A 144,179-nucleotide genomic window follows, 5' to 3' on the forward strand; every position below is an offset into this window, starting at 1 on the left:
TTATATTTGTATTTCACTTTAATATCCCCCCCCCAGTCTGCCTGTCCCTTTAATGTCTCCGCTCTGTGGTGTGGGCGGGGTCTCGTTACTTCTCCTGCCTCCCACTTCCTGTTCCAACTCAAGGGACGTTCTGGCACATTCCGAGAGCGAGGACAGGCTGCCTTAAAGGGGTGGGCTTCTTCTCACTAACCTGGGGCAGATTCACTACTTCTCAAAGTTTACTGCTTGGACATCACGCCCCTGGTGAAAGCGCAGCACAGTGTAGTAAAACACAGAGCAGATAATGAACCACACTCAATCACTAACTCGGGAGAATGTCCAAACCAAGTGTCGTCACAATTGAAGAAACGTCTCTCTCTAGATACGTGCAAGACTAAAAACATCCCCTTGTCTGACATGTCCCTTAGAGATGCTGAATTACATCCAGTCTCTGTTTTTTTTACAGTGTGCTTTTCCCAGGGGTATATAATATAAAAGCAGTAAACTTTGAGAAGGGGCTGGTTCATTATCTGCTCTGTGCTTTTACCATCCCCAGTAAAGTTTTTAAGGCTAGTCACTAAATGTTTGTGTTACTGCAACTACAACTTAACTTTAATCAGTGCAAACTATACCCAGCAACAGAAATGGACTACAATTTAATTTCGGGGAGGCTACATGCCCCTTTAACTGATTGCTAGCGGGAAACGTATGCGGTTCGCTCAGCTTCAATAATTATACCCTTTAAAACCAGCCCGGATTTTTGTCGGCGATCACCACGTCCACACGCCTGATTTACAAATCAGAACGTGTCCTTTAATGGTCAAATTCCCCTTTAATGTACATTAGCATTTTCTGTCGGCGGGCGGTAAATGATCCAGCCTTGTTGAGCCAGGAGGTTGTGTCTGCATTTCTGTCAGTTAATCAAGAGACTTTTTTTTTTTCCTTCTCTATTTTTTCTCGTTTGATTTGTGTGCCGCTGCTGGCATTACCCCAGTCACCGATAGCGATGTCCCGGCTGCTTCTCTGCCTGCTCTCTCTGCTGCTAAAGCCCGGGCCAGCCCGCGGATACTTCCCGGAGGAGCGCTGGAGTCCCGAGTCGCCGCTGCTCGCTCCCCGGACTATGCTCGCTCTCCTCTGCCGCAACTCGGCTCACTCGCTCCCTTACTTCCTAAGTAGCATCGAGAACCTCAATTTCCCGAAGGACCGCATCGCGCTCTGGTAAGATTCGTTTTACTACGTGAAGTAAAAAAACGAACCAAAAAAAGCAAAATAATTCTGCTGGATTAAAAAAAGTAAATCAAAATAATTGCAATAATACTTTAAAAACTAGACACAAACTTTACCATTTAATAATTTAAAAAACACACACAGACTTTGCATTTAATAATTTAAAAACAGACACATACTTTACCATTTAATAATTTAAAAACAGCACACAAACTTTACCATTTAATAATTTAAAAACTGCACACAAACTTTGCATTTGTTTTTCTATGGTATTAGTCGCCAAAACTGCAATTGCCTCTAGCAACCGACAACATACAGATTTTTTCACAGGTTCCCCCCGTAATGCAGTTTGATTTACTGTTTGGGACGCGTTTGCTTTGTATTCAGAAAACGCTGTAGTTCTCACTGCAAAGTATCCGTGCCAGTATCATTTTCTGCGGTAGCCTGTTCCAGTAAGCGCTGGACTGAAGTGCATGACTGATACATGCTGCTGTGCAGCTGGCTATAAGGCCGGTGAATAATAACGGGGCGAACCTGCTTTACGGTGAATGTATTATTTACATTATAAAGAAGTGCAGTAACCAACTGTTTGTAAATAAAAGTAGAAAATAACAAAATAGCTGGAGCAAAAATTAAAAGAATATTCGAACGGGTAACAAAGTAACAACAAAAAAACTAAAAAATACGAATTGGCGCAGTCTACTGTAAGATTGTAGCCACATGCAGAATACACAGTTGCTTTTTAGCAGAAGGAAACTCAGTAATATGATATGCAGCGCGGTATCTCGTGGATATTAAGACTGGGGTTCTGTGCAGCTCTAAACAGAGTCGCGTTTCATACCCGTCTAGCGGTAGTTGCAATATAAATACGATTCCGCGCTCCGAAGTGAATTTGGTGTATTTTTAAGGATGCACTGACTTGATGGATTGGGATGGGTCCCACTGTCACGCCTCGGGTGCCGCGTTTCCATTAGCTGCAGGAAGTCACAATACCGGAGTCCTAATTAAAAGAGAGAAACCCGCCCGCGGGTCGCTGATTTTAACAGAGCTCGGTGTTCAAACACATGCGCTCCTGGAGCGACGGTGACGTATTCATACAAGTAATTCAGAGGGGCTGTGCGTTTTCCATCGAAGAATCCTACACGTTAATAAACACGGGGAGCTGTTTTTATTATGTTTTTACTTGGTCTTAACACGTTGTTGTTTTGTACAGTAAAGCATATTATCATGCAGACTCTCTTTGCTGTGTTTTTTTGAGTATAGTGTACACACACACACACACGCTTAATTCGCTTTTGCGTTCATATTTCATGAATGACGCCGTGTGGCGAGTTCTGCTGTGTGTGTGTTTAAAGCAGGCCTGTGATAATGTCAGGTCGGACTGTATTATTTTCGCAGTCTCTGTTATTGGAAATGCTGGCCAGTTTTTGAATTGGTTTAACTGGAATCACTTACAGGAACAGTTCGCTATTTCACACAGCTGCGGCCGCACTGCAGACACATTCATTATACAGTGGAAAAAATGACGTGTCTATTACACAGTTAATATAAAACGTGGAAAGCAGTTTTTCGTACGTAAGCCGTGGCACGCTGACCAGTCGGTATTCATTTCTGCAGAATCGTTCAAGACTGATTTCTTTTCACTCGCAGTGCAGTGAGTCTCACAGCAGAGTTTGGTTTCAAGCCCGGTCGTGAATGGACCGTGTGTGTACCGGGAGGCAGCGCGAAAGAGCGCTTTCCTCTCGGCACGGGCAGCTTATACAAAGGCGCTAGTTATTTTCACACCAAGGAGCTTTTTAACTGCTTCAGACATTTGGCTGAAACGTTGGATATTATTTGATTAGTTTTCCACGTGGTTTACACTGATGAAGGAAGGTATTCGATGAAGCGTTTGTCTGCTTGACTTTTGCAGTACATGAGAGTCCCCCCGTACCCCCCTGGATTGCATCAACCACACATTTTTTCGGGGTACCCCTGGGATACCCACATTTAAGTGGGTGATGCAACAGCCCTTTAGTTTCTTATTTTAAGCTTTGCTGCAGTGCGGGTCCGTTCTGCTGTTGCTGACAAGGACATTGTACAGTAATTGACTAAAAACAAACCCTGTTTAACCCTTAAAGGTACGGGAACGTTCTTATTTTTGCAAAGAGGTGCACGAAACAGCTTTGATCTGGTCCTCCAGATGGTCCGATTCCTCCTCGTGATACTCGAGTCGCTTCTCCAATCTCTTTGAAGTGGAACCCGTTTGAACCGCAAGCGCTCGATTCCTTGTGTAGCTGAATGGGGTTAACGCGAAGCAGGAACCCAGCGTTTTCAACATGACCTGATGAGGTAACAGTGATTTATATTCAGTAATAGCTGTTTGGAATTCATCTTTAAGAAGATAAGCTCTTATCTCTCTGCGGTATACTGTCTAGCCGGCTGGCGGACGTCACCCACATGTTGCCGCGGTGCGCTTGCGCGTTGGTGTATAAAACTGCTGTATTTTCAGCAGTTTTGATCTGTTATCGCTTAAGCTGGGCAAGTGTCAATACTGCAGCAATGATCTTTAACTGGACATAGAAACGTCTAACATTAGATATCCCGTGTGGTGTGATAGCAACGCGAACCTTTCCTCTCACATAAAAAAACAAAAACAAAACAAAAACGGCAGGTTAAATTGTTTCACCGGCAGCCGGCAAGTCCACAGAAAACCTGGCCATCGCTGAAATGGATGCTTTCTTTGCACGATGTCACAGAAGTGTGCATCATTTGTCCAGAATCACATCGTAGCTCACCAGATAGTTCTTGAATGAAGAATACATGTGTTTTGTAGTTGCTATGGATACATGTCTAATTACGTTTTTGTGCGACATTTAAGGGCCATTTGATCTTGTTCTGCATCATGTAGAAGTAACCAATCAGAGACACTGGCATGTATCGTGAGGACCTATTGCGCCGTGACCTGCGTATCGCGATAGGTATCCCAGCATGAGGTTAGCGTGTCATGGCAGCCTGCAAGCTATACAGCTTCTATGCAGAGGCACTTTGCACCTGTGTGGGACGCTGTGTGGTGCACTGACTCCAGCAGGGAGCAGGGCTCACTAGACACCTGCTTCTCTAAAGCAGTGCGGCTCAGTGGCTCTCAATGGGAGCAGACAGTGAGCTGTGAGATGGTTGCAATGAGGAGCGCACTACACAGCACTACCATTTGTTTGGCTGATAGTTTGTTTTCACAGTGCTCTGTTATGCTCTGGTGCAAAACAATGAAAGGAATGCCCCAAGGCTTCATCTTTTGGCAGTTTGCAGTTTGCACGCTTGATTAGGTTGGAGGTCTTCCGACATCACAGCTGTGGACAAAGGTTTTGCATCGCCTAGAATTTTAGGATTGAGACTAATAAAATGTATGAACATAATTTAGATCATTTTATTTAACAGCATGTAATCTCAGGAAACTGCAAAATGATTTTGGAGAAGTCTACCGGAAGCCAGAATAGAAGTACAGTATTCCGTTCTGTAGGGGGACGCAAAACAGACGCTGGACACAGTGGAAGACAAACGCTCTCTGGATCCGCCCTGGACAGGTGCTGAAATAAAAGATTACAGGCAGCTCTTCTGGTCAGAGCCAGTCTGCATGCTGAACTGATGAACAGCGCTCTCTGTGTTTAGCTACAGATCTGTATCTCAGTTCAAAGGAATGCTATTGGAGCTTTATGAATGTGTTGCTCCCGACACAGACAGCGCTTCACTTCCTGTTCTATCTGGACCATTCTAGTGAGTTTTAACTGCAACAGAACATGCGATTTCATCAAACTGCACACAGTCTGTCTTAACCCTGTGCTGCCCAGTATCCAGTGTAGCTGACATTGACATTGTGTCCCACAAATAAAAATCATGCCAGCTTTCTTATTTTTGCAACAAGGAGCACGAAACAGGGTTTCAAATGTACTGGCGGGTTGGATCTGGTCATCCAAGTGGTCAGTCTCCTCCTGGTGATGCTCGAGTCGATCGCAAATGGATTTGAAGAAGAAACCGTTTTGAACGACAAGGGGCAAAAGAATTCAAAATATTGTGCAAATGACAGTTCAGCCCCATTGCATTCTTTGTGCTTCAGCGGCAGGCCGTGTCTCGTCTGCAGCAGCTTTCGCATCTCAGTGGGATGTTGTGCCGTTTCCTCAGGTTGCAGAGTGATCCATTTAGACTGCAAGCTTGCACACGTGGAGAGGCCTGAGGGGGGAGTCCAGGTAACTGGATTGCAAAGAGACAATCCCATTCCAGATATGAACAGAGCATCACTGTGCTTTCTGTGGCTTCTCTTTACATGCAGTCAGTCATTCACACACATATATATAATGTATGCATATTCTGAAGGCTCCTGGAATGTACGGCTTGTGATCTATACAGTTTTTTTTAACCTTTGCACCCTGAAGGAAGTCAGCTTTGTGCTTTCCTCTAGATTTGCTCAGATGATGGTGGTAACGTTGCTCTGACACAGTTTCTCCTAGTTTCACACAGATAAAGGCCTTGTCTGTTTGCCTTGGCTCTTCCTGGGAATGCTGTGAGTTTCTGTGTGAGACGGTCTGTGTGCCCTGGAGGCTGGCGTGGGGGTCGGTCGCGTGGCTCTCTGAGCTCCGCTCTGGCGCCTGGGTGCCAATGCGATGTGCTGTGGGCTGCAGTGTGTCGACAGCAGGGTGAGAGATCTGCAGAGAGAGAGGGAGGGAGGAGGGCTGACAGACAGCATCCCTGTGTGTATCCAGGGGATCTGCTTATCTTGTCAGTCTTCAGTTATTGAGAGTCTCAGTACTGGGTCTGTCAGCTGCTTTCATTTCGTGTCTGTTTTAAGAAGGGGAAGCTCAGAGCTGCTGTGTTGAGATGTGGAGATGTTTACTCTGCTCTGCACACTTCCTGTCAGCTAGAACAGTTCCTGTTTCTTTCACTCACACTGCCTTATTTTATTTATAGACAGAACATCTGGATACAAAGACGAGCTCCCCGTTGCAATCGCCCCCTCTTTAAAGCAATCCTGTGGCCTCCTCTCCAAGTTCAGCCAGTGTAACCACTAACCTGTCCCCCTGCAACACTCTGCCCCCTACTGGATGTAAGAAATACCACATGTGTTCAGTGAGGTGTTTCTTGTTGTAGTGGAGGGGGACAGCTTTATGGTTACACTCTGGTGTGCCAGCTGAACTCTGAGAGTAGACACCTCTCCCTGTTTTCCCTGGATCATCCCGGTTTTCAACATGCCTCCCCAGGAGAAAAGATCCTGCTTTTGAATCTTATGCTTCCACCACCATGTAGATAACTGCAGCAACGCCAGCACCATACGTTGAGCACAGGCTAGATAAAGATACCAAACCACTGAACAGACGCACCGCATGAATGGCTTGTCAGTACTGTAGTTGTAATGTGATCCATGTTTCTGTTGGCTGGGTGTAGGATTTGGACTGTCTCGGTGCGTTCGTGGTTTCAGTGTGCCGCTGCACTGCCAGGCAGTTCTGCTCCTGTTTTGATGACTTTGTCCACGTTGCTGGTTTAACTTGCAGAGTCGTGGGAACAGGAGCTGCGTGGCTTCACAAGATCCTGCTCTGTGAAACACAAGCTGCTGTGGCAGTAATGCAGGATGTGTGTGTGTGCGTCTCTCTCAGTGTGTGCGTCTCTCTCAGTGTGTGCGTCTCTCTGTGTGTGCGTCTCTCTGTGTGTGTCTCAGTGAGTGTGTGACGCTGCTGAAATTGGATATTCATGTAAATGATCAGCGGTTTTAATATTAAAAGCTTGTACTTTTTGGAGACAACGTTCCCTTCATGTTTTTAAACATCAAGCTGTAAACGTTTCAATGAGATGCTGAAGGGAGCCGGCACAATAAAGCAAGTGAATTCACGTTCGCTTCGACTGATCGTGACACTTTGTACGCCTTCTCTCCCTGTATTCTGACATTCCATCTCTCCAAGTTCAACCCATGTGTGCTCGGTAGACTGAGAGCTGGGGATTGTGGCGGCCTGTGGAAGACATCTCTGCCATGCATTATTCAATGCTGGCACAGCACGGGTGCATTCGCGCCTTCAAAGTAGCCGTGAAACAGAAGGCACGTTTTTATTTACGAGGAACAAGGCACTTTTTCCTTGATTTCTTTGTTGCACAAACCCGACTCTTGGCTGTTGTGCTGTGATTCGTCTCTCCAGTGCTTGGAGGGGGGAGGGGGGTGGTGGTGCTGCACAGCATGTCCAATCCTGGAGGGGTTCAGGATCCACGCTCAAGGGCTCAGTATGGGTGTAGTTCAGGAGGGGGGAGAGGGGTGCTGTCCAGTCCAGGAGGGGTTCAGGATCCGCTCTCAAGGGCTCAGTATGGGTGTAGTTCAGGAGGGGGGAGGGGTGCTGTCCAGTCCAGGAGGGGTTCAGGATCCGCTCTCAAGGGCTCAGTATGGGTGTAGTTCAGGAGGGGGGAGGGGTTCTGTCCAGTCCAGGAGGGGTTCAGGATCCGCTCTCAAGGGCTCAGTATGGGTGTAGTTCAGGATCCGCTCTCAAGGGCTCAGTATGGGTGTAGTTCAGGAGGGGGGAGGGGTTCTGTCCAGTCCAGGAGGGGTTCAGGATCCGCTCTCAAGGGCTCAGTATGGGTGTAGTTCAGGAGGGGGGAGGGGTTCTGTCCAGTCCAGGAGGGGTTCAGGATCCGCGCTCAAGGGCTCAGTATGGGTGTAGTTCAGGTTTCCTATTCTTGTATATGAAGTGCCGTATCACCGGATTGCATGTACAGCAGGCAGCTGGGAATGAGACTCTGACCTACATCTCAGACACAAGGGAACCCTCTGAAAGGCAGAGCCAGCGTGACCGTCGATTGTGTACGGAGTGGATCGGTTACAAGCCCGTTGCCAGTTCTCAAGGCGGTCCTGAATATTGAGAGTGGCCTCTTTACCAGCTCTGCTTCTGTGTGACTGGGTTCAAAGTGAAAGCTGGAGAAGGAGTTCCCCTGGGGAATGGGACTGTACGCTTTAGAGTGGCGGGCATCTGCAGAACCGCTTGCCTCGTTGGGATGGAACTTGGTGAGGACATTCTTTTATTGGGTGTATCACAGTCTCGGGGGGGGGGGGGGGGTCTGCCCGTCCCGCTGTCTTTCTGGGTGCGAGTGTTGCTTGCCCAGTTGTGATGAAACTCAATTAGATCTGTTAGATTCAGTTACGATGAAAGCTGATCTGGATGTACTTTAGCTCAAGCTACTGAGAATCAGAATCTGGGGGTATATGAAGGCATCGGTCTGCAAGGCAAGCCTCATAAGGGTTTTGACAGCAGTTGTGTATCCGTTTTGGATTGATTTACGACTCCCATCATTTTAAACACAAACCGCAAGCCCTTCTTGAGACCTTCTCAAGATGGCTGCCACAAGCAGCGCTCCAATAACACGGTTCACGAATCACAAGACCTTCTCAACATGGATTCCTGCAAACCATGCCAACGCCAGTACCCCGGACGTCAATGGAAAGGAATCCCTGAATTGAAGATGCTTTTCCCCATATAGATGTGATTAAATGTCTTTATTACTTTTAGGAGTGCTGTGGTAGGGATCTCAGTGTAATAACCAGTGCTGTGTGTTTCCCCCTCCCACCACAGGGTGGCGACGGATCACAATGCTGACAACACGACGGCGGTGCTGCGAGAGTGGCTGATCGGTGTGCAGAGCCTCTATCACTACGTGGAGTGGAGACCGCAGGAGGAGCCCAGGTGACAGAGGGGCCCGGCCCAGAAGGGAGCTCTGATACAGGGGAGGGCTGCTGTGTGTGTGTGTGTGGGCAGAGTGTAACTCTGTGTGATTCCTCTGTGTGTGTGTGTGGGCAGAGTGTAACTCTGTGTGATTCCTCTGTGTGTGTGTGTGGGCAGAGTGTAACTCTGTGTGATTCCTCTGTGTGTGTGTGTGGGCAGAGTGTAACTCTGTGTGATTCCTCTGTGTGTGTGTGTGGGCAGAGTGTAACTCTGTGTGTGTGTGGGCAGAGTGTAACTCTGTGTGATTCCTCTGTGTGTGTGTGTGTGTGCAGTGTGCAGCTCTGTGTGTGTGTGTGTGTGTGGGCAGAGTGTAACTCTGTGTGTGTGTGTGGGCAGAGTGTAACTCTGTGTGTGTGTGTGTGTGTGTGTGGGCAGAGTGTAACTCTGTGTGTGTGTGGGCAGTGTGCAGCTCTGTGTGTGTGTGTGTGTGTGTGGGCAGTGTGCAGCTCTGTGTGTGTGTGTGTGTGTGTGTGGGCAGTGTGCAGCTCTGTGTGTGTGTGTGGGCAGTGTGCAGCGCTGTGTGTGTGTGTGTGTGTGTGTGTGTGTGTGTGGGCAGTGTGCAGCTCTGTGTGTGTGTGTATGCAGTGTGCAGCTCTGTGTCTGTGTGTGTGTGTGTGTGTGTGTGTGGGCAGTGTGCAGCTCTGTGTGTGTGTGCAGTGTGCAGCTCTGTGTGTGTGTGTGTGCAGTGTGCAGCTGTGTGTGTGTGTGTGTGTGTGCAGTGTGCAGCTCTGTGTGTGTGCAGCTCTGTGTGTGTGTGTGTGTGTGTGTGTGCAGTGTGCAGCTCTGTGTGTGTGTGTGTGTGCAGTGTGCAGCTCTGTGTGTGTGTGTGTGGGCAGTGTGCAGCTCTCTGTGTGTGTGTGTGCAGTGTACAGCTCTGTGTGTGTGTGTGTGTGTGTGTGTGTGTGTGTGTGTGTGCAGTGTGCAGCTCTGTGTGTGTGTGTGTGTGTGTGTGTGTGTGTGGGCAGTGTGCAGCTCTCTGTGTGTGTGTGTGTGTGTGTGTGTGTGTGTGTGTGTGTGTGTGTGTGTGTGCAGTGTACAGCTCTGTGTGATTCCTGTTTCAGAGGGTTTGAGGATGAGATGGGTCCCAAGCACTGGACGAACCTTCGCTACGCACACGTGATGAAACTGCGCCAGGCCGCGCTCACAGCCGCCCGGGAGATGTGGGCCGACTACATCCTGGTGAGTCACCGCACGGTGTGTGTGTGTGTGTGTGTGTGTGTGTGTGTGTGTGTGTGTGTGTGTGTGTGTGTGTGTGTGTGTTTCAGTGTGTTGGCTATGCTGACCCCTCTCCCTGTGTGTGTGTGTGTGTGTGTGTGTGTTTCAGTGTGTTGGCTATGCTGACCCCTCTCCCTGTGTGTGTGTGTGTGTGTGTGTGTGTGTGTGTGTGTGTTTCAGTGTGTTGGCTATGCTGACCCCTCTCTCTGTGTGTGTGTGTGTGTGTTTCAGTTTCTGGACTGTGACAATCTGCTCACTAACCGGGACACTCTGTGGAAGCTCATCGCTGAGAACAGGACGGTGGTGGCTCCCATGCTGGAGTCCCGCGCAGCGTACTCCAACTTCTGGTGCGGCATGACAGCGCAGGTATGCTGGGGAGAGGGGGGGCTTGAACAGGGCCTCGTTCAGGATGTGATGCCGTGGCGTGAAGGGCGCTATATAAAGATCCCTTTCTGTTGTATTGTACAATATTCAAACTCCTCTCAGGGCTCTATTGTATTGTATTGTGTTGTGTTGTATTTCCACCCCTCTCAGGGGTACTACAGGCGCACTCCAGCCTACATGCCCATTCGAAAGAGGGAGCGGAGGGGCTGCTTCGCTGTTCCCATGGTGCACTCCACCTTCCTCATCGACCTGCGCAAGGAGGCGTCCCAGGAGCTGGCATTCCACCCCCCCCACCCCGACTACACCTGGGCCTTCGATGACATCATCGTCTTCGCATTCTCTGCACGCATGGCCGGTGAGCAGCATGGCGGAGTCCTGGGTATCGGAACCAGCTTGCTGTGAAGCGTGACCCCAGTCCTGGGTATCAGAACCAGCTTGCTGTGAAGTGTGACCCCAGTCCTGGGTATCAGAACCAGCTTGCTGTGAAGTGTGATCCCAGTCCTGGGTATCAGAACCAGCTTGCTGTGAAGTGTGACCCCAGTCCTGGGTATCAGAACCAGCTTGCTGTGAAGTGTGACCCCAGTCCTGGGTATCAGAACCAGCTTGCTGTGAAGTGTGACCCCAGTCCTGGGTATCAGAACCAGCTTGCTGTGAAGCGTGACCCCAGTCCTGGCTATCAGAACCAGCTTGCTGTGAAGTGTGATCCCAGTCCTTGGTATCCGAACCAGCTTGCTGTGAAGTGTGATCCCTGTCCTGGGTATCAGAACCAGCTTGCTGTGAAGTGTGATCCCTGTCCTGGGTATCAGAACCAGCTTGCTGTGAAGCGTGACCCCAGTCCTGGGTATCAGAACCAGCTTGCTGTGAAGTGTGACCCCAGTCCTGGGTATCAGAACCAGCTTGCTGTGAAGTGTGACCCCAGTCCTGGGTATCAGAAGTGTGACTCACATGATCAGATGCCAGCAGTTACCTTGCTAAGTCTGTTCTTAACTAGCAGTGCAGTCCTTGTAATGTTACCACCCTGGAGTAAGTCCCCGAGCAGGGAGTACTCAGGCTGTTCTGTGTCTTCCAGATGTCCAGATGTTCATCTGCAACAGGGAGCCCTACGGCTTCTTTCCAGTGCCCCTGCGCGTTCACAGCAGCCTGCTGGACGAGAGTGACAGCTTCATGCACACGCTGCTGGAGGTGACCGGTGAGACTGGACTGCCTCTGTTTTTTAACCTGGCCTTAACATCGGATCTGTGGGAGGGAGACGGCACCACTGAGCTGAGATCTGTGTCTGGCAGTGCGTGTGTAGGAGCAGTGTGACGTGTGTGCAATCCATGAACAACTCCAAATCTCAAGCACAGAATGGATGTTAAAGCCAGGTTGCCTCGCCAGGTTTCACAGGACAGGGCTGTAGAAAAGCAATATTTGAAGGACATGTTGTTCACTATCAATTGACTTTTTGAAATTGAAATGTCTTTTTTCATGGCAGAGGAGGGGGGATAAGAATGTGGAAATTTGACAAGTTCATTTCTACAAATATCTCCCCGTCCCATTAGAGAGAGGATCCTGCCCTTTGCAGCTCACTCAACTGTTGAAATAAGCGCGAGGACGCATCTCTGCTGTTGATTTTAACTGAAGTAGCGGCCGTTGTTTCTCTTTGAGCCCATAAACCCTAATCCAAACAGAGACTGTTTAACCCTGAATTTATATTGCAGAAAAAGGATTGTACAACCCCAAGAAGCCTGTTCATGGTACGTGTTGAACTCTCCAATGTCAGCCATTGCTAGAACAGCACAGTATTGTGGTATATCAGAAAGAGATTACAACAGAAGAGGACAAAACACCAGCAACCTCCACATATCATACCCCCATGAGGAGTGTGTCCTTATCAGTACCTTCCCACCAGCATGCCTTGACATTGAATTGGAGGGAATACACACACGAAGAAAATTAGAGGAATATTAAATAAGAGAGACTTTTTATTTTTTTTCTAACGCCCGGCTGGTTTCTCCCTCTCTCCGCAGTGCGCCACACGCCTGTGGAGCCGTCCCGCTTCCTCTCCGTGCCCCCCAAACACCCCGACAAGATGGGCTTCGATGAGGTAAGAGGGGCCTGAGAGAGGCACTAGAACGCCCGTCTGCCTGACTTCTCAAAATGAGACGCCGATTCCATAGTAATGGAATGTTAAAGACAAAAATCTGTCCGTTTTATACAGAAAAAGTTTTCCAGCAGTACAACTATCTGCAAATCATTTGTAAACGTGCGGTGGTCGTTTATATTGTCCTTATTCCTCAACGCGGACACGGACAGGGTTGTCCCCTCGTTGTGCGTGGGAGCTCAGTGCTGCTGAAGGTTTTCTGAGGGAGGGAGCGTGTGTGGTTCTTTCCCCAGGTCTTCCTGATTAATCTGAAGAGGCGTAAAGACCGCAGAGAGAGGATGCTGCACACTCTGCATGAGCAGGAGATCTCCTGCAAGATCATCGCTGCCGTGGACGGGAAGTGAGTCTGTGTTCATTTCATCCGTGAAACGCTGTGCTGTGCCGGGTCGTCAGTCTTCACTGCGGACTCCACAGGGAGCGTTAGCTCTGGTGCTTCCACAGGCTAGGCTGGCAGAACCAGGCTGCTTCTCCTCACTGCGCTGCACCCAAATCAACTTTGAGGATGTAGCCCACTGTATCCTTGTTTAGGTTTTTTTTGTTTGCATTTCAAGTTATAAATCTTGTATTTTCTGCAGTAATTGTATAGTGATTTTGTGTCTCCTCGCTCGCTCTCTCTCTTCCAGAGCTCTCAATGTCAGTGAGATTGAAGCCATGGGTATTGCCATGCTGCCAGGTTACCAAGACCCTTACCACGGGCGCCCACTCACAAAGGGGGAGCTCGGCTGCTTCCTGTCCCACTACAACATCTGGAAGGAGGTGAGGTGCTCAGGCGAGGCCCAGGAGTAGGAGGGCCTTTTAAAAGCCTTTGTTTACTAAGCTTAGTGAAACGATGTGTAAACACCCCAAAATACAACATTCACCTCCTGCACCAACCCTCAGCTCTGTGCTTGTAGATTGTGGAGCGCGGTCTGTCCCGTGCTAACCCTGAGCTCTGTGCTTGTAGATTGTGGAGCGCGGTCTGTCCCGTGCTAACCCTGAGCTCTGTGCTTGTAGATTGTGGAGCGCGGTCTGTCCCGCGCTAACCCTGAGCTCTGTGCTTGTAGATTGTGGAGCGCGGTCTGGAGACATCGTTGGTGTTTGAAGATGATCTCCGGTTCGAGGTGTTCTTCAAGAGGAGGCTGCAGAACCTCATGCATGAGATCCAGACCCAGGGGCTGGACTGGGACCTCATGTGAGTGACACCATCGCCACGGAAACATGGGAACTCTCGCTTCAGTTTAACTCACACACGGGCACTTAGGAAAAGATTTTACTAAACTGGAAAATGTATATTAGAACATCCTGATGGAGCTGAAATTAGTGGTACAGAGAAGCCTGCTTCAGGTCTTGCGTGAGATGTCATTGGGTGTATTGAGGATGTTTGGAAGCCCCATACACTTGTGTCACATTGGCTGTGCTTTTTTGTACACTCAGTCGACGCAGGTCCACGTCTTATGTTCCCGACAGCTCTGGTGTTGTATTTACAGCTCCAGCATTGAGTGCAAGTCACTTACCATACAGGTGGTAACAGCTTTGAGTTCACACTGTTAATCATTAGACTTCACACATACACTGACTTCCATTATAGACATCAGTGCAGACTCTGTATTGAAAGAACTACTTATCCAGGACTGATGAAACATGGCAAGAACCATTCAGAGCCATCATTTGCGCCTCTAATTGGACAAATGGCTGTATTTGTTGATGCAGCTGTGGAGGGGATGTGCACATTTCTAACATGACCTGTTCTTACAGTTTGAAATAGTTTGGACAACACAAAGAACCCCACCCCAGGTCCCAGTGTATTGACGGCCCCTCTCTCCCCCCCTCCAGTTACATCGGTCGCAAGCGGATGCAGGTGGAACACCCGGAGAGGGCGGTGCCCAATGTGCACAATCTGGTGGAGGCGGACTACTCCTATTGGACGCTGGGCTACGCCATCTCTCTGCAGGGGGCGCGCAAGCTGCTCGACGCTCAGCCACTCTCCAAGATGCTGCCCGTCGATGAGTTCCTGCCAGTCATGTACAACAAGCACCCAGTGTAGGTACCAGGGAGCCAGGGAAACTGGACTGATACTAACCCCAGTGTAGGTACCAGGGAGCCAGGGAGACTGGACTGATACTAACCCCAGTGTAGGTACCAGGGAGCCAGGGGGACTGGACTGATACTAACCCCAGCGTAGGTACCAGGGAGCCAGGGAGACTGGACTGATTCTAACTCCAGTGTAGGTACCAGGGAGACTGGACTGGACTGATCCGGCAGGGTGCCTGAACACAGCCAGTCACTGATCTCTCACCCCTTCCTCTCCTCTGTGCTGCAGGGAGGACTACATGAAGCACTTTGAGCCGAGGGATCTGCTGGCGTTCTCCGCGGAGCCCCTGCTGGTGTTCCCCACTCACTACACGGGCGACGCCGGCTACATCAGCGACACAGAGACCTCCACCATCTGGGACAACGAGGGGCAGCGGACCGACTGGGACCGCCGGAGATCTCAGAAGACACACGAGCAGGCGGAGCTAAGCAGCGAGGCCCAGAACTCGGACGTGCTTCAGTCTCCGCTGGACAGCACGGCCCGGGACGAGCTCTGACCAGCGCCCAGGCCAGGCTGACCGGACAGCTCCACACAGACCAGGCTGCCATCACTCTCACCAGAGCTGGATGTTTTAATAATCGGGAACATCAACATTGTTTTAGTTTTTTTTTAATTTTTTTTTTTACATTTTCAGTCCTGTAAATTTTAAATCATCTGTATTTTCCTGCTATTTAATTTCTTACCCCTTTCATGCCTCATTGGTTACCATTCTTTCTTGTTTCTGGTTAGATCAGAATTGACCAGGCACACTAATTTATTTGTAAGGGGCTGCTTCTGAAAAGACTCCTAAAAGAGTGCGGTGGCTTAAAAACACTAGTGGTGTGCAGCTATCACCTTTGTCCCCTCTCTGTGTGATTTTTTTGTATAGTTCATTTATTAACTCCACAGTTACACATTCCCTAGTCATTTTTAAAACCTCCTCACTCTCAGCTTTAAGAAGCAGGGCTTGTGGTTTCTAAGCCTGGCTGTTCACAATCTAAACAGCTATAGAGGAAGATACAGAACATACAACAGTATATTAAACAGGGGAGGAATTCAATATTGGGAGACCTTTGTCTCGGATGTCCTCAACTTCTTTCTAGTAGACTCTCTCACCCGTATTCCGCGAGTCTGAATTCACCGTGACAGAACAATGCTGAGGGTGTGGACTGGGTCACTGAACCGCGCTGTCGTTGCAGGATAATCACAATCCTTTATATTGTGACTCTGCAGAGTTACGAGACCATCAGCTGCAGGACGAGCCCCTTCTTCAACACAGGAGCCGACTTCACCCGTCTGCAGACCTACGAGAGGATGTGTGGAACGAAGATGTGATTAAAACAATCATTTCAATATCAAAAGATGTTGTTTAACAACCTTAAAATCGATCTGAGGGCTTTTTAAAGTGGAAGTGCCTGTGGCCACATTCTTTTAATTGCTACTTTTTTTATTTTTCTATTTTGTTTTGTGAATTCAGTGTTAACGACCGCTTACATGCTACAGTGTGGTACCCCCCTCACTGTTCTGCAAGCGACAGAGAGAGAGAGAAAGAGTGCCTCCATCCTGACCTGAACACCCCCCGCCTCCCTGCCTGCCTGCCTGCCTGCCTGCCATTGTCCGGGGCCTCTCTCAAGCACAGACTGACAGTCGTGCTGAATTGTGTGGAGCACGTCTGTTCTGTGGTGTGGATTATGATCATGTCCACGCTCTGCTGTGCTGTTTATGTATAAATGAGCTGTTGTAATGACAAACGGGGGCCAGGACCACACTGCACTGCGATCCTGCGTTATAAAGGGATGCCTTATAAAGGGGGGGCACTTTTAACAGTTAGAAACTTCTGTTTGTGGAGAGCTACAGCTGTGCCCAAAAGTTTTGCATTACCATTTTTTTGTAGTTTCTTTTTTAAACCAGCAAAAAGTGAAAAATATTTTGTCACCCTGTTTTTTCTGTTTGTTTGCGGTTGCGGTTTTGGTGCCCTCTAATGGTAAACTATGGTACTGTAGGCCGATGTGATTGGGGGATTATTAGTTTTGTGCTGCAGAATAACTGTAGAAGCCTGTAGAAAAACAATATCTTCCAACCACTGTCATAGTGTGATATCTCTTCATGTGCGTGAATCGACTTGATCAGCTCCCAGGAGGCTGTGCTGGTCTGACTCGCCTGTGTGTCTGTCTGGATTGAGGACAGTGTGCTGGAGCTGATCCTGCTGGTTCCTCTGTCCCTCAAGGAGTTAGCCTCTTAAAAAAAACAAACCTGTCCTGTTTAATACAACTAGAAGAAGTATAACTAACCCGATGAGGTCTGTGTAGGTTGTTAAGTCTGTTTTGAACTTCTTAACTGACACTAGAGAGATTACAGATCGAACCTGGAATTAGTCTTTGGTCTCGAGCTCTTCAATGTATTTACATGATCGACGCAGGAAGATTTGTTAAAGGGGAGGTGACTTTGGCCACCCAGTCGTCATTTTTTTTGCCCAGTCCTGAGCTGCTGATTTAACAGCTTGTTGTAAATACATTACACAAGTAGGAAGCCTGTTAATACTGAGATGCTTGGTGTATAGCGCCACCTTGTGTACAAAATGCAAGATGCATGACATTTTTAATTTAATGTGCCTTTATACCGAAGAATAAAATGTTTGAGAAATGAGCTGGTTGTAATTTGTGTTTATTTTTGATACCGGTATTCAAAGACCACTCAAGTTATCCATCAGTTAAAACAATTGCACAAATAGCCTAGTGCATAGATGGGAGGGTGCATTACAACTCTGGCCAAACGTTTTTGCATCGCCCTGTAGAACGAACAAATTCTGCTTCAAGAAGTTAAATGAAACCTGCTGAATAATGTTACATTAACATATAGAATTACACACCGCTTTGTAGTTTTCCATGTACTTAACGGGAAAACTGACAAAAATGGAAAAATACTGTACTACTGTTACTACTACATGATGTTAACTAAAAGATCTAAATTATTATCCATATGCTGCACCCTCTCGGGGTGGATGGTGAGGCTGTCGGGGTGCTGCACCCTCTCGGGGTGGATGGTGAGGCTGTCGGGGTGCTGCACCCTCTCTGGGTGGACGGTGAGGCTGTCGCGGTGCTGCACCCTCTCGGGGTGGACGGTGAGGCTGTCGGGGTGCTGCACCCTCTCGGGGTGGACGGTGAGGCTGTCGGGGTGCTGTACCCTCTCGGGGTGGACGGTGAGGCTGTCGGGGTGCTGTACCCTCTCGGGGTGGACGGTGAGGCTGTCGGGGTGCTGCACCCTCTCGGGGTGGATGGTGAGGCTGTCGGGGTGCTGTACCCTCTCGGGATGGATGGTGAGGCTGTCGGGGTGCTGCACCCTCTCTGGGTGGACGGTGAGGCTGTCGCGGTGCTGTACCCTCTCGGGGTGGACGGTGAGGCTGTCGCGGTGCTGTACCCTCTCGGGGTGGACGGTGAGGCTGTCGGGGTGCTGCACCCTCTCGGGGTGGATGGTGAGGCTGTCGGGGTGCTGCACCCTCTCGGGGTGGACGGTGAGGCTGTCGGGGTGCTATACCCACTCGGGGTGGATGGTGAAGCTGTCGGGGTGCTGTACCCTCTCGGGGTGGATGGTGAAGCTGTCGGGGTGCTATACCCACTCTGGGTGGATGGTGAAGCTGGCAGCCTGGCTCCGGTGCAGCACAGTGAACATGGAGCCCTGGTTCCCTGGGTCCCCGCAGTGCCGCTCAGGCAGGCTGTGCCAGGTCTGGTAAAGGTGGCGCTGGGCTCGGGTGTTGGGGGTCAGCAGACGCAGGCGGGAGAACCGGGGGGCCGCACTCTTCAGGGGGTCCGGGGGCAGCCGCTGGACAGAGCCGGGGGATCTGAGAGGGGATGGAGAGAAACAAACACTTCACTTCCGAACCTGCATGGCAGTGGAGCTCCGTCTTCAAACAGAATATTTTACCAATGCAAGCTGTCAAGATCTTTGCATTCTGAATTGACTGTTGGTTAAAACACAGTCCTGAGGAAGGACGCAGAAAACAGACAACATATATAATAATAGTTATGAAAGCACAAAGTCTAAATAACATCAAAATATCAACGAGGGGAACAATATTCCGGTAAGGTGAACCCAGATCATGAGACCCAGTCCAACTCACTGTGGCCCCATCAGATTGTGCTGTGAGCCGCCGGCCCTGCTTGTGTTCTCTTTATCAGCCACAGAGGGCGCTGTTTCTACAGCTGTTCCCGGTTTGACCAGACTTCCTCCATTCTTAGAAGCGGGGCGACTGTCTTTATGAAGTTCAGTCAACCCCCCTCTCTGTTCTGCCGATGGTACAGTCTTTGGCCCTCGTTGGCTCTCATGGATGGCTGGGAATAGTCCATTCTGTGGAGAAAGGTAATCTTAATCTTGTGTATCTTTGTCTGTTTAACTTCCCATACTTTTGTGTGTTGTTTGGAAGAGTTCGGGATTCTGTTATTTGAAAATGAGTCTCATTCACATTCAGTCCAGACAGTGTTCACTAAAACACTTACTGTGCTCTGCACTGGAGGAAGGGGCGGTGCCTGGGACCTGCAGCGTGGTGTGGGAGGGGCCTGCACTGATAGAGGAGGAGTTAGAATTCTATCAAGGCCAGTGGGAGGATCTTGTGCTGCTGTAGGCGGGGCTGTAGAACCACAGGTGAAGGGGGCGGTACCTGTGAAGCTGCAATCTAATTGAGAAGTTGATAACAAACATATTGAAGGCAACAGTCCCTATAACTTCACAACAATCCTGTGAAACCGCTCTCCTCTCTCACACACGTTTCATTATTGAGGAGAGTCGCCTTGCAAAGGAAATGCAGTGTTCAAAAGTGGACAGTCTGGATTCTAATAGTCAATGGCATTTGCTTGGCCATACACTCTATATTACAGTCCTGCTTGTAAATGTGCCACAGAATTCTCTCACTAGAATGCGTTTCTTACCGGCGGTGAGTTCTGGAAGCTTCAGGTACCGTTCCGGAATCTGCCATCTCATAAACGCCTGGGGGGAGAAACACACACCTCAACCCTGAGAACTTCAACTACACGCTGATCAGGGGAGCAGTGAAACGGTATTAAAACTAAGGGGCAGGGGGTTACTGTATGGAAGAAAGGCAGATGTGTGTTTTTTTTTTTTTTAGTTCAGATTATCGTGGCTAGTTTGGGGGTGAGGAGGCCAGTAGTTTCAGGACAGTCCAATTCCACAATTCCACAGACAGCACACGCACGCACACACACACGCACACACACATGCACACACACGATAAGCTCTATATTAATCTATTGGTTAAATGCTTTCAAAGAAGTGCATGATAAAATGAACCCTAAGAATGTGTACTACTGTAGCAACGTTATGCAAATTAGATTATTTTATCATACTTTTTTTATTAGTTTATAAATATCATACATTGACTATTAATACAAAATGAACAACATGTGGTATTGTTAGTAAACTAGTTATAGTTAAATAAATACAGTATCTCTTAAAGTGCATATATTCTGGTGTATATATTCTTCAGAAGTTATGTATTATTTCTAACTATTATCGAATGTCATATTTGAAGAAGTACATTTCTATAAATTGTTCTAGATGAACGATATATTAAAACATCGATCTCTTTTACAGGAGAGAGGAGAGGGAAGTACTCACTGTAGAAGGCATTGTTCTGTTTCTTCAGTCTCGCAATGCTGGCTTAGTTAAGAAAGGCTGGTGGTTTTGGTTGCTTAGCAACAGCTGAAGTCAGTGTTGTCAACACAGGCCAGAGTTTACACAAGCACAGTTCAGCCAGGTCGACACTTCCTGCTTCACTCCTAGAGGCCTTTCTGAAGAGAACAGTACGGTCGCACAGTAAGCACACCTCGGCACACAATACTGATCCATGAGACTGACCCACAACACAGGAAGGGGTTAGGAGGCAGGGAGCAGCTCAACGATACAGTAACTGTGTGACCTGAAGCGTTTACAGCAGTTCACTCCGGACACGCTGTGTTTCACGAATACGGGAGCACAGGGCATTGCTAATGTAACGGATCTCCTCCTAGCTGCTGATGAGTCAGTAATACTGACACTGGGAGCTGCGTCTCAGCCCATTGAGTTGAATGGAGAGGCGAGGGCTGGGTGTGATCCGCAGGCTATGCGACTCAAAGACAAGCTTCTTACCATTCAGCTGAAGAGCAGCTCTGCCGTGGAGAGGCAGGGATGGCAGCTCAGGTTAGGAGTAAAGAGCTTCGGTAGAGATTAGTGTTGAAGCTTCATCTCAATTGCAGTTAGGATCGTTTTTATTTTATTAAAAAATACTAATACAGCTCTCAGTCTTGGTTTGCACTCTTTTAAACAAGCGACAATGCTGCTTGAGCTAATAAGCAAATGGAGCCAAATGTGTACAATTTACCTTCACGCAGCTGACTTGAATGCGACTTTGAGTCGTTTGGGAGTTTAACAAAACATCAGTCAGTTATTGAATTGTTTTGTGTGTTGAATTTCTCTCTCCTTGACTGGTGCTTGTTTGTGTTTCAAAAGCAGGGCAGGGGCGGCTCATCCTTCTCCTAATCCACTCCAGCCTTTGCAATAGCTTGTGATTAAGAGGGTGTATTTATGGAAAGTGACGTGCAGTGAATTTGTGACAAACTCAATTACACCGAGAAGGCAAAGCTAGCTCTGGCACACAGTGACCGTGATAAGGAAGACTCTACAGGGAGATTTCATCAAGAATCTGCAGTCCTGAGACTCAAGGAAAGTCTGTCTTCAGTGCAGCCAGCACTGATCTTCAGCAAATCCCTGTCCCTCCAGTGATCCCGGTTGACGTGTGGATTTATCTGACCGTCTGTCTGCATTACGTGCTGAAGCGCACTTTCTGTGTCTTGTCTTTCAGAGTGAGAAGCAGATCGCCTCCCACCTGCCTTTCCACTGAACCGGCAAATCAACAGAAACCTCAAAACAGACATCGACGACAAGACCATCTCAGTGTGTCCGTTCCTCGGGTCTGATTCGAGCACCAAGTCTTACACCATCGGCTCCAAGTTCAACCTGTTACCTCCAGCCCTGTCCGCGGCAGGACTTTGAAAACCAGAAGATCATCTTCGCTCGTTATCAGTGGATTTGAATTCCAGTGTCTTTGAGGGAACCTCGACATTTCAAAGTGTTGGGACTGTTTTCTGTTCAGAACCGAGGTGGAAGAACCTGTGTTCAGCTTTGTTCATGGGATCAGCGTGTTTAGCTTCTTGGTTTTCAACTGCTCTAGTTAAACTGGAACTGGACCCAGTTTACTTGACCCTATGAATCGGATTTCAGCTGTTTGGAGGAATGGATCCATTTTGATGCCACGTTGGAGCTCATTGGAAGCGGGTTAATTATTATGGTCACAGTTTTTAACATACAGACAATTGCTTAGAGGAATTATCAGTACTTTTCTGCTACGCAGTGATTACTGTTAATACTATGTTATGTTATGTTAATGAAGCAAACTTAGTTGAAGCAAACTAAATATTGCCACTAAAATACAAATATATATAAATATACTTGAATAACTAATTCATTTTTCATGATTGTTTGTCCTTCTGTGCTAAAAATCCCTCAATTTTGATTTTAGGAATTTCTGACAGTATAAAACACTGCATCAGAATTCAATACCTTCATAAAATATATTTATAAAAAAATCAGCAGAAATGACTGACAGTGTCGTCAGAATATAATACCTGAAAAAGAATAACAGAAAGATTGAGTTTTATTACAGCAGTATTTGCTGTTGAAACATGTGAAGACGTTGACCTTGTGTAATTGCATTAACAGCATTACTATCCTTGTGGAGCAGTACGTTCTGCTAGGATCCTAGATTCGGGGCACCAGCAGCTCTGCACGCACCGTTCAGCCTCCATCATGGCGGAGCTGTTTCATGGCAAGGTCCTCATCAAGAACAATAAGGACCGTGATGATGTGGACACGGACAGGGAGCTGTGTCTGCAGCTGGAGAACAAGGTGCTGCTGCTGTTCTTCGGGTCGGGGGAGTGCCCGCGCTGCCAGGACTTCACCCCGACACTCAAGGAGTTCTTCGTCCAGCTCACAGACGAGTTCTATGTGGACCGAGCCATGCAGCTGGCCCTGGTCTACATCTCCCAGGACGAGAGTGAGGACAAGGAGAGCAAGTTCCTCAAAGACATGCCCAAGCGCTGGCTCACCCTGCCCTTCGAGGATCAGTACAAGAGGTAAGAACCGCCAGGAAACGGGCTGGGCAGCCATGCCAGCAGAAATATCCATCAGGAAACGGGCTGGGCAGCCATGCCAGCAGAAACATCCATCAGGAAACGGGCTGGGCAACCATGCCAGCAGAAATATCCATCAGGAAACGGGCTGGGCAGCCATGCCAGCAGAAATATCCATCAGGAAACGGGCTGGGCAAACATGCCAGCAGAAATATCCATCAGGAAACGGGCTGGGCAAACATGCCAGCAGAAATATCCATCAGGAAACGGGCTGGGCAGCCATGCCAGCAGAAATATCCATCAGGAAACGGGCTGGGCAACCATGCCAGCAGAAATATCCATCAGGAAACGGGCTGGGCAACCATGCCAGCAGAAACATCCATCAGGAAACGGGCTGGGCAACCATGCCAGCAGAAATATCCATCAGGAAACGGGCTGGGCAAACATGCCAGCAGAAATATCCATTAGGAAACGGGCTGGGCAGCCATGCCAGCAGAAATATCCATCAGGAAACGGGCTGGGCAACCATGCCAGCAGAAATATCCATCAGGAAACGGGCTGGGCAAACATGCCAGCAGAAATATCCATTAGGAAACGGGCTGGGCAAACATGCCAGCAGAAATATCCATCAGGAAACGGGCTGGGCCAGCCATGCCAGCAGAAATATCCATCAGGAAACGGGCTGGGCAGCCATGCCAGCAGAAGGGGCTGTTTTTAACCACAGGGGCCTTAATTCCGGGGGTTATAATTACAGGCACACACCTCAATAGCAGCTCTCATGCTTGAAAAAGGACAGTCGAGAAGGATGCTAAATTAATAATTTCACTTTTCCTTGCCTTCGTGCCCTGCTGTAATCAGCTCCACTCACGCCTCTGCGAGGTTAATGTCCAATACAAAACCAGCGCAGTCCTCTTAATGGGACCAGCACCAGATCCTTCACACTTTATCAGTGGGGGGTGGAGACCCCATCACCCAGTTAGATAAGTATGTGAATCAAAGATCATTTGTACACTGAAGACATTGAGAAAGTCTTCTGGGCTAAACTATTGTCATTGAATTCATGCGTTTATTATTTCTAAGTTTAGCACTATTGAGTGTTTCATGTAGTATTTTCATTGTAAAACATTAATATTCCCGTGCCTTACTCTCAGGAAGTCTGTTACTGCTTCAGAATGACAGGTTAGACATTCATCCCCTGAGAAACACTCTGCAAGTCTCTGTGTCCATCAAAGAGAGTGAAATACAATCTCAATGTGATTCGAGGGAGCCACCGAATGGAGACGCACTTTGTCATTAAATCTCTCTCTCCTCTCTGTCTCGTCTGTCACTCTCTCCTATCCTCCCTGTCTCTCTCCTCTGTCTATCTCTCTTCTCTCTGTCTCACTCTCTTTCTCTCACTCTCATTTTTGGATGTATAATAGTTGTTTGGAATTATTTTATTGTTGTACTGTTATTATATTGTATTGAGTATAGACTATTTAGGTCTCTCTTTGTATGGAGATGTACTTGTGTGTACAGCTGTGGCCAAAAGTGTCGCATCACCCTATAGAATGAACTCATTTTACTTGATAAAGTCGAATGAAACCTGCTGAATAATGTTAAGTTAACATATTGAATTACGTACCTTTTTGTAGTTTTCCATACACATAACGAGAAAAAAAAACTGCATGAAATGTAAAGATATTACGTTATGAAATCTAATATGAAACACTGCACTTCTGTTATGGCTTCCAGTAGACTCACGTTGCCCACGCTGACTCTGGCTGTGTGTCTGCAGGGAGCTGGAGTTCATGTTTGGGGTTGAAGACACCCCTGTGGTGGTGGTCCTGAGGCCGGACGGGACGGTGCTCTCCCTGAATGCTGTGGAGGAGATCTCTCGGCTGGGGGGCGCCTGCTTCAAGAACTGGCAGGAGGCGGCCATGCTGATCGACCGCAGCTTCATGATGGCCGAGGACTTCGACGACAAACCCACGCGCAGCGTCACGGAGCCCCTGCGCAGACTCAAATACAAACTGGACAAGAAGAAGAAGAAGAAGGGGCAGGGGGAGGAGGATGAGGAGGAGGGAGCGGAGCGCTGGTCCTGAGGGAGGGGCTGGAGAGGAGGAGGAGGAGGAGGAGGAGGGAGGGGAGCGCTGGTCCTGAGGGGGGAGGGGGGAGGGGCTGGAGAGGAGGGAGGGGCTGGAGAGGAGGGAGGAGGAGGAGGAGGAGGAGGAGGAGGAGGAGGGAGGGGAGCACTGGTCCTGAGGGAGGGGCGGGAGAGGAGGAGGAGGAGGAGGAGAGGGGAGGGGAGTGCTGGTCCTGAGGGAGGGGCTGGAGAGGAGGAGGAGGAGGAGGAGGAGGAGGAGGAGGAGGGAGGGGCTGGAGAGGAGGAGGAGGAGGAGGATGAGAGGGGAGGGGAGTGCTGGTCCTGAGGAAGGGGCTGGAGAGGAGGAGAGGCGGTCCAGGGGGGGTTGAAGTAGCAGCTAGGGAGCCATCAAAGTTGGGTAGAGAGGGAGGAGTGGGAGGAGTTATGGTCTTACAGTAGGGACTCCAGGATTTGTTTTGCAGGGTATATTTTACTGGCCTGGATTAATGATTATTTAAGATAGACATGATATTTGAATACACCTCATCACTGTAGATTTGTACTTGTTTAGGATCACCTATAAAGCTAGGATGGGAAACGACAAAGAGTGAAAAAATCAGTGTTTTTGAAAATGGAGACAGACTGCTTAATGCGAGATGAGGAGGAGGCTTCGGGGTTTACTTTTCATTTACTTCTCTGTGCATCCCTGAGATTTTAAAGAACACATTTATCAATCAACAAAACACAAACGCCAGCTGTGTGATGTGCATTTATAGCATTACAGTGTATGGGGGGGGGGGGGGGGGGGGGGGTGTTATGTAAAGTAAATTCAAATACATACAGTGACATTTAATAATACAAGCCCCTGATAAAATACAATGCGTTTTCAAAGCAGGGCATGTGTCTTTGACTGCTGTGCTTGAGGAGCGTTACAAATAAACTCAGTGATTAACATGCAGGTTCTGCACCTTTACAGTGTTCCGCCTCCAAAAGGCTCGGTCTAGCCGTCAGGATGTATTACCAGCACTCCAAATCTCTGAGAAGGGGCACAGATTAAAAGTAAGGCATTGTAACTATTCTCTCACAGTGTGTAACGTGTCTAAACCCGGTTTACTGAAAGCCCATTTAAAAAGTGAAGCCGCTGCACATGCCATTGAGATATTACCATGCATCTGCGTAGACAGGGATAGCAGGTGGGGCTGGCAGAGGAGAGCGGTCCTGCTGGCAAACGGTTTGAATGGGATCAGAAGCCTGTTCAGTCCCAGCAATTAGCATTCTCCATGCAAGTGGAACAAGCCGTGCTGTGTCTGTGTGATGCACTGCCGTTACACATTCTGCCCCCTGTCGGTGAGATAAGATGAGGCTGAATGCTTTAGGACCGATGTGGGTGACTTGACCTTTGCCTGAAAAAAAAATTAATTGCACTAAAATGACTGAAGTTTGCAAATGTCTTTCTAGTTGCAGTTATGTTACTGGATGTGCATTTTGTAAACACGATTGAATTGCAATAAATTACATTTGATCAGGCTTTCCATTGTGTATTTACATAGTTATATGCCGGTACAGGAATGAACTCTCCAGCAGGGGGAGACATGTACATGGGACTGGGATCCCCCAGTCCTGTATTTCAATAAAATACGTGACGACACTGTGGATTAAACTGTTCCCTCTAAGGAGCGCCCCACAGTCACGCTGAATATGTACTAGGATCTTGTTATCCAGAAATGGTTTCAACCCCTTTCCCCGGACCAAGCCACGCTATATCTGATAACAGCCTTGTTGAAATAAATGTGTCACTAAAATAGTTCACTATTCCCCCTCAGTTGGTTCCTGCGGGCTCTGAATTACAAAGGGTGCTTTCAGGGTCAGGTGAAAACAAACACTGTGCTTGGATAACACGAGTGATAAGCTGGGCAGCGCGGAGCGCATTTACAGCTTGATTTGATTGCCGACTACTGACACCTGTTTGTTTTAAATTATTATTATATAAACAACTTACAAAGTTAGTAACAAAACGGTGTCATGTCAACTATATGACATTACATGTATTTAAATGTAGTATTTTGTTTCACAATGTCATTTCAAAAAATATGTGTGAATAAAGTGGACCATGGGGTTCAATTTCCCCTGTGAACCGGCCGCCTCATTTCACACACCCTGTATCACACACGGCCTGTTTAATATTCATGATGGGATGAAACCCGGCTCTTTGGAAAAACGCCCGGAATGCAGCTGAGGAATGCGGTCACTCTGCATTCCACTGCAGCTCCCAGTTTCATTTGTGTCTGTCGGACATGTCATACACGTAATGTGGAAGTGTGGATATTTTATTGTACACGCATGGAGTTTGGGACACGAGCAAGAAAACGTAGTGTTACCAATTAGCTTACTAAAACATTATTATTTGTAATTTACCTCAAGTTATATCCGCGCAGTTTCTGAAGCGCGCAAGCAGGTGTTTTACGCTGGTTTCTACCGCAGCAAAACAAGTCGAATTTAACTTGTGTTTTAAGAAGCGGACATTTTAGTTTGTTTTTCTATATAATGCTTTAAGTTGTTTTTTTTTGTGTTTTTTTACGATGTATTGTGTTAGACGTATCGTTTCAATCTTTTTGTTTCGAGGTCGGTGATTATTATTGAACATTATATTTGATTGAAATGTAATTAAAATGTAATGCAAATTGAGAAGTTGCAATTTAACATCTCGGTTTGACTCGACTCAATCCTTTATTTTATTTATTGATTTATTTATACCAGACTTGGTCCTGCGATTGACTAATAATAATAATAATAATAATAATAATAATAATAATAAATCAATTAAATAAACAGAACCCACATAGCAATTCATCGTTAGTCACAGGGGGTGGGAAACTTTTTTTGTTGGAGTACAGAGAATCCTTGTTTCATTAAACAGCCACGAACATCTCTAACAAGACTCGCTACTGTATTCTGCTGTGCACCCCGGGGTGCCATGTCATTCGGACTTGCCCCCCGTGTTGGTAGCGGTTTCCCCCCGGGGGCGCAGGACCCCGTCCCGTTCGAGATTGGCACTTCACCCGGACAGGGCGCCACCGTGCCCGAAGGCAGTGAAGAGGAGGCTCCGGGACGGTTGTTTGCGGTTCCCGGAGAGGATGTCTTTTTGTATCCCATGTCTGACGATTTGGTCTGGATTACCAGGGAACTGAGGACCGTTCAGCAGAGACTGCAGCAATTCCGACAGATCTTCACAGACGGTGATGACGGTTAGTATGCATTTATTTATTTAACTCCGAGGTATTGCTTATGGTATTAAATTGAGGATAAGGACACAGAGAGTGGTGAGGGGATGGAATGGGTTACCTAGTCATGTTGCTGAAGGAGACTCTTCTTCACACAGAGAGTGGGGAGGGGATGGAATGGGTTACCTAGTCATGTTGCTGAAGGAGACTCTTCTTCACACAGAGAGTGGGGAGGGGATGGAATGGGTTACCTAGTCATGTTGTTGAAGGAGACTCTTCTTCACACAGAGAGTGGGGGAGGGGGGATGGAATGGGTTACCTAGTCATGTTGCTGAAGGAGACTCTTCTTCACACAGAGAGGGGTGAGGGGATGGAATGGGTTACCTAGTCATGTTGCTGAAGGAGACTCTTCTTCACACAGAGAGTGGGGAGGGGATGGAATGGGTTACCTAGTCATGTTGTTGAAGGAGACTCTTCTTCACACAGAGAGTGGGGGAGGGGGGATGGAATGGGTTACCTAGTCATGTTGCTGAAGGAGACTCTTCTTCACACAGAGAGTGGTGAGGGGATGGAATGGGTTACCTAGTCATGTTGCTAAAGGAGACTCTTCTTCACACAGAGAGTGGTGAGGGGATGGAATGGGTTACCTTGTCATGTTGCTGAAGGAGACTCTTCACACAGAGAGTGGGGAGGGGATGGAATGGGTTACATTGTCATGTTGCTGAAGCTGAATCATTTTTAACCTCTTCTATGAGGTAGATAGACAAGGAACACTCAATAAATACAAGATGTTGTTTATTTCATAGTGAGGATTTCTTCACAGTCGACTCCATACACATGCAGCTCTACACACATTCATACTGCAGTCCTTTATTTGAAACTGCCTGGAGATTTCTTCTACTTCTGAGTGGTGACCAGCATTCTCAATAGGTTAATGTTTAGAAGTGTTTCAAATTAAAATGTAAGCATTTAGAGTTGAATCTAGCACCAATAATTGTTCACTGTTTAGATGAACATTTCAGTGTAAAAGTACAAGACATGCACATTATCGAGGGATAGTGTTGGTTTCGGATACTTGTGGAGTTACGCATGTACTGATCTGTTCATGTGTGTTTTCAGTGCATCTTGTCTGACGGTGGTCTTTGTGTTTCAGGGGAGCGCTGTCCGTCTCAGGCCCAGGTGGAGCTCTCTCTGCAGGGATTGTTAAGCTCTCTTGAGCCCCTCCTCCAGAGGTACCCGGCTGTCCACTCCCAGTCCGTCCGCAGAGCCATCGCCGCTGTCCGCCACTCCGCCAACGGTGAGTGTCATCGATACGGGACGACCCGCACTGAGAAAACACAAGAGCACGCAAGAGCAGAGACTCAAAGCAGGGACTGCAAGCCAGGTCAAGCACAAGGAAGCATCTCACGCGTATGTTACACTAAACAAATCCGTGCGTCCCTTCATACACCCACAACCCTGCTTGCATTTTGTGTCCTATTTATTTATTTATTTATTATTATTATTTATTTCTTAGCAGACGCCCTTATCCAGGGCGACTTACAATTGTTACAAGTTATCACGTTATTTTTATACATTTATACAGTTGGGTTTTTACTGGAGCAATCTAGGTAAAGTACCTTGCTCAATGGTACAGCAGCAGTGTCCCCCACCTGGGATTGAACCCACGACCCTCTGGTCAAGAGTCCAGAGCCCTAACCACTACTCCACACTGCTGGCCAGTGTTATTTGGCAGACGCCTTTATCCAAGGTGACATACAAGTGTTACAGGGCAATGCAAGGTTACAATGCAAAGCAGTATTTAAATACAGTGTCGTTTACAGTAAGTGCAAATTATACTACTAACATATAGCATAAGATAAGATGCAGCAAGTTAGGATTAAAACATTTTATATCTACAATGACACAGTAGTGCAAGGAGCGTCATCTGAGGATCCAGTAACATGGTGCTGAGGTCAGGCGAGCCCAGTGCATAGTAGGGGTAGTAGAACCAGAGATCTACTTATGCTTGAGTCCTCTTGCTTGAAACTTGAAGTCATGGTCTGGCATATCTTGATTGCCCCTAGCATGATCTTTGTGTTTTTATTGGAAAGGGTTAGGGGTTAGGGGTTAGGGGTTAGGGGTTAGGGGCATGTTCTGTGTTTTTGGACACAGTATAACTCTGTGTTTCAGTTTTACCCGGTTCAGAAGAAACCTGCTCACCATCGGTTCCGATGTCATAGCTGTAGGACAGTTAGCTGTGCCGTGCTGGGCAGATATCTGAATACAATAGAAACTGTCTAATGTGTGCCCTGGTAATTCCAGATCACCTGTAATCCAAACTACACTATCAAGCTGCAGAAACCACGTTTCAGTTAATCTCTAAGTGTTTGACAAGTTTTTAATTACAAAAAAAACCATAAATCAAAGACTAGACCAGACATTTTTAACTTGTTTCAGATTGTGATCAGTGCTAATCTGAACAGTCTACTGTGAACAATCAGAAACATATTAGAAGAGATTTGATAGGAGGAGAAAGCTAATTCTGTAAAGTGTTTCATTGTTTAAAGGCTCCAGTCAAAGGCAAAGCAAAGCAAAGAGAATTGCATTGCCTCAAAGTAAAACAACATGTTCTACATAGTCTGTGACTCGGACACGCCTTGTTTATTCTGAGCAGTGTGTCATGAGCAATGCCACCTCCATAGACTCAGTGGCACGATGGTGATGATGAGTCAATCAGGGTGGAATTCACCTTGCATGACACTGCAGGTAGAGACAAGTGATTTCGACACACCTGTCTGGACAGGTGAGGACTCGTACAACTACAATGAATGAAACTGCCAACGTTGCATCATCTTACAATTACAGGACAGGAACACCTCTGTGTTTCAACTAGAGTGCCAACTATTGATACCAGCACGTGCGTATTCCTCCGCTGGCGACGGGGGTGTAGGTGAAGCTGTCTCTGCGTGTGTTTCTGACCGTTACAAGAACTCCCAGAAGAGCTCTGATTCTCCTGCCCAGTCCCTAACCCTAACCTTTCCTATGACTGACGTGTTTCAATGCATTCCTTCCTGTGACACACTAGAATACAAGTAAATCCGATCTTGTAAGTTCTGCACGTGTTCCAGTAGATCCGAACTTGTAAGTTCTGCACGTGTTCCAGTAGATCCGATCTTGTAAGTTCTGCACGTGTTCCAGTAGATCCGATCTCGTAAGTTCTGCACGTGTTCCAGTAGATCCGATCTTGTAAGTTCTGCACATGTTCCAGTAGATCTGATCTCGTAAGTTCTGCACGTGTTCCAGTAGATCCGATCTTGTAAGTTCTGCACGTGTTCCAGTAGATCCGATCTTGTAAGTTCTGTTAAAGACAGCCACATGTTGTATTTTAAATGTGTGAACGGTGTGAAAACAAAAGCCTTCGCCTGAGAACAAAAACATGTTCCGGATTCTTTCACTTTAAACATTCCTGCTGGTAAAAGGTGCATCACAGCACAAGACGAAACTGCCTCTTTCACAATTTCAAACCAGTTTCCTAACTCTGACTGCTCGGAACTCGATTTCATGTGGACTGTGTGCGTTCCCCAATAGCAGGTATTAACTCCTACCCAAGACGGATGCACATGGCCTCTATGGACACACAGCGGTGAATGCGTTTCACAGTTTGAGCCACACTTACTAACGTGGTGCCACTGCTCAACTGTTTATTTTTATCTGTTTAAAACGTGGCTGCCTGTGTCCTTCCTTATCTTCAGCACACATCTATAGACCACCAGCAGTTTTATAGATGTGGTTTACATACTCACACTGTGACATTTAACCACAGGGACTGTGCTGCTCGCTTTCACTGGGGCGCAGACATTAAGCTGCAGATGCTTCTGAATAGATGCACAACTTGTCTGAAATCCCTGACTGTTTAAATTATTAATAAACATATTCATTGATATGTTTATTTCATATTTATTCCTGCTCCAAAAATCAGAGCGCTTACATAAAAATGAGAAACTCCCTAGTCTGCAGTACATACACATTTATCCACTGGAACTACAGTATTTAAAATGTGTGAGAGGGGTGTGCAACTATTCAGCAACAATCACCAGAAAGCAGTTGTGGCTCTGTGACTTCAGCAGGGGTGTGACTTGGGCTCCCGTGCGACTGGGTCACCCCTCAGTGGCTGCATTGGTCAACATGGTCTCCTGTTTTTGAAGTGGCCGTGTTTGCAGGCCATGTGCCTACCACACAGGAAGGGATATTCTTTGCAGTGCTGTCCTTGAAAAACCCTGGATTGACGTGTAAGATAACCGAGAACCAAAAGTTCTTCAGAAAATGGGCACCAGTGTTAATGCTGTGAGTGCAGGGGTGTTCGAACCCTGGTCTGGAGAGCCACAGGGTCTTCTGGTTTTCTCAATTATTTCACTGAACCAATTATTTTCTTAATTGGTCAACGCTAACATTTTAGCCATAAGTGATTTCAAGATACCCAGAAAAGCTGCTGGACTGCGCTGTTGGCCAGCCCTGTGCTTCTAGGAGGACAGCCAGGGATGATTTTGCCTGTGGTAATAAGATGGAGGAAAATTGAATTTAAAATCTTGGTGAGCACTGAAGAGTCCCGCTGTGAAATTTCTGAATGGCTCTGTGTTATCCTGGTAGAAATCTACCATGCAGGAGATTGATCACAGTCTGACCTGGTAACTGAAGACACGAAACCCTGAAAATCAGGGCTGCAGCGCTGCTGAAGAAGAGAGCGAGAGATAGGCAGGGACTTCCTGTTTCACTTGAGGAAGTGCTGTGGTCGACCTGGTAGCTGCAGCGTCTGTGGTCAGGTGCACAGTACAGCCCCCAGTTAGAAGCACAGAAACGGCGATCTCTCTCTCGCGCGCTCTCGCTCGTCTCTTTCATTTGGAAGACAAACCTTTCTGATCCATCTAGTTCTGTTGCTGCGTATCTCACAAGGAGCCGAGCTGGGGTTCGGACGGACTGAGATCGAGGGCGGTGGAGAAATACAGAAGTGCTGGATGGCGTAGCCAGAGACGTTGAATTGAGAGCAAAGATTACAAGGGCCTGCTGACCTGCTCTGGGCCGAGAGAGAGAGAGAGAGAGAGAGAGAGAGAGATGGGGGATTCTGAAGGTAAGAACATTTTGAAGTGTGTGTTTGTTACTGCAGTATCTGTGTGGGTTGGTCATGTGCTGAACGCAGGCCCGGGGTTAATTCTTATTAAAATCACAATTATGCTGCAGTAATTACAATTGCACTAAAAAGTAACATAAACAGCTCCACACCTTAACACGTTTTATCCTACCCAGCAGTAATCACTGGTACAAATACCAACACGTAGTACAGAACGGTTCTTTTCAATCACTAAAAACGAGTGACAATCCGAGAGGAATGTTTCACTCGGTGTAAAACACAACATTACTGTGAAGGCTTGGGAAGGTGTGTAATTGAACTTGATGCATCAGTGATCTGGTCATTACAATTACAATTACAATTACAATTACAATTACGCTCCAACTACGATTACCTTGTCATTGCAATTCATTGTACTCGACCCCGGGTCTGCTGAACAGGGTTCTGTCGCGATTCAGTCGCAGATACTCTTACACAGAGCTAATCCTCAACCTTGTTTTTATCTTGGAGTTCTTCCACTACTTCAACCAATCAATCATGAAGTGTAAACTTAATGGAAACACAGAGACAAACGTTTCTGTTTGCACATTCACTGATAAAACTCGGCAAATTCGTGTTCTGCAGAACTCTGATTGTTTGTTAGTAATGGTGTAGTGGTTTGTAAATGTGTGTACCAAAGACATGCTATGCAGAGGAAAGCAATACATTGATGGAAAAGTCAATGTCAACTCTGGTCACTGTTTTAAATCAACACAATTTGAGTAAAGACAGATTCAGGACAGTTGAGAGAGACGGAGAGAGAGACAGAGACAGAGAGAGAGAGAGAGAGAGAGAGAGAGAGAGAGGTATAGAATGGGTCACCATCTTTCTGATAATTCATTGTGGGCCTGCAAGAGCCGTCTCGTTGTACAGCATTGATGAGCCCAATAGCGTTTGAACACTTCCTCTCCTTTTATTAAGAAGTTAATGGTGAGTTACTCAGAGGTTTATTTACTATAATTTGGTGCCATGTTCTACATTGTTTCACGTTATTCGACATGAAGCACACACACACACTTACAGAGGGTGACACAGTCACAGTAAAAATAAGCCTCGAGTTCTGAAAACAGTGTGATTGACGTAACAGGATGTGGTCGACCTAAATTGAGATCTGCTCTCAGTAGAGAGAGAGAGAGAGACAGAAAAAAAGAGAGAGAAGAGAAACGCTTTGCACAACAATTGGGGATCGTTCTTTTTTTTTTTTTGTTCCTTTGTTTTGATATTTAGTGTTCTGAAAACAGTCAGTCTTGTGTCACGATCTTGCCACAAGTATATCACTTCCACATGTGAATCTATCTAGAGAACGGCTTCTCCCCTGGTGATGGAACCTGCTGAGAACCTTCTTCAGTTGAAGTTATTGAGTATCTCATTCTCTGGTGCTGCCTGGACCCCGGCTGTCTGCCTCTGCCGTCTTCACTCTGTAGTTCCACTTCTGTTTTTACGTGTATCTAGGGATCAGCAGTTGTGATGAAACTTGGTTTGGTCCTTATTTAGAAAAAGTTACTTCTATCATGCAACCGTGGGTTAAAAAAGGCCTTGCAGTGGAGTTCAAGATTGTACTGCAGGGCACATGAAACCACAGCCTCGCCCACTGCAAAAACAGAACAGAAAGGCTGCGTGTACAGCATGAAAAACCGTCCGTGTCTCTGAATGGACACAGTGTCTGTGTGACTGCATGCTGTTTGAGGAACCCTGTCCCTGAATGGACACAGTGTCTGTGTGTCTGCATGCTGTTTGAGGAACCCTGTCCCTGAATGGACACAGTGTCTGTGTGACTGCATGCTGTTTGAGGAGCCCTGTCCCTGAATGGACACAGTGTCTGTGTGACTCCATGCTGTTTGAGGAGCCCTGTCCCTGAATGGACACAGTGTCTGTGTGACTCCATGCTGTTTGAGGAGCCCTGTCCCTGAATGGACACAGTGTCTGTGTGACTGCATGCTATTTGAGGAGCCCTGTCCCTGAATGGACACAGTGTCTGTGTGACTGCATGCTGTTTGAGGAGCCCTGTCCCTGAATGGACACAGTGTCTGTGTGACTGCATGCTGTTTGAGGAGCCCTGTCCCTGAATGGACACAGTGTCTGTGTGACTGCATGCTGTTTGAGGAGCCCTGTCCCTGAATGGACACAGTGTCTGTGTGACTGCATGCTATTTGAGGAGCCCTGTCCCTGAATGGACACAGTGTCTGTGTGACTGCATGCTGTTTGAGGAGCCCTGTCCCTGAATGGACACAGTGTCTGTGTGACTGCATGCTGTTTGAGGAGCCCTGTTACTGTGAAACTGCATTTCGGAGACTCTTCTGAGAAATACAATGTGTGTTAACAGCTAGCAGCAGAAAACATCCTCTTTCTAATGAAGATAGTTCGTACAGTCACCCCGCTCCCCAGGAGTAGGTCCGTTCAGATCGTACAGCAGATACTGAATCTGCAGATCTGGCCAAAAGTTTTGCAACACCTAGAATTTTAGGGTTGAGACATAATAAAAAAAATAATAAAAAAACTATATGAACATAATTTAGATATTTTATTTAACCTCATGTAATCAAAGAAACTATTAAATTATATCGTAAAAGTCTACCGGAAGCCATAACAGTAGTACAGTATTTCACATTGGATTTCAAAATGTCACATTTTTCAATTTGTCAGTTTCATGAAGTATATGGGGAAGCACAAAGCGGTGTGTAATTCAATATGTTAACTTAACATTATTCAGCAGGTTTATTGAGCATATTTATGAAGCAGAATTAGTTCATTTTATATTTTGGGATGCGAAACCTGTGTCCGTAGCTGTACAGTATCACACGTGACGTAATTGAATGTGAAGGGGCAGGAAGCAATGTGTGTACCTGTTCCTGTCTTTATTAGCATCGCTGCACCCCGCACAGAGCCTGCTGTGGTCTCATGGTCCACGTGAAGGGATCAGGCCCCAGGAAGCAGCTTTTATGTGAAGTGCTTTCTTTGAAATATCTGCTGTTGATAATGTTGCTAGTGCAATAACAGGTAGGGAAGCGTTTCTTTAAAACCGCGCTTGGCACTCCTGGAAGAACTCTTGTAGTGTCAGAATCACACAGTGCTTGGAAGAGGAAGTGTGCCAGCACCACAGCCACTGATAGTTATTGTTTTCTTGATAAGTTTTGTACAGGCGGACCAGAGAGAGAGGAGACCCCGCCTACCAGGTAACTCAAAGTGGTTTCCTTGGTAACAATGCATGTGGTTGTAATCTGGTGCAGTCTTGTGCTTGCTTCCTAATTGTGCGATCCCTTGATGTGCGTCCTGTTTGCACTGAAGCTGTACTGCAGTTCACAGAACATGCAGCCCACATCCGGAGTCTAGCTGGAAAAGCAGCAGCTCACAATGCAGTGTTTAGCAACCTGTTCAGAAACCATCTCCCTCACTTTTACACACTCTGCAGGGATAACACTCCACCTGCATAGCACTTTCACCCATTCCAGGTATTACGAGGGGCTTGATTAGCCCCAGTGTGTAGGTAACAAGCTCGGGTGTGTCTTATTAAACTCCTAGTAGAACCAGGAATGGATCCCACTGCTGTGCAACGGGAGTCTTATTCCCATAACTTCGCTGTCCAGCGTCTGCTCTCAGCTGTGCCAGGCACGTCCGCTCTTCATTTATGTAGAGCAGAGAGGAGACGGGGCGAGCAGAGTTGAAAGGTCACGTTGCCACACTAATGGAACGAGGAAGGCTGTTCAGTCGTTTAGGATTCTCCAACCAAGCTCCAAGCCAGGAAATCACAATCTAAGCAGAAGCAACACTAGAGAACGACAGCGAAGGCAGGTAGTAAGATATGAAACAGGTTGAAATATTACAGAATTATATATGATATTCTAGATCCCTTTTTAAATGTCGCAATGTTTTTGAACCTTTGTATATATTTATTTATTTCCCTGCTTTGTAGAGCTGAACTGTGAAGCTGGCGGCAAGGAGAAGTCCAAGAGATACAGTGAGATCTTCAGAGATTTCGACGCCCTGGAGATCTGCATTGGGAACTCGTATGTCATCCATTCCCTCCTCCTCCACAGCCCCTTTTCACACTGCAGTCTCCTATTGACTTCTGAAAGAGCTAGAGGTCTAATTCCCCAGCCTTGGCTTCCAGTCTGCCTGCTCAGACCGTGCACATGAGTGAAATCCACATCCCAAAGCAAACACAACCTGCCCCGTCCTAGACCGTGCACATGAGTGAAATCCACATCCCAAAGCAAACACAACCTGCCCCGTCCTAGACCGTGCACATGAGTGAAATCCACATCCCAAAGCAAACACAACCTGCCCCGTCCTAGACCGTGCACATGAGTGAAATCCACATCCCAAAGCAAACACAACCTGCCCCGTCCTAGACCGTGCACATGAGTGAAATCCACATCCCAAAGCAAACACAACCTGCCCCGTCCTAGACCGTGCACATGAGTGAAATCCACATCCCAAAGCAAACACAACCTGCCCCGTCCTAGACCGTGCACATGAGTGAAATCCACATCACAAACACAACCTGCCCCGTCCTAGACCGTGCACATGAGTGAAATCCACATCACAAACACAACCTGCCCCGTCCTAGACCGTGCACATGAGCGAAATCCACATCCCAAAGCAAACACAACCTGCCCGGTCCTAGACCGTGCACATGAGTGAAATCCACATCACAAAGCAAACACAACCTGCCCCGTCCTAGACCGTGCACATGAGTGAAATCCACATCCCAAAGCAAACACAGCCACCAATATGAATGTAACATTTAGTACTAAATCGAGTCTACTTCTCTTTTGGAAATGTGTGTCTACCTAGCTATTTCTGCCATGCTGCCTGACGAAGGTGGAAACGTTATAGCTAATTATTAAAATAGTGAGTTTACAGTGTGTGTGTGTATGTATGTGTGTGTGTGTATATATATAGATATATAGATATATAGATATATAGATATAGATATAGAGATATAGATATATTATGGGACTGGTTTATTAATTGCTTTACTACAATGACTAACATAATCACTGTGTCTCTCTGTCTGTCCTTGCCGCAGGGTGGTGGACATTCTTCTGGGGGACGCTGACACCCAGTCAATATCCACGACGGCCTCCTTGGAGACGCAGGACACAGACGAGCTGCCAGTAAGACTCCACTCTCACTCCCAGTAGCTCTGTCTGCCAGATAGGAGTTCAATTCAAAGAGCCCAGTCCTGATACGAGCTCACTTCAAAGATCGAGATTCGAGATCTGTGAGCTTGCAGGATTGCGAGCGCATGCAGGCAAGTGTGAGGCAAACCTCTCGGTGGAATTAGGTTTTAGAAATGACCACCAGGGGGTGTGCAACTCTACTTCCTGCCTCCTCTGCAAGTATGTGACCAATAGTCAATGCAAAATCTTTACAGAAAACCCACTCCTTGGTATATCTCATATATCCTTCCAGCCTGTGCTGTGTGTCTTATTGCTCAGCCCCCCTGTGCTGTCTTTCCTGCCTGTGCCTCCCCATCTTCCCCTAGTTTAACTGCCCCACTGTTGTGTTGATCCCTGCAGTCCGATGAAGGTTTCTGTGTGGAGTACAGGACAGACTGTGAAGACAAGGAACTCTCTGTCATTACAGGTGAGTCCTTACCTGCACCTTCATAACAATGAGCTCTAGTAAAACACTCTCAGCTCTCCAGTACAAAGTAAGCAGGGCTTGGTTTCTTGGTTTTAAACAACAATCCTCAATAACTGCTGTTAAATATTTGGAATTAGCTACAGTAATGAATGACTTGTTAGTAAGATGACTGAATTCCAGTTAATCTTCAATACAATCCGTTCTGTGCTGATAAAAGCCCGGTCCATATCGACGAGTGCTGTACAACGATGCTGCAGAGTTGAAAGTGAAAGTATTCACTGGGGCACACAGTGGCACGGGCGACCGTTGCCTTTCTGTGTTCACTGTGATCATAAGAGCTGTGTCTGGATTTCTATGTAGCTGTCTTGCTGTTTTAATGACGAAGGAAGCTGAGGAGTTAATTTTTCAATCCAGAATCCTTTGCTTCTGTCTTGGTATGTTATGAGAGGATAACCCCACTGTTCAGCTTCATTGACATGAATGGAAGAGAGAATGCACTTGCATTAGTATTATAAGGTTATAGGATGGCAAATCCCTGTTTGTGTGTCTGCGTGTGTGTGTGTGTGTGTGTCTGTTTGTGTTTGTGTGTGTGTCTGTGCATGTGTTTGTGTGTGTCTGTGCGTGTGTGTGTGTGTCTGTGCATGTTTGTGTATCTGTGTGTCTGTGCATGTGTTTGTGTGTGTCGTTTGTGTATCTGTGTGTCTGTGCATGTGTTTGTGTTTGTGTGTGTGTCTGTGCATGTTTGTGTGTCTGTGTCTGCATGTTTGTGTGTGTGTGTCAGTTGTGTGTGTGTGTGTGTGTGTGTGTGTGTGTGTGTGTGTGTGTGCATGTTTGTGTGTCTGTGTCTGCATGTTTGTGTGTGTGTGTCAGTTGTGTATGTGTGTCGGTTGTGTGTGTGTGTGTGTGTGTGTGTGTGTGTGTGTGTGTGTGTCTCTGCTGATTCCTCCAGCCCCGCAGCTCAATCTCACACAAAATGGTAAATCTGTCCCTTCTTAGCGCCTGTCATGAGCAAGTCTGCTCTTAACAGGACTAATCCTGCCAGCTACGTCAGAGAGAGAAGGACTGGATCACTGACTAAGACACCAGTGGAGTCCAGAGAGAGAGAGAGAATATAGACGAGAGGGAGGGAACAGGGAGAAAATTGTTTATTTTTTACATATCAAGATTTCAGAACGGACTTGTAAACTTTATTGATTTGAATTTATTCTGCGATCCTTTTATTTTCTACAGACCCACACTTTGGGATGCATGGCAGTCCTTGCTTCTTGGTCGTATCAGTGAAGCAGGATTCTGTAGGAAAGGCACATCGTTTTGGTGTGTGCTTGATGTGCTAACCGTGGCTGTACTAGTTTTCCTTCTTTAGCACTTGGTAACAGAAAGTATCCTGAGGTCAGTGTAAGGAAGCGTCTGTACTGTGAAATACGTGGATCTGAGCACAGGTGTGTAACACTGGAGTGGTGCAGTTTAGTGTGGAGTTTCTCATCTGTATTGGAGTCTGTGTTGGAGAAGGGCCGGGGGAGGAAGCTTCATGATGGTGTATGAGGGGGGAGCGTGTGGCGCCCCCTGGTGGTCACGCCTGTCTCTGCTCTCTCAGCTCAGAATGCCGACGCTGCTTTGCTGCGCAGTGAGGGGGGCGTGGAGACCGCGCTGCTCTACGCCAAGCTGTGGTGCAAATACGCGAAGGAGCTGCTCACCTGGATGGAGAGGAGACTCAGTCTGGGTGAGTAGCACTGGGCTCTCCTGTGGGGAGCATACCCTCGTAAAAGCAGGGCAGTTTACTAAAGCATGGGAAAGCATCGGCAAGTATTGCAAAGTATAACAAGGAATGGTAAAGTATATCAGTAAACGTGGCAAGCCAGGGTAAACTGTGGTAAATGCAGAGTGTAACCAGGGGAAAAGCATGGGAAAACTGCAAAAAAATACTATGCAAAAATACCATCGTACCCTTTCATAAGGGTAGCTTACTGGTTTCAATGGGGTTTCTCACTTCAGACCAAAACCAGAGAATATGATATGTACCTGTTTGGAAATTGAATCTATGTGGAGGTGTGTGCATCCAGTTTGAATGTGATTTCAGGAGTTGTGGTTGCTGTTTGGAAATTGAAGACTCCTTCACAAGATGCCTTCACTCCTCGTTCTCTGTGGATTATGCTGAATTGGATTATGCTGGAGAGTGACATTGTAGGAGATTGTAAATCACATGAAACAGTTGCAGAACCCCCTGCAGTGTTTGCAAGAAACTCATTACTTTACCTTTGCTGTGTCCCTTGTTGTCAGTGTCACAGCAGTATAGAGACTGTAAGATTATGAATCAGATACGTTTCTCAGTAATTTCTCTATAAACCTTTCAGTCAGAGCAGCATTATTTCAGGAGTGATGCTGATCTGGATACACTGCAACGCTCCTGAGAAATGTTTACTTCTATGACCTGTCATGTGTGAATAAACAAAACTGGACTTTTTTTTTCTAGAATTGGATTTTGCCAAAAATATCATTAAAACTGCTGAGACTGCCAAGTCATCCGTCGCTCCACAGGTAAGACCTTCCTCATCCTGAACACCACACAGATTCCAACAGCCCTCCACACTGTCACACTCTACCAGCAGCACAGAGACCATCCTCATGCTGAACACCACACAGATTCCTGCAGCCCTCCACACTGTCACACTCTACCAGCAGCACAGAGACCATCCTCATCCTGAACACCACACAGATTCCTGCAGCCCTCCACACTGTCACACTCTACCAGCAGCACAGAGACCTTCCTCATGCTGAACACCACACAGATTCCTGCAGCCCTCCACACTGTCACACTCTACCAGCAGCACAGAGACCATCCTCATCCTGAACACCACACAGATTCCAACAGCCCTCCACACTGTCACACTCTACCAGCAGCACAGAGACCTTCCTCATCCTGAACACCACACAGATTCCTGCAGCCCTCCACACTGTCACACTCTACCAGCAGCAGCTTCAGCCCATTGCCTCTGACCTAGCGTTACAGAGCTGCTGTATTGCTGGTGGCCCGTGTGTTTCAGTGCAGCTTTGTGTTTGCTCCTGTAGGAGTTCATGCCTCTGCAGTACATCTATACGATGGCTCTAGAACACGATGTCAAGAGCGGGAATTCGGCCAAGGAGACTGGAGACCTCCTGCAGCATCGCTGCATCCAGGTAACTGATCCATCAGGCTGGTGTAATGCCCTCGGGGCACCACAGGTGGGATATTGGGATTGACTGCAAATACAATATCAGAGCGATCAGCAACATGGACATGCAGATCACCAAGCACAGCGTCCAGAGAGTGTGCATGTAGAAATGAAATGGGATTCTGATACTATCAGTGCATTGTGTCAGGGCAGACCCCAGACATGGAGACTAAACTGCTCCCTCCCTAAGAGAAAGGATGCTCCAGGGCAGGCTTGAGGTTTGAAGACTCTCCTTCTTTCTAACCCAGTCGCTTGCTGTCCCATTGCAGGCCCTGCATGCCAAGAGGAATGAGATTGAGAAATGGCGCAAGGAGTTCAAGGAGCAGTGGAGCCGCGAGCAGAGGAGAATGGTACTGTGTGTTTACATGGCACTGCCCGTTCGCTGTGTGTTTACACGGCACTGCCCGTTCGCTGTGTGTTTACATGGCACTGCCCGTTCGCTGTGTGTTTACACGGCACTGCCCGTTCGCTGTGTGTTTACACGGCACTGCCTGGTCTCTCTTCAGAGCGAGGCGGGGTCCTGTCTGAAGAAGCCTCGTCAGCAGTATGTGCAGTGCTCCGGTTGTGTCTCTGTGTAGAATGTGAGTGTGTCTCTGATGCTGGTCTCTCTTCAGAGCGAGGCGGGGTCCTGTCTGAAGAAGCCTCGTCAGCAGTATGTGCAGTGTTCCGGTTGTGTCTCTGTGTAGAATGTGAGTGTGTCTCCTGATGCTGGTCTCTCTTCAGAGCGAGACGGTGTCCTGTTTGAAGAAGGCTCGTCAGCAGTATGTGCAGTGTTCCGGTTGTGTCTCTGTGTAGAATGTGAGTTTGTCTCTGATGCTGGTCTCTCTTCAGAGCGAGACGGTGTCCTGTTTGAAGAAGGCTCGTCAGCAGTATGTGCAGTGTTCCGGTTGTGTCTCTGTGTAGAATGTGAGTGTGTCTCTGATGCTGGTCTCTCTTCAGAGCGAGACGGTGTCCTGTCTGAAGAAGCCTCGTCAGCAGTATGTGCAGTGTTCCGGTTGTGTCTCTGTGTAGAATGTGAGTGTGTCTCTGATGCTGGTCTCTCTTCAGAGCGAGGTGGGGTCCTGTCTGAAGAAGCCTCGTCAGCAGTATGTGCAGTGCTCCGGTTGTGTCTCTGTGTAGAATGTGAGTGTGTCTCTGATGCTGGTCTCTCTTCAGAGCGAGGCGGGGTCCTGTCTGAAGAAGCCTCGTCAGCAGTATGTGCAGTGTTCCGGTTGTGTCTCTGTGTAGAATGTGAGTGTGTCTCTGATGCTGGTCTCTCTTCAGAGCGAGGCGGGGTCCTGTCTGAAGAAGCCTCGTCAGCAGTATGTGCAGTGCTCCGGTTGTGTCTCTGTGTAGAATGTGAGTGTGTCTCTGATGCTGGTCTCTCTTCAGAGCGAGACGGTGTCCTGTCTGAAGAAGCCTCGTCAGCAGTATGTGCAGTGCTCCGGTTGTGTCTCTGTGTAGAATGTGAGTGTGTCTCTGATGCTGGTCTCTCTTCAGAGCGAGACGGTGTCCTGTTTGAAGAAGGCTCGTCAGCAGTATGTGCAGTGCTCCGGTTGTGTCTCTGTGTAGAATGTGAGTGTGTCTCTGATGCTGGTCTCTCTTCAGAGCGAGGCGGGGTCCTGTCTGAAGAAGGCTCGTCAGCAGTATGTGCAGTGTTCCGGTTGTGTCTCTGTGTAGAATGTGAGTGTGTCTCTGATGCTGGTCTCTCTTCAGAGCGAGGCGGTGTCCTGTTTGAAGAAGGCTCGTCAGCAGTATGTGCAGTGTTCCGGTTGTGTCTCTGTGTAGAATGTGAGTGTGTCTCTGATGCTGGTCTCTCTTCAGAGCGAGGCGGGGTCCTGTTTGAAGAAGGCTCGTCAGCAGTATGTGCAGTGTTCCGGTTGTGTCTCTGTGTAGAATGTGAGTGTGTCTCTGATGCTGGTCTCTCTTCAGAGCGAGGCGGGGTCCTGTTTGAAGAAGGCTCGTCAGCAGTATGTGCAGTGTTCCGGTTGTGTCTCTGTGTAGAATGTGAGTGTGTCTCTGATGCTGGTCTCTCTTCAGAGCGAGACGGTGTCCTGTTTGAAGAAGGCTCGTCAGCAGTATGTGCAGTGCTCCGGTTGTGTCTCTGTGTAGAATGTGAGTGTGTCTCTGATGCTGGTCTCTCTTCAGAGCGAGACGGTGTCCTGTTTGAAGAAGGCTCGTCAGCAGTATGTGCAGTGCTCCGGTTGTGTCTCTGTGTAGAATGTGAGTGTGTCTCTGATGCTGGTCTCTCTTCAGAGCGAGACGGTGTCCTGTTTGAAGAAGGCTCGTCAGCAGTATGTGCAGTGTTCCGGTTGTGTCTCTGTGTAGAATGTGAGTGTGTCTCTGATGCTGGTCTCTCTTCAGAGCGAGACGGGGTCCTGTTTGAAGAAGGCTCGTCAGCAGTATGTGCAGTGCTCCGGTTGTGTCTCTGTGTAGAATGTGAGTGTGTCTCTGATGCTGGTCTCTCTTCAGAGCGAGACGGTGTCCTGTTTGAAGAAGCCTCGTCAGCAGTATGTGCAGTGCTCCGGTTGTGTCTCTGTGTAGAATGTGAGTGTGTCTCTGATGCTGGTCTCTCTTCAGAGCGAGACGGTGTCCTGTTTGAAGAAGGCTCGTCAGCAGTATGTGCAGTGTTCCGGTTGTGTCTCTGTGTAGAATGTGAGTGTGTCTCTGATGCTGGTCTCTCTTCAGAGCGAGACGGTGTCCTGTTTGAAGAAGGCTCGTCAGCAGTATGTGCAGTGCTCCGGTTGTGTCTCTGTGTAGAATGTGAGTGTGTCTCTGATGCTGGTCTCTCTTCAGAGCGAGGCGGGGTCCTGTTTGAAGAAGGCTCGTCAGCAGTATGTGCAGTGCTCCGGTTGTGTCTCTGTGTAGAATGTGAGTGTGTCTCTGATGCTGGTCTCTCTTCAGAGCGAGGCGGTGTCCTGTTTGAAGAAGCCTCGTCAGCAGTATGTGCAGTGCTCCGGTTGTGTCTCTGTGTAGAATGTGAGTGTGTCTCTGATGCTGGTCTCTCTTCAGAGCGAGACGGTGTCCTGTTTGAAGAAGCCTCGTCAGCAGTATGTGCAGTGCTCCGGTTGTGTCTCTGTGTAGAATGTGAGTGTGTCTCTGATGCTGGTCTCTCTTCAGAGCGAGACGGTGTCCTGTTTGAAGAAGGCTCGTCAGCAGTATGTGCAGTGTTCCGGTTGTGTCTCTGTGTAGAATGTGAGTGTGTCTCTGATGCTGGTCTCTCTTCAGAGCGAGACGGTGTCCTGTCTGAAGAAGCCTCGTCAGCAGTATGTGCAGTGTTCCGGTTGTGTCTCTGTGTAGAATGTGAGTGTGTCTCTGATGCTGGTCTCTCTTCAGAGCGAGGCGGGGTCCTGTTTGAAGAAGGCTCGTCAGCAGTATGTGCAGTGTTCCGGTTGTGTCTCTGTGTAGAATGTGAGTGTGTCTCTGATGCTGGTCTCTCTTCAGAGCGAGACGGTGTCCTGTTTGAAGAAGGCTCGTCAGCAGTATGTGCAGTGTTCCGGTTGTGTCTCTGTGTAGAATGTGAGTGTGTCTCTGATGCTGGTCTCTCTTCAGAGCGAGACGGTGTCCTGTTTGAAGAAGGCTCGTCAGCAGTATGTGCAGTGTTCCGGTTGTGTCTCTGTGTAGAATGTGAGTGTGTCTCTGATGCTGGTCTCTCTTCAGAGCGAGGCGGGGTCCTGTTTGAAGAAGGCTCGTCAGCAGTATGTGCAGTGTTCCGGTTGTGTCTCTGTGTAGAATGTGAGTGTGTCTCTGATGCTGGTCTCTCTTCAGAGCGAGACGGTGTCCTGTTTGAAGAAGGCTCGTCAGCAGTATGTGCAGTGTTCCGGTTGTGCCTCTGTGTAGAATGTGAGTGTGTCTCTGATGCTGGTCTCTCTTCAGAGCGAGGCGGTGTCCTGTTTGAAGAAGGCTCGTCAGCAGTATGTGCAGTGCTCCGGTTGTGTCTCTGTGTAGAATGTGAGTGTGTCTCTGATGCTGGTCTCTCTTCAGAGCGAGGCGGGGTCCTGTTTGAAGAAGGCTCGTCAGCAGTATGTGCAGTGTTCCGGTTGTGTCTCTGTGTAGAATGTGAGTGTGTCTCTGATGCTGGTCTCTCTTCAGAGCGAGACGGTGTCCTGTTTGAAGAAGGCTCGTCAGCAGTATGTGCAGTGTTCCGGTTGTGTCTCTGTGTAGAATGTGAGTGTGTCTCTGATGCTGGTCTCTCTTCAGAGCGAGACGGTGTCCTGTTTGAAGAAGGCTCGTCAGCAGTATGTGCAGCGCTGTGAGGAGCTGGAAAAGGCTCGTGTGAGCAGCGCCCGGGCGGAGGAGGAGACGGGGGCAGCGGGCAGCGGCAGCAAGACTCTGGATAAGAGACGGCGCACACAAGACGAGGCTCACTGCAAGGTGCTAGTGAAATTTGAATCGGTGTCATTAAAAAAGAGAAGGAAAAGAGATGTGAAAGGCTTGGTCGGCTCTCCTTGAATAGGACGTGCAGTGTGTGCTGATCTGCTGATTGTGCACCCCAGTGTAAAGTCTGTGTTGTGTCTCCCAGGTTCAGGAGGCGACGGCTCACTACAAAGCATGTGTGACCGAGGCCAACACCCGACAGCAAGAGCTGAGCAAAGTGAAGGAGAGGATCGTCAGCCACGTCCGCAAGCTCATCCTCCAGGGGGACCATGTGCTGAAGGAGGTGAGGGGTCGGGCTGGGGTCACACAAACACATGCAAGCTCATCCTCCAGGGGGACCATGTGCTGAAGGAGGTGAGGGGTCGGGCTGGGGTCACACAAACACATGCAAGCTCATCCTCCAGGGGGACCATGTGCTGAAGGAGGTGAGGGGTCGGGCTGGGGTCACACAAACACATGCAAGCTCATCCTCCAGGGGGACCATGTGCTGAAGGAGGTGAGGGGTCGGGCTGGGGTCACACAAACACATGCAAGCTCATCCTCCAGGGGGACCATGTGCTGAAGGAGGTGAGGGGTCGGGCTGGGGCCACACAAACACATGCAAGCTCATCCTCCAGGGGGACCATGTGCTGAAGGAGGTGAGGGGTCGGGCTGGGGCCACACAAACACATGCAAGCTCATCCTCCAGGGGGACCATGTGCTGAAGGAGGTGAGGGGTCGGGCTGGGGTCACACAAACACATGCAAGCTCATCCTCCAGGGGGACCATGTGCTGAAGGAGGTGAGGGGTCGGGCTGGGGTCACACAAACACATGCAAGCTCATCCTCCAGGGGGACCATGTGCTGAAGGAGGTGAGGGGTCGGGCTGGGGTCACACAAACACATGCAAGCTCATCCTCCAGGGGGACCATGTGCTGAAGGAGGTGAGGGGTCGGGCTGGGGTCACACAAACACATGCAAGCTCATCCTCCAGGGGGACCATGTGCTGAAGGAGGTGAGGGGTCGGGCTGGGGTCACACAAACACATGCAAGCTCATCCTCCAGGGGGACCATGTGCTGAAGGAGGTGAGGGGTCGGGCTGGGGTCACACAAACACATGCAAGCTCATCCTCCAGGGGGACCATGTGCTGAAGGAGGTGAGGGGTCGGGCTGGGGTCACACAAACACATGCAAGCTCATCCTCCAGGGGGACCATGTGCTGAAGGAGGTGAGGGGTCGGGCTGGGGTCACACAAACACATGCAAGCTCATCCTCCAGGGGGACCATGTGCTGAAGGAGGTGAGGGGTCGGGCTGGGGCCACACAAACACATGCAAGCTCATCCTCCAGGGGGACCATGTGCTGAAGGAGGTGAGGGGTCGGGCTGGGGCCACACAAACACATGCAAGCTCATCCTCCAGGGGGACCATGTGCTGAAGGAGGTGAGGGGTCGGGCTGGGGTCACACAAACACATGCAAGCTCATCCTCCAGGGGGACCATGTGCTGAAGGAGGTGAGGGGTCGGGCTGGGGTCACACAAACACATGCAAGCTCATCCTCCAGGGGGACCATGTGCTGAAGGAGGTGAGGGGTCGGGCTGGGGTCACACAAACACATGCAAGCTCATCCTCCAGGGGGACCATGTGCTGAAGGAGGTGAGGGGTCGGGCTGGGGCCACACAAACACATGCAAGCTCATCCTCCAGGGGGACCATGTGCTGAAGGAGGTGAGGGGTCGGGCTGGGGTCACACAAACACATGCAAGCTCATCCTCCAGGGGGACCATGTGCTGAAGGAGGTGAGGGGTCGGGCTGGGGTCACACAAACACATGCAAGCTCATCCTCCAGGGGGACCATGTGCTGAAGGAGGTGAGGGGTCGGGCTGGGGCCACACAAACACATGCAAGCTCATCCTCCAGGGGGACCATGTGCTGAAGGAGGTGAGGGGTCGGGCTGGGGTCACACAAACACATGCAAGCTCATCCTCCAGGGGGACCATGTGCTGAAGGAGGTGAGGGGTCGGGCTGGGGTCACACAAACACATGCAAGCTCATCCTCCAGGGGGACCATGTGCTGAAGGAGGTGAGGGGTCGGGCTGGGGCCACACAAACACATGCAAGCTCATCCTCCAGGGGGACCATGTGCTGAAGGAGGTGAGGGGTCGGGCTGGGGCCACACAAACACATGCAAGCTCATCCTCCAGGGGGACCATGTGCTGAAGGAGGTGAGGGGTCGGGCTGGGGTCACACAAACACATGCAAGCTCATCCTCCAGGGGGACCATGTGCTGAAGGAGGTGAGGGGTCGGGCTGGGGTCACACAAACACATGCAAGCTCATCCTCCAGGGGGACCATGTGCTGAAGGAGGTGAGGGGTCGGGCTGGGGTCACACAAACACATGCAAGCTCATCCTCCAGGGGGACCATGTGCTGAAGGAGGTGAGGGGTCGGGCTGGGGTCACACAAACACATGCAAGCTCATCCTCCAGGGGGACCATGTGCTGAAGGAGGTGAGGGGTCGGGCTGGGGTCACACAAACACATGCAAGCTCATCCTCCAGGGGGACCATGTGCTGAAGGAGGTGAGGGGTCGGGCTGGGGTCACACAAACACATGCAAGCTCATCCTCCAGGGGGACCATGTGCTGAAGGAGGTGAGGGGTCGGGCTGGGGTCACACAAACACATGCAAGCTCATCCTCCAGGGGGACCATGTGCTGAAGGAGGTGAGGGGTCGGGCTGGGGCCACACAAACACATGCAAGCTCATCCTCCAGGGGGACCATGTGCTGAAGGAGGTGAGGGGTCGGGCTGGGGTCACACAAACACATGCAAGCTCATCCTCCAGGGGGACCATGTGCTGAAGGAGGTGAGGGGTCGGGCTGGGGCCACACAAACACATGCAAGCTCATCCTCCAGGGGGACCATGTGCTGAAGGAGGTGAGGGGTCGGGCTGGGGCCACACAAACACATGCAAGCTCATCCTCCAGGGGGACCATGTGCTGAAGGAGGTGAGGGGTCGGGCTGGGGCCACACAAACACATGCAAGCTCATCCTCCAGGGGGACCATGTGCTGAAGGAGGTGAGGGGTCGGGCTGGGGCCACACAAACACATGCAAGCTCATCCTCCAGGGGGACCATGTGCTGAAGGAGGTGAGGGGTCGGGCTGGGGTCACACAAACACATGCAAGCTCATCCTCCAGGGGGACCATGTGCTGAAGGAGGTGAGGGGTCGGGCTGGGGCCACACAAACACATGCAAGCTCATCCTCCAGGGGGACCATGTGCTGAAGGAGGTGAGGGGTCGGGCTGGGGCCACACAAACACATGCAAGCTCATCCTCCAGGGGGACCATGTGCTGAAGGAGGTGAGGGGTCGGGCTGGGGTCACACAAACACATGCAAGCTCATCCTCCAGGGGGACCATGTGCTGAAGGAGGTGAGGGGTCGGGCTGGGGCCACACAAACACATGCAAGCTCATCCTCCAGGGGGACCATGTGCTGAAGGAGGTGAGGGGCCTGGAATCTCCCGAATTGCAAGGTGGTCTTTATAACTGAGGAGCCTTCAAGAAGCGTCCGGCTGTCAGTCGTGTCACCACAGAGACAGAACACTGCGGCTCTCGTCTCTCCCAGGTGACCGTGAACATGTTCCACTATCAGAGGCTGCAGATGGAGCCGGCTCCCCAGGGCTTCCTGAACCTGGAGCTGACCTGCAGACCCTGTGAGCCGGGGGAGACCTACCTGTCCTTCATCCAGAAGAGGAGACTCCGGGACCTGCCTGTAGAGAGATTCTCCTTCCAAGAGGCCCTCCCACAGGGAAAGAGGTCAGCCACTTCCTCTCCTTTCAACACTTGTAGGGATTGTGGAAGCAGCTATAATCCTTTATCTATTGATCTTAATCTGTGTTATTAATTATCCTGGACAACAGTGAACTTTTCACTGCCACATTGTTAACCTCTGGACATATTGCATGCCCTTTCATCCATCCTCTTCATTTCTTACAAGACATTCAAATGTAGCTACATTCCCCTTACATTGTGACCCCTGGGACTAGAAATATCGAGTCATGAGGCTGCAATTCACTGACTGATGGTAGCCTTGCAGACTGTGGTGGCCCAACACCATAACATTATGAGATTGCAGGGCTTTGCAATGCTCTAATCAGTGTCCCAGCAGGCATTGACTAAGCCAGCACCGCAGTGACTGTGAAGCGACTCACTCCAGCATACTCTGTCTCCAGGTCGTCCTCCAGTGGCCATCAGAAGGTCTGCAGCAACCAGCCCAGCCCTGTGATGGACATGTCCCCCCTGCCTGATGAGACTTGTGGAAGGAGCTCAGTGGGGACCAGGCCAGGCAGCGGTGATGCCGAGAGCTTAGGGGGCAGCTTCGAGTCTCCACTCTCCAGCCCAGGTAAGAGGGAGGCACGCCTTCCCCCTACACACATTTTAAATGGGATCAGCCACACGGTGAGGATCCCACATTTTACTGTATAGATATATTTCACTGAGGGTGGAACTAATATTTTCACTTTTCAAACATGTCGAACAGACAAAGGCTTCTGTATGAAACTAGAAGAAACGAAGGCTTTGATTTGAACATTCAGCAGCACTATGGGGATCCCTCTCGGTTTTCAGCAGCCGCTTATTTTTAGGGGTGAAACTGAGTTCATGATCAAATCAACCCCCTTAGTCAAGTCGACCAGAGGTTTTGGCCAATGCCTTTGTCAGTATGTATAAGGAACGAGTCCCACAGTCAAGGGGTCCAGTATGCTGTAAGTTCATGTGTCTGTTTCAGTGTCCTCATTGTTAGTCTCTTCCTAAGCTCACATGGGTAGGAAGCTGTGGAAGACGCCCTCTACTGGCACCATGTCCTCGGAGGACCTGGAGGAGAAGGAGGCGGGGCAACAGTACGATGGAGGTGAGTCTCTGCTCCAATCACAGCCTGCAGCGGAGGCCTGATGGACACACCCGCTTACCACTTCACACACCCCTTTCAGAAGCTTGAGGCTCCAAAATGAATTCCTTCCCTCTTCAGAGCTGTGGTTTTAAATTTATCTAGAGAATCACTTGTCCAATTTTGATGATACTTGCTAAAGACAGGAGCATAAATGGCTAATCTTTTTAGAAATGAAATGTGTCACATTTCTGTACACATGTCTAGAGAACTGTTAACACTACTTTAGGTTAAAGTAAGCTCTCAGTCTTAATCTTGGCTTATCTGTTTGCACTTCTGGGTCAAAGCATGTTACTGGCTGAAAGCATGTCAATCAGTAGGGGAAGCAGCTGATTGGTTATTGACAGGAAAGAAGCCAGGGAAGGGGTGGAGACAATTTCACTCTCCAGGAGAAATATCCCAGGATGTACAAGACAGTCAGAAAGCAAGGCTTGCAAACAGTTCTCTTAACCCAGTGTAGCACCAGACATCATGTTCTGAAATAAAAACACATGTATGCTGTAAGATGTGTTTCTTTCAAAAGTGCTGTAAAGTGAATAGATGTGCCTGGACGAGACATTTTCTGCAAGTATTTTGTGACTATCAGAATAGGGAGGTATCGGTCTTATGAGGAGGTCCATGCATTGCGTTTGGTTTGAACAGAGGATATTAGTGGCCAGCAAGCAATGTGAAGAGGGCTTTATTATTATTATTATTCTTCTTCTTATTATTATTATTATTATTAATAATGTGTGTTGCTTCTTGTTCTTTTCAGAATCAGGGGATAATTACGGTACTCTTGGAAGCCGCTTGAAGAAGGTGTCTCTGTCCAGAGCAGCACAGACGCACCGCCTGCGCAAGTCCAAGGGAAAAATGTCCAAGTGCCGGCAGTGTGACAACTACATCTACATGAGCGGGATTGAGTGTGAGGAGGTGAGCTCTGCATCCAGACTTCATCTGCAGCAGCAGGATGCACTGAAATCCAGTATGTGACTGCAGGGGACCCTGATACCTGCTGCACAGAGTGGGAATCTACAGCGGGCACCAGAAAGTATCGAGTCAGAAGAATTCATATTGTGGTTCCCAGATTTGCATGCATTGCAGGATTGTCTGATTGGCTGGCTAGTGTGCGTCTCTCCTAAGCGTGTCCTGTACTTGGTCTCTGGCAGTGTAATCTGGCGTTCCACCGGAAGTGTCTGGAGCTGTGCGTGCAGGAGTGCGAGGACCGGAAGCTGGGGGCGCAGGGGGGGGTGTTCGGGGTGGACTTCGCTCTCGTCCCCCGCGGATTCCCAGAGGAGGTCCCCTTCATCGTGCGCCGCTGCACTGCTGAGATTGAGAGCCGAGCCCTGGGGGTGCAGGTCAGCAGACTGAACTCCTTGCTTTCCCTTTCCTCCGTAGTCCAGTGTCTTTTGCTGATAGTTTCATGTCAATTAAATGATCATTTTTGCAGGTGAATTCAGCGTTTCCTGTCTGAAACGTTTGCATCAAATTTAATTAATTATGAGTGCTTCTTAATGCAATGAATTTTATTTTTTGCATTTCATTTTTTCACACTTTTTGATGGTCTGTGTTAAGGTGCTTTCACTCTTGTTTTTTCTTGCAATACACCTGCTGTGCACTAGATGGCGCAGGGGTACTGTACATATATATTTTGGCAGGCAACCTGAACTGTAAAGACTAGAAATACTAAAAGTAAATAAATAAATCCAATGACACATTTTTTGACTGGCAGTCTTCCTCAATGTCTCTGTGCCAGGGAGTGTATCGGGTTAGTGGTGCTAAGCCCAGGATACAGAAGCTGTGCCAATCCTTCGAGAGCCAGCGGGAGCAGGTGGAGCTATCGGAACACTCGCCTCATGACATCACCGGTGTCCTCAAGCACTTCCTCAAAGAGGTACACCCTGCTGCATTCTGGGGAATGGAGTCCATTTAGTACACTACAATCACTGGAAGGCCAGGGCAGTAAAGAAACAGAGAGGAAGGGGAGCCACAGGGATCAGTACCTTTGCTGTTTCTTTTCTACATCAACAATTAGCAAGCTTGTAGAAATCTCAGGTTTCAGAAAGCAGAAGGGAATGGCCAACACGTTTTTACATGATGGTGCCTTGGGATGTTGACATGAAAAGCCTTGTGCATATTGTAGTTTTTGAATGTATTTTATTCTTCGCTTGCTCCCCCTAGCTGCCGGAGCCGGTAGTGGTGTTTGACCTCTATGACGAGTTTATGGCCCTGGGGAAGGACATCCAACGTGTGAGTGATGGGCATGACTCCCCAGAGGCTGCTGGGATACTGGACCTGAGCGCACGAGACCTGCTGGGCAAACTGCCGGCATCCAACTACAACACACTGAGACACATCATTGCACATCTCTACAGGTACTGAGCTCTTCACACTGAGACACATCATTGCACATCTCTACAGGTACTGAGCTCTTCACACTGAGACACATCTCTACAGGGACTGAGCTCTTCACACTGAGACACATCATTGCACATCTTCACAGGGACTGAGCTCTTCACACTGAGACACCTCTCTACAGGGACTGAGCTCTTCACACTGAGACACATCTCTGCAGGGACTGAGCTCTTCACACTGAGACACATCATTGCACATCTCTACAGGGACTGAGCTCTTCACACTGAGACACATCTCTGCAGGGACTGAACTCTTCACACTGAGACACATCATTGCACATCTCTACAGGGACTGAGCTCTTCACACTGAGACACATCTCTACAGGGACTGAGCTCTTCACACTGAGACACATCATTGCACATCTCTACAGGGACTGAGCTCTTCACACTGAGACACATCTCTACAGGGACTGAGCTCTTCACACTGAGACACATCATTGCACATCTTCACAGGGACTGAGCTCTTCACACTGAGACACCTCTCTACAGGGACTGAGCTCTTCACACTGAGACACATCTCTGCAGGGACTGAACTCTTCACACTGAGACACATCATTGCACATCTCTACAGGGACTGAGCTCTTCACACTGAGACACATCTCTACAGGGACTGAACTCTTCACACTGAGACACATCATTGCACATCTCTACAGGGACTGAGCTCTTCACACTGAGACACATCTCTGCAGGGACTGAGCTCTTCACACTGAGACACATCATTGCACATCTCTACAGGGACTGAGCTCTTCACACTGAGACACATCTCTACAGGGACTGAGCTCTTCACACTGAGACACATCTCTGCAGGGACTGAGCTCTTCACACTGAGACACATCATTGCACATCTCTACAGGGACTGAGCTCTTCACACTGAGACACATCTCTGCAGGGACTGAGCTCTTCACACTGAGACACATCATTGCACATCTCTACAGGGACTGAGCTCTTCACACTGAGACACCTCTCTACAGGGACTGAGCTCTTCACACTGAGACACATCTCTGCAGGGACTGAGCTCTTCACACTGAGACACATCATTGCACATCTCTACAGGGACTGAGCTCTTCACACTGAGACACATCTCTGCAGGGACTGAGCTCTTCACACTGAGACACATCATCGCACATCTCTACAGGGACCGAGCTCTTCACACTGAGACACATCTCTGCAGGGACTGAGCTCTTCACACTGAGACACATCATTGCACATCTCTACAGGGACTGAGCTCTTCACACTGAGACACATCTCTGCAGGGACTGAGCTCTTCACACTGAGACACATCATTGCACATCTCTACAGGGACTGAGCTCTTCACACTGAGACACCTCTCTACAGGGACTGAGCTCTTCACACTGAGACACATCTCTGCAGGGACTGAGCTCTTCACACTGAGACACATCATTGCACATCTCTACAGGGACTGAGCTCTTCACACTGAGACACCTCTCTACAGGGACTGAGCTCTTCACACTGAGACACATCTCTGCAGGGACTGAGCTCTTCACACTGAGACACATCATTGCACATCTCTACAGGGACTGAGCTCTTCACACTGAGACACATCTCTGCAGGGACTGAGCTCTTCACACTGAGACACATCATCGCACATCTCTACAGGGACCGAGCTCTTCACACTGAGACACATCTCTGCAGGGACTGAGCTCTTCACACTGAGACACATCATTGCACATCTCTACAGGGACTGAGCTCTTCACACTGAGACACATCTCTGCAGGGACTGAGCTCTTCACACTGAGACACATCATTGCACATCTCTACAGGGACTGAGCTCTTCACACTGAGACACCTCTCTACAGGGACTGAGCTCTTCACACTGAGACACATCTCTGCAGGGACTGAGCTCTTCACACTGAGACACATCATTGCACATCTTCACAGGGACTGAGCTCTTCACACTGAGACACCTCTCTACAGGGACTGAGCTCTTCACACTGAGACACATCTCTACAGGGACTGAGCTCTTCACACTGAGACACCTCTCTACAGGGACTGAGCTCTTCACACTGAGACACATCTCTGCAGGGACTGAACTCTTCACACTGAGACACATCATTGCACATCTCTGCAGCGACTGAGCTAACATACATTCAAATAGTATTTTATGTCCTCCTTGCTGCTGTATTTAAGTTGTGTTTGCAATCATTCTCAGTGGTTCTGGGTTCTGTTGCTCCACTATTGAGCTCTTACCATTTTTTGCTCCGAAGCCTTTACCTGGCTGTGAGCTGCTTTGAGCTTCTCTGAAGAATCCTAGTGGAGCTCAAAGCAAGTTCCAAACCAAGTAACGGCGGAAATGAGAATACCGCAATATTGGAGCAACAGAGCCTAGAACCTACAGCTCTGGACAAAAGTTCAGCATCACCTAGAATCTTAGAATGCAGACATAATTTAAAACATACATATATATGAACATTTATTTAACATCATGCAATCAAAGAAACTGCAAAATAATATCGCAGAAGTGTACCGGAAGCCATAATAGTAATACAGTATTTCATGCTAGATTTCAAAATGTCACATTAAGCATGTGGCAAACTACAAAGCGGTATGCAATTCAATATGTTAACGTAACGTTATCCAGCAGGTTTCATTCGACTTTATGAAGCAAAATTTATATAGAGATACAGAGGGTGATGCAAAACTTTTGGCAGGAGCTGTAGAGGAGTCACTTCAGCGCCTCTCCTCTCATTCCCCCCCCCCTCCTACCCCCCCACCCCCAGGGTCTCTGAGCAGTTCGAGGAGAACAAAATGTCCCCCAGTAATCTGGGCATCATCTTCGGGCCCACCCTGCTTCGCCCCCTGGTGGCGGGAGAGGTGTCCATGATGGCTCTGCTGGACTCTGGATACCAGGCCCTGCTGGTGGAGTTCCTGATCTCTCACTACGAGAGCGTGTTCGGGCTGGACGAGCTGCCCCGCTCCTCCCCGGTGCTGGCAGGGGGAGAGGGGGCGAGGGACAGGCAGGCACAGCGCCCGCGCTCCTTAGAGGTACCGCACTGCAGATTCCAGAGCACCGCTGTGCTTTCACTGTCTGTGACACTGTAACTATTCTCTCAGTAAAGTTCCATTACAGGTGGCTTCTAGTAGATATTGACCATACCACTGCCACATTGTTACAGCGTTGATTGTGTCACCAGGGAGGCTTTTGTTTTTGGAACCCATATTATTTGAGATATGTTTCTAATGTATGCCTAATGAAGGTGTGGGTCTAAAAATCGCATTGGTTTTGATCTCATTGGAAAACTATAATCTGGTGAGATGTCTCCAGGTGAATTTTCAGCGATACGCTTCAGAAAACAGCGATGGCAGGAAGCATAGCCCTTATAGATGCTGAACACACATTGCAATTCGTTTTTTCGTATTTGTAACTATTGGAATTTGACAACGCTGTTTCTGAAACGGAAGATCCTGTAGAAGGCATTATCAACTCAGGTTTCTGATTTCCCTTCTGAAATATCTGTTTTTATGAGTGTCAGTTATTCTGCTCAGTTAGTAACTAACAGGTTGTACAGTTTTTATAGCTGTATGAAACCCCTGAGACTCATTTCATAGTGAATTGCACAGCCATTTTATTCAGCAACAGACTATCTCTCCCTTTGATTCAGAATTTCAGTTTCTAACACGCGTCGCTTGATAACCTATCAGCTAAAAACCATACCTTCCAAATGAGAACGAGAGCCATGTCATAAAACGCTGTCTGGCTCCCCAGATTTACTTCTACACTAAAAACAAAAATCGCCCTTGATTTGTGAGCCCGGGACAGGCGCCGCGTATTAGATCACTATCATACCTGAGAGCCAGGATTCAGCTGTCCTGTTCCTATCCCAGTTTAAGGAAAGCGTCCTTCCTTTACACTCTGTGTCTCTCTTGGTTTCAACAGAGCCTCCCGATGAAGCGAGACTCGAGCGAGGGCTATATATCCGACAAGTCGTCTTCCAATGAGGCGGTCGATCAGCTCAGCCCAGACACCAATGAGAGAGCAGGTAGGAGGGGGGAAGAGGGCTGGCAGCCAATAGGGAGGCGAGAGGAGGGTCTTAGGGAGGGTTTTCGGATATGGAATAGATAGTTTGAAACGAGTGCAAGCTGTGATTTAACTGCCTCTCTGTGCCCATCTCTTACCTGTCTCCTCATCTGTGCTGCACCTGGTGTTCTATATAAAACGCATTGTTACTGCCCAAATACTTCTCAGAAAATGACCTTGCAGGTATTCAGCAATCTTCTAGCATTATTATTATTATTATTATTATTATTATTATTATTATTATTATTATTATTATTATTATTATTATTATTTTAACCACCAACATTTGTCTCCTGCTTCTGTAAATATTAATGACAGTATGTGTGTTTTAATTTAAAGCAAACTCCTTCAAATCAAATAAAAATAAAATTAACCCCCCCCCCCCCCCGAAACTAAAAGTGTTGTGGAGCCCTTAAACTTTTTGGTACCAACAATCTTTTTTTTTTTTTACAGTCCTCACATTCCATTATTGATTTCATCAAAGAGAAAACGCTTGCAGTGATAACATTGAGATTACGGATCGAGAATCGGAAGCTAGTAGCAGCTGCAGAGGTTTTCACAACCTTCTCCTCAGTTTCAGAAACGGCGATGTCAAATCCCAGTCGCTTACAAATCAGTAGATAAGAAATATTGTCAGAAAGCAGGTTTCTAAAATGTGTTTCATAATTTCTAGAAAGGTTACAGCTGCTGGCTTGTGAAACAGACTGCTGAAAAAGACATACAGATCAGTCACTGCAGGTCCCTTCTAGGGGTTGCTTGGTCCTTATGTCAAAGTCAACTACTTTGCCTTATCCAATTAAGCACTAAATCGTGCCAAGTTTAGAAAGAAGAAAGACATTTCGATGAGCTCAAAGGCTTGGCTTCTGACCTACTGAATTTCTTTTCTTATTTCTGAATTTACCTCCTGCATGCACATTCTCACTGTGTGGGGATCCTGAGATACACAGCTTTTCTGATTGCACACAACAACTGCTACTTATGAGTCATCAACCACACAAGAAGGAATACCTTCCTGACATCCTCTTAAACTACGGGCTGTATCAATAACAGTTCAGTCGTTCATAAGGGCTTGCGAAGATGTCTTCATCAAATCAACTAGTCTCCCTATTCTCCGTTTTAATTAAAGAACTTGTTTCATTCCTTGTTAAAACATTCAAACTTTTTTGTTTTTAAAATGGTGCCACTTGAGGGCACTGTGGATCCAAAAGTGAATTTCACATCCAGAAAAACAACAAACGACACTGTGGGCAAAAAACTACAAACCCAGTAAAGGCTGCTGGAATTCTGTAACCTGGCATCTGGAGCCCTTACTTTGTGAAGGCATTCTCACCAGATGCAGTCTTGATGTAATCCAGTCTGAATTCATTGTCTTTGACTAACTGTGTTCAAAATGCATGCCAGTCCGAGTGTCATGAGAATGTCAAACAGAGGATTGGCCTGACACAAGTGACACGACAAACTAACAGAATGGAGACACACATTGATCTGTAACCCGTATGATCATTCTGTGGGCAGAGAAAGTCTTTAGGCTATATTAGTATGTTACACTGGACGTATATAAGTGACCCGTCATCCTCCCTCTCTCTCTCTCTCTCTCTCTCTCTCTCTCTCTCTCTCTCTCTCTCTCTCTCAGTTGTCGACTCAGCTATGACCCCAGCACTGGCTTCCACAGAGGGGGCAGACGTAGATTCAGTGTCAGCGGGAAGCACTCAGTCCAGGGGGCACTTCAGCCGTCAGCCCATCAAGTACCAGCGGCAGCCGGTGCCATCTAGAATCCTCCCGGTGATCCTGAAGGGCAGCCTGCCTCGGATCCCCTCGGAGCTGCAGAGCGAGGACAAGTCCTCCCTCGAGCGCAGGGCCAGGCCAGGCAGCAGGAGCTCCACCCCAGAGCGCCCCAGGCTGGAGATCACACAGGAAACTGCCAGGCTTCTCTGCAAGGCCCATGGGGAAGGGTCCGGGATCAGACTTCTCCAGGACACAAGCTCTGAGGCCAGCAAGGAGGAGTGGAAGCCAGCAGGACACGACCAGGCTGAACAGCCCTGTGAGGAATCGCAGGTGGAAGGCCTTGCTATGTGTAATAACAACCAATCCAACAGTAACAGAGTGTGTGCTGGAGATGGGAACCCTGTGGAGCAGATCCTGTCTGGACTGAGGCTTCGACAGACTGACACAGCCGAGGGCAGGCAGCTCCATTTCATGTGATCAAAGAGTGGAAACTCGAGCACGCTTGGGTGTAAATGGGTCGTCCTGTTGAGCAAAATAAATACTGTTCTCTGTAGACTGGAACACTTCCTGTGAAACTTCTTCAGCCTTGAAGGAATTAGTCACTGATTATTGACAAAAGGTCCCTTCAGAATTATTTAAAGACTCAAACTCGATATGAACTGTGTTAGACTGTCGCAGACTTACTTAACCACAGTCTGGGCCAGAATACGTTCTGTACTTCACATTTTGTTTAAGAATCCAGACCCTTTTAGCTCTCTGGTTTGTTTTCTCTGTGAACTAAACTTCCACCCTTCCTTCTCCTGGCTGCAGCAGCCCGGGGCGATCGCATGAATGCCATTCGGAGGCTTTTGCTTCAACTCACTGCAGGTGTGTTTTGTACTGTGCTCTGATCTTACAAGAAACACCCCCTTAGTAAATGGAGATTTGGGAAACGACAGCATTAGCTGATTCAAAATTAGGGATACTCAGATATTTAGTTCACTAGCGGCCTGATAAATGATAAGTGACAATAGCCTTCCTACACCCAGTGTTCATTCCTGTATGAAATGTTACAGCACCCCGAAAATGCAACGAACTCCTCTGAATTCTGCTGTCTGTATGTTATTGTTTATAATATGTGTTTTTCCATGAAGAATAAAAATGACCTCTGAATGTAAATTGCAATCGGAGAACAAAGGAAGGGAAATATGTGGAGCTGAATTGGAATAAACATTCCCTGCACTTTGGGTTTCAGTGGGTTGTGGTCCTGTGTAAACACTGCATTAGTAGCGTGTGCTGTGTTTACAAACCTCTTCGACAAAGACATGACAAATCAGCAGACTGGCTTGATAACAAACTGCTGGAGTTTTAGATGCTTTTACACTCGGAGACACAAACATTTTATGGAGAGTGTTGGGTTGTGGAGATGTTGTTTATTTCTGCTCTAAACACTTTGAACAGATTTTTCAGATTGATACAGCCGTGTGCTTTATCATCTTTATATTGGAACTTTCATTGGTAACACATCACAGACCAGTCTCCTGTGGTGTTGTTCCAAGCATTACTTCTGTTCAACAACTAGTCTTAACTCATCAGGAGTTGGAGTTGCAGGTTAGACATGATTCTCAGAGCTCTCTTGAGGCTACGGGCAGACTTTGAAAGGCACCGGGATACTTTTCATGGAAAGCCTTTGCTGCAGTGCCAGCACTTTTCCAATAATGTGCAAACATGATCCCCCTGCAGTGTTTAATAAAGAGACGCATTACTTTACCTTTGCTCGACCCGATACTGTCCTGTTCACAGAATGCTAATCATCTACAATACGGGAATCAAAATATCAGAACAGGCTGGATGAATATATATGCGACCGCAGACAGCACGGGGATACAGCAAAGGTAAAGTAATGCGCTTCCTGTAAAGAATGCATTTTGTTCTGGAACCTGCCCACGCGTTCATCAGCACTATATATTCCTGGTCATCATCAGTGTCTGTGTAGAAACCTGAAAGGAAATGAAAAAGGCATGTTCTGTAATCGGGTCCTATCATGCAGAGTTGATAAATCACCATGTGTAGTTTTGACAACTTACCAGACTCTAATAACCGTTCTACTTGCCTCGCCTGATGGCCGGTGTCCACTGTAACCCCAGGGCCCTTTTCTATTATTATTATTCATTATTATTTGTTTATTTAGCAGACGCCTTTATCCAAGGCGACTTACAGAGACTCGGGTGTGTGAACTATGCATCAGCTGCAGAGTCATTTACAATTACGTCTCACCCGAAAGACGGAGCACAAGGAGGTTAAGTGACTTGCTCAGGGTCACACAATGAGTCAGTGGCTGATGTGGGATTTGAACCGGGGACCTCCTCGTTACAAGCCCTTTTCTTTAACCACTGGACCACACAGCCTCCTATTTTCCAAGCCTCCCTGCTGTGTGTCTGGCAGGGGAAAGGGGAGTGGAGAGGTTGGGGGCGGGAGTGTCTGTAGTGGCTTCCTGCTCACTGCACAGCCCCAAGATCAGTAACATATCTATCAGTGTCCACTGCCAGGAATCTCAAGAACACAAGTCAGGCGTCCACACCATCCCCACAGCCAACCCCCTGCAGTGTAGAATCACTGTAATCAAACAGGGACAAGCTGCTTCCAAGATATAGCCTTCCACAGCGCAGACAATCTGGCTGCTTCCAAGACATAGCCTCTAATAGCTCAGGCAATCTGGCTGCTTTCAAGATTCAGCCTTCAATAGCCAAACTGCTGTTGGTAAAATATAATGAAAAGTAACTAATGTCCATCTGGTGTGTGTGATCTCCAAGATACAGCCTTGAGTATTGAGTTCAGTCAGGACCTTCTCAAAAGCATTGTTCTCATTTTGTACTGGAGTTGGTTCCACCAAGCGCCCGTAATCTCTGCCCTTCAGTTCAGGGTCACATTTTAAAGCAAGTACAGAAGTGAAGGCAAACTTTCTGAATGCAGTAAACCCATTGTCAATAGCAAGAGACTCGGAGGTTTAACTGCTACTAGTTTCTTGGGACATTTAGAGAAGTTGTGGTTTGAATCGTTGACAGCAGGCAGGCTGCCCTAGGTTGATATGGGGTGGTTACAAATCAATATCACACATTGCACGGCTTGTGGCAGATGTAAAGACACAACAAAACAATCAGCTAAAAATACTATTGAAATTAAAACCAAATGCGCAGCTAAATTAAAGACAGTCTATGCGTGTTTGAGTATTGTAAATCAAGAATGAGTCTTATAGACAATTCTCCCACTGTAACAACCCTTCAGCAACCTTGCGAAAGACGTATATTCCACAGAACTCTCCCTGTGTATTCCATAGAACTCTCCCCGTGTATTCCACAGAACTCTCCCCGTGTATTCCACAGAACTCTCCCTGTGTATTCCATAGAACTCTCCCCGTGTATTCCATAGAACTCTCCCCGTGTATTTCACAGAACTCTCCCCGTGTATTCCACAGAACTCTCCCCGTGTATTCCATAGAACTCTCCCCGTGTATTCCATAGAACTCTCCCCGTGTATTCCACAGAACTCCAAGATTACTTTTTGTTACTTCAGTTTGAAAACTTGTATCATCTGCAGTTGGTGGCATTCTTCTGTAATAAATTACTTCTATAAGAAAGTAATATGTAATTGGTTACTTTTTGGAGACAGTGAGCAGTAATCAGTAATAGGTAACCCATGTTACTGAAGGAGACTCTTCTTCACACAGAGAGTGGGGAGGGGATGGAATGGGTTACCTAGTCATGTTACTGAAGGAGACTCTTCTTCACACAGAGAGTGGGGAGGGGATGGAATGGGTTACCTAGTCATGTTGCTGAAGGAGACTCTTCTTCACACAGAGAGTGGTGAGGGGATTGAACAGGTTACCTAGTTGTGCTGTTGAGGCAGAATCATTGGGATCCTTGAAGACCCAACTTGATAACATTTTGAGATCAATCAGCTACTAGGAACCGGACAAGCACTGATGGTCTGAATGACCTCTTCTTGTCTTGAAATGTTTTTTCACTGTACATCATTTTTTAATTGAGCTCTCCTGGCTTGGCCTTTGTAGTGGGCTATGAGGACCTTCATTTCTCCTGAGATGTGGGCGCATTGCTGCAGAGAGGTAGCATAGCTGCCCTTTCTAAACTGGTGGTAAAATAAATAAAACTGTGTTACAAAATCAGAACTGGAAGCTGGATCTCCTTATTGGAGAATACCTCAGAGTCATAAAGATCTGAAAGAAAAGGTGACTTTGCCAAGAAAGCTCTTCTTAAAGTGTGGAAATATTTACCATTCAACACACACGCTCTCACACGCTTGCTACTTCACTCTCAAGTGACTGGATACAAAAATTTCAGCTGTAAATGCCCCTTAACAAAGACCCTGATTTTGTACAGCTCTGCTGCTGCTGCTGTACCACTACCAGGGAGCTACCTGCTGACAAAGTGTTTGACTTCCAAATACAATGCTGTGGAATAACATTCAAATTCCTCTCGCATGACTGCTTGTTATTGCTGTGATTCGAAGCATTCCGACCAGGCCGTGCAAATGATTTCCTGTATTTCAAAATAACTTAATTATGTTCTTAGCATTATGATTATTGTAATTATTATTTGTATTCGGTCATGGGAAGTGGGGTTGGATTCTGTCTCTCGTACCGTGTTTGGCTTTGCTGTCAGGATGAAATCCTGCTCAGTGTAAAACAGATGCTTGCGTCTCACTGTTTAGTGTTTCTAATCTGATTCCCACAAGGACTGTCAGCCTGAAGAAAGCTGGCAAGCTTCTGCATTTAGGAGTAGCATCATTTTCAACATTCACACCATCATTGCACACTTATCTCTTTCATTTTCTTAACCTTTCATTTCCTGCCAGTTCAATACGTGTGTGTGTGTGCGCTCTATCAGGCCAGTTCAATACATTGTTTTTGATTCTGTCATTATTTACCATGTTGTCCGTTACAAATTACATTTTTCATGGTTCCTTTGTGGTGTTTGATGTCATTCGGAGTGATTCATCTGCACTTTCTCAACACTGAGTCCCCTTTCAGCCACTTCTAAAGGCTGCAGTTGTGAAGTGGTTTTAGAACTGACCACTAGAGGGAGTGCTCCTGTACTTTCTATTGATTGATGAGTTGTGTTGAAGTGCTGCACCTCGCAGGCGTTTATCTTTGCTGTGCCCCTTGTCTGTATCGCAGCGTTATATTTTGCCGACTCATTTTTAATCACACATCATGGGTCATAAATCAGCTGGGAAGTACGTTTTTAAACAAAACTTTCACTCTTCGAAAGTTCTGTCTGAAAGAACCACATAATGCAACAATATGGAGCAACTGTCCCACTAAATGTAGAAGAATATAGGTTTTAATAATAGCAATATGACAATGACAGAGTTTAAGGAGGTAAAAAAAAAGAGAAACCATTTTTAACCTTTCTTTTGAACTCAGAACTCCTTCAATATCTGTAAACAGGACGGCCTTTGTTCAGATTAGAAGCGTCTGAGCTGGAGCTCCCTGTGAACTCAGAGGACCGGCCCTGTTTGACCTCACAATGACCTCTAAACGGCATTGCAATCACACATGCTGTACTTTGCTTGAACGTCTCAGTTCTGTTCCAGTGCTGCGTTTTTCCTGTTTGTTGATTTTTCAGAGTCCTTGTGGACAGCGCTAGTTTTTCCTGTTTGTTGATTTTTCAGAGTCCTTGTGGACAGCGCTAGTTTTTCCTGTTTGTTGATTTTTCAGAGTCCTTGTGGACAGCGCTAGTTTTTCCTGTTTGAGATCTTGGTAAACATAGAAGCTCTGTGTTGTCCTTCAGAATGCAAACTGTTTGCTCTCCGGCGCGATCCTGAACACGTTTGTTTTCACTTGTTTATTTCTTTTGCACGTGTGGAAGAATTTTGATAAATGAAGCTGAAACAATCCTCATTAATACGAGTCCCCAGTGGCTTGCCTCTTCCAAGCACTGCTGCCTGGACAGAAGTCATGCAGCCACGTGCTCAACTTCATCATCGTGGTTAAGGAACCTGCAGTTAGGGAGGGAGGTTGTCTGGGGAGAAGATAGTTCACTTCAACTGGTCAGGCCAAGACTTCCCAAGCTGACCCCTCCTCAGTAACTTGGTATCTCCCTGGGGGGGGTGACGGGTGAAAAGAGGCAAGGCAGTGAGGAATCAAAAGGAGGTCGTACCAAGATTTAATTAGGAGACACTGCGGGTGTCAGTTCTTTACTATGCCGTACGAAGCGTTGTTTTTTTTTGTTTTGGAATAATGCTAGAAAGAAAAAGACATTGAAATTTAAAAAAAAAAACATTTTTAAGTCATGTTATTGTAAAAGTGCTTTTTTAATTTAAAACATACTTTCTGGTTGCACACTTGGCTAACCAGCGGTGTTTAAATCTGCAGCTGTTTATATTATTTAACTGATGAAGCAAAATGAATGCAGAGTGAGAGCTGCCTGTTGTAGCGAGCCAAGGCACTGATCCCATTCCTGATGCAAATGCAAGAGTTCATAAAGAGCGCTCTGTATGTGTCCTTCAATAAAAACAGCCGTCGCTTCAGAGGGGTTTATTAGCTGGAGCTGTTCTTGGGGTGTTGAAAAAACAAGGACATGATTACAGGTTAGGTTAGGAATGAATGCACAAAGTATCCCAGTTCTGGACAATTTCCTCGTGAACTAGCAGTTGCTGTGACTGAACTTGTGTAATTTTGTATATGGTGCCTGTTCAATGAATAACCCTGTGTGTGTTGTATATTTCTTTATATTGGTGTATGTTTAAGAGCACGGTCACATTCAATGCAGTAAGCATGGAGGAATGAAAGCATTCAATGCAGTAAGCATGGGCGAGTGAAAGCATGCAATGCAGTAAGCATGGAGGAGTGAAAGCATTGCACACCGTTAGGAGCTGGGGATCACACTGTAAGCACACCAGCAGACTTGGTTCCATTGCATTTCACTCAGGTTTGAAGCCTAGCATACACTCACAATACAGGTATGTGGTAGCTCTGCCTGTATGGAGGTTTAATTGGTTCAGTTAAATGATTTAGAACAGGGCTGGAACAAAGACTAGACATTCACAATATGCTTTAAATAACTCACAAGCCTGGGTTTCGTACCTCACTGTCTGCCGAAGGTGCAGTATATCTCATCGACATGGCATCTCGCATACCAAATGAAAAGTAACAAAACAGGAAAACACTTTCGACAAGACGAGAGGAACGACTTCCTTCTTCAATTGCTTTTTTCCCATTCCAGCACGAACGAGCTGCCTGACTCATGGCTTCCCATAGACTCATTTAGTCAGCTTCTGTTAGGTCTGTGTGTGTGTGTCTCCAGATTGAATTGTCACGGTGTTTGACACTCATGCATATTTCACAATACTGAGCTGAAAAGTTGCACAACATCGCCATCATTTCTTAGCCATGCTAAGGATGCAAATCTTTCACCTTAAACAACGTTCCAGAGGGCTGTCAAGAAGTGTCCTGTTTAGGTTATAATAGTCTTGTTTAGTCAGCCCAATGAGAAACGCACATGGAAGGTTTTTCTTTATTGCTTGCAGCTCGTTGAAATGCTTCCACAGACCTTTCCGCGCACTTGTGAGCGATAATGTAAAAATGCAGACAGGAATGTATATACAGACAGCAGTATTTATTATATACAGCACTTCTATTATAGGAGAGCAGTTACAGAACAGGTGCATTTGACAGGTAGACAAGATACACCTTGGATTAGAAGTGAACTGGGTACATCTGGTATTGAAATGGCTTTGCCTGCGATTCTTCAACCCTGTAATGGGAACCAATTGTAACTCTGTTAGCTGGTATCCAGGAACTCTGGATATAGGATAAGTGTTGATCAGGGTCTGTTAATTGAATCATTGGAGTCATATCTTGGGGTTTTTAAAGGACAAGGGTATAATATGAATGTAGTTTCACCTTCAATGGAACTCCGCAGTGAATCGAGTGTTAACTTTGGAAGCCGTTCTCAAATACAAATCCTCTGTCGGCTCATCTGTGAATTTAGCTCATTTTAACACAGTGTTTTCTGTCAGAGCCCTGTGCACTATAATTGAGTACGAAGGCCTTCAGTCTGTTTGCTTCAGTCTGTTTGCTTCAGTCTGTCTGCTTCAGTCTGTTTGCTTCAGTCTGTTTGCTTCAGTCTGTTTGCTTCAGTCTGTTTGCTTCAGTCTGTCTGCTTCAGTCTGTTTGCTTTAGTCTGCTTCAGTCTGTTTGCTTCAGTCTGTTTGCTTCAGTCTGTCTGCTTCAGTCTGTTTGCTTTAGTCTGTTTGCTTCAGTCTGTTTGCTTTAGTCTGTTTGCTTCAGTCTGTTTGCTTCAGTCTGTTTGCTTCAGTCTGTTTGTCGCTGGAGGCGTTATCACCTGACAACACCTGCCTTTGGAAGAACAGTGTATGTTTGTGTATCCGTATGTGCTGTATACTGAAGGTGTACATTCTTTCAGTATGTGCTGTATACTGAAGGTGTACATTCTTTCAGTATGTGCTGTATACTGAAGGTATACATTCTTTCAGTATGTGCTGTATACTGAAGGTGTACATTCTTTCAGTATGCGCTGTATACTGAAGGTATACACAAGCACCAATGCATTCTGCATGGGAGGGGGCTAAATAATCCGGTCTGGTTTAAATAGAAAATAAATAGTGTTTGTGAGTCATGTAATGAGGAATGAGCACAGGCGCAATTAAGGAAGGGGAAAAATCTATTCATGATGCAATTGTGATGCTCGCATCACAAACATGACATTTGGCTTTTGGAGAGTCTCCAGTGAAGAGCAGCAAGCCTTGGGTCTGAAAGCTGTGAGCTAAGAAGCTGAGGACAGGAAGTTTAGAGGAGGATTCACTTTTTTATTCCTTAAAATAATTGTAGCTTACAAAATAATTCCATGCATATTACCTGTTCTGCACTTCATTTAGCTGCACAGGTCTCAAATGTACAGTTTTAAAAGAAACACATGTTATAGATTTCATTTTAAAACATGACATCTGGTGCATCTTCTCAGGAAACCTGTCTTGCACTTGCTAGATCATTTCACCTCTGAGGTGTCTTCTGGGTCGTGTTACTGGCTGAAAGCACGTCAGTCAATCGGGGAAGCAGCTAGCTGGTTAATGACAGGAAAGAAGCCATTGAAGGGGCGGGGACAATGCCACCCTCCATTACCTACAATCATAATGTTTTAAGCATAGAAAGCAGGACCACAGGGACAAGTCTGAAAACTGAGTGGAGGCGGAGGCTCGGAGAGACTTTATTTACACAGAGCTGTAGAGTGTGTTGTAAGGGCTGCACCAGATCTGAGTTCCACCTGTCAATAGTGGAGTCAACCCTAACAAACATGCCACTGCTGCAGGGTAACTAGGGTCGGCACACATGCCACTAACACCAGTGACTGGACTGCCCTGGTAACTTCCAGTATAGCCAGCGATAGAACACCAGGAAGCTCTTGAATACAGTGACCCTTACAGTATGGACTGGGTTCCCAAGACAGCCTGTTTGTTCTGAGTCATTGGGTCAGTTCTGGGGTCAATCAATGCTGGACACCAGACCAGCACTGATGGGGTGAATGGCCTCTCGTTCACAACTTCTCCTTAACTTAGACTGAGACGCATACCAGACCAATGAAACCACTGCCCCAGTTTAAACTAAAATGTGATTCTGGTTGCTAAATTCCGTCCTGTTCCACATTATCATTTGAGCTTTTATTGGTAACGGCATCAAAGCTTGCTGGAGTTCGATGAGAGCGGGAGTTTTTTGGCTTGGTCCTCTAGAGGATAAATGTGAGCCAGCGCTGTCGGTTTGGCATGGAGGAACCGTTCAAATCTCTCAGTGAATTGTGGTTGGCTTGCTGCAGTGGAGCCAGGGACAGCTCGCTTAATAGAACCCAGGCTTTTCCCGATTGCTTTTGCGCTCAATCTGTGACATTATTTTCACACTATTGTAAGATTAACAAATGGTTAAATGAATCAAACGCTACCCTCTAGTGGGCATTCTGTAGAACAGCAGTTTGCGTGCAATGGTGATGTAATTGAGGGCTTGTATTTCCTCTAGGGGGACCACTTTGGACGGGACTGTCCTGAAATTGCGGGTCAGTGTCCCTGTCCCGCACCCCTGCCTGGGACCCCATAATGTCCCAGTTTCCTTGAGTTATCACACTTTTCATTTCTTTTGTACATTCGTTCATTTGGGATGGGTATAGTGGCACATCAGGGTGCCATTCTACCAATGGCAGCCTCGTCTCATTATAACTGGTCTTTTGCAACCAAATAATAGATTATTGAAAATATACAAAAAAAGAGAGAAACCTGCAAATAGAAGCAGGAGTTGCTGAAGTGGGACCCCGTTGCTTTCCCCCTAACAAACGAGCAAGATGGGCTGAATGGCCTCCTCTCGTTTGTAAACTTTCTTATGTTCTTATGTTCTTAACAAGCACTGGGGGTGTTATTGTGTTATTACTGCCAGCATGCTAAAGGCCTGGAACTGAGTCACGATGGTAGTCACTGGTGATGGTTACCGTGGGAACAGGCAGTTGGCTCAGCAATGGGTTTGACTGCCATTCGTTTTCATTCAATATGTTTCTTTCCATCACTGGGGCTGGCTGGATATTTTTTTTTGTAACACACACACACTTTCTCATGCTGGACTCTCACAGGACAGCAGGCCAAGCCCTCGAGTGTTTATTCTTTATTCTGGCATGAGCAGAACTGGCTCCTAATTCACAAGCTTTGTAGTGTCCCAGAACCCCCTGCAGTGTGGACCAGAAACTCATTACTGCATCCCGCTGTAACAGTACAGACTCTAACTTAAATCTAGTGCCACAGCGAAATATACAAACAACTAATGGTATCAGAGAGGGACAGCAAGCCCAATTCAAACATGGGATTCAGAACGGCAATAATGGGAAAAAAATAGCAATAAAAATAAAAAAAACGTAACCGTCCCGAACAATAAAGGTAATCAAAAAACAGATTGATCACTTCAAACACCGATATATATATATATATATCCGTAAGGCCAAAGCACAGTCCTGGAGTAGATCCAATTGCCAAAGGCCTCAAAAATAGAAAGACACAAATGGTCATTCAAAAACTGTAAATCCCAATAGTAAAGGAGAAAAAACTAAGTTGATCTCACCCAGACTGCTCCAGTAACGCAAGATACTGGTTCTTTTTCATTGTAGCTTACAGTTTGTAAAATCCTTGGATGAAAACAAACTGACCCAAACAAGGAACCCCATCTATAAACTTGCAGGGTAATTAGGGTTAAAAAATGCAGCTTGAAATGTTAGATCAGTTGCCAACAGATTACTTTTGTATACTTTTAAAGAAATTATCTAAACATCTAAACAAAGAACGTGAGCCTAACCACAAAAATAGCTTCCCCCCTCCTCTCACTTCCTCCTTCACCTAGGGGCAGCAGTGTGGAGTAGTGGTTAGGGCTCTGGACCCTTGACCGAAGGGTCGTGGGTTCAATCCCTGGTAGGGGACACTGCTGCTGTACTCTTGAGCAAGGTACTTTACCTAGATTGCTCCAGTAAAAACCCAACTGTATAAATGGGGAATTGTATGTAAAAAATAATGTGGTATCTTGTAACAATTGTAAGTCGCCCTGGATAAGGGCGTCTGCTAAGAAATAAATAATAATAACATTAAACTAACTGCAGGCAGGAAACAGACACCCTGCTAAAAGCCCGCCCCTTTTCAGGTAAGTAACTCTTAACCCTTATATAAAAAGGATCCCATGGCCAGGCTGTCTGTGATTTCATTTAAGAATACACAGGTGATGCTTCCACTGCATCACTTTATGTGGCCACTGCCACATAGTGTTGTCTGGACAGCAGCAATGTATTTTTCAACATGTTTGTTTGGATGTTTCAGCTTTCCCTCATCTCAACTTTCACTCAGGAAAGTTCAGCATATTATTATTATTATTATTATTATTATTATTATTATTATTATTATTATTTATTTCTTAGCAGACGCCCTTATCCAGGGTGACTTACAATTGTTACAAGCAATCTAGGTAAAGTACCTTGCTCAAGGGTACAGCAGCAGTGTCCCCCATCTGGGATTGAACCCACGACCCTCAAGAGTCCAGAGCCCTAACCACTACTCCACACTGCTGCCCTATGAAGCAACTGTTCTGTTGTGAACAAATACACAACTGCCCAGTCCTCCGTGGTCTCTGCATGAGAGAGAGGCCCCTTTAGTGAAGGCTGTGAGCTGCAGCTGATGTAAGGAGGGGTGTAGCATGCCTTCACCCTTTTCTGTTTCAACTGTTTTGTTCTGTTCCAAGCTGGAGAGTGATGAACTGGAAAGTGCCAGTGTTTGAATGTCTCCCTCTGCTCTGCTGTGTGTCGGCCAGGTCCCTGCATTGATTACTAGAGACTGAGTTACAGGAAGGAGCGGCTCGGGAGGTCCTGGATTGAAGCCTGCCTCACCAGACCGCAGGGGAGTCGATTGTGGGGTGTGTGCGTGTGTGTGTGTGTGCGTGTGTGTGTGTGTGTTTAGATAACTCTTTCAGTTAAATGGGGATTCTTTCCTCTGTTGCTGAGAGATGAGGTAAGCCACTCTCTAACCTGCAGACGATCCTGTCTCTTGGTAGTTAACCCAGTTGCTTCCATGGTCTCTGGTTCCCTGTCACATTGGTGCCGGGACCCTGCAGCCGATCGGTGTGGAGGGCTGCACTGCTGTTATGGATTCCGCTCCCCGTCGGTGAGATGAGATTCAAAATGAGGTTAAGCGCGCCCGGCTCTTTTGCAGAGCGGTTAAGAAACTTGTTTGCGGTGTACAGGGCCGCTGGTTTACCAGTCCTCTGTAACACATAAAGAATTTTACCCTTACACTGTCTTTATTAGGGGATTATTTGAGCACCACTTGGATACTTCTTCGTAATTACTGACGTTTCCATTTGATCAAATCATGAGTGATTGTAGCTAATAAAATATTGTCAACGTCACGTTTAGCCGTGTGAGAGATATCTGCACCTGTTCAGGTATGGTTGGAACAGTACTTGATTAGTGTGATATTATTGAGCATTTCTCTAGTCTTGATGATTCAGTCTGCTGAAAAATATTCTCAGACAGTTATCTGCTAGTAGCATGTTTTGTTCCTTTCTTGTAGACAAGCGATTTATAAAGATATACTTCAAATCCGCGCCCTGTCTATTGTGGGAGAGAATGGTGGTGTGGGTTTATTTTAAAAAGACAACCAGTGAAAAGCAGAAAAGAAAAGGAGTGTGTGAAAGAGAAAGAACTACTGACTAGGATGGACGTGGCAAGAGTCCGACCATGCTTTAGGGTTAGGGTTAGGGTTTAGGGTAATCATGCCCATCTGTAGCTGATAATTCATTATCATCCAGCTCTACATTCAGGAGTACTAAAATCACCAGGATTAAAAAAGAGAGATTTCTATCCTTATCTCAATAGTATGACTTGCAGTCAGGATCTCGACACTTGTCTGGAAATCAAGACTGTGCTTTAACTGGACAACCCAATGAATTCCTTATATGGCTGTGTTTGTGCCGTTAGGAAAAATCAAGGCTAATCCTTTAACAATGTAACAAGAAACACTGACCAGTATAAATATATGATGACAAGTAACTCTGGCAGCGTAACCGTGGCGACAGACCCCTTGTGCTCATTTCCATACAATTCAACTGATTCAGAAAACAGCGATGCCAGTGAATGAACAGGTCCTCTGAGCTGGTGGCAGTGAAGACTGTGGAAGACTTGAAGCTGCAGCACAACCCTGAGGGTAGTTTGTGTTTTTTTTAATTTTTTTAGTTTGGTTTAGTTATTATTGCATCAGCTTCCAGCGTTTTTTTTTTTTTTTTTTTTACTTATTTATCTAAAGAGCTGCATGCCTTCTTGGATAAATAATCCAGTATGTTAAAACATACAGCAGATATTTATTGTGCATGATAACAATGATCTAATTTATTATACTATCAAAACATTATCAAATGGTCAGAAATGCCAAGAGTTTTGGGTCACGCTTTATGTGAACAACAGGCTAATAAACACGTTCATATTCATGATTTCTTTTTCTGTTCATTGTCAGTTAATATATAATAGTCCAGCTCAAACATCAGAGCCCTGTGGATTAGCAATTCCCAGTCGATCAGATCTTTGAAATCGGTTACTGTAGTGAAGTTTAGCAAATGAAATCAGGTTTTTACCTCTTACCTCAGCTGCCTCGCTTGCATCTTGTTATGAAGGAAGGCAATATAGACATACAGCTCATCGTTTCATGTTGGTTTAGATTTTCAGTTAATTCCCTCTACATTCTTTTTCAGAAGTGAATGGAAGCTGCTGTTTTCTAAAGTCAGTTCTGTAGTATTTCCAGCCCCACAGCCTCTGATGAGAATTGGTTTATTAAGGGGACTGTTCAGTCTTTCTTTTCATTGATCCGATTGGTATTTAGTTCATCCCAGGACTGGGATCCCTACCTTCAGCTCTGCTGGTATCACAGTAAGGGTCCAGTTCAATAAGGTGGTGTTATGAATCAGTCTGTTTAATGCTCAGCCCCTAAGTGACAAACACAACCTCTCTCCCATTAACTGTCATTGGGATTTCAATGACATCACAAAGGCTCCCATACCCGGCACAGCCTGCCATTGAATGATTTACAGTTAAGTTGAACAGATCTTTTTTTATAACCCAGGAGCTAAGCACTTGCCAGATACTTGCTTGTAGATGACCCTCTGCTTCGCTGACCATGCAAGCGATCATCTTAACCTCTGAAGGCGCACAAGGAACCGAGCGCTTGCTGTTCAAACGGTTTCTTCTTCAAACACATTTGAGAGCGACTCGAGCATCACAAGGAGGAGACTGACCATTCAGATGACCAGATCCAACCTCACTAAATGTTAAGCCATGTTTTTATTTGTGGGACACATGTGTCCCTTGTACCTTAAAGGGTCAAAGGCACTTCTGCGTTTGTGGTTCTAGAGTTTTCAATCTTATCTCACCAACGTTGTAACACAGCGCACCAGAAAACACTGCCTGTTGCATACTGTTAATAATTGGTTTAGGTGGATCATTTAGAAAAATATATACATAGTGCATTGCATGGCCCCATAGTAGTGAAACAGAGTTTCTTCCACAACATTATTCACAATCTCAAAATCCCACAAGGGCAGTGAAACGGTGTACAGTTAAAGATCGGCCAAAGCATTTCTTTGTGATGTAATTAAATATCCAACACCCTGCTGTGCAACAATCAAAAGTCTAAAGGAGTAATTTGGCCGGAATGGATTCCAATAGGACTTGAAACCGTATTGGAATGCATGGGACTGTGTATTTTGACTTCATTACGGGGAGATTTATTAGACATGCAGTACAGTTTTATGGTCCTGAAATACATTGCCAGTCTCGGTGTTTGAAGTGATCAAGGGCAGTGCAGGGGAGGCTGCTAATGGACAAGGGGCCTAAAGGAGGAGCTGACGTCCTGGCTGTGTCTCGGTGGTGGTGCCTGCATCCTAATTCTGAATAATGACTCCATCGTTGAAGACTTTGAGAAAGACTTGTAGTTGAAACGTTAGTCATTGAAAAGTTTATTTTTAATATGTCTTCCTCTACAGTACCTTTGTTCAGTGTTTTAATAGTTATGGATGAAGCTGAATCTCTAGTCTTAGAATATGTTGCTTCCCTTGCAGGTCAGTTTGCTGCAAAAACAAGGTCAATAGTTGACAATATGCCCTTCATCTAAAATGCTTGATGCAAGACTTGATCTCTTCTGTAACAGGGCACTTGAACTTGGCCAAGCAACCTGGCTTCAACATGTGCTTCATGGGGGATTGATTGCATAACTGAGATCTGAAGGATTGCATGTCTTCTCGGCTCGTTTTGTTAAAGCTAATGCCAGATTGCCTCGCCAAGTCTCAGGGATAAGACTACAGCTGCAGACAAACATCAAAAGGATTTTTTCTATTTTATCTGCAGCACATCTTCTTCAGTTTTACTAAATTGCCCTCGTTTCAAACCAGGCTGCATATACATTATTTTGAAAAGCACCAACTCCATGTGTCAAAAGCAGCATGCCATTTCAATTGGGACTGCTGTACAGTCTGGAGCCGGGTGGGACGATTTATTCAGTGGGCCTCTCCACAGCAAGCAGGGCATGGGCTGAGTCCCACTCCAATTGAAATGGTTGATTCCCATGTCCGGCTCAGAGGTGTGGGCTGAGTCCCACTCCAATTGAAACGGTTGAAGGAACAGCTGCTTGGAATTGTGCGGATCGCTGGTCTGCACAGAGGCTCAGAGAAGCTGACACACTTAGGATGTAGAGCAGCGCAGATTGAAGCAGCTGTTTCAGCTGCAATGGTGAATTCACAGCATTGACCCTCCCCTGTATGTGGAATGACCATGGGAGGTCTGTGCTTTATTTTACCCCAGCAAATGGGTTTCTATTACAAGTGGTCCCACATTAAGGGGCCTGTTCTCAAAATGCTTTGCTCTTATTTTTCTGAAAGGATAAAGACGTCTTGTTACAAAAGGAAAAAAAAAAACAACCTGAGAAAAATGATGGGATGCATTGAGAACAGGGCCCTGGACATCAACATACAGACTTTGAAGTGTTTTGTCCAGTGCTTGTCAGTTTAGTGTCCATGAAAGGTGAGGGACCCTGACTATAGGCAGACAGAAGCCATAGAAACTTCCCCTCTTAGCAAGATAGAGAGAGAAAAGCAGACCTCCCTACTGACCTGAACACCCCCAGGCTGCCCTTCAGTCCCGCACCCCCAGGCTGCCCTTCAGTCCCGCACCCCCAGCCTGCCCTTCAGTCCTGCACCCCCAGCCTGCCCTTCAATCCTGCACCCCCAGCCTGCCCTTCAGTCCTGCACCCCCAGCCTGCCCTTCAGTCCCGCACCCCCAGCCTGCCCTTCAGTCCTGCCCCCCCAGCCTGCCCTTCAGTCCCGCACCCGTAGCCTGCCCTTCAGTCCTGCACCCCCAGCCTGCCCTTCAGTCCCACACCCCCAGTCTGCCCTTCAGTCAAGCACCCCCAGCCTGCCCTTCAGTCCCGCACCCCCAGCCTGCCCTTCAGTCCTGCACCCCCAGGCTGCCCTTCTGTCCTGCACCCCCAGCCTGCCCTTCAGTCCTGCACCCCCAGCCTGCCCTTCAGTCCTGCACCCCCAGCCTGCCCTTCAGTCTTGCACCCCCAGCCTGCCCTTCAGTCCCGCACCCCCAGCCTGCCCTTCAGTCTTGCACCCCCAGCCTGTCCCGCACCCCTAGCCTGTCCTTCAGTCCTGCACCCCCAGCCTGCCCTTCTGCCCTGCACCCCCAGCCTGCCCTTCAGTCCTGCACCCCCAGCCTGCCCTTCAGTCCTGCACCCCCAGCCTGCCATTCTGCCCTGCACCCCCAGCCTGCCCTTCAGTCCTGTATTTGTCTTTAATCTAAATATTTTTGCGTGCTGTTAGGAATAGTCCCCTAGTCTCAGTTTCGTTGTAATTGAGTGAAATGGATGCCCTGAACATCGGGGGAGCGGGTGGAGCAGCGGATAATTACTATGACCTGAACTGCGGTTTATATTGGTTCTGTTGTGACGGGTTTGTATACAGTGGAAAAGTGTTGAGCTGAAGTCTTCAATTCCAAGTCTTTGATTGTGGATTTAGAAATGTATACAGTTACTGGCAGCTCTCAGTGTAATGAAAATAACTTTTTTTGTTTTTTGTTTTAAAGGGCAAAGAGAAATGTGTTTTTGGAATGCGGTTTTACTGTGGTGTCCTTTGGTATTGGTAGGTCGTATTTCATCAAGCTAATTTCCTTTTCCTAACCAGTGGAAAAGCTGAGTTTCTCAAGTCTGGTGGGTTTAGCAACGACCCCTCGAGGTGTGCAACCCTAATGTGTGCAACCATGAGTTAGTGTAGTCGAAAATCTCTTTGCAAAATCAGTGTCTGAAGGCGTGGTCCTTTCTAATGGAAATTTCTTCCACCCTAAACTCTGAGCTTGTTACATATTTTTGTAATTGTTTAAAAACTCGGGAGGACAACACTACAGCTGTCCTTATAAACTGTAGTTTACTCACACAAATGTGGTTTATTTTGCATTATGAAGTTAATTACCATTAACCATAGAACAATATAATAGACTTCATTTTCTAAACATTCCAGCTGTCACATCTTTAAAAAAGGGTCTTTTGAACAAACGTAACCCTGTCTGAAGAATTATCCTGGACTTTCTTAGTTCACGAATGTGACGCTATACCAGCTAACCATTAACAAAACAGGAATATGCTAGTAATCTAGTTTCAACAATTAATAAACAGTTAATAAACTTATCAAGTGGCCCTTAAAATAGCTTGACTGAAGTGAAGTTGACAGCGTTTTGGTGAATTCCTGCATCAGTGTGAAAGTGGTTCATTTTGATTAAAAAGACATTGATAAAGTCACAGGAAATGTGTTTGAAGAGGGGAGGGGTGCTGATTTTGAACGGGTGGCACATGGAAAATAAATGGTGAAGAAAAAGAACCCAGGTACCCCTAAAAAAATAATAATATAGAATTGAAAGGGAAAGAAATTGAATAATGATTACGTTTATGGAAGAGTCTCGTCAATTTGAGTAACACAGGGTCTCGTATAGCTTCCCGTCAGTAGGTGGCGCTGTAGGGCATACAAATAGCAGTGTCTTTGGCTTCACTGATCTCAGACAGCTCAGAGGTATGAAAACAAGACAAGCTGCTGTATTGAGTTCCATGAAGTTCAAGAGAACTGGTCCTGTCGTTTGACAGGCAGCTGTGAATAAAAATGAGTACAAATGTGTTGCCCCTGAATTCTGCCTGCGCTCTTCATTCAATATGTGTAACAAGCGCAGCAGGAATATCCTGCTGCTGATGACAGAAGACTCTGTTTTGTTCCAGTTCTTGTAATTGAGTTTCCGTTGTGATAAATACATGTTAGTACACTTGGTGTTGTAAATGAAATAAAGGCTTCTATTCCCAGCAGTTCCTCTGAGGTCCTCTGTTAGAGGCTGTGCTTCTCATCACTGATCACTAATGCTGTACAGTGGGTTCACTTCAGGGAGTTTGTTGCCAGGAAATATTTACATGTATCTAAGTGTGACGATGGATTTTTTCAATAACGTTTTATACAATAAATGTTGAAAGATCCAACGTTGAATAAGTATTTTGTATTCAATGATACAGAGTGATTTTTTTTAAATGTTTTAATTTATTTGATTATCTTTAGGTTTAAAAATGCATTGCTTTCTATACTTGGTCATGTGTGGAGAGCTGTGTGCATCTCAATATGGGGGTAGTTGGTTATTTGGCTATTCTCATTTATGGAGTCACTACATGGTAGCATGTAGTTTATAGACCACAAGTCTCACTTCATGACCGCACACTATTGTGTGCTGAATGGTGTTGCAGTTACCCACTTGACATTATAAAATAAACATTGAAAGATACAAATAAAGCTGAGTCATCACGTACGAGACATTTAAACAAAACAAACATTTAACACCATTCATCGAAAAAACTAAATATAACAAGATTATCTGCAGGGAATCGGCCCTTCGAAAGATCTCAATATTAAAAACATATGAACTAATCAAAGTTCTCCGTTGTTGTGAATAGGAAGTGACAGTGGCTGGATTTCACTCAGGAGACACAGCTGCGGGGGCTCAGACTTCTTCACATCATTATTGTTCAAGCAGCATTGCAGCCGTGTTTATGTGTATTCACAACATGTCTGCAAACACTGGCTTGCGGTGTATGAAGGCACTTTGTATATTTTGGCACGGCTCTTGTGTCATTGGGGTTAATGTATTGACCAGCGCAAGACATTTATTACTGAATTTAACAAGCAAGGTCATCTTAGAAACAGTTTGCAGGGCTTATTCAAACTGTTGTGCACAAATCCCAATTATTATTATTATTATTATTTATTTCTTAGCAGACGCCCTTATCCAGGGCGACTTACAATCGCAAGCAAATACAAATACATTCAAGTGTTACAATATAAGTCATACAATAAGAACAAGAAATACAATAATTCTCAAGTGTGACAAACCACAATTCAATAATACAGCAGATAATAGTGAAAGTTACATCAGGATATGATTAAGTAGTGATAGTTACATCAGGATATGATTAAGTACAAAATACTACAGATTAAACACTTGGGAGATTACAATATTCTGAGGTACAGGATTAAATGCAGTAAAATAGGGGGCAGATAAGAGCAAAATAAAGCATATTTAAATGAAGGGTGATAGTGTCCCAGGATACAACAGAGGAGTTCTACAGGTGCTGTTTGAAGAGGTGAGTCTTAAGGAGGCGCCGGAATGTGGTCAGGGACTGGGCAGTCCTGACATCTGTAGGAAGGTCGTTCCACCACTGCGGAGCAAGGGTGGAGAAGGAGCGGGCTCGGGAGGCAGGGGAGCGTAGCGGAGGTAGAGCCAGTCTTCTAGTGCAGGCGGAGCGGAGAGGTCGAGTGGGGGTGTAGGGAGAGATGAGGGTCTGGAGGTAGCTGGGTGCAGTCTGATCAAGGCATCTGTAGGCTAGTACAAGAGTCTTGAACTGGATGCGAGCGGTGATCGGGAGCCAGTGGAGCGAGCGGAGTAGTGGAGTAGCGTGGGCGAAGCGAGGTAGAGAGAACACCAGGCGAGCAGCAGAGTTCTGGATGAGCTGGAGCGGACGGGTGGCGGACGCAGGGAGGCCAGCCAGGAGGGAGTTGCAGTAGTCTAGGCGGGAGAGTACCAGGGCCTGGACCAGGAGCTGGGTAGCATAGTTGGTGAGGAAGGGTCGGATTCTTCGGATGTTGCTCAGGAAGAATCTGCAAGTGCGTGCCAGAGTGGAGATGTGCTGGGAATAAGAGAGGCAGGGGTCCAGGGTGACTCCAAGGTTTTTAGCTGAGGAAGAGGGAGAGAGTGTGGTAGATTCCAGAGGAACAGAGATAGAGAGATCAGAGGGGGAGGAGGAGGGAAAGAAAAGGAGGTCAGATTTAGAGAGGTTGAGTTTGAGGTGATGCGAGTGCATCCAGGAGGAAATAGCAGACAGACAGGTAGAGATACGGGAGGAGATGGTGGAGTCAGAGGTGGGGAAGGAGAGGAAAATCTGAGCATCATCAGCATAGAAATGGTATGAGAAACCATAGGATTCGATGAGGGGGCCCAGGGAGCGGGTGTAGAGAGAGAACAGGAGAGGACCCAAGACTGACCCTTGGGGGACTCCAGTCAAGAGAGGGTGAGGTGTGGAGGTTGCTCCACGCCAGGTTACCTGGTAAGTGCGGTTGGAGAGGTAGGAGGAGAACCAGGCCAGAGCAGTGCCAGAGATCCCCAGGTCAGCAAGAGATGATAGTAGAATAGAGTGATCAACAGTGTCAAAGGCAGCAGAGAGGTCGAGGAGAATTAGGACAGAGGAGAGAGAGGCAGCTCGGGCACACTTAAGTGAGTTGGTGACAGAGAGAAGGGCGGTTTCAGTGGAGTGAGCAGAGCGGAAGCCAGATTGGAGAGGGTCAAGCAGAGAGTGGTTGGACAGGAAAGCAGAGAGCTGGCGGTGTACAGTCCGCTCGAGGGTTTTGGAGAGGAAGGGTAGGAGGGAGACAGGACGGTAGCTCTGGAGGGAGGTGGGGTCGAGGGTAGGTTTTTTGAGGAGGGGAGTGATAGAGGCTTTTTTGAAGGCAGAGGGGAAGATGCCAGAAAGTAGAGAGGTGTTGAGGAGGGAGGAGATGAAGGGGAGTAGAGCAGGAGCAGCAGCTTGAAAGAGGTGAGTGGGGAGGGGGTCCAAGGCACACGTGGTGGGTTTGTGACCCTGGAGCAGGGAGGAGAGGTCAGAGTCTGAGAGGGGCAAGAAGGTGGAGAGGGAGGGCGAGTTAGTAGGGGATGTAGTGGGTGTAGGGGTTGGAGCAGGAGGGGGTGCGGGGGAGGGAGAGGTGTTAAAGAGTTTGCGGATATCTGAGATTTTAGAAGAGAAGAAGGAGGCAAAGTCGTCAGGGGAGATAGAGGAGGGAGGAGGAGGGGGGGGAGGGTTTAGGAGGGAGGAGAAGGTAGAGAATAGTTTACGTGGGTTGTTAGTGGAGGCTTGGATTACAGATTGGAAATAAGCACATTTAGCAGAGGAGAGAGTAGAGGAGAAGGAGGAGAGAAGAGTGCGGTAAAGGTCTAGGGCAGCAGGGAGTTTGGTTCTCTTCCATTTCTTTTCAGCAGATCGCAGTGTGATTCTTGCCGAGCGGAGCACAGAGGAGAGCCAGGGATGGGGAGGGGAGGGGCGAGCGGGTCGGGAGGTGAGGGGACAGAGGGAGTCGAGGGAGGAGGTGAGTGAGGAGAAGAGGGTGGAGGTAGCAGAGTCTACGGAGAGTTGTGAAAAGGAGTCGATAGGAGGGAGGTGAGAGAGAGCAGTGGAGGCAAGGACAGAGGGGGAGAGAGAGCGGAGGTTACGGCGAGAGGCGACAGTGGGGGTAGGAGGAGCAGGGAGAGGGGGGAGAGACAGAGAAAAAGAGATGAAATAGTGATCAGAGAGGTCCAGGGGGGTGACAGAGAGGTTGGAGGGGCAGCAGGCCCTGGAGAAGGTGAGGTCCAGTTGACGGCCAGCTTTGTGGGTAGGAGGGGACGGAGAGAGACAGAAGTCGAAGGAGTGAAGGAGAGGGAGGAATCCAGCAGAGTGGCTGGGGTTGGAGAGATGGATGTTGAAGTCACCCAACAGGACAGTCGGGGTAGACAGAGAGGGGAGGGAGGAGAGTAGATAGTCGAGTCAATTATAAAGGTATCCTTCTACTTAACAATGCTGCACGGTAAATCCACTCTATAATACAGGAGTCACTAACAGACCAGTATCTGGTAAATCCAGTGTATAATACAGGAGTCACTAACAGACCAGTATCTGGTAAATCCAGTGTATAATACAGGAGTCACTAACAGACCAGTATCTGGTAAATCCAGTGTATGATACAGGAGTCACTAACAGACCAGTATCTGGTAAATCCAGTGTATAATACAGGAGTCACTAACAGACCAGTATCTGGTAAATCCAGTGTATAATACAGGAGTCACTAACAGACCAGTATCTGGTAAATCCAGTGTATAATACAGGAGTCACTAACAGACCAGTATCTGGTAAATCCAGTGTATGATACAGGAGTCACTAACAGACCAGTATCTGGTAAATCCAGTGTATAATACAGGAGTCACTAACAGACCAGTACCTGGTAAATCCAGTGTATAATACAGGAGTCACTAACAGACCAGTATCTGGTAAATCCAGTGTATAATACAGGAGTCACTAACAGACCAGTATCTGGTAAATCCAGTGTATGATACAGGAGTCACTAACAGACCAGTATCTGGTAAATCCAGTGTATGATACAGGAGTCACTAACAGACCAGTACCTGGTAAATCCAGTGTATAATACAGGAGTCGCTAACAGACCAGTATCTGGTAAATCCAGTGTATAATACAGGAGTCACTAACAGACCAGTACCTGGTAAATCCAGTGTATGATACAGGAGTCACTAACAGACCAGTACCTGGTAAATCCAGTGTATGATACAGGAGTCACTAACAGACCAGTACCTGGTAAATCCAGTGTATGATACAGGAGTCACTAACAGACCAGTACCTGGTAAATCCAGTGTATAATACAGGAGTCACTAACAGACCAGTATCTGGTAAATCCAGTGTATAATACAGGAGTCACTAACAGACCAGTACCTGGTAAATCCAGTGTATGATACAGGAGTCACTAACAGACCAGTACCTGGTAAATCCAGTGTATGATACAGGAGTCACTAACAGACCAGTACCTGGTAAATCCAGTGTATAATACAGGAGTCACTAACAGACCAGTATCTGGTAAACGTGCATGTAATTGATTTTTTAAATGTCTTTAAGATGTTGATTTGGTTTTGAAAAGTTCAGAACTGGCTGTGCTTGTAATGCTTGGGCTGGGAGCTTGCAGTACTTTACAGTAAAATACAAATCTTTTGCGTGTCATTTGAAACTATTTACTCTAAGCTCAGATATTGAGTGTTTGAGTTTTCTTTGAGCCCTTTGGGTGGGCTGCTCCTTTGCCAATAGGCCAATAGTGTCAAAGTGTGAACCAGAAATCATTTTTTTTTGGTTCAGCTGGATATCTCATGAACCGTCTTTGGCTGACTAAACATTAATAATAGTATTTGTTTTTGGCCTAAAGCATACATTGTTGCTTCAAACAGTTGCTTCTTAGCCACTACATTTTCTCCAGTTACCATATATGGACTGACAGGCTAAACCGTACAGTAAATGTGAAAGATGGCGCAACTAGCGATTTTACACACAATGTTTTACAAAGTAACAAATAACAGAACCTGTGATGATTGTGTGGAATAATTTGAAGCTTTCGCTGCAAAACAAACCCATGAGTTCCGTTTCTCAGCGTTGCTTGTTTTGTTCGTGCTGTTGTAAAAGTCTCTCAGGATGGATTAGTACCGCATGGTGATGGAGACTGAGCTGCTCCCTCCATTCTTGTGAACCTCAGTTCTTCATATATAAATGACATGCCCAGCCGACCAGACGTTACAAAGCTGTGCTTGATTGTGGTGCTTTTGCTGAAGCACTTGCTTGTTGCTTGAATGATCCCACTGTCTAAATACCTGCTGTCAGTGATTTTAATGAGCGAGCTGTTCCACAAGGGAGCGACTCCCCAAGTGCGTGACTCTATTGACAAATGAGAAGGCGTGGCACACTTATTCTGCAATCATATTCACTGACTATCTGGGTATCCCTGAACCCCACATGTTGTTAATTTAATACCAATGCAGAACACTTGGGTTGGATATTTGTTCATTTATTTTAAGGGTCACTTTTTTAGTTTATTAACTGTTAATAAACGTTGTTCATTTTAAGCTAAGGGTTATACATGAAGATCTTTCTAAACGAATGTAATGGGCAGTGGTGTGTGACGCACTGCCGTTTCGGATTCTCTTCCCTGTCGTGAGAGGAGGTTAAAACCTGATTTAATTTGCTCAGCATTGCTACACGAACAATTTGAGCTGATTTCAATGATCGACTGGAAATTGCTAATCCACAGGGCTCTGATGTTTGAGCTGGACTATTATATATTAACTGACAATGAACAGAAAAAGAAATCATGAATATGAACGTGTTTATTAGCTGTTAATAGTTAATAAGCGTCCCTTAAAATAACGTGTGAACAGATGAAGACCTCAGCGGAAACGCTTGCTGACTTGACTTGGGTTCGTTTGGCTTTAACCTCAGAATTAGTGAAGGAGGGAGGTTATACAAACACATCCCATGGCATAGCTATAAAGGGTATGCTCTCTATTTATACATTTTGAGTTTGAAACAAATCCACATGCCCGTTGTACTGCTTGCAATACGAAAAGGTTAGAGAGTGTGCGGCGAGGAAGCTGAGCGGGTCAGGCTTTCAGAAGTGAATGTTTATCTCCCAGCTTCAAGGTCGGAGATGTGATCCACATTCACACGCTCTCACTGGGAGAGGAGGGGGTTGTACTGTCTCAACCCCGTTGTGTGGGTGTTTACTTCACATCCTCTCCAGCCATGCTGTAGCATCCTGAAGTGTAGGCAGACCTCTATTTCTGTCTGTTTCTCCAACTATCCCCTCTGGAGGGCCTGTGCCAAAACGGAATTGGGTGATAAAGTGCTAAGGGACATAGTTCACACATAACACAATAGAAGTGAATTGCACCAGGAATGAAGTTCTAATTGTGTTGATGCATTGTGGAGACACTGAGTCAATAATGTCAGCAGCAATCCCAGAATTCCAGTCTTGTACAGCATGGACCCCAGTGTGTCATTTCTCTTCTGTACGTACGTTTTCTTTTTTTTTAATGCTGCAAAATGTTTTTCTTGTTGAAACCCTTTTTTTTCTCGCTCTTAGTACTCCTCAGTCTGGCTGGCAGGTTTGTGCATCTGTTCTATGTTAAAGTGGAGGAGGCGTTTCTGTTTATTCACTGCATGCGACACGCGCAGTCTTATTGTCTTCCACTCATTGTGCAACAACTGTAAACTCTTGCAGATGCAAACGTTTACCACTAATTGTAAGGTTATTTACATCCAAATGATATTTATAATTAAAAATATATTTTACGAGAACAGAAGGTTGACTGAGGAGACACAAAGAATAACCTTGCAATTCAGCTATTTGTTATTTGTTTATTTATTTGAAAGGAGCAGCGTATCTGTGAGGCTGTGAAAAGGAGCAGCGTGTCTGTGAGGCTGTGAAAAGGAGCCGTGTGTCTGTGAGGCTGTGAGGCTGTGATAAGGAGCCGTGTGTCTGTGAGGCTGTGATAAGGAGCAGTGTGTCTGTGAGGCTGAGAAAAGGGGCAGTGTGTCTGTAAGGCTGTGATAAGGGGCAGTGTGTCTGTGAGGCTGTGAGGCTGTGATAAGGAGCCGTGTGTCTGTGAGGCTGTGATAAGGAGCCGTGTGTCTGTAAGGCTGTGATAAGGGGCAGTGTGTCTGTAAGGCTGTGATAAGGGGCAGTGTGTCTGTGAGGCTGTGAAAAGGGGCAGTGTGTCTGTAAGGCTGTGATAAGGGGCAGTGTGTCTGTGAGGCTGTGAAAAGGAGCCGTGTGTCTGTGAGGCTGTGATAAGGGGCAGTGTGTCTGTGAGGCTGTGATAAGGGGCAGTGTGTCTGTAAGGCTGTGATAAGGGGCAGTGTGTCTGTGAGGCTGTGAGGCTGTGATAAGGACCTCGTTGCTGGCAAGGCGTGTTACCGTCAGGAAGCACACCCAGAGACAGAAGCTGCAATTTAAGCGCTATTAACACAAAAAACAAACAAATCACACAAACAAACAAATAGGCACAGTGGCCAAAATAAACGTTTGACACAAACCACAAAATGAATACACATGCGTTTTACAATTTTCCCAACCCCGTATCTCCACTGCTTCCACTTACCTAAACACCAACACCCAACAAACAGTGTTTCCCATTTTGTATACACCTGTGACTGGAGCCTAATTAATCATCAATTATTCCATTATGGCCCCAGCCACATTCCCACGTGTGTTCTGGTAGGGTGGGATTTAACCCCCTCCCTGCCAACCCAATATTGCACACATCACACTGGCAGGGCTTTCACCCCCCTGCTACCCTGCCACAGAGGCATTTCACACGCTGTCATCCCCACAGTTTTTACATGCACTGTGAACCCTGCTATTACTATTATTATTATTATTATTATTATTTATTTCTTAGCAGACGCCCTTATCCAGGGCGACTTACAATCGTAAGCAAATACATTTCAAGTGTTACAATACTAGCCAGCAGCGAGCCATCCCAGGCTACACTAAGTGCCTGAGTACTGAACGCTACAAGACATTCGGCTCGCAGGCTCTTTGCAGGGGGTGTTCTACTTGTAGACTCCCTTTAAGTAAAGTGATGGTCAGGTTTGAATCTGAAAAATGTATCCCACTGGTGTGTCCATCCATGCAGGTTTAGTCTCTCACACGAGAAACAGCAAGCACAATACATCTCCTTCTTTCACCCTGGCTGGCATCGTGATCGCTTCAGAATTGTTGAATAAATTCCTTTACACTGGAGATGACTAATTAACTGGTGGCCATCATTGTCTATTTGTTTTTTTGTTGGCATATGGGTTGATCATTTTGTACAAACCACAGATCTCATGGGACTCTACATGGTGAGCTGATGGCAAGTCAAAGAATCCTCAACCCATATACTTTACATTGGATTTGTGTTTCCAGTCCAGTCTAGTCACTCCTCCACTGGTATGTAAATATGAAACAGCCCCTCTCTGGTACCATGCAAACAGCCTCATGCCAGTACATATGCCCTTTAGCTGCCATTACCCCTTAAATAGACAGTAGACACTGATACTATATTATCATGGTATTTCAATGGGATGTCTGCATTGCCATTGAAGACCATTTGTAAAGGTATATGTAGCATTCTGTGGGAATCGCCTCATTGCTTTGTACAGGAGCTGTTCTTGTGCTGCTGTTGCCACTAAAAGCTGGTTTATATCTCAGTCACGAGGCCGTCGCTGAGGGCGATTCCTAGACTCTCTGCAGTCCTGCTGCAGACTGTCTGCTGATCCAGTGGAGACATGTCTGCAGAGTTTAATCTCTCAGCTTCATGCCGTTGTGCTGGATGACTGTCTCCCAGCATGAAGCAGCCTTGGACAGTAGGGACAGAGTGCATTGCCGAAAGAGAAGCATTGGAAGTGTGGACTGCGGTTCTGCACAGCGAAGTCATGTGGTGTATTGAACTCCTGCTGGTTTTATTTAACTGACGACATCATCTTTTTGGCTCCTTAAAGCAACACCGCTTTTATTATCCCCATATTACACAATACAAGACTGAAGTGCATATAAACATGTAAAAGATCAAGCTGGTTATAGAAAGTCTCATGTTTACATTTCTTCGAAGGCCAATCTATTAGTCTTCCCTCCACAGAGCTTTGAATTTCAAGCATGTTGTCAGGACTGGAGCCCCTGATTTATCAACAGGGATCCTGAGGCTGCACAGAATGCGTGCTCCAGAGATCGAATAACAGAGGAACTGATCTTACCTGTTTAGCGTCGCAGTCCTGGAGTCAGAACTGCGTCGCTGCTGTTCAATAATGATCTCACTGTAGCAAACACGGGGGATTAGGTGCAAGCCCCTCGTGCCTTTCACCTCTGGCACGACTGAAACTAGACATGAGAGAGGCCCGGGTCAGAACGGTAGAACGTTTTTCTCTCCTTTGCTGTAAAATGTATATATGTGCAAAATGTCCTATTAAAAATACCTGACCCGGAGTTTTAACCCTTCAGTTAAGGGAGCCGTTATAAGGGATTAGAAACATGTTATTAATTATGCTATTAATAATTACATAATGATTAGAAATAATAAGACTATTAAACACTTGAGGTTTTTTTTTTGCTAGTGTTTATAATCTCTTAAAATGTATATAGTCTGTCATATATCTGTCTCACCAATTGTATGGGGCTGCTTTGCTATTGTTTATATATAGTTTATAATCGCTCATAATGAATCTCTAAACTAAAGTGTTTCCATTTTCAAGTCCCTATATCATTTCTTATAATGCACAGCGAATTGAGATGTTCCAATAATGTCAAGCAAGACGCTGCAGTCCTGTTATTCTGCAATGCTGGGAATGTGGTGGAGACCAGCATCTGTCCATTCTGCATATCGAGGGAACTGCTTGAACAATTGTTATGAAATTTTGCTGACAACCATCTTCAGCACAAATTACTGGACAGATCAAAATCTGTGAGTAACCAAAGGAAGCCAGTGTGTAAAACGTGTCAAACTTTTTAACAGATATCCGGAGCACCAGTTGTGTATTTGTGATGGACTTGCTAGGGTTGCTAAGCTATCGAGTGTATCAGAATCTGTTGGTATACTGTGGATATCTGCCTGTCTGTGTGTGTATCTGTGTGTCTGTGTGTCTGTGTGTCTGTCACACTAAGAAGCGCTTATCTATTTATAATAATGTGGAAAGGACCTTCTTTAGCTTAACTTACTGAGTATCAGAGTTAGTTATGTGAATCTGCATTCATTAGAAAGGCTTGTTTGACATGGTATGGTATTGTTTGCGTGGTGACCACTATGGAGTTAAAACAAATATTCCAAATGGTTTAGAAGCGTTTTTTTTTTTAAAGGGAATTTCACATTTACGGGAAACAGATCAAACTTGCCAAATGAGATTGCATTGAATGTGTGCAGGGAACATGTGGATGGTATTCTGAGGATATTTATAACAAACATGCTGGAAAAAAACCCTGCCCTTGATTTTAATTTTGATGTGTTGAAACTTGATTTAACTTTCCTTCCTTTTTTGTAGTCCAGGAACTAGGCGGAAAGTCAAGCCCTGGTTTTGTGATGTAAATATTCCAAACTACTGCTGACACATGGGCTTCTGTCCTGATGAGTGATGTACTCTACTTACACATCTCTTAAACAGGGTGTTAATTATCACTGAGACAGAGCAGTGCTGGGGTGTGAAGAGTTCTACTGGACTCTTAACCCAACTCTCTTAAACAGGGTGTTAATTATCACTGAGACAGAGCAGTGCTGGGGTGTGAAGAGTTCTACTGGACTCTTAACCCAACTCTCTTAAACAGGGTGTTAATTATCACTGATGGCACTCTTGGGCAGAACGGCAACCTGATATTATATTATGTTTATAACACAAATGTGCTGTTGGTCCTTGTGTATGACTGAAACTTGGTTATTCCAGTATCTTTTAAAGCACATTTCATCCATAACTTTACATTTATGTAAATAATGAATTTATCTGAGTGCAGTACAAGTCTTGTGTATCACACTGTAGTATTGATCTAGGTTAACTCTCCCAGCTTTGCACAGTCACTCAGAATGTTTGTCAGCAGTGGGGAAAAAAGCAGTTTTTGTTCATCCACCTACAAGTTTAAAACCACTGCAAATTCTTTTATGAAATAAAACCGAAAATATAGAGCCTAGATAATAACTAACCAGAGATAGTTTTGGACCGAAGAGCCTGAGAATAAAGATGCATCAGTCAGCGCTCTCATTTAAAAGACTCCAGTCCCAGTGTACATAATGGATTCCTTTAAGCACACATTAACCAAGGTAAATTAAAACCAGCAGTATTGATCCATCCACAATGGTGAGAGGGAGGGAGGGTCTCTTTATTGAGTAAACAGACGAGGTCAAGTGGAGATGCAAACCTCTTCTAAAAACAGGAACATGTTTTATTACTGCATTTTTCAATTTGGATATGCACTTCCCGGCAGAGTGTGTCTGCATTTAATTACATGGGTTTACAGCAAAGCAAATTTCTTCCTCGAGCAATATATCTTCAAGCCAACAACCCAGAGGCTGTGCTCTTTGCAACAACTGAGAAACTATGACCCCAAATCGATTCTGCCCAATATTGTCCAATATAACATATTTGTTTCTTTCAAGTCATTTGATTTACCAATGCAAAAAAACCTTTGGTTCTAATTACATTTGTGGTTGCCAACTTCCTGGGTTTTGAGGGTACCGTTTGTTAAAACACTTTGAAGGTGAAAGCTGATTTTCACATTCGCAGATCAGTCCAGCAGGTAGTTCATGGGTTATAAGTCTGAAACAAGAAAACATATCAGACAGTATATGCACATAATTAAAGACTGCAGAAACAAATGCTTCTGTAATGTATAATGAGGGTATTGATCTCATCACTGTGGAAAGTTCATTGGTAATTTGGGTGATGTTCATAAATGACGTAGTAAGACTGTCTATCCATCATGCATTAAACACTGGAGATATACTGTGAGCTCCTATATCTCTGGGGGTTCTACACCTACGAAGATCATTCTCTCAACCCCAACCCCAACCCTACTTCAAACCCCAACCCCAACAGCTCTCAATGTTTCAATTTCTTTATTAAACCAGGCAAAACCATTGAGAGCCAGTTCTTCTGGTGTCCTGGTCAAGTAGGCTCTTAACCTACAGCAGTGCACAAATAAATCTGTATTAAAAACAGGAATAATAAATATTAAACAGATGCCAGAGGAATAAGAAACATGGAATACATGCTGGCCCCGGGTGCTTCTGCAACAATCTCTCCCATTCATGTTAGAAGTATAGAAGTCCAGCTTAATGAAAACAAACGTGGTTCAATCTCTCTGTAGTGTCCCATGAGTCAGCTGCTGAGAATGTATAACCTTATCAGTCCAGTACATCGTCACCCTCCTGATTGCAGTGTAATGTACGTGTCTGATAGTGAAGATAATGGGAGGACGTGAATACAACGTTTAATTAACTGAACAAACGACCACAGGATTTATAAAGGCAGGTGCTGACTGTCGGATCAATCCGACAATTTGTTCAGCGGTTTTAAATTCTAAACAACCTATACAAATATTCTGTGGTCTGAAGTTCACACGCATAATTAAAATCAGCAAAAACATGTTTTTTTTTTATTTCTTTACTGTAATTGATGAGTGATAAAAGGACATTAAAGGACATTAAATAACGCAGCTTTACTGGCTTTCACTGCTTTCTCAAAACCTTGTCTGACCTTCTATGCAGAGAACCCATTATCATTATAACATAAAAGGGGTCTCTTTAAAAGCCCTGTGAAAAGGGATTGTAATTGCTAGCTACCCTGTGCATACACACACTATATTGCACCCCGGTGGGGTGACTGAGGTACAGTAATGCAACTTGTGTAGGTTTCTGCTGTTTAAAAAATTCACCTCAGATTTACAAATTGTATTTCCAAATTTGTTTTCAGTGAGGTAGCAGCTACTGTGTACTGCGTATGAGATTTCTGAAACCTAATTTCACCTATTAGTGCATTGGGCATTAGAGATGGGCTTGAAGAACACATCTGTGATGAAGTGGAAGAATACCAAGGTTATTATAGTGGGACACCGAATACCTAGTGAAGTTTAATTCACACGCAACCCTCCGTGGGTTGCGGCTATTAAAACCCCTTTTCCATAACACAATTCGAGCTCCCTGATTGAGGATTAAGATTTGTCTGATTGCCATCTATGAATGACGCAGACAGTACAATGCTGTCCACCCGCGCACAGCAAAGAGCCTTTGTGTTGGTCTGTTTACATTTATATTACATTCCCTGCTTCTTGCTCACTCTCTCTCTCTCTCTCTCTCTCTCTCTCTCTCTCTCTCTCTCTCTCTCTCTCTCTCTCTCTCTCTCTCTCTCTCTCTCTCCCTCTCTCTCTCTCTCTCACTCTCTCTCTCTCTCTCCCTCTCCCTCTCTCTCTCTCTCTCTCTCTCAAAGTTGGTTGTAGCTTATTTCATTGTGCAGTATTAGTTTTTTGTTAATATTTTAAATAATGCCCGATTACAGATGTGCTATTGTGCTCGTCACATAAATCAAGTAATCATCCATCAAAATAATGTTTTAAAACAATGTGTATTTTAAAATAATACAAATACCTTCAAACCAACCCTGTATTGCACCAGGAGCCAATACAGCGATTTCAGAAGGAGGTTCATGTGCCTTCCAGCCCTGGCTTTAGTTCAACTCCAAGCCCTGGAGATCTGAACAAGCTGCCCAGACCAAGCGTAACCTTGGATACAATTTTAGAAGAATCTGGATTCTGAAAATTACAGTAACAAGCGGAGTAATGTGTTTAGCCCCTAAGCATTACATCTGACTTGCTGCTTTTTGTGCTTTATTGATAAACAGGAAATCCGGCTTTCAGGCTGATGGACGGTCATTAACATCATTAGACAATATTGTGTTTAGGATTTTTTGGATAAGAAGCCTATCTATATATAGCTTCTTATCTCCAGCTGTGAGACTCATTCCTGGCTGCTCTGTGTGACGTCTTCAGTAAAACAAGGTAATTTACAGCCTGCTGAGGGATTTTGTCTTATTAGGGAATGTGCACAGACGAAAAAATCTGCCGTTTTTCATTTCAAAGGGGAAAGTTGTTTTTTGCACCACAGCGTTTACATTCCTGAGAAGCAGCTTGCCTTAGTCAATCTAATTAGTCAAGTTCTGGAGCCAGGCACACGACTGCGGCATGTTTGATAGCCCCTTGAGAAAATCACCAACGCGGCAGTATGAGAGGGAGAACAAAGTTACTGCTCAGCTGACTTTTTAAAATTAAACTTTTATTATTATTTGCCTTTTCACTGAATAATTAATTTTTTCTGCCCAATTTAAAATGACTCATTGAAATGTCACCTCACAGCTGAACCCCACTTAGCAGGACTGAAGACCAACGGGTCTTCGTTACTGTGAAGCCAATCATTGAGCCGCATTCCCAGCAGTCCTGCCAACCAGCTCCATTCCCCGCTTCTCAGCCAATCAGTGAGCTCCATTCTCCGCTGTCAAGCCCATCAGTGAGCTCCATTCTCCACTGTCAAGCCAGTCACCTCTTTACCAAAGCAATTGGTGTTACAAACCTCCTAAACCCTTGAGACGAGGGAAGTCTAGGAAGTCTCGTTATTGAAAATATTTTCTTTTAACACACAGTAAAAACCACAAAGCTAATTAATAATTCCAATAAATGTCTCTCCTCTTTGTGCCACAGCCAGGATATAAATAGTTTCACAGCAGCTGACTGACGCTCATACATAGTAAGTCATTCTTAAAACACTCAAATTCTCAAAGGCTCGCTGACATTGGCACGAGAGTTCCTGGATCTAACAAAAGAAAATGACTTGATCATGGAATCGGAGGACACCCACTGACCTTCGCTGGGGAATTGCTGCGGTGAAAGAACGTAATTGGACATTCTGGAGTCTTCAATGGAAATCCTAGCAATCGTTTACAGAAGCTTATGAGTACCAGACAGTGTTCTACCGTATCAGGACTGCTGTACTGTGCACTCGCGTTTCTTCAGTCTAATACACTGGGATTAGAACAGAATACAGATTTATCTGTGAGCAATGTCCCTGGCTTGGTTAACATCCCTGGCTTGGTTAATGTCTGGCTTGATCACAGCTTGGTTAATGTCCCTGGCTTGATCACAGCTTCTACACGAGGTAACTTTCCATCTCCAGAACTAGCTATGCCGCTCATTGACTCACTGGTATGGGTTGCTGTGGATTTTGGCCACAGGACTGAAACATCTGTAAACATCTTCATCCATCACGGAAACATTTGAATTGATGATTAATGACTGTTTAAAGGTTCTGCAGATGATTCCTTTTGGATTTTGTTCAGTGCAACTCGCTCCAAAAAATAACAAGGGAAAATACATAAATAAAAAACACACAAAACAAGGGTCTCAGGAGGAGAGGGAGGGAACAGACAGGAAATTAAAAAGGAGAAAGGGCTCTTCAATTCAGACAAACATAAGGAATATTGGAAACAAGAAAAATGGACACTATATAAAATATTATTAGAAAAACAAAGGCATTAACTATTAAATAGTAATGCAATTACATGAAGATGTTGTGTGCAGATGGTCAGCCTTTGTAGATGTCTTTTGTGCAGATATTTTGGCTAAACCACCTGGGGCATCACAAGACACTTGACTTGCTTTCTTGTGCTTGTAAGATGTGGGCTTGCTTCCGCTGGGCTCTCAGTCATACAGTAATTCTAGTAACACTGCAGTGTGGGGTTGAGTGTTTTAAAGTTAGAGATACCAAGTACCCCAATCTGTACTGGACCATCCAATTAAACCAAAATTGTTACCTTTCAATCTGGTTGAGTTTTCTTCCTAAATTGCACATCTCATGGGGAGAGAGATGGGTATTTTTGACATGATTTATTTTACATTTCAAATGAACCGAATGGATATCTGGATACCAGGAAGTGGTTTTACATGCTTATTAATTAATTGTATGAACCTTTGCAGACGGTTGGAGAGACTAAGATCTGAGAGCAGTTTAATGATGTTTCTCATGTTTAAAGCATAGTCAGGTGTAATAAAGCACAGTGAACGCATGGTAAGAATTGAACAGCCCAGAGAGGCATGGTAAATCATATTGAAGAACATGACAAGAACATGCAACATTGCTGTGCAAATGTCTCATGATAAAATGGTGTAAGGGGCCAGCAGTCTTTATTTAAATATAAATGTGCAGTTTTAACACCAGGGGATCGAAATAATGAGCAAGAGTTCTAGTCAAGACTTATTTGTGGTGCTTAGCAGTGCTTGTAAAATTAGATGCCAATCCATTATCAAAAACAACCGTTTGGATGAATGCACTTCTGAGTCTTTTACTGCACTCTGTTTTGATCCCCACGTTGCAAAAGTACTTTGTGGCTTTGGAGAGAGTCCAGTGAAAATCAAGTGGACTAATCCCCAGTCTAAAAGGTGTGATTGATTACTAGAGGGAATCAAATCTATTTAGCCAAGAACAATGAAGGTCATGGGAATCTATAAACAACACTGCCTGTGATTTCCAGACCTAAACGAGGAGCAGCTTATTATTGAAAAGTTTTGAGAAACCTTTGATAGTTTTGCAGTCCTTTCTTAGACAGAGAGTGGGGAGAGGGTTACCAAGCTACGCTGTTGAGCAGCTTCAGAGTTCTGCGATCGATCAGCTGCAAGGGACTGAACCATCATTGATGGGCCAAATGGACTTCTCTGGTTTGTTGTTCCGAAGAGGTTAATGATTTCAGGGAGATTTGAAAGAGAAAGGAGATCTTAGTTAGTAAATTAACAAGGCAGTGTAGTTTATAATAGACCCACTGTTATTGCTAATTGCACGTGTTTTATATCTTTTTTTAATCAAGTGTACGTCTACAGTAACATTGGTAATATATGTAAATAGTTCACTGCAGCGTGTGTGTGTGTGTGTGTGTGCGTGTGTTAATTGTGTAAATATACGCTTGGGGTTTTGTGAATGGGTTTGTCTAATTGATTTATTGGATGTTAATTGTGTAAATATACGCTTGGGGTTTTTGTGAATGGGTTTAGTGATTTATTGGATGTTAATTGTTAGCAAGAGAAAGAGTTCTATAGAGTTCTATATAAGCGGGTATCGGCTCAGTAATGAGTTTTCATCAGTCAGCTGTGACCGGCTTTTCAGTATATATATACAGTAACCTAGCGACACAATGTCTGCCATTCTCTTTCTGTAGATGTTAATTCAAGTGTCAGGTTCAGGTAGTCATATTACTGTACCTGCAATGCAGTATGGGATTGAATGGAGCGAGGAAACTGAGAACTTTCATGAAGCTTGCAGTGTAGGGCCATCCCAACATGGGTTATTCAACCTATGTCAATTCAATCAATCAATCAATCAATCAATCTTTATTTTATATAGCACCTTTCATAGTGGACCACCATCACAAAGCGCTTTACAAGATGCAGTAACAGCAAGAAAATCCATAATACTTTAAATACAGAGAAACGCATAATACATGATATACAGTAAAAAAAGGGGAAAAAACAATGCATAATACATTAAATACAGTGGAAAGTGCATAATACATGATAGTAGCAGCAACACAGCAGCTAACAGCAGATATCAGGCTTAAAGAGCATGGAAAGCAAGAGAGAACAGGTGGGTCTTGAGAGTTGATTTCAATTTGCTTTATATGATTCTCAGAGTGTGTGTTCTGATAATACAGTGACAGCTGCACACTTCAGAGCCATACGTCTTCATTCGAACCCACTTGTATCAATGCAACGACAGAGCCACATAACAAAAATCCTCAAACAAGCACATCACTCTAGGCATTTTCCAGAAGTGAAATTCTTTATCATTTGTCATGTTTACAGTCGGTCAGGGTGGTTATTGTGTTTCCCGACTCCACAAACGAGGATTTGGGGGAAAATGGGATTGTTGTTTGGTAAGCTTTGTTTTTGATGCATGCCCTTCGAGTTGGTTCAGTTTTACTGAACAGACTGTAGGGTTTACACCAGCTCATTGCTTCCCTTTGCTGGCTGTACATTTTCCAGCAATATCTTTTCTCTACAGAATCCTGATAGGTTTGATATTTGTATTCACGCGTGTCACACTGTAAATTAGCTTTGACTCTTGGCACAGAGTTCAGGGTTTTGCCTGTCCACCACCTTTCAATATCCTCTTATTATTACCTCCTTATTGCTTCATTCCATGCTGTGCTGTGAGCGATGCTTCTGCAAGAGGACTGTGAGAACGCAGCATCGCTACACACAGCAGCAAGAGAGAAAAACAGGCTTGTTTCTACAGAGCTGGGGAGATACAGTGCATGTCTCATGTTAGACATTCTAACTTGGCTCCCTTAGAAACCCGCTTTCTGTAAACAAGAAACAGACTGGTCTTAAAGTAAACAACGCTTTTTAAAACTGGGAACCGGTTTCATGTTTTTCTTTTACTCTTAAATAATTTCTGTGACCTTTCATTGTGGATATTCTTTAACCTAAATTAACAGCCATTGTTAATACAAAGTAATAAGCAGAAGAGGCACACCAGGCAAAATAATAATAAAAACAGCACTACAGTGTGAGATACAGAAATGGAGTGAACCACTTCAAAGCTAATGGAGGCACTGGATAGAGAAAACTCCTCAACATATCCCTCAGACCAGAAGAGCACACCAGGCTCAAATCTGGCTTTGCAGCAGACTGGAGCAGCTTTATGTTTCCCTTCTGGAATCACGTTAGCAGAGCTTGCAAATGAGCGCCGTCCACATGCGGGTAAACAAGGGATTGCTTTCCAAGCAATGAGAGGAAAGCACATCTGATCAGAATTAGCAAACAAACCCCAAAGAGCACATGAATCTCGTGGATGAAGAGAGGGGCTCGGCTGAGACGTAGTAAACAAGCGATTCAAGAGTGTTTGAAATGCAGGTATTCTTCAAGGATCAGCATCATAAAGAGATTCTAGAGTGTTTGGAATGCAGGTATTCTTCAAGGGTCAGCATCATAAATAGATTTTAGAGTGTTTGGGATGCAGGTATTCTTCAAAGGTCAGCATCATAAAGAGATTCTAGAGTGTTTGGAATGCAGGTATTCTTCAAGGGTCAGCATCATAAAGAGATTCTAGAGTGTTTGGAATGCAGGTATGCTTCAAGGGTCAGCATCATAAAGAGATTCTAGAGTGTTTGGGATGCAGGTATTCTTCAAGGGTCAGCATCATAAAGAGATTCTAGAGTGTTTGGAATGCAGGTATTCTTCAAGGGTCAGCATCATAAAGAGATTCTAGAGTGTTTGGGATGCAGGTATTCTTCAAGGGTCAGCATCATAAGGTAACCCTTTGTAGCATTGTAACAGGAGTGCTTTCTCCTGCTTTCCCGTATCGGAGAGTCCCTACAGCTGGGGTGTCCAATCCCTGTCCTGGAGGGCCATTATTCCACTCCAGGTTTAACAGGTAAAATGAGATCATAAACTGCTTCAGGGTCTGGATGGAGGTTTAATACCAGAGTGAACATCTTTATATTTTCAAAGTACCTGAATTGAAGTACATCTAGACAATAGGACTGACTTGCTTTTTTTAAGAAGGCTGGTGGGGTTCTAGTAGAATGGGTGTGACCTGGCAGATACACCCACCGCACTCAAACCTTCTATACAAAGAGCCAGGCTGGTCTCCATGAGTGGTTATAGAGCTTTGTAACCTCATCTCACCAAAAGGGGGCAGAATCCGTAATGGCAGTGCATCACACAACACTCCTCCTTCTTTGACCTCGGAGATAGTACACTGCTTTCTGTGAGATCTGAGTCAATGTAACAGGGCAGAGGCTGGGTGCGAACTAGTGACCTCTCACACCGCAAGCGAGCTTCTTAACCACTGTGCAAGAGAATTCGTCTGTGTTTGTGATTTTAACCTTATCCAGCGGAAAAGAGTCAGATCTGCAGCAACACACAACACTGCCCACTACAAACCAAAGCATTCAGAAAACAAGACTTGCCTTCTCAATAAAGTCAGCCCAAGTACTGCAGTCTTGTCAGTGGAGGAGAAGGGGTTAGCTATTTCCATAATATACAGTGCAACGTGACAATATATTATTTTTCTTTGCCTCACGTTGGTATTAGACACGTGCAAATCAGTTGTTCTCTGGTCTAAGTGGTATTTAATTTATGTAATTCATTTTTTAATGGCTCTAATAAAACAAATTGGAGTGATAGACATTTGAAAATGTTTTCCTACATGATTACCACACGTATTGTATGAAAATGAGTACAATGGAACAAGGGCTGTAGCAAGTTGGGTTTAATAGAAGATCTATGTCTGTGGCACTCGAGTAATAATTGATAGGTGAACCTTCTCCTACCAGACCAGGAAAGAATGGTGACACTATAGCCAGGAAAGCAGCTCTGAAGTCAAGCAGACAACCTCATCAGTAAACTGAAAAAGGAAACGTTTGTCTAACTGACTTTTTTTCTTATCATGTCTCTTAAACTTAACTGGTATATTTTGATTTTGAAATCCACCAAGAGCGAACAAGAGAATAAAGACAATCTAGATGTGTATTTATTATTAATGATGCTTGCCATTGCAAAAGAAGATTTTACAGGTTAGACAAGTACAGCCTGAATCTGAAAACTACAATAACAGCATTTCAAAACTAAAGTATATATATATATATATAAACCCATTTCAGAACTAAAGTATATATATATATATATATATATATATATATATATATATATATATATATATATATATATATATATATATAACCCATTCACAAAGCATTGCCAGGTTTGCAGCATGCTTCTGTATAAATAGAAATGGGTGTGAACTTAACACAAGGGTAAAGACTTTGTTAATATAACCCATATGACCCTTATTCAATGTAGAACAGGCTACTTAATGCACCACACAAAGAGAGTCATGCCCTCAAGACATTTCCCGAAAAATATGTTACATCATTTTGACAATTGCTTCGATGTTCAGTATGAAATGAAATGACAGGAAAAAGCATGACTTTTCTCCAAGGAAATTGGTTCTGTGTGTGTGTGTGTGTATACAGTATGTATGTATATATATATATATATATATATATAGACACACACACACACACACATCCACATGTGCGTACATTTCCTTCAATTGTACAGTCCTCAGTATAGAGACTGATTCACATACATTTTGTTTATGAACCATCCTGTATACTGAGAACTGTACAATTGAAGGAAATGTACAGATACGAGGACGTGGAAAAGACATCTCAGGGTGTTTGGGATCCCCACAGGTGCAGGTAAAACACATCTTCCAAATGATGTGTAGATATTGTATATGCTTTGTAAAATGCATTAATAAGACTTTAGAGCAAGTTATACGCTGTAATAGTAGATAAAACTCTGATATTGGAATGCTGCATTAACACATCAGCAAGGAGCAGTGAGTAAATCTGTCTTCACTAATATGAGAATAAAAAAAAAATCTAAATGCACTTTTGCCATGTGGGTCTTTTATGTAGGAAACTTTGACACCTGTAAAATGAGGTTAATACATATTACCTAAGATTTACTGGAATTGGTTTGTTAGATGTATGTCCGTTAATGTGAAGCCACATGAGAGGATGCTTCTCCACTCGTTCATGCAGTATTTTCAGCTTGGGGAGTTTAGATTTACCTTCAGAGTCCGGAACTCAGCAGGACTCCCACATCACTCTCTGAAATTCCAGCTACTGCTATGAGACACAATGTATTTCTCAGTCTAACACCATTATAGGAATATCAACTATACATGTGAAGTTATTAACAAACATTGTGAAATCCTTCAAGCCTCTTTATAAGGAGCTCCCCAACCAGAGAGTCATATTGTCATCTTTTTGGCCGCAGTTATGGAAAGCGCTGGAAACTTGAAAGCGTTTGGCTTTAAACAGCAGAAGATGTACTTTGCTTTAGCTGATTGGTGACTAAAGTGAGCAGCTGATTCAGTCTTTCCTACCACTGCAGATTGTGATGTGCACAGTAACTAACTTGCGGATGTATTGCTGGATATGTACGATAACATGAAATAAAAAATTTTGATGCGCTATGATGCCTCCAATGATCTCCGCTGGACACCCTGGTAAACCAAATCATCTTAACTGGGTTACATTTTTTAAATAAATATATAAAAAAAATACTTTTCTTAAACCTCTCTGTTATTTCCACAAAAAAACTCAGCTGTGCCAACAAACAAGCCCATTATATCTTGTAATCCTGATTTTACACATTCCACATGTTTTCCGTTTTAGACATTTCCTGAAGCTCTCGGCTGGACTGCCAGTGCTGGGTAATTAGTTCAGTCAGAGCTGCCGGGAAGCACTCTCTCAGTCTGCAACAGGACAGTGTGCCTCATACTGAGAGGATCAGGCTGGGATTACTCCTTCATTATTTATTGTCCCGGGTACGGTTAGAAATGCCAGTTTTTTGCCAAGCACCTTGTTTAGCGCATGCCATTGATTGAGTCCTAATCCGGGGGGTGCTGTATATGGCTGTCTGTCAGTATGACGGAATGTAATTGTGTTCAATTTTATAAACTAGAAACAGGAGTTTTAGTGAACACAAACTAAACCTCTCCCATAGAGGTATGTCATGTCTGATCTCAGTAAAATGAAAATGTGAAAACTATCTGGATCATATCATAATTTGGCAGTGATAATGAATGAGACCATTATAGAACACAGCTTGTAAAGACACTGTTTGACAGCGAATGGTCTGTATTGTTATTATAGTCTGTGGTTAAAAGTATGGTGCACTGAAATGATTAATGTTCACAATAGTGTTGTACCGTACTGCCGATTAGTGAACGGAGCTCCAGTTATGACAGATTGAAATGCTAATTTCATGTTGGATCGTTTTACCACACTGTGCTACTGTATGTGTTAAGCATAGCAAAGAATATGCTGATGTGATGGGGATCACCATTGTCCAAGCCAGCCTTACAACACAGGCAATCCAGGAGTTTACTGTCTGAAGCATATGTGGATTCTGTTCTGTGCTCAAGCATTCGTGCTCCAAGGTGAACAGACAATACTCACATTATCATCAGCGCCGGCCTGCTTTGACTCTGCACGTCTTTGCAACAACCTTTCATGTTCATTAAAAGATGTGGAGAGGAGAGAGAGAGAGAGAGAGAGAGAGAGAGAGAGAGAGAGAGAGAGAGAGAGAGAGAGAGAGAAGGAGAAGACCCCTTGCCTGTTTACCTGTCTGTCTGCCTGGACCCCCTGGGATTATTATTTGTGTGTGTGTCCTAATTACAAACCCTATCATCACAGTTTGTAAAAGTGAATTCCTTGGTTCACAAACACTTCATGTTCCAGGTCAGCTGGCTGGACCGTTCTGTGAGGTGACTGCTTGTTTTTGGTTCTATTAAGAGGCTTTGTGTCAGTGGCTGTTTTTTGAAGAGCTGCTAATTGGTCTCACATTTTATCAGCGATTATTTTTATTACTTTTCTTTTAAACTTTTGATTTAAAAATCTTTTTGATCTAAGGTTTCCTTAGAAATGTCTGTCACAATAATATTGGAGGTTGAAATTATATAAAAAGAATGTACACCCAGAGGACCTTTGAGTTTGTTGTGATGTCTAGTTGCAGCTCGCAGTCCCAGATTTATATAAGAATGAGATTTCATGGTTTCATGGTGCAGATGGAGGTGTGGCATTAGTAGCTCTGGCATGTTTACACTATTGCTATGAACAGACTGAACTCCAACTATAGTGACAAGCAGGAGGGTACATCCCTACAGCTGAGAACACTGATATATATATAGTGCAGTGATCATGGGAGCCTGAGGTGTGCAGCCCCCCCCTGAACAGACACACTGAAGTGATCAGCCCCCCCTGAACAGACACACTGAGGTGATCAGCCCCCCAGAACAGACACACTGAGGTGAGCAGCCCCCCTGAACAGACACACTGAAGTGATCAGCCCCCCTGAACAGACACACTGAGGTGTGCAGCCCCCCCTGAACAGACACACTGAGGTGAGCAGCCCCCCTGAACAGACACACTGAGGTGAGCAGCTCTCTCAAAAACAAACAGTAGCTTCAAATATGTTGTGCGTTTGCATCCCAAAGGGGTAGCAAGAGAGGTGTAATCAGATGTGCGACTGATTAATGTGAGTCTGGCATTCAGAGTGCAACACTGAGAGCTTTTCTGATAACACTGTGGAGAGGAGCTGTTTTTATCAGAGGAAATGACCTGGCAGCTTAAGTGTTTAGGTATTGATGAAAGACGTTGTTCTGTTCTATAACATCAATAGATGAGCCAGCAGTGGGGAGGATATGTCATCACAGTGCCCTTTGATTTTATGAGTTATAAAACTGCCAATGCTCTCGTAAGGCTGCTAGTTAGCCTGCTGTGTGTATTCAGCAGCTGTTGTACAGCGTTGTAATGAGGCATTGTTCCCTGGATTGATGATCTGAGACACAATCACAGGGAAAGTGAAGAAGAATTCTGTCATTTTAAAATAAACTGAAGCTAGAAATGCTGCCAGCAGGAGAGCCTGATACAGATAGATGAGTACAGGCTGAGTGACTCGGGTTTGTAGTGCAGTATACTGTCCCTGCCTCAGACCCCTTTGATATGCTGAGAGTGCTGTCACAGTGCCTGCAGTTGGATCGTTTCACACAACCTGATTAGCACTAATCTTGGACCACCCGATGTTAATTGAGGTAACATAGTCCAAGACAAGCACTAATCGGGGTCTGTGTAGCCAGCTGTTACATTTCGGAGTCACTTGTTAGAGTAATATTAATGAAACACTCTCGTCTGGAAAGCAATGTCCTTTTAGGATCACGGTGCACTTATTACTTTTCTTTCCTTGTGGGGAGCCACGGTATGCATTCAGATTGAGCAGTTAATTAATCCTGTCCCTGAGGTGTGATGCCATGGCAATACAAACCTGCATTCTGTGTGATTCCTGTGAGCCACTAATGAGTCATTTCTGTGTGTTTAGTCCCCCAGGATCCAAGCGTGTGTTTCAGAATAAATACATGAACCCTTTATTAAATCAGGCCCTGAGGCCCTGGACGTTAGAACAAGGTTACGGTTAAGGTTAGGGTTAGAGTTAGGTTTAGGATTAGGGCAAAAAAAATTACACATGAAGTACATCGTAACTATGCACAATAACACTGTAATTATGTGCAAGTACACTGTATTTTCTAAGTAACTTCTATGTAAATACATGGTAATTAGAGTAATTAGAGTAGTTCTTATACCCACTAGGGGTAGCGTGTCGCAGGGAGACCTTACTGGCTAAAGATGATTTATTTTAAAGCATTTGCAGGATTCAGAAATAGTTCCCATTTTGTTGTTTATTGGTTTAACTCTGGCTACAGCCGCTGAAAGTCTCCTGTATATTTTCTTTTTCCACTGTTTCATCTGCTGACCTGTATCAGGCTGTTTATTGAAGCTGTTTTTAACAGGAGAAGCAGCCAGATGCAGGGACCTCCTGATGAGGAGAACCTCATACAAACTGTCAAAAAACGAAATAAACCAGCCAGGGATATTTTTAGTGTATTACTTTGCAATGTTTTCCCAGGGTAACCTGCAGGATTCTGCTACAGGAAATCTGCTTTCAAAAGAATGTAGGTGTTACCCTTAACACCGGGAGCCCTGCTTTGAACACGTGCAAAGGAAATCTTTCTGTATTGGGCATGCGTGTCCTTTTCATTTGCAGTGATTGAGTCGTGTTTGTTTTTATATTTATTTAATACATCTTTGGTTTTATGGCCCTTGAGTCTGACCCAGAATAGTTATGTGGTTGAAAGTGTACAGCACAAACCACAGGAGAGAATGATTGGGTTGTACATTCCACTGGAAAACTGTGTTCAGTGCTGACCACCACATTACCAAAAGGACATGGAGATTCAAACAAAGAGCAACCTTACCAATCCCAGGGCTTAAAGGAATGAGCTGTGAAGACAGCTTGAAGGAACCGAATTTATTAACCCTAAAACAAAGAAGAATTAAGAGGGACTGGATTGAAGTCTGTAAAAATCTTCGAAGGAGCTGACAAACCTTAGCCAATACTTTAAGTGCAGCACAGAATCCAGGATCAGAGAACACACAGTGAAATGAGGCGGTCTTATGAGAAAGAGGGAAGGAGACATGTACTTACACAGAGAGTGGTGATGCTATGAAGCAAGTTACCTAGCCGTGCTGTTGAATCATTGGCATCCTTTAAAACCCGACTTGACAAAGTCTTGACATTAATCAGCAACTAGGAACCAGACTAGCAATGCTGGGCCAAATGGCCTCCCCTCGATCATACATTTTTAAATTTTAAATCTTGTCTAAGAGTTGCATATTGTAAACTTTTACCATCCTTTACAATTCACTTTCTAATCGAATCTCTCTCCACCTCATGTTGCCCTGTTCAGATGTATCTCTTGCATCAAAGAAAGCCACAGAGTTTTCTGGCGGGTGGATTCCAAACTGTTTTCTTTAGCATACTGATTCTTTAATGTTTTCTATCAGCAATTTCTTTTGCTTGCCTTTTCCCATTTGTTTCAGCTTGTGTTGTTTGGTTTAGAGCATATTTCTGGTTTAAGGTCCGTATTCAAGCCAATCTGCCTTGTGTTTCCTACTTGTAAGAACAAAGCTCATGAACTTTATCTAAAGAAATACCTTGAGTTTCAATTCGGTTTCACCTTCAAGACAAAAACTTTTTTTTTTTTTTTATTTGGAATCAGCAATGGGCCGCTTGCAGGCAGGAGCTCAGGTGCCCAGCCAGTCTACAGGGGTTGCTAGTGCACAGTCATGCATAGGACACCCTGGCTGACCTAATCCCTCCCCACCCTGGGTGGTGCTTAGCCAATTGTGTGCCGCCCCCTGGGAACTCTCATCCACGGCTGGCAGTGGAATAGCCTGACCCCTAACCAGCGACCTCCAGGCTATAGGGTGCATCCTGCACTCCACTCGGGAGCCCCCCAAGACTAAAAACTTTTGACTGTACCTGTACTTGTACTTGAGCCACAACCCCTGCAGAATAGAAAGTCTTCTTATGTATCTGATTGAACTGAATTGTTCATCAGACATCCCATTACCCTCTCATTTGCGCTCTTCCTGGCTATGAGAGTGTCCCGGAGTGTAACGTTCACAGAAACTGGGAAACCATGTCTCAGAAGCAGAGACACATTTAGGAGATTTAACATGTTTATCAACAATGAAGCAAATTATAAAACAAAAAATTCAATCAATTTGGATAATGGCTTCTAATTATTTGTCTACTTATAGCTATTTTTACCTTTGTACAGGGTTTTAATAACCACAGTGTGTGTGTGTGACAAGCTCAGCTTCAGATGTCATTTCGTTCTTTTCTTTACATGTATCTTTAGTGTTTTCAAATACCCCCAAATGAATGCAAACAAAAAACAAAAAGAAGAACCAAAAGATGTCCCTGTTTCTGTTATCACTTCAATAGCATTATAATGAAGAGAATGCATTGCACTGGCCGGAGTGTTATAATACTGAAGGATTAAGAGAAATACCTCAGTCACTGGAATAATGTGTGCTTGGCGGGAAATATAGATTCCATGGAGGAAGAAACTTCCTTGCAGATAAGCAGGTGAATTCCCAAATAAGAAGTCTGGGAAATGGATCTGGGATCCAAACCAGCTGGCAGGAGGCAGAGGAATGAAAATTGAGTGAAACAGAACAAAAAACATAAGGAATAAGGTAGGTCAAACTGTAAGTGAGACTGCATGTGATAAGAGTGACGAGTTCTAGTGAACTTTTAATTAGAAATGGAATTAAAACAATGGGGACCAAAAACGGTCATGTTGTTTTGTCCTTTCTCCCCGTGAAAACACATGTTATACTGATCACTCCCTGCAGAATGATTGCACTGGCGATGCTCTTACTGTGGACTGATCACTCCCTGCAGAATGATTGCACTGGTGATGCTCTTACTCTGGACTGATCACTCCCTGCAGAATGATTGCACTGGCGATGCTCTTACTCTGGACTGATCACTCCCTGCAGAATGATTGCACTGGCGATGCTCTTACTCTGGACTGATCACTCCCTGCAGAACGATTGCACTGGCGATGCTCTTACTCTGGACTGATCATTCCCTGCAGAATGATTGCACTGGCGATGCTCTTACTGTGGACTGATCACTCCCTGCAGAATGATTGCACTGGTGATGCTCTTACTGTGGACTGATCACTCCCTGCAGAACGATTGCACTGGCGATGCTCTTACTCTGGACTGATCACTCCCTGCAGAATGATTGCACTGGCGATGCTCTTACTCTGGACTGATCACTCCCTGCAGAATGATTGCACTGGCGATGCTCTTACTCTGGACTGATCACTCCCTGCAGAACGATTGCACTGGCGATGCTCTTACTCTGGACTGATCACTCCCTGCAGAATGATTGCACTGGTGATGCTCTTACTCTGGACTGATCACTCCCTGCAGAATGATTGCACTGGTGATGCTCTTACTCTGGACACTGGCTGATCTAGCTGACGCTATGCTTGTCAACAAGAACTGAAGAGCAGCTCCTGGACACGGCCAAAGCCCCATAACACAGTATCTGAGTAATCTCTCTGAGTGGTGCTTCTTGCAAACATTGTCCGACGGGAGCAGTGAAAAACTGCATTGTAATTGAAAGCTGCTTTATTCTGAGTAAGGTTGAATTTCTGTAAAGATGCAATTACAAAAAATGACCACTAGGGGGTGAACCAGGGGTGTGCCTTGGTAAATTCAACCCCCCTGTTTCAGGCGGAGAAGAAATCACCAGTGCACATCCCTGGAGGTCATTTTCACACTGGGCTCATTGAAGAAATCACCAGTGCACATCCCTGGAGGTCATTTTCACACTGGGCTCATTGAAGAAATCACCAGTGCACATCCCTGGAGGTCATTTTCACACTGGGCTCATTGCAGAAATTCCACCTTGCTCAGGCTTGGTGAAATGTGATGGTGACTGATACACTGATTGAATGGAGCCTGCTTCACGGTAATTCAATAGGATTATACAAATCATTTAAAATAACACCCTGGTAACACCAAGCTCTGGGAAAAAAAGAGGGCTGAGGATTCTGTTGCTATTAATATTTCTTTAAGCGAACAATCCAAATGGGAAAAGCGTGATTTCTTTCTTCATGCAGGCTAATAAACATTCACTCTCTCCTTTTTACAAATGCAAATCATGTGTGTCAGAGCTGATCTTCACTCCATGATGTACAAGACTTCCCTCTGCCACAAGCTGGTAGAAACAAATATCATGCCATGGCTTTATAATATTAAGAGTCGTTAACACTAAACAGGGATCTCATTTTAATTTAAATGTACTAATGATTTCCCAGTGGAGTGCTAGGGAATAGCTGTTATATGGCTATCATAGGGCAGCGTTTGTTGCCAGACATCTGTTTCCAATGGTCAGATCCTTGGGGTTGCTGAAGCAGGACGGTGCTGGCGCACTATGAATTGGGTTATTATTGTGCTTCCTGGCCTGGGGACCTGATGATGGCAGCTGGGCTTAAAAAATCAATGATTTCACTTTCTGAACTTCAGAGCTGGCCACAGCTTGTTACATGTCTGAAAAACAAGGTCCTGCTGCTTGTACTGAAAACACAGTATTGCAGCAGGAGGGGCATTCAGGGATCCTGGCTTAATCCTTATTGGAATCCTTTTCAAAACCGCTTGTGTAACAAGTAGCTCAAATTCACTAATTCTTATACAGAAACTCACAACCTGTTTTTTTTTTGTCATGGAAAGAATAGCAGAACAAATGCTTTCTAAACTGTCAAGATATGTTTCTAAAAGCTTGTGCACTTACAGCCGGTCCTCATAATCATGTTAATCGCACAGCACCTGAAAGGTTACAAATATTTATATAGAATTCAGAGCATATCGGACTGTGGCTAAATGCAACCCGAAACATCTATAGCAGACTGGGAGTGTCTGGCAAAAGCTTGGTAAAGATTGAACCAAGAACCATAGAACCAAGATTGTACCAAACTGTGTAACTGTACACAATGTCATTCATACTGGAACATCGGCTCCACTCCTGTCATGAGAGTGTCAAACACAGAGGGTCGAGGGTCGAAGGTTACCATGACCTCGATGACCTGCTTCATTTTGGAGACATTTCTTGTGAGGGACGGGTGGACAGGCAGAAAGCATCGTTATAGTATACTGTGTCTCGCTGTGTGTGGCTGCAGACACCAACACTGGAAATGACAATGTGTGCTGTGATTACCACAAAGAAACACCAGCTGTCATTGAAAACGGACCATTTTAATTTCCTAGACTGGACTGGCACAGGCTGCCCTCTCAGCTGTCTGTCTGCAGTGTCACTGTCTGGGGCGCTTGCATGGTTTATTAAACGAGTGCCCAGCACCAGATAGCCCTCCATGGAGTCTGAATGCTTTTGAGAACATGCTTTCCTCTTGATGAGATTCTCCCCACAGCCAGTCTGAGTGGCGCTGGGGATGGACTAGGATTAATGATTCAAGGCTGGGTCCTACAAGGTCAAATGTTGAGTTATCCTCAAATTCATGAACTTTCTCCTGGAAATGGAGCAGAAAAAAGACACTCAATGTACACTTTATTCCAGCAGGGCAGAAGACACTGTGCTAATTAAATGAGAACTTCTGCAAAAACATGAAAGTGAACAATCTCATCTAGACTGATGCAGTGTCTAGCAGCAACACACCTTCTGAACAATCTCATCTAGACTGATGCAGTGTCTAGCAGCAACAAACCTTCTGAACAATCTCATCTAGACTAATGCAGTGTCTATCAGCAACAAACCTTCTGAACAATCTCATCTAGACTGATGCAGTGTCTAGCAGCAACACACCTTCTGAACAATCTCATCTAGACTGATGCAGTGTCTAGCAGCAACACACCTTCTGAACAATCTCATCTAGACTGATGCAGTGTCTAGCAGCAACACACCTTCTGAACAATCTCATCTAGACTGATGCAGTGTCTAGCAGCAACACACCTTCTGAACAATCTCATCTAGACTGATGCAGTGTCTATCAGCAACAAACCTTCTGAGCAATCTCATCTAGACTGACGCAGTGTCTATCAGCAACAAACCTTCTGAACAATCTCATCTAGACTGATGCAGTGTCTAGCAGCAACAAACCTTCTGAACAATATCATCTAGACTGACGCAGTGTCTAGCAGCAACACACCTTCTATATCACTTCAAAACTGTTTCAAACTGTGAATCAGTCTTCAGCTTCACAGCTGTGGTTTTTTCATGGTACAAAATGGCTTTTTTCACGACACATCAAGGTCTAAAAATAGATATTTCACAACTGAACATAATCTTTATTGAAGCAGAGAAAAAATCTGTTTGCTTCCCCGTAACATTTAGAGATGTGCTTCTTCGGTTGTGAAGAAACTAGGCTTTGAATTTCTTTAGCATAAACTATTGAGAGGATCACAATACTTCCATGTAGGCATATATCAAAGGTACATTTTTACATACACACACAGAGACTGTAGGGCATGGCAATCTACTTCTTTATAGAATTGGTTATTTTGGTGGGGAAACTGACATGCTTGATAATTATGGTATAAAACTGTAACCTGCATTTCCTGAACACATAACTATTCTATTGTATACGATTCTATAACATTACATCACAATAATGTTAAGAGTTTAGTTCAAAGTCAGGAAAACAAATCCATTCAAAACTGTGTGTTCAACTTGATCCCCCCCGTTCCTCTCATAATTGTTTATGGAACCTCTCCATGTGGTGTTGCTAAGGTATTGAGATTGATATCCGTGCCTCATTAGCCCTACACCATGTTATTTTTTACTGATTTTGCTGCTTTAAGCTGAACCCAGAACATTTCATGTAATTTTCTCCAGCATTCCCTGAACACAGAACTATTTCATTTACTGCTGTGAGATTGGGAGTGGGGATCTGAACACAGAACGATTCTCTTTACAGCTGTGAGATTCAGAGTGGGGATCTGAACACAGAACGATTCCCTTTACAGCTGTGAGATTCAGAGTGGGGATCTGAACACAGAACGATTCCCTTTACAGCTGTGAGATTGGGAGTGGGGATCTGAACACAGAACGATTCTCTTTACAGCTGTGAGATTCAGAGTGGGGATCTGAACACAGAACGATTCCCTTTACAGCTGTGAGATTGGGAGTGGGGATCTGAACACAGAACGATTCCCTTTACAGCTGTGAGATTCAGAGTGGATATCTGGGGTTTTATTGTTCTAGATCCCAAGGGTCTCTCAAAGGTCCTTCTACGGAAACATGATGCTGATGGTCTAACAAATGAGCAAACAGGGAATTCAATTTAATTTAACACAAAGAGACGATTTTACAAAGCTGATAGAGGAGTTTACTAATGAGAGTTGAGTGCATGTACAATGCTTTGCAATGCTCGGCCGAGGAGAGGTACATTTTAAGTTCACTTTATGATTTCAAGTAAATTTAAAGTTATTCATTGATTTTGTTTTTCTTCATCTCGTTCTTCACTTATCTAAACATTTTTTGGGGGGGCATTTTAGGTTTATTTTTAACCATTTTGAAGAAATTCTAGTAATTCATATTGTTTATCAATCAAATGTTTATATATTACATATAGTTTTACTTCATTAATAAATGTTATACAACCAAAAAAAAAATCAATGGAGACGTGTGTCTTTATAAATGTCAGGTGCACTGATAATGGTTTCCAGAACCTTACACCCATGTACACAAACTGGATTGTCAATAAGGCATCTGATAAAATAAACAGAAGACTCTATATTTTACAATGTAATAACAATTCTATTTTCATTATTTAAATACAATAATGTTCAGTTTCAAACAATTAAAACTAATGCAGTTCACTAAATAAACATCTATTCAACTTCATAGTATGTTTTCTGAAACTCTTTATTGTGCTATCAAAAAAAAAAAAAATCCCATATTTAGCCAATAAAACACAGACATGTTTGAGCAGAGCAGTTAACAGTCCAGGAGAGGCCATTGATCTTTGAAATCTAATCTTTGAAAATGAGTAATTTTTTACCATTACAGCCCTCCAGTTCCTTGTGGGGCTCAAATTCTAGGGCTGAAAAGTAACCAACTCACAGAAAGAGGTGGACAGAAAACTGTAGGAAGCAAAATGCTATCATTACCAGTCCTTCCACCTGGGGTTATATTAAAACCTGTCCTTCCTCAGGTCAATTGCATCCTAAGGTTCAAACAGGATTCTTTGTCCAATGAGGACTGAAGGGCCTCTATCATTGGCTTACAGTCTTGTCTGCCACCAGAGACGGCAGCTGATTGGTTAACACAGGAAATGGGCCAGGATGAAAATAATAGTCTAGTTTAATAAATTGCAATCAAGTGAAACATGACTCTTAAGTCAGTGGAGTGCAAGGGCTCCCACCACAGGTTTACAGGGCTTTTTAATGGCTGTTCCCACGGTAACGAGCAAGGAGAGGGAAATTGTACATCCTGTACGAAACCTCGGATCAGGTCAGTTTAATTCCCAACCCCAATTACAGAGTGCCTGACACAGCATCTCTTCCTGAGACCAGGGATCGCCAGCATTGAAAATCAATTCAAATCCAAACACGGGGGCTCTGCAGAACACAAGGCTGCTGTGATCACAACTGCACACGGAGAGCTTGTGGACTAAATGCTTATTTCTTTAAAATGTTTGTGATTTAGACATTTAGCCTGATGCCAGGCTTTTCTAAAAAAAAAAGAAGTTTGAGCCAATGACTGTTTAATTAGAAAAGGCATATTTGCCAATTTAAAGAAGGGGCCTGCAAGTGACAGACAAAAAGAACAGACTTCACCTTTAATGGAACTACCATGGGGAATACAGTATGTGTTCAATTCCATTAAAAATACACAGAGCCCTGCTCATATTTACAATCTGAAGTGATTGACAAGCCAGATGAAAGTTGCTGAGGGCGATCTTTTGCACACACAGTTAATATGAGACTCTTACATCTGGAGAACACTTTGTCCAGCTGTGATGAAACTTGCTGAGGACATTCTTCATTGAGATGATCAGAATCAGAGGGTGTCTTTTTGTCTGTATGTTAAACAGTTGGATCCAAATGAAAGAAATACAGGGCAGATTTGATTATTTAAATGATTTATTCAATCATTATTTCTGTATGATATTAATCAAAATAACCCACTCTGTGCAAATAGAATTGGTCTTCTTGCTTCAACTCAGCCAGGAGTGTGAAGAAAAGTCCAGTTCCATAAATATATTTATGGTATAATAATTCAAACAAATGGATTCCATTTGTAATGTGTCTTACTTTTTACACAATAGATCATTTGGGTAGACACATGTGCTAAGAGTGAATAAACAGTAGCTGATGCCAGCTTGCTCTGTGCTGTATATTAGGGCTGTAGCTGTGTAGTAAAATGGTGGTTGTTGTTGTTGCTGTTTCTAAATGTTTTTTAAACCAAGTCTGAGAATCCTCGGCCTGAAACAAACTCACCCCGTCTGATTTGAGAGTGTTTGTCAGACACCGGCCCACTAGGGTTTATAAGCACAGTGTTACGATAACATTAATAACATTGATCCTTCTAAACATCACACAGATAACCCCACAGTAAAAATAGCACAGGCTCAACCTTCACATTCAGGGAGGGATCAGTCAAAGGGACACGACTGCTAGCCTCGGAAATTCATGAGCTAGAATGAGTTCCAGCCTCTTCAATAAGTTACTGTCCTTTCAAAACAGTTCAAATTCCTGTTCCAGATTGTAATGGGAAAAATCAACAGAATTGGATCAACACGGAACAACACGGAAAGATTGGAAATATTATAGAAAGGTAAGGAACGCTAAAACATACAATTAAAACATGAAGTATAGTCCAGGGAAACTGGAATTGCAAGAACTATTCTTGAGATCAGGCATTTCATAATGATCTGGGGGTAATTTAAAATGAATTTATTGTTACTTTTATTGGAGTTTGGTTTTGATGCCTCAAGCATCACTAACATTATTCAAAAGCATGCTTCATATAGAATTAGTTATAAAATTATTATTGCGTTTCAGCCCAGGTATTACGTGGGTTACACAAGAGAACATAACCCTTTTTCATAATATATACATTTTATAACAATCCAGTCAAGTTCATATTCCTGTGCTATGATAGTGAAACACTATTGAAAAGACCCAGATAATCCAGTGGGTTACATTTGTAGCCAGTTACGCACTGGACAAAATAAATAGTTTAAAAGTTCTTTATAATTCAGAAAAATAGACCAGAAACTGAGAAGCAGATTTCCCAAGAAAGACAAGCGACCAAAATATCTACTTTAAAAAGATGTGTTGCAGAGTTTTCCAATCCTAAAAATTCTAAAAAGAATAGCTAAACAGGAATTCAACAACATCAACCCCACAGAGCAACACTACAAATCTACTGAAGCCAGGTAACTAGTATTGTCAGGACTTTACTGGCAAACACCTTCTCTTTGCATCCACTTTCCATCCATTCTTTAATGTGAATGCCATCTTTAAACAATATGTGTCTCATAATGCCCTTCAAACGAGCACGACTGCACAAGTGGGTCTACAAATATACCCTGTGGTGTACTGTTGTCACAATTCCTACCCTTATGTGCTTCTTTCAAATGAGCCACGTTTGAGATCTGCAGGTATGATCTTTGGAGCTAAACTCTTTTAGTAGCTTGGCTGCATCTGAAGATTAGCTTCACCGGGTCAGGTTGAGTTGGTACCTGAACTAAATTTGTGGGGGTGACTGAATTGGGAACATTTGGTAGAAAATGGGTGTAAAATGCAGCTGTACATTATTAAATCCTGCCTTGAGGAATTCTGGAACTGCTTTACAACCACCTGGAAGCACTGTACCGCTCCTGTGAAACATGCACTGCGAATCAAACATATCTGGGTTTCATCTGCTGTCTCTTCATTAGTGGCCCATGAATCTTAATAAAGCAGTTTTGCTATCTTTCTGTGTAAATTAGATAGAATGAATCTCTGGAGTGTTTTTAAATTGCATCTCGCCAACCTTTATTAAATAATCGACAGCAATTGTTCTGTCCTGGGTAAGGTAACACAAGGACAGCTAGCAATGATTCTGTTTAATGGCAGCGCAGCAGTGACGCTACAATGAGACGAGGCATCTAGCAATGATTCTGTTTAATGGCAGCGCAGCAGTGACGCTACAATGAGACGAGGCTTCTAGCAATGATTCTGTTTAATGGCAGTGCAGCAGTGACGCTACAATGAGACGAGGCTTCTAGCAATGATTCTGTTTAATGGCAGCGCAGCAGTGACGCTACAATGAGACGAGGCTTCTAGCAATGATTCTGTTTAATGGCAGCGCAGCAGTGACGCTACAATGAGACGAGGCTTCTAGCAATGATTCTGTTTAATGGCAGTGCAGCAGTGACGCTACAATGAGACGAGGCTTCTAGCAATGATTCTGTTTAATGGCAGCGCAGCAGTGACGCTACAATGAGACGAGGCTGCTAGCAATGATTCTGTTTAATGGCAGTGCAGCAGTGACGCTACAATGAGACGAGGCTTCTAGCAATGATTCTGTTTAATGGCAGCGCAGCAGTGACGCTACAATGAGACGAGGCTGCTAGCAATGATTCTGTTTAATGGCAGTGCAGCTGTGACGCTACAATGGTGATGGGTCTGTTTTAAAATATCCGGATCACTACTGTTCAATATATGTATTAAATCAATTGCTGACAATGCTGACTTTTCTTCAGGGCAATACACTAGAATTATAATGGGAACTCAGTAGGATTTTTAATGGGTAAGTAACTGGATTGTAAAGCCTTGGTTATCAATACTCCAAAAGTCTTGTAAGTCAAATACAGTTTAAGTGACGTTGCTTGAGGTTTCTGTGATTACTGGCTGGGAGGAAGCTTTCTGCAGTCTGTACTTCAGCGCTCTGTACAGGACAGGTATCACTTACCCATTCCAGTACTTCTCAGGGTCTCCTCACATTCCCGCAGTGATCATGAGGGCTGGGACTTTGTGTACGTGAGCCCCTGATTAACATTTCATTTGTATTTGATTTGTTCACCTGTGTCAGGGTTTCCATTTTACACTGTGTGCTTTCTGACAAACTTGCCCTCATGCTAAACAGATCATCCTTACAATCAGGCAAAAGTGTCATGAGAAAGCAAACGCAGATGCACCCATCTTCCTGTTGCTGATGAGGCCCTGGATATGATAAAATACTCCTTTCAATTACATAAAGCACTTAATAATTCTTTATTACTTTAAAAAGCAGTGATAAAAAGTAGTAAAGATAATATTTTTTCTTCAGAATACATATGCCAAATTATAAAACATTTGTTTTCAATCTTAATTTAAAAGCAGCAAGAGATGGTGCCTCCCTTACAAATCATTCCACAGCTTTGGTGTTTTAAAGCTGAGCACTCTGCCACCTGCCTTCTTTCTGTGTGTGGGCAGTAAAAGCAATGTCCCTAACCTTTCATCTCCCAGATCTACTAACGCTCCTATTAAGAGAATGCTGCTTATTGCATGTGTTACAACTTGTATTCGCGTGAGCAGGTCACTCACTTATCGCTGGACACTCTCAAGAGTAAGTGAATGTCTAGCTCTGTGTAATCTACTACATGGTGTGTGGAATGCTTGAAGCTGCAGGTTACATGTTGTGTGCAGGGTGTCTCTTACTGTTATAAAATACAGGGCAGCACAGTTTTAATCACAATGAGACACCTTACACACATAGCATAGAGATTGCAGAAGAGATCAGAAACCTATGATAGTAGGAGTTTGTTCTCGATCTCCGCAATAATGTTGCCAGGAGGCTCCGCTTTTAATGCAGTAGGTTTGAAAAGACAACAGCAGCACTGTTTTGGATCATACAATGATCCTTAGGATCCGCGGCACAACACAATGAAACGAATCCCAAACCCACCAGCTGTTAGTTTAGGTTCTTCGTGCTCCGAAACAGCGCTTGCAAATCCAAGCATTTATAACCATTACATTGTAAGAGTGGGAATTTTCAAATGTGTTTCAGATATTTAGAAGGGTTACACTTGCAGTCATGTTTTCTGAAGCAGACAACAGAAAGTAATAATCTGATCGGGCATTGCAGTGTGGCACGGCAGCAGATTAGTAGTTGTGTCTTGTGTTGCTATTTGTGCTCTGTGTATAAAGTTGAATTGCTGCTTCTTTTTTTGGATATTAGAATGGGGTGTACTTTGTAATGCGATATTAACACTGCAGCATTCCTTACCAAATTATCTTCAACAATCCAGCTGCGACACTTGAGTGGCAATGCAAGGATTCTGTATTCATGTATTAATTAAAGTCTAAAAACACAGGCAAGGGGTCTCTTCAGAATAAAGCTTGCACACTCCAGGGGCAATTAATCACCGAAACACCCTGACCTGCCACTGAAAAACATTAGCATGACATGCCTTTCTCTGCAGGGATGGAAACCCCAAATCAACACATGCATTTGTATAGAGTTTGAACTTTGCAAAGGTCAAAGAGATTGCCCCCAAGCCACAAGTTTAAGTTATTAACTTTGGAACTGTCAGAGCTCATTAACTAATGGAGTGTTCTTTTCTGTTTCAGTTATCACACCCTGGTGAGTTTTTGAAAAGTCTTAACAGAGCTCTTAGAATCATGTCTAAACTCCAAGTGCCTTAGGTACACCAGAGTGCATCCATTGAGCTGTCCCCCTGCAACACTCTGCTCCTAGTAAGAAGTGCCCTGCTGGGAAAACAATGGTGGAACTAAAACCTTATAGTCACTGCAACCCCAAACAGTCTGGAAAAGAGCCTGGACCTTCTGTGAAAGACATGATGTGTTCATATTTACAAGAAATTTATATCAATTTAGTTAATAAATACAAAATGGATATATTTTTACATACTGACTTGAAAAGGGGAATTATAAATTACAGAAAACATGTCCAAAGGACTCAAAATTGCATAATAAATATAACCGGTGTGTTTGGGACTGTACGTGTACTGTGCACAAGTGTGTGCTACATAGTGTAGGTGTTCTTGTTTTTTAATGTCCTCCCGCTGACTTCCTGGCAGTCCGTGTGGGTTGCACAGACAAGCAAAATGATGACAGATAGCTTTAAGAACTGACCCAGCAAACTTCAGTGCTCTTTATAGAACAGGACAGGTATCACTTACCCATTCCAGTCCTTCTCAGGGTCTCCTCACATTCCCGCAGTGATCATGAGGGCTGGGACTTCGTGTACGTGAGCCCCTGATTAACATTTCATTTTTATTTGATTTGTTCGCCTGTGTGCTTTCTGACAAATTTGCCCTCATGCTGTAATGTGCATTTAGAAACATATTATAAGTCATGAAATCTAAATTTTAAAAAAGAGACTACAGATTTTAAAAAAGAGACTCCACAGCAGTGTGGAGTAGTGGTTAGGGCTCTGGACTCTTGACTGGAGGGTCATGGGTTCAATCCCCAGTGCGGGACACTGCTGCTGTACCCTTGAGCAAGGTACTTTACCTAGATTGCTCCAGTAAAAACCCAACTGTATAAATGGGTAATTGTATGTAAAAATAATGTGAAAACAATAATGTAATTGTATGTAAAAATAATGTGATATCTTGTAATAATTGTAAGTCGCCCTGGATAAGGGCATCTGCTAAGAAATAAATAATAATAATAATAATAATAATAACCTGATATTAATGCCCTTAATCTTCTTTATATATAACCTGTTGTGGTTTAAGCGTTCACAATGCTTTGTCACTGACATTCTGAGTGTGAGAACTACACTCCCAGTGGAATTGTATGTGTCCCTGCTGCTAATAGTTTTCAATAAGGACATGTAAGCAATAGACATTACCATCCGTTAGCTGACAGTGAGCCGTATAATTACCAAGGTAATAATCAGGGGGTTATTGAGATCAGAAACGCTGGGAATGGTTGAGGAATCACAGTGTGGGGCTGCATATACATGTTGCATTGATTTGCTGGTAAATCCCCACCTTTCTCCAGTAAGGTCCATTATTTCATCATCTTTGCCACAGATAAATAGCAATGAGGGTCCACGGTGGCACACTGCTTTGGTTAGGTGTAGACAGAGGTGGCACTCTGGTTCCTCAGAGCTGCTTTGGTTAGGTGTGGACAGGGGTGGCACTCTGGTTCCTCAGAGCTGCTTTGGTTAGGTGTGGACAGGGGTGGCACTCTGGTTCCTCAGAGCTGCTTTGGTTAGGTGTGGACAGGGGTGGCACTCTGGTTCCTCAGAGCTGCTTTGGTTAGGTGTGGACAGGGGTGGCACTCTGGTTCCTCAGAGCTGCTTTGGTTAGGTGTGGACAGGGGTGGCACTCTGGTTCCTCAGAGCTGCTTTGGTTAGGTGTGGACAGGGGTGGCACTCTGGTTCCTCAGAGCTGCTTTGGTTAGGTGTGGACAGGGGTGGCACTCTGGTTCCTCAGAGCTGCTTTGGTTAGGTGTGGACAGGGGTGGCACTCTGGTTCCTCAGAGCTGCTTTGGTTAGGTGTGGACAGGGGTGGCACTCTGGTTCCTCAGAGCTGCTTTGGTTAGGTGTGGACAGGGGTGGCACTCTGGTTCCTCAGAGCTGCTTTGGTTAGGTGTGGACAGGGGTGGCACTCTTGTTCCTCAGAGCTGCTTTGGTTAGGTGTGGACAGGGGTGGCACTCTGGTTCCTCAGAGCTGCTTTGGTTAGGTGTGGACAGGGGTGGCACTCTGGTTCCTCAGAGCTGCTTTGGTTAGGTGTGGACAGGGGTGGCACTCTGGTTCCTCAGAGCTGCTTTGGTTAGGTGTGGACAGGGGTGGCACTCTGGTTCCTCAGAGCTGCTTTGGTTAGGTGTGGACAGGGGTGGCACTCTGGTTCCTCAGAGCTGCTTTGGTTAGGTGTGGACAGGGGTGGCACTCTGGTTCCTCAGAGCTGCTTTGGTTAGGTGTGGACAGGGGTGGCACTCTGGTTCCTCAGAGCAGGCTGTGTTGACTGCATTCAGCTGCTCTTTTCCTGACATCACGTGCAGCAGCTGTAAGAAGGACTTGCTGCACCCCCAGCTCTACACTGTTGCAGGACTGAGCTATGAGAGGGCAGGCTGAAAGAACAGAATCTGTTTAGCCAGCAAGAGTTTGGTAGGAAATGATTGAAGTCTTTGAAATCTTAAAGGTTTACATGGTTCACCCTAATCACTACTTTAAGATTTTCATTGCTCTCCAAATTGTGCTGCTTCTAAATCTATAGTCAGCCCTGTTCACAATATATCTGCTGATTAGGCTACTCAGAAAACACATTATTTCTGAAAGGCAATGTTAAAAGACCCACCTAGGATAGAGATCTTTAAAGACTCCTAGAAAATATTCTGAATTTAGAATGAGGCTGTGTTTTTATGGCTAAATACAGTTACAAATTAAAATATGAATTACCCTGTATAAGTTATTTGAAACTGAAATGTTAGGATTTGTATAGTTTGGAAGTGATTTCAAGTGAGCAGCCAGACATATTTTGAAGTAAAATGAAAAAATACATCTTTAGTAATTTGTTTTCAGTCGCGACACTGTGTTTTAGAGCAAACATCACTGGGAAACTTGTTTGTTCAAAGAAACTGTCTGAAGGGCCACCAAGCCCAGAGTTTTATAGCTCATCAACACTTGAATTAAGACCCTAGCAGAGTAGATTACTGGAAACAATCTGCACAGGCCAAATACCTTCCAAATGATGTCCGCTCTGTAAACACAGCGATGAACTACTCCTTGTACAGAATGTTAATCCAATGTCAATATCCACAACGCCAAGGCAGCATTAGCACAGATATGCTCGGGATTGAACTGTGGGTCTATGAAGCACAATGAGTTGGGTGGGTTGAACAGGGACACACACACACGCGTCTATTTCGCAGCAAATGTAACAGGTCAGAGCCTGGCTGCAAACTGGAAAATAAGCATCTTAACCACTGTGCACAAGAGGCTTGTACGCAGGTGTAGTTTATAGAGCTTTTAACTTGGTCTCAGCTGCAGGCAGTAACTTGCCTACATTTTAAAGATGTTTTCATCTGGTTATTCTTTGTATATTTTGGCTGTTGTTATCCATATTGATAAAGGGACAGAGAAGGCATTGCTTGTGAGATATCGTACTACGATTTATATATTCAGATACAGTAATTTTCATATTTATTTGAAATGTTTATTATAACTGCTGTGTTGTGTAGAGATACTACAACAGTGGGAGAGTGCCATTTCTCAAACCACCCTTCAGAAACTCGGCTTTGAGGAATTAAATATTGATCTAATCAGACACCACAATAAAGAAGGATGGAGAACACACACATTAAACAGGTGCAGTAAACTAAACGGCAGCATTTCCACTAGGATGGTGTTTGTTTAATTTCACAGTATAGTAAATGGAATAAATAACATACTGAGTATAGGGGCTGATACTGCTCTCGAGAGATTGGCTAATTGTTTAGTAGTAGTAGTAATTGTGTTGAAGCCTGGACATGTATAAACTTGACACCCCCATCACAAAATCCCCAACCTCTCTCAGGGTGTCCCATCAATGCGTTGAGCCGACCCGCCCTTGTGATGAGCACATTGTCAGCAAGGTGCATAAAACCTGTCCTGTAAATACTGTCTTTTATTTAGAGGTGGGTGTGGCTATATCGAAGCTGTTCATTTATTTAGAGGTGGGTGTGGCTATATCGAAACTGTTCATTTATTTAGAGGTTGGTGTTGAAGCTGTTCATTTATTTAGAGGTGGGTGTGGCTATATCGAAGCTGTTCATTTATTTAGAGGTGGGTGTGGCTATATCGAAGCTGTTCATTTATTTAGAGGTGGGTGTGGCTATATCGAAGCTGTTCATTTATTTAGAGGTGGGTGTGGCTATATCGAAGCTGTTCATTTATTTAGAGGTGGGTGTGGCTATATTGAAGCTGTTCATTTATTTAGAGGTGGGTGTGGCTATATTGAAGCTGTTCATTTATTTAGAGGTTGGTATTGAAGCTGTTCATTTATTTAGAGGTGGGTGTGGCTATATCGAAGCTGTTCATTTATTTAGAGGTTGGTATCGAAGCTGTTAATTTATTTAGAGGTTGGTATTGAAGCTGTTCATTTATTTAGAGGTGGGTGTGGCTATATCGAAGCTGTTCATTTATTTAGAGGTTGGTATCGAAGCTGTTCATTTATTTAGAGGTTGGTATTGAAGCTGTTCATTTATTTAGAGGTTGGTATTGAAGCTGTTCATTTATTTAGAGGTTGGTATTGAAGCTGTTCATTTATTTAGAGGTTGGTATTGAAGCTGTTCATTTATTTAGAGGTTGGTATTGAAGCTGTTCATTTATTTAGAGGTTGGTATTGAAGCTGTTCATTTATTTAGAGGTTGGTATCGAAGCTGTTCATTTATTTAGAGGTTGGTATCGAAGCTGTTCATTTATTTAGAGGTTGGTATTGAAGCTGTTCATTTATTTAGAGGTTGGTATTGAAGCTGTTCATTTATTTAGAGGTTGGTATTGAAGCTGTTCATTTATTTAGAGGTTGGTATTGAAGCTGTTCATTTATTTAGAGGTTGGTATTGAAGCTGTTCATTTATTTAGAGGTTGGTATTGAAGCTGTTCATTTATTTAGAGGTGGGTGTGGCTATATCGAAGCTGTTCATTTATTTAGAGGTTGGTATTGAAGCTGTTCATTTATTTAGAGGTGGGTATTGAAGCTGTTCATTTATTTAGAGGTTGGTATCGAAGCTGTTCATTTATTTAGAGGTGGGTGTGGCTATATCGAAGCTGTTCATTTATTTAGAGGTTGGTATTGAAGCTGTTCATTTATTTAGAGGTTGGTATCGAAGCTGTTCATTTATTTAGAGGTTGGTATCGAAGCTGTTCATTTATTTAGAGGTTGGTATTGAAGCTGTTCATTTATTTAGAGGTTGGTATTGAAGCTGTTCATTTATTTAGAGGTTGGTATTGAAGCTGTTCATTTATTTAGAGGTGGGTGTGGCTATATCGAAGCTGTTCATTTATTTAGAGGTGGGTGTGGCTATATCGAAGCTGTTCATTTATTTAGAGGTTGGTATTGAAGCTGTTCATTTATTTAGAGGTTGGTATTGAAGCTGTTCATTTATTTAGAGGTTGGTATCGAAGCTGTTCATTTATTTAGAGGTTGGTAGAAGCTGTTCATTTATTTAGAGGTGGGTGTGGCTATATCGAAGCTGTTCATTTATTTAGAGGTGGGTGTGGCTATATCGAAGCTGTTCATTTATTTAGAGGTGGGTGTGGCTATATCGAAGCTGTTCATTTATTTAGAGGTTGGTATTGAAGCTGTTCATTTATTTAGAGGTTGGTATTGAAGCTGTTCATTTATTTAGAGGTTGGTAGAAGCTGTTCATTTATTTAGAGGTGGGTATTGAAGATGTTTATTCATTTAGAAGTTATTAGGGCTACACAGAATCTGCCACATAATTATTATTATTTATTTCTTAGCAGACGCCCTTATCCAGGGCGACTTACAATTGTTACAACATATCACATTATACATTATTTCACATTATACAGATATCACATTATTTTTACATACAATTACCCATTTATACAGTTGGGTTTTTACTGGAGCAATCTAGGTAAAGTACCTTGCTCAAGGGTACAACAGCAGTGTCCCCCACTGGGGATTGAACCCACAACCCTCCGGTCAAGAGTCCAGAGCCCTAACCACTACTCCACACATAAGTTATAAGCTGTGATTTATTTGTATGAACCCAAGCCTTTTTCTTATTGCTTTTGGACCTTGGTGAGATCTTGATCTTTCAAAGTAATATACAAGCTGTGAATGAGCGGAGTGACTGGGTAGGCCTGCTGCTTCCTTATTTCAAATATTATTCTAAGCTGGGCTCCAGACCGCCAGACCAAATTAGCTTCAGGAACTGCTTCAGTTAAACAAACAAGAGACGCACCTGTCCTGTAATGGAAGCTCTGTGTGGGCTGAACTTACGGGGCCAAATGCCCACCTGGGACTCAAACAGCTGGAGTGGATTGAGCTGCAAACAGGGGGAAGAAACACAAGTGCTCACTCTCTGACTGCTCAGATCGAGGCTCATCGGTTCAGGAACCTGCCTTCAAATACAGAACCTCGACAAAGCTAATAGAGTCATTCAACACGTATTATAATAACACTACCATTATACTGCCATTCCCTCTTAGGGTTTTTATCCTGCGGGTTTTCAAGAAAAACAAATTATAGAAAGCAAGCTGAGCTCTCCAGTGTGGTCACATTAATAATGAACATGCAACAGCTTGGCTGACTCAAGCAGGCAGTTAGGTGCAAGGTGGAGCACTTCTATGAGTTTTGCAACAGTCACCCAAACTAATAGCTTTCTTAGTGACCAGGATAGAAAGCACAGTCACATACTGAACAGACTTGAAGACCAGCATCCCCCTTATATAAGGGTGGTCAGGTTCAATTGGAAATCAATTTACCAATTTAACCTGACCTCATTCTCACAAGTCTTTTCAGTACCAATGCAATCAGGTTAGTCTTAACGTGGTCTATTCATTCTCACGTGGCTGTAGATAGGGGTGGCACTCTGGTTCCTCAGAGCTGCTTTGGTTAGGTGTAGACAGGGGTGGCACTCTGGTTCCTCAGAGCTGCTTTGGTTAGGTGTGGAAAGGGGTGGCACTCTGGTTCCTCAGAGCTGCTTTGGTTAGGTGTGGACAGGGGTGGCACTCTGGTTCCTCAGAGCTGCTTTGGTTAGGTGTGGACAGGGGTGGCACTCTGGTTCCTCAGAGCTGCTTTGGTTAGGTGTGGACAGGGGTGGCACTCTGGTTCCTCAGAGCTGCTTTGGTTAGGTGTGGACAGGGGTGGCACTCTGGTTCCTCAGAGCTGCTTTGGTTAGGTGTGGACAGGGGTGGCACTCTGGTTCCTCAGAGCAGGCTGTGTTGACTGCATTCAGCTGCTCTTTTCCTGACATCACGTGCAGCAGCTGTAAGAAGGACTTGCTGCACCCCCAGCTCTACACTGTTGCAGGACTGAGCTACGAGAGGGCAGGCTGAAAGAACAGAATCTGTTTAGCCAGCAAGAGTTTGGTAGGAAATGATTGAAGTCTTTGAAATCTTAAAGGTTTACATGGTTCACCCTAATCACTACTTTAAGATTTTCATTGCTCTCCAAATTGTGCTGCTTCTAAATCTATAGTCAGCCCTGTTCACAATATATCTGCTGATTAGGCTACTCAGAAAACACATTATTTCTGAAAGGCAATGTTAAAAGACCCACCTAGGATAGAGATCTTTAAAGACTCCTAGAAAATATTCTGAATTTAGAATGAGGCTGTGTTTTTATGGCTAAATACAGTTACAAATTAAAATATGAATTACCCTGTATAAGTTATTTGAAACTGAAATGTTGTACAGTCAGCACCGCTTCATCGGGACGCCTCGGGAGATGTAAAAATATCCAGAATAAGGTTGTTTGACCAAAATCCATATACACAACACATCAACATGCACAACACTCCACTCTCAGCTCTCCAGCGCTGTCATTACCAGCACCTTAATAATAATGAGCACTAGTCTACACACTCCATTCACTGCACCTTAATAATAATGAGCACTAGTCTACACACTCCATTCACTGCACCTTAATAATAATGAGCACTAGTATACACACTCCATTCTCTCCAGTGCTGTACTTTAGTTGGCACAGATCTAACCCCTGGTTCTCTCCAGCACTCATGTTGGTTGTGCAGCTGGTTTTCAGTCAGCAGCCTCTAGCACAGCTCATAGTCCACATGCGTTTGCAGACAGTGCTGCCATTGTTTGATGAGCTTCCCTTTAACAGTCCTAAGCCATGCAATGTTTCAGAATAGTTCTCCTGGACGCTGTGGTACTTTTGCTGGAGATCGTCCTCAAAGGGTTTTCGCACTGAAGAAAAGTCAAAACAGGTCTTGGTTTCGTCTTGTTTTTAAATGTATATAATTTAATTCAGTACGAGGATGAACATGTGTTTTTCATGTTTGAATATGTACTTTAATTTTGAATTACCTTAAAAGTTAGATTTGCACAGTAACTTTGCAGTTAATATTTACTATGCTTTTACTATATTAAATTTCCCAAAAGAAATGCCTTGGTAGTAAAAATTAACTTTTCCAAATGAATTACCTTCCAAAAGAGTACAATCTGTCCAGTAGAGCTGTTATTGATTATAGCAACACAAAAGGAACATGGACATGTTTTCCTCTGAATTCATTTCAAACAGTGTTTGAATATTTTAACATTATTTCTGTAATTGTCTCTCTGCAGAGACAACTCCATGCTCATCACATTTATTGTTAGCTCTAAAAATATAATTTACCTTAAATGCATATTAATGCAAAATCTGTCCCACAAATGCCCACTTGTTTGTATCACTCTGTATAAAATGTTTAATGTTTTTTAAAGTAATCCTGTTATGGTATTTTTGTATGCTCTGTATTACAGTGATTTTGTCCTGACATTGTGGCAGAAGTACTTCAGTAATCTAACCCTCCAATCCTCAATGCAGGCTGTTCAATGGAGGTCTCTTCAGTAATCTAACCCTCCAATCCTCAATGCAGGCTGTTCAATGGAGGTCTCTTCAGTAATCTAACCCTCCAATCCTCAATGCAGGCTGTCCAATGGAGGTCTCTTCAGTAATCTAACCCAATCCTCAATGCAGGCTGTTCAATGGAGGTCTCTTCAGTAATCTAACCCTCCAATCCTCAATGCAGGCTGTCCAATGGAGGTCTCTTCAGTAATCTAACCCAATCCTCAATGCAGGCTGTTCAATAGAGGACTCTCGTAAGCCCTACACTGCTTACTGGGCCAAAATTGACTGAAGCAAGCCGTCAAAATCCAGCAAGCCTGTTGCTGTGTTTAAACAGGACACATTTTGAAAGGACACAAACATGCTGAAGCTGGATATTTTGCAGTCTGGTTAAGCCTTGTGTATATTTTATTTCCTGTCCCCCTTTTAAAGATGTCTTTATTACTTCCTTTTTTACGTTCATAAAATAAATATATGTTTAACCAAAGCGGTTGCTATAATGTTACAAAAACAATAAATCACAAGCAAGCTGCACAGAAATCAACATTGCAGAGTTAATTTAATTCTGGTTTTGAACTTTTTATACTCCATTCAGAAAGAAAGAAAACGTGGTGCTTAGTAAACTCGCCGTCCTCTGTGTGTTGTAGCTCAGCATGATTATGTTTTTAAATGTTGGCACAAGCGTTGCAGGTCATCTCTGGTCTGGTTGTTTGGTATAATGTGCTTCTATCTGCAGCTCAAACTAAATACTTGACCAACAAACCCGCTCTGCTAATACTGAGCGACGCTGCTCCAGTACAAACGGGACGGATGGGAAGTGGGCTGTAGTAATATTCGGAATGGTCTCACAGCGCCCCTTACGGGCATATAAAACATGCTGAGCTATACTGAGCACCAGAATGACTTTGAGTCAGAAAGTGAAATTGATAGTAGCATTAAACTGTGTTTAAAAGTGAAACAAGGTTGAAACGCTAGTTATGGGGACTTCACAGAAGAGGAGGCATCGATCCTCACCGGAGATCAAATAGAAGATATAGAGGTAATTTTAAATGAAGGACATGTGTCCTGGAACACTCTGGAAATGCAATATAAACTCGTGTGACGGTTTTGTATCCTGCTAAAACTGTATATTGTGCACACGGACGAAATGAGAACCACAGCCATACTAATTAACGGACGCTACACTCGCAGGACCCGTTACAGAAGAAACACTAGTGGCATTGGATTCTATTTAGAAGGTTTTAGTTGAGAATATATATATATATATATATATATATATATATATATATATATATATATATATATATATATATATATATATACACACAATTAAAATACATAAATACAATTAAACTAAAAGATACATGGTGCACAGCTTTTTTATTTATTTATTTAGATCCCCACTTCTGTTGGCGACTGCGATTTTTCTAACCCGATGAATTCTATGTGTGAATATAAAGGTGTGCTTGTCAGGCAGGCTGCGACGCTGGCGCCGGCTTTGCTGCAGTTGCCTGCGTTTTGATTTGAAGGGTGTGGAGGAGAGGGGCGGACAGCACAAGCTTTCTCTGTTCAAGTTAGCAAAACGAAAACCAGGGAACTACAAACATATATATTAGTGCCACGGCTCATAGAGGCAGTGTGACGCACACTGTGTTAGGATGAAGGCTTCAGCATTATCCATTTAAAAGTTAATTTGCCTGGTTCCAAAGGTGAGGTTATTAAAAAGAAATAAAAAAATATCGGGAACTTATCGTGGACTTTCACGGACAATTATTTTCTGCTACTTTATTAAAAACTACTTTTCACATCGGAGAGAATACACGAAAATTATGTTCATATTGTCAGGTATTTTATAAGGGTCGGTTTGAAAGCACATTAAACCTCTGCAAAATGATTTTAATAGTGATAGTAAAATATTTATAAGGTTAAATAAAATAAAATGAAGGGTATTCCCCCCCCCCCACCCCAGAGAAGCCGAGTGAGAAGAGCGTTAAGGCAAGATACTTGGAAGGAAAAAAAATAAAAAAAACGCCAGTGGAATATATAAATGCGCGTTTCATGTTGTGTGATTAACTGTATCAAATATAGAAAGCTGTTCGATAAAGACACGAGGAAGCGGGTTCTTCCGAAGCGGTGTGATGATAATGACCTGCGCTTGAACGATACTGAGATGTTTCTAGGAAAAGGAGGGTATGCCGATGTCGGCGATGTGGCGAGTGTTTCAATCACTCTCGACTCTTGTTCTGCGCGCCTTGACAGAACCGCGTTGTTACTTTCCAGTTCCTCGCGTGTCTAACAAAGGTGTTCCCGACCAGGTGTTTGCCTCGAGAACAGCAAAACCAAGAGGTTTACTCAGATCTGAAGCTTGAACAGAGAGCATCAAACACGCAGACTAGGCTTTGACTCGCTTGTTTTGGAAACACGATATTGACAGCCATCAATCCTGTCGCTTCATCCTTTATTTGACATGTTATTATTATTGTACGGAACGAGCAGTTGCTGTTTTGCCTTGGATAATACTGCTCGCCTGGGCTTATTACATTAAAACAAGAAAGGTAAGTCCCGCTTTCATTTTTCAGATACAGGCTGCTCAGAGAAAGGTGTGTTCAGCATTGCACTGCCTGTAAACCAAATGTTTAGGAATCAAACATAAATCGTAAGCAACACATTTAAAACTCGTGTTAGTATTGATATAATGTATACTGTAATGTTTAAACTTTGCGCTGCCACGATATTGTACTGTGTTCTCAAACAGTATGATGAGTTAAATACTGCTGAATAATATCTATATATTGTACTGTGTTCTCAAACGGTATGATGAGTTAAATACTGCTGAATAATATCTATAAACTGTACTGTATTCTAAAACAGTATGATGAGTTAAATACTGCTGAATAATATCTATAAATTGTACTGTATTCTAAAACAGTATGATGTAAGGAACGCAAGGCACGCTTAAACAATATTTGCGATTCTCAAAACACTCCTTTCCACATTCCGACTATCTAAGGAATAAAATACCACTGTTTTTCACAATTCCGACAATTGACAAAATTCTGACTCTTTGGCTTGTTATGTCCTCATTAACTATCATGTAGGAGTTCAAAGTGATACGCAAGTTTTCGTAATGTTTAAGGAGACTTTTTGTTTTAAAAATGTACCGACAGGTTTGGTCTGCCCTGAAAAGCGTATCACCCCAGCGTTCTCCATAGGAACTGGGATTCTGTCCCCTGCATCTTGTAAAGCATTTTGTGACGTCGTGCGCTCGTGTTGTAGCAGGTATATGGGTAATGCTACCACTGATGATTATTACTGTTTTATGTGCACGTATTTACTGCATTTATTATTATTTGTTTATTTAGCAGACGCCTTTATCCAAGGCGACTTACAGAGACTAGGGTGTGTGAACTATGCATCAGCTGCAGAGTCACTTACAACAGCGTCTCACCTGAAAGACTGGAGCACAAGGAGGTTAAATGACTTGCTCAGGGTCACACAATGAGTCAGTGGCTGAGCTGGGATTTGAACCGGGGACCTCCTGGTTACAAGCCTGTTTCTTTAACCACTGGACCACACAGCCTCCTTACTTTACTTGTTTGAATGACTCGCAAAGCCAAGCATTACTGATGTATGAAGATAATAATGATTTTAACGCATTTATCGCAGATGGATGTGTAAATCAGCAACTTGTTCATTCTATATAGACTCAATATCAAGCTTTTATAAATAATGCATTCACTTAAAAATCGCCCTTAGATTAAACATTTTGCTGTCCACGCGTGCGGCAGAAAGTGACCACTGCCCAGCCTTCATTATTCTACCACCAGCGGACGTAAATATAAAAATCTCATAGCAAACAAATACACGTTTAGCAATCGTATAGCAATCGTATATATATATATATATATATATATATATATATATATATATATATATATATATATATATATACACACACACACACACACACACACACACACACACATATATATATATATATATATATATATATATATATATATATATATATATATATATATATATAATGTTATAGCATAACATATATTTAAAACAAAGTTGATGTGTGTTTTATTCATTAATATTGATGTGTGTTTTATTAGTTAATATATTTTATTTCCAGGATGTTTTGTATTTTTTCATTCTATCAACCTTCATTCGTGTACATTGTAGTAGTTCAACCTCTTCTAATACATAAATGTGTGTATAACAATACGGATCATCGACGTACGTGCCTCTTATTAAACTTAAGATTTTAAAAAAAAACTCTACTGGCTTTAACCATTGCACTGGTGGAGATGGGGGGGAAAGTGCGCAATGAATAACACGGAATGACAGGAATTAGCAGTTCCAGTGTTTAGAAGCCAGTTTACAATTTAGTTTTTTTAAATAAATGGTACCCCAAACCACGAAGAGCTCGTTTTCAGCCGTTTCCTTTAAAAACAAGACATACCCCAGTAATAAAGCACTCTTTGGAGACAGTTGAATCCGAGTTCATCGCGTTTGCTGATCTGTTTTTGTCTTGTTTTCCTGGGAGGAAGGCGATCGACCTGTTAATATGCATTTTGTTTTTACTGATTGAATCCTGAATTGACTGATTGTACCGAAGGATATAATGAGGAATGTGTACTCACCGAATTCCCTTATTTTAGGGGATTTTGTTTAATTATCGCTTCAATTTTCCGACAAAGTGCAAAAAAAAAAAAAAAAAAAAGTTCAGAAAATTGTTTACCACAACGCTGAAATACCGACACCTTTGAGTATAGAGCCCACTGTACTGTATTCTCAAACAGTAGCCCAATAATGTGTGGTGAATAATATCCATATACTGTACTGTATTCACAATGATGTGTTTAAATACTGCTGAATAATATCGATATACAGTGCTATATTCTCAAACAGTAATGATGTGTTTAAATACTGCTGAATAATATCGATATACAGTGCTATATTCTCAAACAGTAATGATGTGTTTAAATACTGCTCAATAATATCGATATACAGTGCTATATTCTCAAACAGTAATGATGTGTTTAAATACTGCTCAATAATATCGATGTTTAATTATATTTTACACTGTTTATGACATTCAGTGAATTTTCACTTTTGGGTGGTTTTAATGTAACACGGTTGGAACGGTAGGTATACAGCAAAACAAATCACTGGTATTTTATTATTGTAAGCTACTTAACTGTGTATTAGTTAACGCGGCTGTGGTTGTAATACCTGTAAATTGTATTGAAATATGACAAATTTGAATTTCTGTTGTACTTTTTTAAATCGTTCGTTTTTATAACGTTCTATTGGCCCTGCTGTCCCTTGTATTGAAACAGGCAAGTGGGGCTTACATCCTGGTATCTGACAGACCATCACGCGTTCTTAAGCCTGGTCACACCTGGAATAATGAGAACGATTTTTAAAAATCGTTCCAGTTCAAATGAATGGATGTGGTCACACCACACAACAATAACGATCATTGTAAATGATAACGATAGCTATCGTTTCCATCGCTTTCAGAGTGATTTTCCCCTGCTACAACGATAACGATAAATGATCCTGGCCAATCAGGGCTGTATTAAATGTGACATCATCACCTACCTAGTGTTATTTTATATATCATCTTAAACACGATACACAGTAAATACAGGCATTGCAATGATTTACTACAGAGAAGACTGTCCTCCACTGTTCCACCGCAGAACATCACGTCAGAAAACTGGTTCATATACATCAAGGAATCTTTTTTTTAAATTATGTGTTATAAATGATTTGATAAACAGTTATTAATGTATAATTATAGCACAAGCACGATGTATAATCCTATATGCTCCAGAAAGACATGCATATTGCAGTTGCTTTTTTGTTGTTAATAATAATAATAATAATAATAATAATAATAATAATAATAATTAGTATACATATATACCTAATGTATGGAGTATCGTCTCTCGTCATATTCAATAAGGTGTAATCAGCGATACATTACATGTTCTTATTGTGTTTTACTTTAATGGGAAGTGTTTGTACCCAAGGCGACCGTGCATACTTTCTTGAGGCAATACCCACGGCGCGATTTTCAGCACCAGCGAGTGCGTGGCATCCCCCTAACTCCTCCCTACTTTGTAGCATTCTATGTCCCCACACTTGTCTTCTCGGTCTCCTGCGCCTTCTGTTGATCAAATACAACAGGAGTATTTCTTCATGTTCCTCATCACTGTCCCTCATCTTGCTGGAAATAAAAGTAGGCGTGTACTAAAAAGTTGATTGGCATCTGCTGGCTTTTTCGTTCTGGTGTGACCGCGCCATAAATGATTTATGGTTATCGTTATCGTTCCAGGTGTGACCGGGGCTTTATTCATGAGTAAGATTTTAATGAGCAGCCCGCCTCCAGGTACAGTCCTGTGCAGTGATAACCCCAATATTATATACAAGGTAAACTATTGGGGTGGAGATTTTTGCTCTTGGTTTCTGCAATGATGACGGTCAAGATCACCGACACCGCTATACTTGTTGGAGGGATGCTCTTGGGGTTAATGTTCGGGGGTGTAAATGCAGTTTTCAAGCTGAAATCAAGCTGCTCAGGAAGCTAAACAGAAAATCAAAATGTCTATCCCTTCTACGTGGTCTTCAATAAGACTTTACTGGAAACATTAGTTGATATTTTCAAGATGGTTAAAAGTTTGCAACGTATTCATTTTAAGGGCACTACAAATTTAAAATGTGTATTTTACTGTTAGACCGACATAAAATCCAGCAGCTCGAATCAATTAAAGGTCTTTTGCTTAACCTCAAACATTAAGAACTAATGTACTTAAAGGGATCAAATGCAAAACTCTAATGAAAACAGATGAATAATTCAAGCAGCCATTATTATATCCAGATTTTAATTGCAGTTTGACTCCACATCAGCAAGGTGATTTAGAAAAAAAATTAAAGTAGCTTTTCGATTTTTTAATAATGCATATTGTGTGCTTGTTGGAAATATTTCAAGTTTTCATTGACAGTCAGCAGACTCTTTGAAGTCAAATAAATTAGGTACAATCAGCAACTCGTTTTGTAATCACAGTCCCCCTGCCTACCCAAAGTGCTCATAAGAAGGCACTCTTATACCATCTGATAGACAGGGTCAGTTGTTCATATAAACACATTGTTCATCATCAGCAGGTTTGCGTGCTGTGTACATGTCCAACCCTTCATCTCTTTCTCTTTACAGACACTCTCATGGGCACCCTGGCGCTGTGAGCATCACCATGTTAGCCATCCAGAACATGTCCCAGCTGCTCCCTCCCTTGAACTCCAATGGGACGGTAGGCCAGGGGAACGGGACCCAGGATGAAGTTGCGGCGGTGCCAGACCCCCCACCGGTCAACTTTTCTGTCTCTGCCATCATCCCCGGCCTGTCTATGACACTGGGCGCCATCTCCAACATCATCGCCTTGGTCATCCTGGCTAAATCTTACGCCCGCTTCCGACGGCGCTCCAAAGCCACCTTCCTTCTGTTTGCCAGCTGCTTGGTGGTGACGGACTTCGCAGGACATGTGATACCGGGAGCATTTGTTCTCCGGTTGTACGCTGTACACAAAAAATGGAGCGATATTGACCCCACGGGAGCGTTGTGTCAGCTCTTTGGGGCAAGCATGGTCTTTTTTGGGCTGTGTCCACTCTTTCTTGGCTGTGTGATGGCTATTGAGCGCTGTGTGGGAGTCACCCGCCCGCTCCTGCATGCTTCTCTGGTGACCTCGACCCGTACTAAGCTGACACTCTCAGGGATCTGGCTCTCTGCTCTCTGCATCTCCCTGCTGCCCAGCCTGAATGTGGGCAACTACTCTATACAGTTCCCCAATACCTGGTGCTTTATCAGGGTGCATGGCCCCAACCAGAGCTCAGACCTGGCCTTTGGACTCCTCTTCTCCCTGCTCGGCCTGGCCTCCTTGGGAGTGTCCCTGGTTTGCAACACCATCAGCGGGCTCAGCCTGGTCCGTGCACGCTGCCGCAAGCGCACCTGCAACCGGAGAGCCAAGTCCCACGACATTGAGATGGTGGTGCAGCTGCTTGGGATCATGGTGGTGTCCTGCATCTGCTGGAGCCCCATTCTGGTGAGTCTTAGTCTGGTACTGTAGGGTGGAGATGCAACAGTCGACTCTTGATCGATGTGGCTTTTATTTTGTGAGCCTCGATTCTTTAATCAGGTGCTTTACTTGTGTGGTGACTAAAGTTCTTTCTCTTTGTATTTGTTTTGTAACAATAGATGGCACAATCTAATGAATGTATTATTGATGTTTAATATTCAGGTTTAATATTAACATGCTTGTTTTCAGTTTTGTTTTGTATTTTTTTGGCTTCTTGCTTCTGACTACTATAGGATTATTGAGGCTTTTTACCTGGTATCTTAAATTGAAGTGAAGTCACCTTAATAATAATGAGCACTAGTCTAAACGATTATACTTGCTAAACAACAATATAAGCACTAAGAAGCTTAATGAAAACTCCCATCGTTTTAAAAGCCCAAAACTGTAACATAAACATTGACTTCAGCTGCTCAGCTCAAACAGAAGGGCTGATTGCAGGAGGCAGGAAGCAAAGTGGTGTCTCTGGAGGGCTAGATTACAAAAGCATTTCGAAATCTAAAACTGGAGGCGGACTGTTGTAATCAATCATCATCTGTTTCTTCACAACAAGCCACATCGTGTTTAGCAACACAGGAATGACCAGAGGGCTTCAACACTGGAATGAGAAAGTGACCAGAGGGCTTCAACACTGGAATGAGAAAGTGACCAGATGAATTCAACACTAATGAGAAAGTGACCAGAGGAATTCAACACTGGAATGAGAAAGTGACCAGATGAATTCAACACTGGAATGAGAAAGTGACCAGAGGGCTTCAACACTGGAATGAGAAAGTGACCAGATGAATTCAACACTAATGAGAAAGTGACCAGAGGAATTCAACACTGGAATGAGAAAGTGACCAGAGAGCTTCAACACTGGAATGAGAAAGTGACCAGAGGGCTTCAACACTGGAATGAGAAAGTGACCAGATGAATTCAACACTAATGAGAAAGTGACCAGAGGAGTTCAACACTGGAATGAGAAAGTGACCAGATGAATTCAACACTAATGAGAAAGTGATCAGAGGAATTCAACACTGGAATGAGAAAGTGACCAGAGGGCTTCGTAGCTCAGCTGTTTTGCCTTATCAGCGTCCAGATTAGAGATACATCACAGAGACTGCGCTTATTAAAGAGACATATCACAGAGACCGCTGTACACTTTGAAAAACTGCATTTTAAAATTCTCTGTTTCAGTCTTAAAAAATGATATTGCAGTATTCATATTGCATCCATTACTATAAAAACTGTGTTGCAACATTTAAAAACTGCATATTTAAAATTTAATCACATAAGAGGCAGCAGCGTGGAGTAGTGGTTAGGGCCCTGGACTCTTGACCGGAGGGTCGTGGGTTCAATCCCAGGTGCGGGACACTGCTGCTGTACCCTTGAGCAAGGTACTTTACCTAGATTGCTCCAGTAAAAACCCAACTGTATAAATGGGTAATTGTATGTAAAAAAATGTGATATCTGTATAATATGAAATAATGTTTAATGTCATATCTTGTAACAATTGTAACTTGCCTTGGATAAGGGCATCTGCTAAGAAATAAATAATAATAAGATTAAAATGTTCTTCTACCTGAATTTGGTATAATTAGACATTTTCTCCATCCAAAGTATTATATACTATAGTATTATATAGAAGGAATTTTGTCCAATGTCAAACACATTTGTATATACTGTATTGTTTTTTGAGTTTTGCATCTTCAAAAAAGGCAGGGTTTTCTCCTGGTGAAAAAATCTAATCAGTATTGACCTATAAGTACTGTTTTATTAACTCTGTGTTCCCTCCTGTTTCAGATCTTCGTGGCTCTGTCAGTCAGCCAGTCGCTCAGCAGCTCACAGTATGACGTGCGACACTACGAGTGGCTCATGTTCCTGGGGGTGCGGCTGGCTTCCTGGAACCAGATCCTGGACCCCTGGGTCTATATCCTGCTGCGGAGGGCCGTCCTGAGGAAGATCTATCAGATTGTGATGAGGCAGGGAGACCTCAAGGGCAGCAAGCTGGGACGATGGGAGGCCAGCTCCTTCCAGAGCTGTGAAGGGACAGTCATGAAGCGGCTCTGACCCACCTGCGCACACCTTTCTTCAGCTGTGCTTCATGAACCCTCCCTGGGAGAGGAAGCAATAGGGTCTGACCCACCTACGCACACCCATCTTCAGCTGTGCTTCATGAACCCTCCCTGGGAGAGGCAGCAATAGGGTCTTCTGCAACTCCGTTGGCTCAAACAAGGACCATGGATTTTGCTTTTTCCACATTGTATGTGGAGTACATGAAATGTGCCTCAAATGTTTCTGCTGGAAGCTTGTTAGACTGGGATAAGCATTTGGAAGCAGTGTAACCAACATCACATTGATCTAATCCAATAGGACAGCCGGCGGAGAAGGTTATGAAACTACATCCTGCTGTCGGCCATGTTGGCTCAATCTGCTGTCTAGTTTGACACAATGCTGATTCTGTGTTTGGCAGCAGTTTGAAAATCACCTCCTACTCTCAGGAATCTGCTGGGAGAAGGTGAGACATAAGAACATAAGATCAGTTAGGAAGGAGAGCAGCCCATCTGGTCCATCTTACTTGTTTGGTTCCTAGTAAGCGATTGATTTCAGAACAGCTTGGAAAACCATCGCACAAAATGTGGAGTTCGAAATAGTGACTGGGGTTGACTGCACAGAGTAGCACTCTTCAGAAGAGGCAATGGAGTTCTGTGCAACCTTTAACACGAACATTTCTGAATGAGAGGAGGCCAATCAGCCCATCAGTGCTGGTCCTAGTAGCTGATTGTATTGCTGGATAAACCTTACCAACAAACTCAGTGGCACTTCAGTAATCCAATGGTAGCAAAAGGGCAGCTACAAGGATGAGGCTGTCATTGGCAGAATGGTAGCACATAGCTTGACATTCACTGGTATCACAATTAACCATTACACACTGCCAGTTAGAGCTGGGACAGACATCGCTTTCATGTTCAGATATTCTTTCTTTAAACAGTTATTGCAATATTTTTGAATTAGGTAGAAAAATAACCGTGGCACTCTTATTAAATGACCTGTTAAAGGATGGAAAGAAACGCTGGTATGTGCGTGGAATGTGTGTACTTGATTTCAGACATCGATTATGTGTTTCCTGTGCATGGTATCTGTAATATAGTAATATATAAACTCTGTGACATGAATGAATAGGAACATGGTTATTTTTGCCAGTATACATTTCAAGCAATGTGATATCATTTTGTAGTTTCTTTGATTACATGATGTTAAAGAAAATATCTAAATTATGTTCATCTTATTTTTTTTTAATTATGTCACAATCCTAAAATTTTAGGTGCTGCAAAGCCTTTGGCCAGAGCTGTAATACAATGTATTTAAGTCTGTTTGTCCTTCTTTGCACTGTGACACAATACACTCCTGTGCAATGTTTGGTCTTTGTTACTTCCTTTGTCTTAGAACATCAGAACATTTTGAGCAACATTCAGTAACTTCTTCAAACCCTCCTCCGATCAGGAGGAAATCTGTGCAGCACCTTGCAGAGCCCCACAGAGAGGAGAAGCACAGGCATGTGAAGACAACTGGATTTCATCCCTAATGAAACTGAACTGCAATTGTAGCTGTAAATTAAAATGGCAGATTACCCACATGTTGTTTTGGCAGTGTACATGTAAATAATGTACCTTACAAATGTTTTTTAAGTAAACCTATAAATTCCCTGAATCAGCTGAAATAATGTACCGAAATATCTCCAAAGATTCCACTTTCCACTGTCTATCTACACTGCAATACAGATTCCACTTTCCACTGTGAGCTATCGAGCCATTAGCAAGTTATTACCTGAGTAACACAGAGCATCATTAAACAAGAAACACAAAGAACAAAAAGATTGCTTGCAGAAAATGCCTTTGGTGCTGTGGACCGGGGGAAGATTAATGCTAGCGTGTGATGGCTATATAAGGTATTTTACTTCATCACTGCTATTAGTTTAATAGAAGAAAAATATCACATTGATAAAAACATATGTTTTTCCTTCAGCAAAAGAGGCAGATGTCAGGGTGCCAATGACTGGGGGGCTGGGGGTGGGGTTGATCCCTTTAAGTTTCTCCAGATAGTTTTATTTCCACGTTTCCTGTTTAACATGTTTTAAGCCGAACAGAACAGAAAGGAACCCTTTAAAAATGTGTTCATTGTATGATGACATTTTTTGCCTTCTCTGTGCTTTTTTTCAGCACTTCAGTACCAATCAATGATGATGAGAAAGCGTCTCCTGCTTTTGCTTATATTAAGGAAGATTACATAGTATTCATTTCGTCAGTAAAGAAGTGATAACATTTCATTTGATCAGAAAAGGAATACGATGTAATCTTATTACACCTGGATCAAAAAAACTCCAGCCAAGATCAGCAAAGAAATTAGCCTTCGTAAAATACTTAGTTAATTTAGATTGTCAGAAGGCGCTTTCTCAAGATCATTAATTGGTACCGAAAAATGGAATAGGCAGGAAATGTCATCATGCAATTAACAAGTTTTTAACAGGTTCCTTTCTGTTTGAAGGGATGCCCATCACCTTACATCATGATAAAGGGGGGATCTGGAAATACAACCATTCAGAGAAACTGAAAGGGTTTGCCTACATGGATTACTATTCACCAGACTTAATCAGAATAACGACTTCAGAAGGAAAGTCCTGTTTCTGCAATCAGAGCAGCTTCTAAACAAAACTCACAAAAGCTGATTCGTGACTTAATTTATTGGACACAGTCAAAAAATAAGATATTTAACACATTTCATCACCTTTAATAGTTTAATAGTAGAAAGTGGCTGAAAAAAATCCTAGTATTTTTAATCATGGCAAACGATCCAAGCAGAAACTGCAATAAAAGAAATATATACAGAACTATGTCATATTAAATGGTAAGAAATTAAATATTTTGATACAGGAAGGGCCTGGTTTGCAGATTGGACACTGGAGGATAGCATAGAGATAGAGAAAGAGAAAGAGAAAGAGAAAGAAAAAGAGTGAGATGAAAAGTGGAAATCAAAAATATTATTGGATTACTACTGCATAATGTAATAACTGTACTTGTGTAGAAATGAAATTACAAAGACAATAAATTCATTTATTCACAAAAAAGTTTTTTTAAAAGTAAAAGATTCCACTCTGAATATCAGCATGAGTCTCTGCATTCACTTTCAGTATGATATTAATAATAATAATAATAATAATAATAATAATAATAATAATAATAATATTAGATCAAACATTGCCAAAGTGAAAATAAAAACCCCAGAGCTTCCCCGTAGCTTGGAAGTTGTTCACACAATTTCCATACTGTGCCAGTTTAAGAACTTCACAATCTGATCACTTTATCACTGAGACACGCAAACATTATGTGCAAACCCTTATGAGTGAGGCTAAGGACCCTCATTTGTGAGGCTTCTTATCACTGAGACATGCAGACATTATGCTCAAACCCTCATGTGTGAGGCTCCTTGTCACTGAGACACACATTATGTGCAAACCCTCATGTGTGAGGCTCCTGATCACTTAGACATGCAGACATTATGTGCAAACCCTGATGTGTGAGGCTCCTGATCACTGAGACACACATTATGCTCAAACCCTCATGTGTGAGGCTCCTGATCACTGAGACATGCAGACATTATGCTCAAACCCTCATGTGTGAGGCTCCTGATCACTGAGACATGCAGACATTATGCTCAAACCCTCATGTGTGAGGCTCCTGGTCACTTAGACACACATTATGCTCAAACCCTCATGTGTGAGGCTCCTTATCACTGAGACACACATTATGCTCAAACCCTCATGTGTGAGGCTCCTTATCACTGAGACACACATTATGCTCAAACCCTCATGTGTGAGGCTCCTTATCACTGAGACACACATTATGCTCAAACCCTCATGTGTGAGACTCCTGATCACTGAGACACACATTATGCTCAAACCCTCATGTGTGAGGCTCCTTATCACTGAGACACACATTATGCTCAAACCCTCATGTGTGAGGCTCCTTATCACTGAGACACACATTATGCTCAAACCCTCATGTGTGAGACTCCTGATCACTGAGACACACATTATGCTCAAACCCTCATGTGTGAGGCTCCTGATCACTGAGACACACATTATGCTCAAACCCTCATGTGTGAGGCTCCTTGTCACTGAGACACACATTATGTGCAAACCCTCATGTGTGAGGCTCCTTGTCACTGAGACACACATTATGTGCAAACCCTGATGTGTGAGGCTCCTTATCACTGATGCAGACATTATGTGCAAACCCTCATGTGTGAGGCTCCTTATCCTTGTGCAGCAGGACCCTCGCTCACACAATCAGAAATAACAGAATCTCTACAGTAGAAAAATGGATGCTGTTGTTGTTTCTCTGGAACCGTAGGGCAGAGAGACACCATTGTTTCAGACCAATTCATTCACAAACCAGTTCAGAGAGAGAGTGCCTTTAGTGATGACATTCTTACCAAAGAGCTCGAAGCACAATTGGAAAGACCTGCCATTCTTCACAATTCATAAATACTAAAGAATAGATTTTCTAAAGTAACAAGTTCATTGATGTCATATCTTATCAAAGTGTAATGAAATAAAACATGTGGGAGAGACCAGTACAACAACATATCAAATACAAAATCACCTATTAATATAAGAAATGCAATAAAACAGACATTACATAAACTCTTAAGATTTGTAGATTTAGAAGACACGAGATTAAACAGTAAATAAAATCAAACAGATAAACACACCTTGAATGACCTATAGTTTTAGAAGAGATCAAATTAGAAAATACAGAAATAAAGGAGAACAAACGATGCACGAGACAAGGAGTGTGGAAATAACAGCGCCCGCTCCGCCTACATTCCAAAACATGGACAACAGTTCAGATAAAATGGCCTAATACTGCCATCTGGTGGTCATTTAATGAAAATGCTGGTTCTAATAAACCAACATTTCTTTTTTAAATCTCAGGAGCCTTTTGAAATGAGTCGAATTAACCTTGACCCCCGTTAAAATATAAAGACATTTCTGAAACTGACGCAAGTAATGCATTTAAACAAAGCTTAAAACACATTTTCATGCAGAGGCCTTTTTGTAGATTGGGATGGCCTATTTTAGAATTTTGTTAATATGTATTTTCTTTATTTTTTTATTTTTTTCCCATTTGTTTTGGATGTTTTTTTTTAAATATTTGATTGTATATTATATTATATTATATTATTGTATAGTATATTTATTTGTAATGTGAAGCACTTTGGGATGCCTTGGTATGAAAGGAGCTATACAAAATACATTTGATTGACTGATTGATTAAAATACACCAACAAATAATACTGACAGTATAACCAGGACAGTGCTGTGTAGAAATAATAAATCTGCCGCTGAATTTAATGGCAACAATCCTTCTATCGGTTTCAATTTTCCTCTCTACTCGGTTTTCACAATTATTTCATTTGGTTGATAAATTAAACACAACCGTATTTTTTACCATGCTTTTATTTTCAATAGTTTTTGTCATTCAGCATAACAGGGAGTTTGAGATCAGAGACATTTTCTTGAATTGCTTTTTGAAATCAACTTCACTGGTTCCAATACATCCACACACTACATTCTGTTCAAACTACATTGTGGAAATAGCCCTCAGCATTGTTATATTACCTGGACCAGGCAGTTCTGGCTCTGGCAAGTGTATCATTGCGTACTCTAATATGTAATATATAGTCATTTGTGTTTAATACCAGAAACACATCATTAACAATGTGGCATTCAAAAACAAATACCACTAAACAAATAAACAGTGTGCATTGACCTGATTTAAGCAGCTCTGTCCGTTTACTCTGCAAAACAAAAGCAAACACCTCCTGTGTGCAAACATTTCTTCACTATTATGAATTATAATGTATACACAATGCAGACCTTTTTAGAATAAAAACATATTCATATTATAGATTACTTTATAAAATCTATATAATCTAATCGGACAATCACACAGCTTAGATCCAATGTCAATATTATCATGACTCTAGTAACAGGGATGGAAATAAGATTCCTATTGATCTACCCACTGTAGCTCCACTTGGAAAAATCATTTTGAACAGTGTTCAGAGCAATTCCCAAAGCGGAGTTCTCAGAAGAACTTAGGTTTAGGTTTAGGGTTTAGGGTTAGGGTTTAGGGTTAGGGTTAGGGTTAGGGTTAGGGGTTTAGGGTTAGGGTTAGGGTTTAGGGTTTAGGGTTAGGGTTAGGGTTAGGGTCACACTCGTTTCCGTGCTAAAGGTCTTGTTTTGTAGCTTGTAGTAATACCTTTCAAGACATACCTAGATTCAATTGATACCACCTGTGGTTATTTAAATATTAATTAAAAAAAAAACAAAAAAAAACCTCCCATCGAAACGAACAGGCCGTTTTTTCGCCAAATGTAAACGAAACATATTTAAGGTCGTTATTTAGTGTAGCAGTCGAATAAAAACTTGAGTGTTGTTTTGTAGCTTGCAATCATACCTATCCAACGATACCTTGTATGAGGTGGTAGCACCAGGGGTTATTGAAATATTAATTTTAATGTGATTCCCATTGAAACGTATAGGCGTTTTCACAAAAAAAAAAAAAAAACGTTAAAAACACGCACAATAACTCGTGCCATTTAGCGCAGGTGTGGAATTACAACCCAGGAACGGTCTCGTTGTGTATATTACACCCTTATCTGTATAACAATGCCCTATCTGAAACGATAGCACCTGGCGTTTCGTATTTATAGGGAAAATAAGAATTTTGCACCAAACCGCAACTTTACAAAACCCCATAGGATAACATTGAAATCCACAAAACACAATTGCTTTTTTTGAATAAAAACTCTGTTTTTCAACGGATTGGTCTCAAATTTGGTACACAATTGCTACCTATTACCCTGAATGGTTTCTCTAGGGCTAGAGAATGGTTTCTCTAGCCCTTACTGTTCCAGAGAAATAAAAAAAAGAAGTGAATTTGCATCTGCCAGTAATCTTTTTTTTTTTTCTTATAAATCAGTTTTTGCAGGATTCATTACAAGGCCACTGAATACTGTTAGAGACTAATTCTCTGATACTACAGCCATTTAAATGGAGCTTCTATCTGGTTGCACAGCCGAGAAACACTTAAAAAGGTTCTTATCAAATATGCTGCAATCTCTCGGTATGAGTCAATCTAAGGCAAGCTGCTGCATTTCAAACAAAAGCCCCATAAACCTGTGCTTCTACATTTATTATCTGCATATAATACAAGTACTCTGTAGCAATTTTCAGCAACCTACCACATTCGCTGATTCTTTGAGAGCCTGCCAAAATTGTTCCAAATGCCCCATAGGCTTAAAGCAGCGGTCGCCTTAGTTGAATGGGAAAAAAGCTGAATTTTGCAGGAATCGCTCTAAAAACACTGGGATCAGTTACAGGCTGTTAGTCTGATACTACAGCCCTTGAAATGGTGTTTCTACCTGGTTGCATGGGTTCAAAACTCTTCCAAATGTACTTTTTCAAGGGGTCTGCAATGCACTTAGAAGTGGCATTTAAGGACAGGGGCAGCGTCGGAACCGAAAGGCCCAGCAACCTGTGCTTTTCAACCAATTATCTGCATGTCCTACAGGTACTCTGTAGCAATTTTCAGCCACCTACCGCATTCGCTGATTCTTTGAGAGCCTGCCAAAGCTGTTCCAAATGCCCCATAGGCTTAAAGCAGCGGTCGCCTTAGTTGAATGGGAAAAAAGTTGAATTTTGCAGGAATCGCTCTAAAAAC

General features: G+C 44.3%; 5 protein-coding genes across 13 annotated transcripts; 4 read left to right on the top strand and 1 right to left on the bottom strand.

Annotated features, from left to right (window-relative positions):
* Window positions 1–821: 821 nt before the first annotated feature.
* On the top strand, window positions 822–17,371 carry LOC131705003 (procollagen galactosyltransferase 1-like). 4 transcript variants are annotated; one of them, XM_059006848.1, is made up of 13 exons: window positions 822–1,197; window positions 8,784–8,894; window positions 9,995–10,112; window positions 10,380–10,514; window positions 10,683–10,887; window positions 11,602–11,721; window positions 12,233–12,268; window positions 12,542–12,618; window positions 12,909–13,015; window positions 13,299–13,431; window positions 13,719–13,846; window positions 14,488–14,694; window positions 14,975–17,371. In XM_059006848.1, exons 1-13 carry the CDS (start codon window positions 986–988, stop codon window positions 15,240–15,242), a joined length of 1,857 nt encoding a protein of 618 aa, XP_058862831.1. In that variant the 5' UTR covers window positions 822–985; the 3' UTR covers window positions 15,243–17,371. The 4 variants fall into 4 exon arrangements, with proteins under 4 accessions (XP_058862831.1, XP_058862833.1, XP_058862832.1 ...); XM_059006850.1 differs by lacking the exon at window positions 12,233–12,268 and having other exon boundaries at window positions 823–1,197; XM_059006849.1 differs by having other exon boundaries at window positions 1,179–1,197; window positions 8,784–10,112.
* Window positions 17,372–17,373: 2 nt separating this feature from the next.
* Window positions 17,374–20,896, bottom strand: LOC117962400 (uncharacterized). Of its 3 annotated transcripts, none has more exons than XM_034910463.2 (5): window positions 20,354–20,896; window positions 19,648–19,705; window positions 19,219–19,283; window positions 18,843–19,069; window positions 17,374–18,563 (listed from the first exon to the last, which is right to left on the bottom strand). In XM_034910463.2, the coding sequence occupies exons 1-5, from the start codon at window positions 20,363–20,365 to the stop codon at window positions 18,332–18,334; spliced, it is 594 nt and encodes a 197-aa protein (XP_034766354.2). In that variant the 5' UTR covers window positions 20,366–20,896; the 3' UTR covers window positions 17,374–18,331. The 3 variants fall into 3 exon arrangements, with proteins under 3 accessions (XP_034766354.2, XP_034766353.2, XP_034766352.2); XM_034910462.2 differs by having other exon boundaries at window positions 19,219–19,387; window positions 20,354–20,884; XM_034910461.2 differs by having other exon boundaries at window positions 19,219–19,394; window positions 20,354–20,873.
* Window positions 20,897–20,997: 101 nt separating this feature from the next.
* LOC117409782 (nucleoredoxin-like protein 1) lies at window positions 20,998–24,991 on the top strand. The gene is made up of 2 exons (XM_059006851.1): window positions 20,998–22,905; window positions 24,680–24,991. Exons 1-2 carry the CDS (start codon window positions 22,580–22,582, stop codon window positions 24,984–24,986), a joined length of 633 nt encoding a protein of 210 aa, XP_058862834.1. The 5' UTR covers window positions 20,998–22,579; the 3' UTR covers window positions 24,987–24,991.
* A 3,154-nt stretch (window positions 24,992–28,145) lies between these two features.
* LOC117965645 (GEM-interacting protein) lies at window positions 28,146–60,784 on the top strand (the record flags this gene model as incomplete). The annotated part of the gene is made up of 21 exons (XM_059006869.1): window positions 28,146–28,212; window positions 29,342–29,485; window positions 37,245–37,338; window positions 38,364–38,451; window positions 38,857–38,923; window positions 40,518–40,643; window positions 41,394–41,458; window positions 41,990–42,097; window positions 42,402–42,482; window positions 46,312–46,485; window positions 46,634–46,771; window positions 50,090–50,280; window positions 50,697–50,866; window positions 51,278–51,373; window positions 52,164–52,321; window positions 52,558–52,746; window positions 53,145–53,282; window positions 53,570–53,763; window positions 56,541–56,805; window positions 57,698–57,800; window positions 59,472–60,784. Coding segments are annotated over 21 exons (3,225 nt in total), but the record flags the coding sequence as incomplete, so codon positions are not given.
* A 52,655-nt stretch (window positions 60,785–113,439) lies between these two features.
* On the top strand, window positions 113,440–137,811 carry LOC117962418 (prostaglandin E2 receptor EP1 subtype-like). Of its 4 annotated transcripts, none has more exons than XM_034910322.2 (3): window positions 113,440–113,579; window positions 133,497–134,379; window positions 136,195–137,811. In XM_034910322.2, exons 2-3 carry the CDS (start codon window positions 133,534–133,536, stop codon window positions 136,459–136,461), a joined length of 1,113 nt encoding a protein of 370 aa, XP_034766213.1. In that variant the 5' UTR covers window positions 113,440–113,579; window positions 133,497–133,533; the 3' UTR covers window positions 136,462–137,811. The 4 variants fall into 4 exon arrangements, with proteins under 4 accessions (XP_034766213.1, XP_034766212.1, XP_034766216.1 ...); XM_034910321.2 differs by lacking the exon at window positions 113,440–113,579 and adding an exon at window positions 127,150–127,304; XM_034910325.2 differs by lacking the exon at window positions 113,440–113,579 and adding an exon at window positions 127,841–127,974.
* Window positions 137,812–144,179: the final 6,368 nt, after the last annotated feature.

This window comes from Acipenser ruthenus, chromosome 34 (assembly GCF_902713425.1).
Source record: "Acipenser ruthenus chromosome 34, fAciRut3.2 maternal haplotype, whole genome shotgun sequence".
NCBI classification, from domain to species: Eukaryota; Metazoa; Chordata; class Actinopteri; order Acipenseriformes; family Acipenseridae; genus Acipenser; species Acipenser ruthenus.

Coding starts and splice junctions, on each gene's coding strand:
- LOC131705003 (XM_059006849.1), top strand. CDS start 9,513: ATGCAGTGTGCAGCTCTGTGTCTGTGTGTGTGTGTGTGTGTGTGTGTG. Junction 11,722..12,232: donor CACGCTGCTGGAGGTGACCG/GTGAGACTGGAC, acceptor TTTATATTGCAG/AAAAAGGATTGTACAACCCC. Junction 13,016..13,298: donor ATCGCTGCCGTGGACGGGAA/GTGAGTCTGTGT, acceptor TCTCTCTTCCAG/AGCTCTCAATGTCAGTGAGA.
- LOC117962400 (XM_034910461.2), bottom strand. Junction 19,070..19,218: donor TTCCTCCAGTGCAGAGCACA/GTAAGTGTTTTA, acceptor CTTTCTCCACAG/AATGGACTATTCCCAGCCAT. Junction 18,564..18,842: donor CACAATCTGATGGGGCCACA/GTGAGTTGGACT, acceptor ATCCCCTCTCAG/ATCCCCCGGCTCTGTCCAGC.
- LOC117409782 (XM_059006851.1), top strand. CDS start 22,580: ATGGCGGAGCTGTTTCATGGCAAGGTCCTCATCAAGAACAATAAGGAC. Junction 22,906..24,679: donor TTCGAGGATCAGTACAAGAG/GTAAGAACCGCC, acceptor GTGTGTCTGCAG/GGAGCTGGAGTTCATGTTTG.
- LOC117962418 (XM_034910322.2), top strand. CDS start 133,534: ATGTTAGCCATCCAGAACATGTCCCAGCTGCTCCCTCCCTTGAACTCC. Junction 134,380..136,194: donor TCTGCTGGAGCCCCATTCTG/GTGAGTCTTAGT, acceptor CTCCTGTTTCAG/ATCTTCGTGGCTCTGTCAGT.